Genomic DNA, 131,370 nt, shown 5'->3' with positions numbered 1-131,370 from the left:
TACAAAATAACAGGGACAGCAGTTGGTACCACTGTTGTTTTTGTCACAGAACCTTTAAGCAGGTTCCAAATAGTGAATTCTCATAATAGAACACAAGGTCATGTCCAGGTGGCTCTTCCCGAAGCCTCTGAAAAGTGTCACTTTTCCTGTAGGCCTCTGCCCAATACTGCTCCCCAGAGTGATATAAACTGACCTTCGGGGCTATGGTCAGAGCTGTAAATTCCATGTTGGCAGTCATGCCCCAACCCCCAGAAAGCGGGGGACTGTCTCCGCAGACATGCGCTCAGTGCATCCAGGAGCTCCTATCTAAAACATTTCCTTTGTGACCTGGCTTTTCAGCTCAAACCGTCAGATACACAAGATGCACAAAGAGGCTTACAGCGCAATCAGCTGTCTTAGGATTGTTCTCTTACACACAAGAAGAAAACTGATGGGAAATTATTTCATTAAAGCATAGATCACAGTTCTCTGCGGATAATCGCTGATAGTGATGTGGGTAAAAAAAACCCCAAAACCCGAATCTCAAAGCAACCAGATTTTCTTCTTTGGCCTTTCAGTTTTCTTGGTAGTTTTTATTCAACTCCTTTAGTGAAGACTTTCTCTTTCCCCCTCCTTCTGTCTTTCCTCTTAGCAGTGTGACTCCCCACCATGAGCCTAACAGCCAAGAGGTGTCTGAACAAGCAACACTCGCCCTGTTTCGGTTCTACCCCGGCCAGGTCCTGGCTCTCCCTTCAGAAACCAGGGCTGTAAGAGCACATTCAGTTTCTTTTTTTAAAAATTTAATTTATTTATCTTTAAAGGGGAAGGGAAGGAGAGAAGGAGAGAAATACCAAGGTCTGGTTGCTTCTCGTGAGTCCCCTGCTGGGAACTGGCCTGCAACCCAGGCATGTGCCCTGACTGGGAATTGAACTGTGATCATGTGGTTCGCAGGTACATGCTCAATCCACTGAGCTATACCAGCCAGGGTGAGCACATTCACTTTCTGATGTGTTTTAAGAACACTGTGTCAGGGCAGTCAGTGCTTTCAGGACCCGTCTGTGTGAACCCTCAGGTTCTCCTGAGTGCCTTCGGTGGTGAACGAGTCTCTGCGCTCTGCTGTCCCCGTGTTTGTTTATGGTATAAGTTGTGGCTGTACTCTAGCTCACAACTCAGAACAGGCTGAACATTTCTGCCCCACGACTTTGGTGTAATGAATCTACAAACAGTCTCAATGGGCCCAAGGAAGAGTTGCAGGGCCTTTCCTGGCATACACCTCTCTGATCTCCAAAGAAGAAGGACCCCAACACCGCTAATGTCTGCTGCCGCCTTACCAGGCTCCTGGGTGGCCCTCCTCCCAGGCTAGAAGAAATTACCTTGTGTTTGAATGGTGCGAGTGCAAACTCATAAATGACTGAACTTTAATCTGAATGTACTAAGCGCCGTCATTTTCCAAAGCAAGGAGTGCTGCTTGCTGTGAGCAGTAACTCCCAGAGTTTAGCCTGTATCAGAATCCTCTGGGGTGCTCGGCACAATGCAATCCTGAGCTCCACCTGAGACAACCGAAAAAGACTTGGGAAGGGATTCTCGGCAGCCGGCCGGTCCGGAGTTCAAGGTCTGCCAGGCACAGTCTCAGGGCCTGCCCAGGAGGAACATTCCTGGAGAGCGATTTGCTTTGCCAGTGATCTCATGGACACCAGTAGGGGAGTGCCAGGCAGTCTGGGCTGAGCGTGATGCTGCTAACACCAGTGTCCCACTTGTCTTCTCCTTCTCGTAGATTCCTCTGGCCTCAGTCAAGCCAACCAGTATTCTCCCTCGAGATAAAGGAGAGTGGGCCCAAACCACTCCACTGTGCTGAAACCCGAGGAGAGCCGGACAAACTGCCCCAGCTTCCCAACTCGGCAGGGGGCCAGCTCATACTCCTTGCTTAGAGGAACCAAGGCCGAAGGCTGGCCAGATCGGTAAGCAAAGCTTTTAGGCCTGGAGATGAAACACAGTCTTGTGTAGTTTTATTTCTTGAAAGAGGACTCGCCTTACTCAATTTTAATGTGTTTTTTAGAAAGTTGTTTGTTGAAGGCAACTAGATATTTTTTATCATTGTCTTGAAAGCAGTATTTCATTCTACTGCTTCTATACGACCAAAAATATTCTCTCCTGCATCATCTCTCACTCACTGTCTCCTGCATCGTCTCTCACTCACTGTCTCCTGCCAAGGGCAAGGAATAGGGATTTCACTCTCAGTCCTTCTGTAAAGTAGTTTTAAAACTGCCAAATACTGCAGAATAAACCAAATTTCCTTCCTCTTCCCACACCTCACACCGACTGGGATTGTGTGCATGTGAGTAGAAGTGTGAGGTGGCGGGGGGCGGGGGGGAGCGGGGGGCAGGGTAGTGGTGAGGGAGAGGGAAGGGCCGGGGGCTCTGAGGCCATAAACGCACCCTGCAGCAAGCCCAAGGTTGAAGCCAGCACCGGGGGAGCCGCAGAATTCCGGGTTGAGGGGCAGATCTCAGAATGCTTGCAGTTTCTGTTTAGACATGCTTCCCTCCCCCTCGCCCTCCCTCCCCTCAATCCTAGCCAGCAATTAAATCCTTCAACCATTTACACTTAGGAAGCTCAAGAAATTCTACTAGTTCCTGGTTTGCAGCAGGTTAGAAAAAAGCAGAAGATAAAGAAAAAGAGGAGTCTTACAGCACGTAGAGCTCTGGGACTGTCAAATAGAATAAAGACATGTGGAGTGATGACCCTCAGTTCATGCACAGAGCTTTTCATCTTCAAAGGACACAGTAACCATGAACTCATTAAGTTCCACTGCAGTGCTGGGAAGAAGATACGGAAATACTACCATCATCTTGTATGGCTAGAGGAACCGAGGGTGAGGCAGAGGCGGGCACCGACCCATGGAGGCCAACCAGGAGACTTGGAAGACCGCCTCCGTGGGCTTTCCTGGGTGTGGTTGGTCTGGGCTTGCCTCCAGCTTTATCCCGGGCCACCTGGGCGTCACTGTTAGCTTTACCCTTCTCAGGCATTCGGTTAACTAGCACCAGCAGGCTCTGAAGTGTATCTGCTCACCATATGGCAGGGGTGGGAACTTCACAGCAGAGGAGGGGACAGGCGTGGGAATGAGACAGGGGCCTGGGTTAGAATCTCAGCTCCGCCATCTGCTCTGGGACCTTGGTGAGGTCCCGGCTTCCTCACCAGTTACGCGGTGAGCCGTCACCACTTCCTTTTCCTCCTAGCCACAAAACTAGGGGCATCCCTTCCATATTTCAGCCACTCCCCCGAGTTTTTCAGGCTCCCACCTTCCCATTCCTCTTCTTTGATGACCCCAGAGCCTGTTAATTGGAAGAGAGAGAGCAGAGGTTAGGGGACGGCCCCCAAACCACCATGTGAAACACACCGAGGCTGGGGACCCTATCCCAGAGATTCTGATCCTGCAGGCCTTGGGATTGTTTATTTTTCAACACGCAGGCAACTCTGCTGCAGCCCAGATTAGCGACAACCAAGCCTCCCTCAGCACCCTCTCAGCTCCAGGGCTGAGGGAGAAGCAGGGAAGTTTCCCACACTGTGCTGCCCCGCCTTCTCACTCCCACCCCTGCTCGCTCTGCCAGACACCGCTAAGGGAGCCTGGTCATCTTTGATACCCGAGTTCTCTCCGATGGCCACAGCATTTGGGGTTTCACTGTGCAGATACAATGGGTGTTGCTGTGCTGGCCTGGGAACCCACCCCTGCTCACCCCCTCTCTCTGACTCACAGGTAATCCTTTGGAATAGAAATCCTCTCACCAGGGCAGGAGCTCTCAGGAGGACAATGGCAGGGTCATTGCGATTTGGGGATTTTTGACACCTTCTTATTTTAATTAAAATTGATTTGTGCTGCTAGTCTTCAGCCCGTTGTCACAATGTTGATAACAACGTGTGCGAGAATCTTAGCTGAGGTCAATAGCCCTGTAGTGAAGTCTAACCATTAGCCACCTACTTAGGAAGAGGAAGATGCAGTAGTTTTCCCCGAAGGCGCCCTCCACCTCCTTCCCATTCCAAACCCGGTCGCAGTGACTGGTGAAGAACGTCTCTCCCCTTTCAGCCTCTGTCTCTCAGTCATGACGGATACCTCGGCTCCACACCACTTGTCGCTGACACACTTGCTGCTTTCATGGTGTATCACATTTGAATCCCTGTAAACCAGAGGTCAACGTTCCTCATGTCCAATCCCTGTGCTCATCTAGAACTTTGGAGAGTGGAGGGAGGAAGGGTGATGCTAACAGTCTCCAGGGGTGGAGAACAGGGGCGTTAACTTTTTGCAAGGGGCGGAGGCTCCTGTGTCCTGTGGGAGGGCTTGTATGCCCTTGCCATCAACATCAATGTCTTCATTTGTTCATATTATTTTATTCTTTTATTTGGCTAATAATTTTTGAGCATGTGTAAATATGCTGGGCACCAGGACAAGCACAAGGGAGACAGAAATGAACGAGACAAGGCCTGTCCTGAGGGTGGTCCAGCCCAGAGAAGGAAAGACAGAGAAACCACGACCTTAGACATGATCTTACAAGTACCCTGAACAAGTGTCTATGCACTGGGAACACAGAAGACAGGACAGTTAGGGACAGGGAACAGAGAATGCTAAGCGAAGTAAGCCCGTCACGAGAGAACAACGGGTGCAGGATTCCACTGACAGGAGGTACTCAGCAGAGTCAAACCCGGCTCAGTTTCCACCAGCTCTGTGACCTGGGGTGAGACACTCACTGGCTCCTTTGTTTCCTTCCTTGTTCTATAGAGACAATCATGCCTTTCTACATGTCACCGGGCTTAAATGTATGGGAAAACATTCTATAAACTCCACATTTTGTGAAATGTAAAATATTGTACTTTACCTCCCAGTAAGTTTTAGAAGTGAGCAATTCGAGTGGCCCAGAAACCAAGGGCCGGGGAAGACTGTGAGGGCAAAGCCGAACTGTGACTCAGGGCGCCTCTGCCCGCTCCAGCCCAGGCTGTGGCCTGACTATGCCCGTGAACCCAGGTTCTCAGGAGAGCAAAACACAGGGAAGCCATCCCTAAGCAGCGTGGTGACACCCCATCACTGACTGGCCCCTACACAAGTTCTTCCCAGGTTGGCAGTGCCAGGAATTTAATGGTAGAAAACGGAGAAGAACAAATATATAATGGGGACATGGAAACAACCGTCCTCTGCTTTTCCTGGGTCTTTTGTCCCATAAATTACATGTTTCATCAGAGATGGCCTACCTCAGTTCACTTAATTTCTCATCCTGAAAAATGTGCTTACTGTCTTGGCTCCTAAAGATAAAGGTTTCCCTTGGGGAAAGATGTTAAACCTGGTCCACGCTGAGGCTGGAAGGAGGACAGGGGTGAGTGTGACCTACCACCTGTCACTGTGTGGCCAGAACAGTCTCCACAATGCCGAGACACTTGGGGGCAGCTTCCCACCTGCCTGACCTCCTTATCCCCCATTTGCACTGTTCCGAGGCTGGGAGCAGCTTTTCGTTTCAGAGTGGGGACTCAGGGGACACGTGGTACAACTGTCCATGTGTGATGCCCTTCCACTCATGAACAGCTGCAACAAGGAGCTGTTACAAATCTCACAGAACAAGACTCACTTTTTAATAAAGTAGTCTCAAACAGATTCCGAGTCCATTCTGTGGAATCTCTGACGGGACCCGCATTAGAGATTTAATGCTGTTTTTCTAGTGTTGAGGTGGCCCCAGGGGATGGCCTTGGAGACCTTGGAGAGACCTTGGAGATAGAAGGCCCAGACAGGAGAGCCAGAGCCACTGGAATCTGACCCTGCTGCGAACGGAGCCAGAGGGGGAATTATTGCTGCCGGAACCTTCTCTTTCGGGAAGACTGGAATGCAGTCAAGATAAGAAGTCCTGGGGAAAAGACCGGCTACCTTTAACCCGCCGCACCACTGAACTGTACTCATCGTTGTCACCATCCTAGTGGCAGAAATGTTGCTGGAGATAGGAGTAGTGTTGCTATACTAGACACCTACCAGCTGGTACTGCCAACCCCAAAAAACAGACAGTCAACAACACCAGACCGTTCTTTCTTTGACATGTCAGCAGCACTTGGTGTTTACTTTTGTTTGCGGTCTGTGTGGCGTGGGCCTGTGGAGCTGAGGGGGAAAAGGCGGCCTTCAGCTTCCACTCCCATGGGCCCAATGCATGCACTGCACTGACTTAGGTGTGGCCTGAGCCACGCTGGGACACAACCAAATCACCGACAGGTCACAGGAAGGCAGTTTCTCCTTTTAGGGTCTCGGATGCAGACATCCTAGAACAATCTGAACAATTCGAATAAAAAATGCTTCAAAAGGCTGTGTACATGGTTGAGTGGACAGGTATGTGGTAAGTCAAGTTTGGGAATTTATCACTGTAGTGAGCTACAGTGATAACGTGCTAAATCCTGTTCATTCTTCCCCAGTCTTGCTTCAATTTTCATTTCACCTTACTAATTCTATAAATTCACTTTGCATCTGTTTTAATTTTTTTTAATTAAAATTGAGTTGGTGACTCACATAGAACAGTCATGGACATGGACTAAATATTTTGTCCTGTATGAAAGTAAAAGATACAATTTATCAAAATTCATGAGATGCAGTGAAAACAAGAGAGGGGAATATATAGCATTAAATGCTTATATAGAGGAGCTCTAACGTTAGTGGTCTAAGCTTCTACCTTAAGAAACTAGAGACAGAAGAGGAATTTAAGCTTAAAGCAAGCAGAAGAAAAATAATAAAAATGAAAGCAGAAATCAATGAAATAAAAAACAACAAATCAAAAGAGAAATAAAAAAACTAGTTTAAATCAATAAGTTTCTAGCTAAGCCTAAGAAAAAAGAGAAGACACAATTTATTAATATTAATATCAAATGAAAGAGGGATCATCATGACTGATCCCATGGACATGAAAGTGGTAATTAAGTAATATTATTAATAATGCTATGCTCAATAATTTGATCACTTAGATGAAATGTACTAATTCCTTGAAAGATACCAACTATCAAATCAGTACAAGGAGAACCGTATTGGTCAGGAGTCTTCAGAAAAACAGAACAAACAGGATGTGTTTATGTATAAGTTGCACATATACGTAGTTTATTATAAGGCGTTGGCATAGATGACCATTGAGACTGGAGAGTCCAGAACCTGCAGGGTGGCCTGCGGCCGCAGACCCGAGAGAGTTAGCCCCGCTGTTCCGGTCCTCGGCTGTCTGCTGTAGAACCGGGAAGCACCAGTGCGGCTGCTGAGGCCTGCAGACAGCCCGTGGGAGAGTCTTCTCCTGCTCAGGGGAGGCCAGCTGCTGTGTTACCTTCAGGCTTTCAACCTGGCCCCATAAGTCCCTCCCACATTGTGGAAGGCAATCTATCTTTACTCAAAGGCCACAGATTTAAATGGTAACCTCATCCAGAAACACTGGAATAATGTTAGACCAACTATCTGAGCACCCCACGGCCCAGCCAAATGGACACATAAAATGAACCATCACATTCTAAATGCCAAAGAAATTGAAACAATAGATAATAACCTGGAAAAAGAGAAAGCACTGGCCTTGGGTAGTTTTACTAGTGAATTCTACCAAACATTTAAGGAAGACATAATGCTAATTCTCTACAATTGTTTCCAGAAAATAGAAATGAAGGGAACACTCCTGAACTCATTCTGTGGAGTCGGCATCATCCTAATACCAAACCAGGCAGACATACTACGTAGCTCTCATGAACATAGATGCAAAAATCTTCAATAAAATATTAGTAAATCATACCAAACAATGTATAAAAAGAGTTATATATCACAAACCCATTGGGATTTACACAAGGTATACAAGACCGGCTCAGTATTCAAAAATCAATTAATTAAACTGATCTCACCAACAGGCCAAAGAAGAAAAATCATGTGTTCGTATCAATTGATGCAGAAAAAGCACCTGACAATAGCCAATATCCATTCAGGATAAAAACGCTCAGCAAACTAACAGTAGAGGGCAGTTCCTCAACTTGATAAAGAATATCTATAAAAAATTACAACTATTATCATGCTTACTGACAAAAACCAGATGATTTTACCCTAAGATCAGATCAAGATAAATGATGTCCTCTGTCCTATGCAGCATCGTACTGGAAGTCCAGTATAGTGCATTCAGGCAAGAAGAGCAAGTAAAAGGGACATAGATAGGGGAAGTATAAATCAGACTGTTTGCAGATGACATGATTATCTATGTAGCAAGTTCAAAAAAATGGTTAAAAGATTCTGGAACTAATAAATAACTATAGCAAGTTTGCAGGCTACCAGGTTAATATACAAAAGTCAATTGCTTTCCTATATGCCAGCAACAAAAATCAAAACAAATTTGAACTTAAAAATATATTACCATTTACATTAGCACTTCCCAAATGCAACACTGAGATATAAATCTAACAACAAAATAGGTCTAGAAACTATATGAGGAAAACCACAAAAGCCTAATGAAAAAATTAAAGCTCTAAATAAATGGAAAGACATTCCATGTTCAAGAATAGGAAGATTCAATGTATTGTCAAGATATCAGTTCTTCCCAACTTGATCTATGTATCTCGATGCAATCCCAATCAAAATGGCCGCAAAGTGGTTTGTGGATATTGACAAACTGATTCTCAATTTTGCATGGAGAGGCAAAAGACCTGGAATAGCAAACACAATATTGGAAAACCAGAATAAAGTCAAGAACTGACATACTATCCAACTGAAAGACTTATTATAAAGCTACACTAACCAAAGACACCTGGTAAGGGCAAAAAAAAATGGACATAATAGAGAACCCAGAAACAGACACACACACAGAGTCAACTGATCTTTGGCAAAGGAGTAAAGGCAGTTCACTGGAAAAAAGGTAGTTATTTCAACAAGACTCTCCTATTTAAAAAATCTACAATAAAGAGAGAACTTACACCTTTCATAGAAATTAATTCAAAATGAATCATAGATATAAGTCATAAAATTAGAATGTATAGATGTAGTTTTTATCACCTGCTTCGTGGGCCTCACTGCTTCCCACGTGAGCCAAAGCACAGGAACAGTGGGTCTGTCGTTTTGCCAGCTCCTCAATAGGGCTTCCTTACCCCCCTGTGAGGTCTTCAAATGCCAACTGTGAGCTCAAAGAACGTCAGAGGACAGGGAAAGGGTATCCCCTCTGAACAGAAGGAGACAGGTAGCTGAGTCCTCCACAGTCATCACATTCAGAATAATTAAATCATTATCACATACCTTTACTCGGTCTCTGCTTTTGTTACACTGAGCCCTGGATGAATTAAATCCTCCTTTCTTATCTTAGAAAGCCCACCTAACTAGTGTTATTCTTTAGTAAACAAACTGAAGATCGGTTCGTGAAATGCTCTGATTTCACAGATGGAAAGCACTCCATTATCACACTGGAGTTCTAACGTCTTGTCTTCTTTCTCCAAGAAATTGGATTGGTCTTGCTCTCTCCCTCCTAAATTTCAGCTCTGATAGCCTTGACCACAGGATGGGCTGCCATGGACATATTTGTTGCTATTTTCCTTAAACACAGCCCAAAAATCTGAAGAAAGATGGGAGCTTCTAAAATTTTTTGAGTTTGCTTGATTGTGGATGAGTTGGAATTACAGCCCTTGGTTGCAGTGCAGGACATGAAAAAAATTAGGGCAAATAAAAACCAATTTAGTCAGCCATTGAGAGGATGTGTTTTACTGCCTTTGGCCACACTTGAGTCAAACTGCCAGTGAGCATAACTGCTTTGTAGCTGTAAGGTGGGGTGGGCCAGTGGGAATTCTATAGACTAGTGAATTATTCATAGGTCGTTTTAATACATCAGCAAACATGACCTTATTTTGAAGCAAGAAAATGTTAATTAATTAATACTTCACAGTTCTATTCAATGTTTTGCCAAAGACCTTTCTAACACTTGAAGAATATTCTGTACCTTGAATATAAATGCAATTCCCACTGCTGGCTTTATATGTATAAGGACAAGGAAGCGAAAAGATCAGCCAGGGTCAAAGAGGGAATGTGTCGGCCCTGAAACTGAAGTCCTGGATCCACATCCGGGTGTCACGTTACCAAACAGGGGGAGATAAAGATGGATACTCTATCCAGGCTGAGCTGGAAGGAGCCATGCCAATGATTGGGGAAGAAATTGAGTTTGCAAAAATGAAAGTAACCTAAGAGGCAAGAAATAAGATAGAGGAAACTCAGTTTTCACCGCGCCAAGGTGAGAACACTTGGAGGGCATTTGGACGTGTTCTTTTAATATACTGAAGAAAATACAAATCTCAATATGGACACTCAGGCTATTAAAAAGTAGATCTCTATTTGAGAAGTCAGCATGTAATGAAAAGATAAGTACAAATCTTTGTTTAAAACTCGAAGACTTATCTTCGTCAGACAGATTGGGTTCACATTCCAGTTCTGCCATCGGCTAGCTGTGTGACCGTGGGCAATTTCTTAACCTCTCTAAAACTCAGCTGTTAAGGGGAACACGTGCAAGGGACATCGTTATCATTCTTCGTGGCCCACACCATGCATTCAATAAAAGGGAGTTGCTGCCGCAACTACCACTGCTATTATTCCCCTTCATTTCTCCATGTCCCCACCTGCCTGTTAATATTTTTATCCCTCCCATTTTATTCAACTACATTATAATCTAGACAGGGAATAGTGGAGTCAGGTAACTGACACACTCAGTTCTCAGGTCAGAAGTTTCAAGTGCCTCACAACCTGTGGTTCACGTTTTCCTTGATGGGTTTCTTAGGGGAAAAAATGGTTTCACTGGAAATGACCTCATCTTTTACTTTCTAACATGACGGCGCTTATCTGAAGATCTGGTGTGAACTTTACCCCTTAACATGGATTCATTTTTTTAGCTTGACAATCATCTTTTTATCTTTTTATCTCTGAGAAAATAGCTACTGTCCCTTCTCTGAAGTTACCTTTCCTTAAGATTCCATTATCCTTGGAAAAGCCATTCCCACATTTTCCCTATTCTTTTTTCTGTTTACTGTAAAAATATCACAAGATATTTTTAACATTTTTTAAAATGATACATACAAATATCCTAGTAGAAAAAGAGTAGAAAGTCACCCAAAATCCTACTACCTAGAATCACTATCAATAACACATATGACCATTATTTCAGATACCTGTTTATATTTACACATAGAAAGAACAATAAATAGATACAATTCAATAAAAAATCAAACTACTAAGTTTATTTTTACTTGAAGTCCATAGAAATATAAAAACAAAACTGAAGAAACTGAGAAACTTTAAGGTGGATATTTTCTAACCAACATAAAATACTATTTCCTAAAAAAAAACACCCCACCTCTACGGTTTTGAAGGTGGAAAAAAAGAGAGAAGATTGTTTCTCTTTTTTTGCTTCTAGCTCACATGAAATAACAGGGACTTGATTTGTCCTCTTCACTTAAAGAAGAACTGAATGCAATCAGTGAAATAGTAGCTTTCAGGCACTGGGCAACAGGTAGCACAAAAGAATGATTTCTGAGACAAGGAGCATGAATAAGGAAAGCCCTGTGATTGTCCCACCTCATTTCCTAGGGGGTCTACAGTTCTCAAGACAGAGTGTGGACCCAAACAGAGCCCAGGAGGCTTTCTGAGATGAGAAGTCAGAGTCCATTGCTTAGGAGGCCAAGGTATGTAGATTTCATGAGACAGAATCCCAGAAAAGAGAAATCTTCAGAGAGAAAGGCCTCTGCCAGGGTTTCCCTTGAATCTTTACCTAAGTACTACCGATCAGTTCATGTCAGGGAAAGAGCTACTAAAAAGAAGCAGATGGCACAATTCTTGAAAATCACACAGATTTGGGAATAGTGCGTCTTCCCACCAGCCACAGTGGAAAGACTTCTAACACTTGGGATAACCCACTAGAGCTGTTAAAAGGTTGTTGGCCTTGGGAATGGGGCCGTGTTCGCTGGAAGATGACCTCAGACGATTTAAATTTGCTTTTCTGAATGCCTAAGAATTTTTGTTATGCTTGAATTGATTAAATGTTGATTTTTATATGCCAAATTTGGCTAAAGTTTGGTGTACCTTTTCAGTCACCATGTTTGTGTTTTCTATTTCAGGAAAATTTTCCTATGTTATATCATGAATCTTCTGTGTTTATCTGCAGGATTCTCTACTTCAAAAGATATCTTTATAATGGATCATCTTTGTCTTCCATCTCTATTAACTTTTCTGTAAATTTTTAATTCTTTAATTTTTTGCCTTTGCATTCATATAATTACAAGTCTTTTCTGTGTTTTAGCCATATCTATGAAATATGAACATTTACATATATATTTACACAGGGAACATTCAGAGCATGAAAAGGAACTCATTCAAATGAATTATCAGATAGCAGAAACTAACATTTCCAAAAGAAGAAATGAAAGAATACTGAAGAAAATTCTCACAAAGGGAAAAAAATAAAACATGTGAAAGAAAATGAATAGATTGTTAGGCATTCACATCCAAATATTGGAATTTCCAGTAAATAAAGAGAAAATAGAAGAAAGGAAATTATTATATGACTATGACATTATTTTTCTCATTATTGAAGCACGTGGTTTTCCAGACTGAAAGGGCCCTGCAGTGCCAGCTCACTGACGGGAAAAAAGGACCTCCCCTGAGCTAAACTTTTGCAAGTTTCCAGAACTTCAAGGATTAAGAAGAGTTTCCAGAGTGTCCAGAGAGAACATACAAATGTTTGAGGATCAGACTGGCAAGACTTCACATTAGCACTAGGAGACAGTGAACCAATTTCTTAAAATTTTTGATGCAATTATTTCCAACTGAGGATTCCTATCCAGCCCAGTGATCAATGGTGAGAGTGAAACGAAGATAAATGGAGGATGCAATGTCTCAAAAATTTTGCTCCCAAGCCTACCTTCTCAGAAACCTGTAGGAGAAGGGACCTGACAAGAGCAGGATGAGAGTGAAGAAACCACACAGGTAGTAAGGGCTCCAGACAGGCAAGTGGTTCCCAGGATGGATGATGGAGTCCCAGACGGAGAGGTGACCATGCCCTGGGACACGCACAGCCAAAGCCAGAGCAGATGGATGTGGAATACAGGAGGGACACGTCCAAGACCATCAAGTGCATAAGATACTTGATATGTTTAAATATATTTTAGTGGAGCTTTCAGTTCTGGTAATGCTTTGAGACTGCCACATAAAAAATGATATAAAAAGGCCCTGGCTGGTGTAGCTCAGTGGATTGAGCGTGGGCCTGCGAACCAAACAATCGCGGTTTGATTCCCAGTCAGGGCATATGCCTGGGTTGCGGGCCAGTTCCCAGCAGGGGATGCATGAAAGGCAACCATACACTGATATTTCTCTCCCTCTCTCCTTCCCTTCCCCTCTAAAGATAAATAAAATAAAAATTTTAAAAAACGATATAAAAAGGAAGCAAATTTTAACTCCAGAGAATCAGACAGAAGGAAAAACAAACAAAAAATTGTTCAAGAAAGAAAATATAATCATTATATACTATGTCACTCAGCTGAGAAGTAGTGACATAGTCATAATATGACCATTGAATGCTGATTGAACTCCAGATGGTGAGGAAGAGGAAAGGAGGGTGAGTGTACCGCTGTCAGTCATATGTACGTTTGGATGACATAGGTTGCAGTTGGGTTGTAAAAGAGCTGAACTCTCCATTGTAATAAATCGATGCATAATATCTATGTCTTAAAAATTGTGAGACAGCATCACTTATTAATACAGAGATACATACAAAAAAATCTGAGAGAGTTGAAAGTTTCTGCCTCAGGGTAATGGGAATAGCAATTGGATGGGACAGATAAAAACTACCATTTGAAAAAAGTGAATAGTTTGAGCATGGATTCAAAATATGTCATCCACAAAAAGAAACCAACAGTTGACTTCAACCCTCTTCGTGCCAACATTTAGTGCTAGAAGGAACTAGAGCAGTGCTTACCTAAGGTGTAAGAAAGGAATTGCGATCTAAAACTTTATTGCCCTTTAAACTGTCTTTCAAGTATAAAGGCAACAAATGCTTTTAATTGAGTTTACTGGGGTAACATTGATTAAAAAGATTATATGAGTTTCAAATACACAATTCTATAATACGTCATCTGTATTTTGCACTTAGAGTGTGCTCATCACCCTAAGTTTAGTCCCCTTCGGTCTCCACATATTTAATCTTCTCAGACTCCCTGTGACCCCCTCCCTCTCTGGTAACCACGTTGTCTGTGGTTGTCTGTGTTAGTGGCGTTTTTTATTTGTTTGCTTGTGTTGTTTGTTCACTTGTTGCTTTCTGTTTTATACTTCACATGTGAGTGAAATCATGGTTCTTGCCCCTTTCCCAAATATTTTTGAACATATAAAAACTCAATGAGTAAAGATCCCATACTCTCTTGAGGAGGTTAATCTTCAGCCAATCAAATGACAAGTGAACCCACTCCAGGAAATGATTGGCAGAAAACATTCCATCCATCTAATTGGTAAAATTAATGCAAATTGTGAGGATAAACATCCAGAACCAACTACAAATGTTATCAAGCATGACAAAGTATAAATAAATCAATTAACTAGAAAAGTTGGAGGAAAGAGGGAGATACAATGAAAGATAAATGTGCAGATGTTCTCATTTTTTATGACCAGGAGAGAAAAGATAAAGACAAATCAAGTAATACAGGTGTAATTTTACTTCAAGGTGTAACAATAAACACTAAGAAAAATAACACAATCACTTTCTCATTTGATCAGAATTGAATCAGGCTCCTCTTTCTGACTAGTCCCTGATCTTGGACTCTGGGGCCCATTTCGTCCGTCCACTTTCAGCAAGAATCCTGCTGGGTCAGTTTTGGGAAAAACTTACACCCTTGATATCTGATCACATTCCTCATCCCCCATATTTGGTATCTTATCACCCTGGCCTACCTTCAGCAAGAATCCTGTTGAGTTGGTCTAGCAAGAATCCCCCTGACTGTGATCTCTCCTCCTAGTAATTTTCCATCCACTGACCCTTTGTGCGGCTCCTTGGCTATCAGTTCCCACTTTTTCTTGTTGCATTCAGAGTTGAGCCCATCTCTCTCCCCTACTACAAAACCTGTTGTGATAGTCCCTCCGGATAAAGTCAGCCTCCCTGTATTTAACAAGTGTTGTAAGTCATTTTTTCATTAACAGTAGGAGGTGAGAGATAAGAAATATGCTAATTTTGCCATTACTCAGAGTGGTTTCAAGCCAATTTTCTAAAAGTCGTTCAACAAATTGGTCTTAGAGCAAATTGACTTTTGGTGACTTGGTGCAGTGAATTAGCTTTGGACAAATTTACTCTTAGTGAATTGGTCTGCTTTTGTTGAGGAAGGAGCTGCTAAATATACCTAAAGGAAATACAGAATTAAATACTCTGTTTATATAATTTAATTCTCTCTCTGTGTGTAAGAAATATATAAATTTTATACAAAATGATATTTCTTAAAGATAACCACTAAAACAAACACACAAATCTCCCATGTAATCAGAAGTATTACACACACATACACATGCAAGAAAAGGAAATAATGAAAAAAAAATTAAGCAATAAGACGGGAAGCACAAAAAAGAGCAAAATTAAACCTATATATAATTAATGGTAGCATGAAGTACAGATGGGCTAATATCACCCATTTTTAAAAAAATCTCATTGGATTAAAAAATAACTCAATTACACCCTGGATACAAGGCAATATGAAGGAGAGCTTATTAACAGTTGTGGAGCCAAGTTGCTTCGGTTTAAATCTGTCATTTGGGGCCACTTACGTCAGTTCACAGCGTCTCAGTCTCCTCCTTGATAAAATGGGGATATTAACTATAGTTAACTCAGTGACTTTTGGGGGAGATTTAGCAAGTTAATACATGTGAAGAGCACTCAGAACAGTGCCTGTCACACTGTAAAAGCTCAGTAAATGTTGGTCTCACTAGTATGGCGTGAGACAGGTCTGAAACCGAGCGATTTAGAAAGGTCGAAGATAAAAGGGTGGGCAGAGCGTCGACACACAGGAAACAGTGGTCTGGAATTTAGTGCCCGAAAAGATTGAAGTAAAGACAAATGAGAGAACAGTATAGTGATAAGAAGTACAACATCGATATTCGTAACGCAACAGGAACTGGAAGTATAAGGAGAAATTGGAAGGAACCAACAGGGCTAGAAACAGCAGGTCAAGGTGGTTTCAATGAGGAATCCTACTAACTTTTAAAAACAGACAATTCCAAAGCCGTCTCAGCTTTTCCAGAGCAAGGGGGAAAAGTGTTTGAAACCGAAATAAGTTCCAGAGGAACAAAAAAATTACTGTGTTCTAGAAGAAAAAGGGGAACATTTAAAAAATAATCTCAAAGTGGGGCAGTAGGACAAGACCCAGAAGCCCTCAAAGAAAATTGATAATTTCATCTTCATAAATATGGTTTTCAAATTTCTACATAGCACAAGTCCATAAAACTTGTGAAAAGATAAACAGTTTCTCGGGGGAAATATTTCAACACTTATTATAAAAGGACCATTTCTTTAATACGTAAAGCACTTCTACCAGCCATGAAGCAAATGAAATACGTTTTAAAAGACGGACAATCACACAAAGGATATGACCAGATGGTCACAGGGAAGGCAGCAGGAATGGCGGTTACATATGAAACGACGCCTGACGACAGCTACTTTGACCCAGAATTTCTGTACGTGAATATAACATATTTACAAGAATATACTTGCTCTGCTACTGTTTTAAAAAAAAATTAAAAAATTTAAAAACAGCCCTGGCTAGTGTAGCTCCGTGGATTGAGCGCAGGCCTGCAAACCACACGATCGCGGTTCGATTCCCAGTCAGGGCGCATGCCTGGGTTGCAGGCCAGTTCCCAGCAGGGGACTCATGAGAAGCAACCATACATTGATATTTCTCTCCTTCCTTTCCTCTCTAAAAATAAATAAATAAAATCTTTAAAAAATAATAAAAAAATTTAAAAACAACATACATGTCGATCGATAGGGCCTATGATAGTCAGAATAATGCCCCTGACCCCTGCCAGGTTGTCCACAGAGCTAGGGATGCAGAATCTTGGCATATGTTGTGTGGCAAAGGCTATTCAGGTTATAGATGGAATTAAGGTTGTTAATTAGCTGACCTTGAGATGGATGGAAAGAGTATCCTGGTTTATCCAGGGGCCCAGTGAGTGCAAGGGTCCTTAAAAGTGGAAAAGGGCTGTGGCAGAGTTGATGTTACAGTGGAGAAACCTGTGACTGACCCGTGTCTGATGGACCGGAACTCAGTTATGGGCTCCATGCAACAGCAAAGGAGCCTGGGAAATACAGTGTAGCTGGATGCTCAGGAGGCCAAAAAAAAAAAAAAAAGATGCAGGTAAACAAATAGCAATCTCTCTGAAGGATGGTTATAATGTGATACACTTTTCCTGATCGTAGGACTCATGGGTTCCCCAGGCTGAGAGGAAAACAATGTCTCTCTTTCCCCCTCTCTCAGCTTCTATGTTCTGGTCATGAGAGAAAAGAAGCTGCGAGTTGTAGCGAGAAGCAGAAGCTGTAAGAAGCAGACACAGTGAGGTAGAGAGCAGACAGGGAGAGCCTGTGAGTTAAAGGCCTCTCAGCTGACAGCTGAAACTGCAGACAGCTGGAACGAGGCAAACCCTGTGCTAAATGGCTTCAATCTGTGAACACGGTCCAGGGGTCTTAACACCATGAGTTGAAAAATAGTCGAAACTTTTTTCTCTTGGTAAAGAAAGCTAGAGAACCAGATTTAGCTGTTATTTAATGGAGTTCAGTATGAAAGGAATAGTCATGTATAGCTAGACACTTACGGATCTCTGAATAATACTCTTTTTTGTGTGTGTTTGTTTTTTAATTTTACGATGAGTTATGTTTATTTTTGATTGAAACCTTAATTGATTAAAGTATAAACTTTCTTCCTCCTTTACTTGGCTACATTCACTAACGAATCCATCCATTCATTCAATAAATGTGTATTAAAGTCCTATTAAGTGCTAGACATTGTCTTAGGTTATACTAAAAAACAAACTGGCCCCTCTGCTCATGGAGCTTACAATCTACTGGGTAAGACAAACACTAAATAAGAACTCTGGGACCAAAAATTATTTGCTTTTAGTATATTCATATCATTACAAAGTATGAGGTTAAGGTTATAATAGTATCTGATTATGAAGGAGAATGCAAAAAGTTTCCAGGTACATTATGCAAAATGCTGACCCTTTCTGAGGGGTCAAGGACAGCCTCCTTGTTAATACCACGTTTCTTTATTTTTGAACAAAATAGTGTATATTTAAAAGTTACAAGAGGATGTGTAGTGGAAAATGTTTTTCTGCCTGCCACCTCTGTCCCCTCCTCCCAGTCTCTCTGCCTGAAAGTGACTAGTCTTCCTAGTCCCTTGTACGTCCTGTTCCATTTCTTGCTTATATATTCCAGAGTTTTCTCATTCTCCTGTGAAGACTGCATTGTATTCCACCCTATGGCTTTACCATAACATTTCCTTAGCTCTCGTATTAGTTTGTTGTGGCTGCTATAACAAGTTGTCACACATTCAGTGGCTGAACACAACAGATTTATTGTAGTACAGTTCTGGAGGCTAGAAGTCCGACCTGGGTCTCACTGGGCTAAAATTGAGGTGTCCTAAGGACCGGGGTGTCTCAGCATATTGTCCTGCTCAGTATTCTGTAGCCCTGCTTGTTCTGTTTTTCTGGAGAAAGCCTGCCTAGTAGAGTTCATTGTCGCTCTTGCTGTTGATACTGCTATTTTAGACAAAGAGATTGTCTAATACATATATTTCTCCCCACCTTATCTGATTGTCTCCTTTAGATGAATTCTTACCTCAAAGGGCCATAATGTTTTTAAGGTTTTGCTTATTAACAGTGTCTAATTGAGTCCAAGATATAAAAAATGAAACAACTCTTAAGTGGAGATATAAAAAAAGCTACATCTACATTTCTGGCCAGTGTTTCTCCAACTGTCATAGCCAATTTTGACCTTCTCAAAAATGTGATTTCTTAGGACTGGCACGTTGCCTGGCCAGGTGGAAAGCTAGGGCTTCATTAGGGAAAAGTTCTGTCCTTTTTCCAGCTCTCTGACAGGAGCAGCCCCAACATAAACAGCACCCAGCTTCTTCCTGACATCCCCAGGGCTCTTCCAGTATTCCCGGCTCCGTTTTGATTAGTCAGCCAGTTCCCTGAAGTGGTATGAAGTCGAAGCAGGTCTATCAGGGCCAGCAGAGTGACAAGACATGAAATCACCGAAGCTCAGACTCTACACCTGGAAGAGAATCCAAGAAACCATTTGGCCCAGTTCTCTGGTTTCGGGCAGATAAGATATTTCATTAGCAGAAGAGTTTTAGATCGAGAATGCTTTTGGCAAGGAATAGTGTCTCTCTCATCACTGCGTTAAGATAAAACAGAAAACACAACAAGAGAAACGAATTGCCATGAAATGAACGTGGTGTGCCTGTGCAGGGAGAGTTCTGAGAAGAGCAACCACATCCACACGAGACGTCGCCCTGCTCATCACAGTGTTCATTTTCCCTCGGCCCCGCATCTTCCCGCCATCAACAGGAACAGCGACAGCCATCAGCTCATTAGCGTGGAGTGTCCTGTCTGTTCCCGGGGTGGGTGGTCAGCGGTTTCCTTTTTCTTTTCTTTTGCCTACAAAGAATGTTTAAAGAAAACAACGGAAAGCTACCATTGCAATACATGTCATATCATTTCAAAACAACCACTTTGAGCATCTTGCTACATTTTGATCCTTTGGGAGTATATTCCAAAAAAAAATCGGTTTTAATTGTATTCCTATACAATACCGTACTTTAGGTTGCCTTTTGCCCTTAATATTGTTTCATAAAAAGTTTTATGTGATTAGTACTCTATGAAATTATTATTTTTTAATGACTGCAGAATACCATTATTTCATCAACCATACCACAATTTACCCAACCTTTCTTAGTTTTTAATTATAAATTACACAGTGGTAAATATATTCATGCATGGGAGATTCACCCTATTTTGGATTATTTTTAAAAGACAGATTACTTGAAATTAAATGTCTCATTCAGTGTATTATACATGAAAGGTTAGACAGGGTACAATGAGAATATCTGTTTCACCCGAAAGTGGCATTTTTCCAAATAATTTCATTTTAGAACATCAAAGTAGACTGAGACTGTGAAATTGTAAGAATAGAGGAATGGATAAACTTTCTGAGTGATGGTTCTTGTTTGAAAGCAGGTGTAATCACCGATTTTTCTTCCTTCGTCGTGGCCTCAGGAGGTGATTGGTGGGTGGGAGGTGGGTCTGGTCAGGTGCCGCCTCGTTCCTCTGTAGTGTGTTGTTTTCTTCTCAGAGTATGTGACCTACAACACCATTTGGGCACTCAGTGAGTGATTAATGAGGTTCTGTACAAATAGGTGGATGGGAGAATGTGTATAGATAGACAGTCTATAGATAGGACTTTGAACCTGAGCAGAGACGGGCCCAAATCCTGTTTCTGCCACTTACGGAGCCTGTTGCTCTTGTTAACCAGAGAAATCGCTGTGGAACACAATAAAAGCTGCATTCTGGATACCGTTCAGAAGTCAGTGCCAAGCCCTTTTGTAGTTTTCTTACGTGAAACCTTACATTAAATTCTTAAGTAGAAAGAGCAGTGCCCCAAACATATCTCAACATGAAATCTGAAGGCTGTGTGGAGGGATGGAGGGAGAGAGTCTTTACGGCAGGAAACCACCGCTTGCTAGGACGACTTTTGAGAACCAGCTTTTGTTTCCTCTCGTTGTTGCCAACTCTTGCAACTGCTAAAACTTTAAATGCCAAATCACTTAATGACCTCATCTACTGAGGAAGGCAGTAAGGGGAGGCTGGGGAATGGACACCACGCTTGGTTTTTGATAAGATGAATTACCTCGACCGGGCAAATAACCGCTGACCTGTGGCGTTTCTTTCTTTCTAATATTTCTATAGCGTCAGCACTTTCAGGCACCTAACAGGTGTCGCAAACAAAGGCAACAGCTTTGATCCAACTCGGTTTCAATACGGCGAGTCTTTAATGGGGTGTGTTGTTGGGAGCGAGCACAGGAAGCCACAAATAACAAGTTCATTCTGGATTCTTGGGTTATTATTAATGGGCGGGCGAAATGGAGCTCTGAGGGTTCGTTCACCTGCTGTAAGGAAGACTTTCACAGGGAAGACATTTTATAAACCCCTTTTTTGGCCTTCGACCAGGAAAACTTCTGTGTTTTTGCTTTTGTTTTTAAATGAATCTTAGGAACAATTAGGGGAGTGAAGTTAGAATGGGGAACAAAGCAGAGAGACTGGATGCCCAAGGGTTTCAAACAGCGAAGTCCAGCCTCCAGGTCCACTGGCAGCCTGCTCGCCTTGTCCTCCCTGCGTGGTTCCATTCTCCCTGCAGGGCTCTGCACAGGGGGACAGGAGGACACGGGGAAGGTGGCTTTGAGGCCTGGGCAGGGCGTGGGAAGGGCGCTGCCATCAGGGTCAGACGGTATCTCAGGAGGCCTGTTGGAAGTGAAAGGAGTCTATTTCCCTTCAACCTAAGAACCCCTGCTGCTCTCCTACGGCAGGGAGGTCACTCTGTCTTGCCTCCCGCCTTCTTCCTCTAAGGCAGGCACACATGTCCCCGGATGTGGCCTTCTTCTCCCTCACGAGCATCACGCTCTCCCCGCCTCTTACTCCTGCCGCCTCCCTGCTGGTAAGATGGAAGGAGAGAAGTGAGAGAGTTTAACAGTCAGGCTTCTCCAGGGAAACAGAGTCAGTGGGATATGGATATTGATATATATGTAATATACGTATATAAAAATCCACCTACAGAGAAAGATTCATTTCAAGGAAGTGGCTTGCATGACTGTGGAGGAGCTGGTCAGTCTGAGACTTGTAGGCTAGGCCAGCAGAAACTCTGGGGGAGTGAGCTGATGTGTGCAGTCTTAAGGCAGAAGATCTTTCTCAAGGAGCCCTCAGTCTTGCTGTTTAGGTCTTTCAACTAACGGCGTAAGGCCCAGCCTGAGTATCCAAGATAATCCCCTTTACCCAAAGTCTGCTGACTTAGCCACAGCCACAGAACACCCTGACGAGAACACCTAGATTCATCTTCTTGAATAATTGGGCACAGTAGCCTTGCCAACTTGCCACATAAAACTGGCCATCATGGATACTTTCTTAATTAGATTTTTAATTGAGCTATAGGAGACACACTAAGTGGGTTGTACTTTTTAAAAAAATCCCATTATATTATTTAAAGAAAAGACGTCTAATATGATCCGTTCACACCAAAATATAATTGACTAATGCCTTCTCCTGGAATCTATCCACCAGAGAAAATTGCAAATGGAAGGAGTTAAGATTATTTAATCAAATGCAGAATTTGATAGAAGAATTTCAAGTGGTGTGACTAACTGAAGGATTTCATCTGTGTCACCCACAAGATATACCTATATTGTGGGACTTTGAGATTCTTCAAAGCATCATAATTCTCCTATAAATATTGAATACGTCCACTGAGTTTCTTGAACCCAAGTCAGTTTCTTCAGAGTATTTCTTCGTGGATTTTCCCCCATGCCAAAGGATGCCCTTAAAAAGGGATAAAATTATTGAATTCGGGCCTCATTCCTAGAGATTCAGGGTCAGCAAACTTGGGTGTGTCCTAGAATCTCTATTTTTAACAAAAATCCACCCTAGCTGACTCATCCTTGGAGAAACACCATTTTATGGTGAGATACAGATGCTTCCTAAAGACACAACTAAAAGAAAGCTATGCCCAGTCCCAGCTCTGCTATGAGCCTCCCCAAAGAACAACTATCAATTACACCCCCTCCAGGTATGTCCGGGACTCTGGGAAACATATGGGAAGGGGAGGCTTGAAGTTGAGGGACAATAGGTAAGAACTAGATAGTCTAATCTTTTACATCGGCAATGTTTGCTTTCTGTAGGCAGAGGTGATAGCCTAAGTAATGGGTACCTTTGCTTCACTTACCTTTAGGCAATGCTGGTGGCAGAAACAAAATGAAGAACAACTATGGCTTATGTATGGTTTACCTTCCAGGGCTGTCTCTACCCACGCCTGCTAAAATGTAGCAGAGGTCATTAGGCCTCCCGAACAGGAAATGGGCATGCACGTATCTTATTTCTACACCCTGTTCCTGCACTACTGCTCATTCCAGCCATCCCTGCGGCTTACCTTAGGAAGCTTGTTCATTCGACGAACTGCCTCTTTCGACACTCAGTTCTATGTTTGGAGGGTCCAGAAATCTTTTTAAGAACATGAGCTGTACCTCCTCTTTTATCCTCAGAGCTCAACACAGTGCCAGGCATAGCATATCAGCTAAAAAAGACCCATGTCTCCATATTTACAAGAGGAAGATAACGAAGGAGCATTTGCCATCTGCCAAGGCAACATCTGCAAAGACCTCCAAGGCCAAGAGCACATGTTGATGGGAAGTTGTCATTACATCACACTTTGTGGGATAAATCAGTAGAGAGAAATTGGCCGCCTTTTTGCTCTTCTTAGAGATACAAGAATTTGGGTTTAATTATTTCTGATTAATCCCAATGTGTCGGACAGCTGTAGTTACTCAAACATCAAACTGTGAGGAGAATTGCCTTGGAAAAAAATATCTAGGGATTATTTTCAATTATGTTCATGAAGAATGAGACCACAGACTTTTAAATTCCCTTCTGCTGTTCATGATGCCAGTGGACCCTATTTAAGCCACACACGTGGGATTTTCACACAGAGGGCTCGAGGAATAACGACCTGTCTCGCCAGCACTTCCCGATGCTGGAATCGAAGGAAGAGAACCAACGCTACAGTTGTGAGGAATGGGGCGCTTTGATACTCAGGGAAGGGCTTGCCTAAGCAAGGTCTACAACTCGCTGTATGCCCATTTTCAGCTGGGAAGGAAGAAAACCCCGATGGAATATCTGAGTTCTTTAACGAAAAGGGGACAGGCCACATCGTGAGCGTTTCCCTGGTAACAGAAGGGGCTCCCAGGACACATAGCTGCTCAGGAGAGCACACGTTTAGTGGACAGCGAGGACCTTATTCTTAGTGATAAAAAATGTCTTCCTTTCTCAGGTGCCAAGAAAGAGTCAAATGCTTTGGGCCAATTCCAACTCTCTCTGGTCAGCCCTCCTGCACCCCCTGTGGGTGTTTTTTTAGCAGCCACGCAGAACGAAACAAGAAACACGTGGGCCAGGAGATGCACCCTCCCACAAGAAGAGGGAGTGAACATACCAACAGTTCCTTGGGTAGGTGTGGAGGCAGCTGTTGAGCCTCAAATGCGTAAATAAAGGCAAATTTGAAGATCGAGAACATAGATAGCAATGTATCGTGTTTCCCCAACTGCGCTTAATATCTCATATCTTATTCACCAGCATTCTACTGCTTTTTCTCCCAATAAATATAACATTTTCTTGACCTTCACGTGAGTATTCTAGTGCAGGTCTCAGTTGCTGTCTTTCAGATCAATGGAGGAAACGCGTTGTTCTTCTTACAATCATCAAGCATAAAACTGGGGTCTACACAAGGCCCAGGAGTGAAAGTTTTGTGCTTTGGTCAACAAAACAGAGTTAAACAAACTTTACTTTGTTGGGCGATACATAAGTATTATTTACAAGTATTTTTACATGTTGACAATGATGACAAAGTGTATTTTATTTTATTTTTTTAAGATTTTATTTATTTATCTTTAGAGGGGAAGGGAAGGAGAGAGGGAGAGAAATATCAATGTGTGGTTGCCTCTCATGGTTCCCCCGCTGGGAACTGGCCTGCAACCCAGGCCTGTGCCCCGTCTGGGAATCGAACCACCATCCTTTGGTTCGCAGGCCCTCACTCAATCCACTGAGCTACACCAGCCAGGGCTGATAAGGTATACTTTAAAGGAGTGAACAGAATGATGAATTTTCCCAAAGAGCGGGGTGTCTTCTGGAAATGTGCAGAGAAGAAAACATTGCACTAAGAAACAGGAGCTTTTGTAAGGGAAGGAGATCCAGCCTGATTCCCAGGGACATCACAGGGAAAAGCCCACGCTTAGCCATGTTGCCAACAGCCTCAGGATGCCTGGCGGAGGCAGGGTCAGACTACACAGGAGGGGACTGCGAGGCCACATACCTGATGCGATGATCTGGAACCCACTACAGGGCAGCGTCACCTCAGGCTGTCACAAAACAAAACTGGAGCTCTACCTTCAGAGCCATACTCCGACCGCCCGGAAGACCGATTCTCGTGCCGGTATTTCACCTGGGAGAGGCGTGGCACCAACTGATTAGTCCCAAACGTGGCATGAATGGGATGAGCAAACTGTCCCGTATGTGCCCTGAGAAATGGCTCCAGGTTAAAGGAGATTTATGAGATGAGTAGGGGACGCTGCTTGAGCTGCAGGAGAAGCAGGGGACTGGCAAGTCGAGGGACAAGTGTGAAGACCTAAACCAGGTGGGCAGAAGTTAGAGAAAGATAAGGGTGACGTGTCAGGACCCTGGCACCGTACTCTCCACATCATCTGCTGGGAAGTTCCACCAAGTGAGGGTGGAAGGTTTTAGCATATGGAAACCGAAGGCATCTCACTATTAGGTTGCGGGAGGCTGAAACAAAAATTTACCTTAGGGAGCAGGGGCAGTGTTCCCTCTGAGAGCCACTCTGCCCCTGGGGGCGGGGGGGTGTTGGGTGCACTTCAATGAATTCTCTCCGCTTGCAAGTTCAAGAACAATGTTTCCCAGGTGGTGGAGTGTGAATCACTCTAGAACCGGATGGATATTTTTATTTTAATAATTGTATATGGTTACTAACTATTAGAAAAATGTCAGTAGCCTAGCAAACCTAAGATGTGATGAATATTACAACTTAGGAAGAAGCTACAATAAGAAGAAACAGTTAATTGAAAGGAAAACATTATGCAGATAAGAAAAAATCACACGAGCACATGAAGGCAATGTGTAAACACTGTTTAAGAAATACTTAGAAATAAAGGTACTACTGGTCTACTTAAGAAGTAGGGTTTAGTGGTGAGCAAATCAAGGGAGCCATTTATCTTAAATGTAAATGATGGGGGGAGGTGAAGTTGGATCTTCCAATGAGAGCATCCTGGTCTCCACCCAGATTTTGGAAGTAACCAATAGGCGGCCCTTCAAGGGCAGTGCTGCAGGGCGTGGTCTTTGGAGCCAGGGCCCTACTGGGACTTCCAGGCTGTCAGTAGATTGGCCTTGAGTGAGACTCTGCCCCTCTGTACCTCAGTTTGCTCATCTGTAAAGTGAAAATGGTCTCTCTCGGGGAGATTGTCGGGTGACATGAGATGATGCGTGTGAAGTACATTGCCTACCTGAAAAATAGGAAGATCTCAAAAATGGCAAACAAAGTTATTTTGATATTCTTCTCGCCTTCTTGCTTGAGTCTTTGTTCTATCCTTTTTCCTAAGTCCCTTTAACTGATCTTTACCACATCTTTATAGACACGTTAACCACTACTGTATACCTTGGTTTTAAGTGTTATTATATTAGTGTAAGAGATCAAGAAAAAGTAAAGGTTACTCCCCAGGTAATTTAAGCATGTTCTCTGCTTTTTATGCATTTTTAACTGTTTCGGTTCCAGTGCAGAGGATCCCTCATCATTTAGCTCCTTCTACTGCCAAAATTCCAGGAAGGCTTCACCGCGATCCTTTACCCATCTGATACTTCCATAGCAGCGAATCGACCTTGTAACTATGTGACACATTCTTTAATTTGTGGGTCATCCGCCTCGTTTGGAAGGACATGTGAAACAGAGTCCTCATATCTTTATCTAGATAAACTGTGCCTATTGCCGGGGCCACCTAATACCAGGAGACGGTCAAAAGGAGACATTCCTGAAACAGTTCTTTCTAGTGCCAAATTGACCAGCCTTAGCTTTCTAGAGCTGAATCATAACCCTCATGTTTAATGTATTAGTCTAACCGAACAGCAGCTTGAATCGCCAGATAACTAAGGCAAGGCTGTTCTGCGATATTTGGAAACAGCCTGTGAGTGTCCCTCCCGTGCCTTTGTGATCGACTTTGAGTAGCAAAGACCTGCACCATCATTACAGTGCTGCCCATCACCTCTTTCCCCGTGGTTTGGTCAGCAGAGTGCTGTCTTTGTGGACAGCATGCTCACGGTGTGGCCTGAGCACTTGCCTTGTTTCTCAGTCCCCCCCTGGGAAGTGGGAAGTGCTTGGGTGAGTGTCTGTGTGGCGGCCATCCCGTAGCAACGGTGCGGACGCCCATGCAAAACTGAATACCAACGTGGGGGCTGACGACGCTCACCTTGTGAGCCAACCAGGAGGGTGTGAAAAGGTTTACCCAAGGAGGCTTTGGGGAAGAGCATGGCAGTCCTCCAAAGCTGGTCCAAAAATGTCTCAGGAGAACAGGAGACAGGTGGGGCAGGCTGAGAGCAGGACCTCTTGTGGTCTGAATCTTCCACTGCTGTCGGAAGAGCGAGCGCCAGTTCGCGCCCCCGCCCCGCCTTGCTCAGAGGTGGGGTGGAAACAGGGCTGAGGCTCCAACGCCGCCAGCTAGAAAGCACCTGAAAATGCAGTCAGGCCCCTTATCACAGACTGTGACAGAGCAAATGGTCGATGACACCCCTCACGTATCAACCTTCCACGAGGCCCTGAAGTTCTTCTACGCATGATACACTAGGACTTTTGACCTAATAAGGAGACAAGTATCATGGACACTTAGCATATAGAGCTTTGCTCTATAATAAAAAGTTCTTTTGCTTAAACCTCGCATGGCTACACTACAGATTTTGGGTCCCTGGGTGCCATTTATTGCCATAGAGAGAGCCATCACCCTAAATGTAGGGTGATGTTGTCCCCTAAAGACAGAATCACTGTGTCTGTAGGAGCACTTCTCTAGCAGTTCAAAAGCCAAGGGACACCCACCAGAAGCTGGAGGAGGCGAGGACAGATTCTTCCCTAGAGACTTCGGAGGGGGTGCAGCCCTGCCAACCCCTGGCTTTGGGACTTCTGGCCTCCAGAACTGGGAGAGGATAAACTTCTGTTTTTTAAAGGCACCTGGTTAGTGGTAATTTGTATGGCAGCTGTAAAGAATGAATATAGCACTATGACTCTTATTTTGCAGATAGTGAAACTGGTTTCCAGAGAGATTAAGTCACTTTGAAGGTTCCACAGCTCTCCATCAAACTCGATTTTTCAAAAAAAAATCTAAAGCTGTTGTGATAAATCGTTGCTCTACAGCTCACCTGACACATGCTTTGTATTATGGGCATCACAGAAAAAGACCCTGGTCTCCTTGCTCCTGACTCCTAGAATCCTCAAAATGTCGTTTCTAAAATACAGCAATTGGGTGTAATGGCACAAAAATAGACCGACAACCTGCTCACTGCCCAAAGCTCTGTTATCCAATGGCCCCTTGATTTTCTCTCTCCAGTTGAACTATGTTTCTTCCTTTCTTTCTGTTCTCTATTCTCCTTAGCATCTCTAACATGCTGTTTCTGAGAGGAAAAGTTGTTACTCATACGAGGACTTGAGTGGAAGTGAAGGTGGACTGTCCCAGAACGAAGTGTACTTGACTTTGTCAAGCAAAGTGGGAGGATGATGTCGATGAGAGGACTTGAAATCTGCACCTCTAATTGCGCAGGCGTTATATCTCCTTTCGGGTCCAGGTTTTGTTTCATGGGCTTTAAAACTCTGTTATTATTTAGGATTTTTAAGTCTCCACGAATTGATTACCTTTACGAAATGACTCCTGATTTTTTTTTGTTCTGTAATCTACTTTGTCTGATATTACTCAGAGCCGCTCAGCCTTTGTAAACCCATGTTAGCGTGGTGCGTGTCTTCCTACCCTCGTGCTGAGACTTCCGTGTCTTCATATTTAAAGTGGGTCTCCTGAAGACAGCATGTGGTTGGCTCTCGCTTTTCATCCCATCTGATGATCCCTGCCTTTTCTATTGAGTGGGTAGCCCAGTTACACTTCATTGTCAGTATGGTTGGTTTTAAATCTACCATCCTTCTAGTTCGGACCACTCTAACAAAATGCCGGGTGACTTATAAACCACAGGAGTCTACTGCTCCCGCTTCTGGGGGCTGGGAAGTCCCGCATCCATGTGTCTGGCAAGGACTGGCGTTCTGATGCAGACACTGCTGTCCCCTCACTGTGCCTTCTCCTGGGGGCAGAGGTCAAGGGCACAGCTGGGCCCTCTTTGTAGGGCACCAATCACGTTAACATGGGTTCTGCCCTCATAATCTAATTAATTAGCTGCCAAGGCCCCACCTCCAATGACCATCCCATGGAGAATTAAGTTTCAACCCCCCAAATTTTGGGAGAACACAAGCCGTCAGTCTATAGTAGCCTTGTTCCTGTCTGTTTTGTTTTTTTCATTTATCCTTTGTTACCTTTTCCTTCTGTCCCTGCCGTCTTTTGGGCTGTGTTTTTTATGATTTCATTTTATCTCTATCATTGGCTTTTTTTCTAATGTTTTGTGGTTCTTCTTGAGCTTAGAGTGTATATCTTTGACTTATTACAGTTTATCTTCAAATGATGTACCATTTTTATGAACCTTATAGCAGTGCGTGTCCATTCCACACCTCAATTTTTGTGTTATTGTCACCATACATTTAAACATATAAAACAAGTTAGCTTCTTGGGTCTGTACATTTATAATTTTCATCAAATTTTAAAAATTGTGGCCCTTTTTTCCAATAACTTTTCTGTTCCCTTCCCTACATCTTTTGGGGCTCCAGTTACAAATACAGTAAGCTGTGTGACCGTGTTCTACAGCTTACTGATGCCTCTTACTAATGGTCACTTTTTTCATTCTTTTTTGTTTCTCTGTGATTCATTTCAGTAGTTTCTATTGTGAGGTCTTTAAGTTCACTATTTTTTTCTTCTGCAGTATCTAATCTGCTGTTAATTTCATACAGTGTGCGTTTTTGCCCTAGGTAATATATATTTCATATCTAAAAGTTATATTTGAGTTTTTTAATGCCTATTTCACATTTGTACTTTTCTTTACTTTTTTTAATGTAGTATTGTTATAGATGATTTAAAGTCCTTTTCTACAAACTGTCCTCTGTCCAATTGTATTTTTGTCTAGTTTCATATTTCTTAAGGTAGAAAAGTAAATCTGATCCTTGTTATTCAATTGTGTTTAGAAGCCGAGGTCTTTAATGTTGTTGGGACAACTGTTGAAGAGGGTTATTTGCCCTCTGTCCTTGGGGTGTGGGCAAAAATCACCAACTAGGAAAATATTAAAATTTCTCATTGAGTTTTGTCCAACTTGGTGAAAACTGATGTTGAATGTAACTGGGCAAAAGCTATGATGACATGGTTAGAAAATAGAAATTGACTATGTCTTGAAGGTTCTAAATTCTTGTCTTCAGATTTGTAAGACATTTGTATATCACCCTTTTCCCACTTTATACACCATAACAATTACTCAATTCTCATCAGGTTGATAGCACTTCCTGTACTTGAATTCCTGTGTGCCCCAGAAATATGCCTGTACTGCTGAAAGAAATTTTAGTGTTCGGTGCTAGGTGTTCACATTTTCATTTGCAAATGCCTAGCAAGTTTCCCTACTGCAAGCCCGCAGATAGTTTCCTGACTGTGGGTATTATCTAGCAAATGCTTGACACCTCTAGGTATACCCTCAAATCAGCAAATGAAAAGGGAACTGTGAAAATCTTCCCCTTTTGCACAAAGCTCTATGACTTGGTTATTTGAGATGAAAGTACTGGCTTATTGTTTGCTGTATGGTAACTTCTTTGCGGAAAGGGGTGTCTTGTGCATAGCTGTATCCATAGAGAACATGCTGGGTACATAGCAGGTGCTGTGAGTATTTGCATAAATAAGTGAACAGACTGCCGTTTATGCTCAAAGATGGCAAGAAGTACCTTGGTTCACTTGCCGGTATCTCTCAGAGTATACACACCTGTTCATTCCTACATTTGCAGCTGAGCTGCCTCAAAGTTAAAAGGCAGTAAAAATGACAAATTACAACCTCAGGTGTTAAAGGTTATATAGCTAAAATGTGTTGGTTAGGGGCCCTCTGCAGTGGCCTGTGAAAGTCCAGATGCAAAATCTAAGAAGCTTGGTTGCTAGCATCAGACTGAACTCCCAGGGGTGAACAGTTTTCTTTAAATGTAAAACTTGACTCTACTGCCACATGTTTTCCTAGCAGCATACACATTTAGCATATCTTAATTAAGATTACATTTCATGATTAGAAGTCTTTCTTATACATGGAGTGAGGTATATATTTCACCAGTAAATTTTGTGGAGGAAGAGGAAGTACACAGCTTGGCACAGACTTAAAATATTTGCTGGACTTTGCTTGCCAGCAGCTGGTGTTGCTGCGTACTTCGTGTCCTTTTCACCAAGCCCAAATCTGAAGGAAAATAACAGATGTTCCATTAATTATTTTTCCGTGCATACGTGTGCGTGTGCATGCATGTGTGTGGTCTGGCTGCCATCCAAAAACATCAGACATAGGCATTGCTTATCGATGGTCACCTTGTTCGGCCCCAGACTCAATAACTGGCAAGAACGACATAAATCCTACTGATAGGTGCGATGTTTGGAAAATAGTTCACAACAAAGATTTTGAATAACGATGTTGACCAGAACCTAGACTACACTTTGTTTTGTGTGCTTTGGGAGTACGCAATGGAGCTAGGTAGCTGTGTGACTCTTAAATGATTACCATTAAGGTGCTGGATGACTTGAGAAGTTGGCCGACTGGTCTTTCCATTTCGAAAGCTCGGTTCCACTATGTATTCTAGGCCATAGGCGTAAAGAAACAGAATGGTCTGTGTGTTCCATTTATGACAAATTGTTATGTGTACGACTCAGTTCTATACAGGACACTTTATTTTTGATCAAGTTGCATATTTTACTTCAGTTGTACAGCTTCTTTCTCCTGGTGGGATACGCGTCTTTGGTAATGTTGACCTTACTTGCACAAAATCTTCTGATTGCATCCTTCTTGACACTCACTGGATTAATGCTAGATAACACCATGTCCCACCCCCCTCAACTCCTACTCATTTCAAAAATTAGTTTAGGAAAAGCCTTTGTCATCAAGACATTTAATTGCTGTGCCATCGCTTATTGAAAACTCAGTTTAAAGTGAAAAAAGCTCTTGAAACTAGTAATCTTTCCAAAACCGCTGAGGTGCTGCCATCAACAAGAAGTGTGCCATATCGCTTAACTTTTTAAAGCGGGAGGACCATAGATTGGAGAAAGTCCTTGTCTGTCTGTGGTCACGCGGCAGCCCCAGCTGGAACTAAGACTAGGCATTTTCACACTCGGCCTCTTTTTGTCTCGTGGCAGTAACTCTATGAATTGCTCTTCGAGATAACTTTATTCATAAACCCAGCTAAAAGGAAACTAGTTAGAATAACCATATAACAGTCACTTCTTCTTTTTCAATGTTAGAGAGCTGCATTAGTGAAAAATCTATAATATCTGAACAATTATGGATCATATCTATGTAACAGAGTTTTAAATTATTTCCAATCAGTGTTCAAAGAACTAACCGGGAAATATTCAACAATACACTAAACTGCATTATTTATGTAGACAACCGTACCTGAGAAGAAGCTTGATTGTTTTGTCGCCCTTGAATCACAGCTTGAATCAGCAGGGTCGAGGCTAAATGGGCTATGACTGTGATCTCATCGGTTTGATATTTTTCACGTAAGCATCAGATGTTACTAAAATTAGTGTTTGACCCTTTAAAGTGGGCACCAAAAAAGACTACACACTTATTTCCATTGATACCATCATTGTTTGATGAATTTTTGGTTCTTGTCTGTTGAAATTGTCTCTGAAAACTATATTTTAAAAAACAGAATCAGTATTATCATCTCATTTCTACCCCACATATAATGACCTTGATCAGTCACTCATACCCATGTATTTGATGTGTTTGCATTTATCCTATCCATCTTAAGATTTTGCCATCATTAAGCATGTTAAAAAATGTACTACAGATTCCGAAGAAATTTCTAGTAAAAAAAGTTGAGCACAGACAGCATAACTGTCTCCTGTTGAGAACCCTCACACACACACATGCTTTGGACGTTTATGTTATGGTATCTTTTAAAGGCATGGCTTGCATACAAATCAATTAGCAAATATGTATTAACTATGCTAGAAAAATAACACGGCACACTGAAGAGCTGTTGGCCTTTGGAAACAAGAGTAATCTACTTGGCTACCGATTTTATTATCTTGATAAATTACTTAACTTTTGAGTCTCAGTTTCTTAATTTGTAAACTGGGCATGATAATGCCTGCTTTGCAAGGTTGTCATGAAGACTAATAAGGGTGAATTACCCTCAAACATCTAGAACTCAAAAGGTATTTGTACGACAGCTCCTTGAAGAAGGCCTCCCATTTAGGCCTCAAAACGAACTTTGCCAGGTGGGAACTACTATCTCCATTTTGCGAACAGTGAAGCTGGGTGTCAGAAAGAGTAACTTGTTCAATTTCCACAGCTGTCAATCACACAACCCACTGTGTCCAATCACCGCACTGTGCCCCGCCTCATGCGTGCTGAGGGCATCACCGGAAAGTGAAAGACACGGGTCTCCCTTTCGATGCTTGGAATCCTCAACCCCATTCCTGAAAACACGGGAACAGGGTTTGCGGCACACCAATAGGGAGATGAGCTCCAAATTATCCAAAGTCATATTACCCAGTTACCCCTTGATTTTCTCTTTGTAAGGGAACTATTTTTCTTTTGCGTTTGATGTTCTTTAGCATGCTATTGCAGAGGTGAAATTCAGGTTCATTTCTTGTACAAAAATCTGGGGGGAAGAAAAGGAAGATTGCCTACAGCGGCATGTACTCTGCTGGTTAAACAAAAGGAGACTGTCACCCTGATCACATTAGAATAGGTGGCTGGACGTAACTTTGTCCCAGCAGTTTCCCTGGAAGCCCTGCGGATGGAGAGGCTCGTGAGGCTGACATAGAGTCAGGTTTCTCCTGCTCTATCCGTGACTGAGGACGATAGCCCCTGAAACAGCATACAGACAGACTTCATTTTTATTGCCCTGTATTTTAAAAAAAAGCAACTTTATTGAAGTATAATTGACCTGCAGTACGCTGCATCTATTTAAAGTGTAGACTCTGATAAGTTTTTACATATCTAAACACCTGTGGCGCCATTAGCACAGTCAAGACTAATGAACACATCCACCCCCCACTGGGTATCTTTTCCTGCCCCTTTTCTCGCCCCTCCCCCTTGCCACTCCCCACACTCCTCCTCTCCCCAAGCAACCACTGATCCGCTCTCTGTCACTGTGGATTAGTTTGCATCTTTTGCAATTTTGTACATACAGATTATGTGTGCCATACGTGTTGGGGGCAGTTATTCCTGCTGTGGCGTGTATCACGACATTCATTCCTCTGTGCTGCGAGCTCATGTTCTATCGCATGACTATGCTGTAATTCGTTTATCTGTTCCCCTTTTGGTAGACATTATGACCTTTTCAGTTTTGGGCTAGTACAAATAAAGCTGCTATGAACATTTCTGCACAAGTGGACAGAATGCTTTTGTTTCTCTTGGGTAAATACTTAGGAGTCCTTCCCTAGGATTTTTTCATTCGGAGGTGGAGAAGAAGGGGTCTTATCTTTAGAGCCTCATAGCTGGGAGTATGAGAAAGTGTAGCTTCTTGGAAATATCTTTTCTGATATCTGTAGACAGCTGGGCTGGGTGAGGAAAACCAAAAACCAAGGACTCTCATGGGCCCGGATTAGATCACGTGCTGACCCGTTTGCCCAAGGGAAGCAGAATACTGTGTTATTTTTTCACAAAATATTTTTCTGCATAAAAATTTGTCACTTACAAAAATTGTCAAAACTTTAGGCAAGTAGGAAAAAAAAGAGAATATAAGTGTTTCACCATTCATAGAAAGCCAGCATTAACCGTTTGAGATGTTTTTTTTTAATAAGTAAATTATCCTGGAAAATGGGGGAAGAGCAGCAGGGTCAGCAGGTTATTTACCACGTTATTTCACTTTCTACTGGTGAATGCTTGGTTTCATTCTTTCTGGGGAAGGTTAGATGGAATTCAAATTCGACTAGATTGTTTAATTGGCCTATAAACGTGGTGAGGCTATGTTTTAGCTAAGCCCTAGGAAATAGGAAGGGAAAAAAGGGATTCTACCTCTTTGCCTATAAATATTGTCTCTTTAAGAAACTCAGAAACTACTTCATTTCTATTGCCAGGCTTGACTCACCTGTGTTAAGGAAAACCTGTATCCCTTCAGGGTAGTCCCTTTAGAACACGTGTTTAAAGTAAAACTCACCTTCAGGGATTCCAAAGTTCCGTGTCGAAGTTGCCTCGAAGCAGAGTCTTCGCAGATCAGCTCTCGTGGTTCTCAAATGGCAGAGGCCGTGAAACAACCCTCCTATTTCACCCAGACAAACCACTCACCAATGTTTACTGAGTACCTGCTTTGGGCACGACACCATACACTTGGCTTTGAGGATCATAAAGGAAGTAGACACTGAGTCCCACTCTCAAAAAGCCAGCCACCCATCTGACTGGGGAGGCAGGTAAGTTGGATTTATCAGTTTTATCCCTAGCACACTCTTGGAGGTGAACACCAGGATATTAAAGTCACAGATCCAAGTTCAACAAATTTGTGTTTTAGTGTTTATCAATGTGTTGTTCACTGCACTTGTCCTTGAGTATTAAAATATGAATGATACAGCAGAGGAGATGGAAATCCCACCCAAATTCCTTTGGGTGAGATTGATAAAAATATGCCCCCTTTGACTGGCCAATTGGGAAAATGTGCCTCTTCTCTAGCCCTGGGCTGAGCAGAGGGGAGGCTGCAATTTGGGTACCATTTGCATCCCAGCAACACAATCTACACGAGGAACCTGCCATCTCTCTTTGTTTTTCACCCCTTGTATTTTCTGACAATAAGCAGTTTCAGTCGTTGCAGCCGGGTAAACAGGCATGTGCCTACAGACAAGGGGCTCTGCTGCCTCTGGTTGCTGCAGCGACTTCTCGTTCACCTTTCGGATTCCTTCAGATTCCCCAGCCCCGGTGCTCTGCTTATTATTTTTTTTAAAAAAGGGTATCTCTGTGTTTTCCACATGTTGTTAGATAGGATGGCAGAAGATCTGAAGGACTTGTCATAAGAAGCCCTGGGCAGCTGGAGTAGTTTTTGCCAATTCATGCATTTCAGTGCTATGACTTATGGGCAAAGACAAGAGGGTTAGAGTACCTTTGAGCGAATACACAATTCTCCGGTGACCCTTCTGGCAACACATCAGAGGTTCAGCCGTGTAGCTCCAGGCAGCAAATTGAGGCCAGCCGGAACTGATGGGGAGGCTCTGCAGTGCTGGGCTGCTCTACAGCGTGTGACAACCAGCTTCTTCTTAAGTACCCCGGGGGACCCCGAGCTGGGCCTATTGGTATTCAGCCTGGGCTGCCCTCAGGAGAGCTTCGGGGAGATCACTGCTGTCTGCACACCTTCCTGTGGAGTCAAGGTTGTCTTGAGGGGGTAACCAGAGTGTTTTCCTAATTGACTTCAAATAAAGGGAAGCTCAGTGCTAAGAACCTTCAGCGTCTTTTACAAGTCTTGTTACGAAGTACTTGGGATTTGTTGGGACTACCAATTTTAGTAAGTTCATATCTTGAACATAAACTTTGTTTTGTAGCGTTATCACCGTTGTTTAGGAAATCATTGGATTTCTAGCCCTCTTTCAACATCAGTCTCCAGTAATCATTCGGAAAGCATGAGCTTTGCCTCTTCTCCGGGTGGGCAGTCAGGTGTGGCTGAACGATGGGCTGTGTTCAAAGAAATGCATCACTAGGCAGTTTCGGTGCTGCGTGAACACCGCAGAGTGTGCTTGCCTAGTCCCACAGACCTAGATGGAGCACCCCGCCACACGCCGGGGCTCTACGGTCTAGCCTGTTGCTTCTAGACCACAAGCCCGTGCCGCAGGCTACTATGCCAAATACTGTAGGCAGTTGTTCTGCCTACACAATGCTAAGTGTCTATATATCTAAACATAGGAAAGGTACAGTAAAAATACACTATAAAAGATTTAAAATGTACATCTCTGTAGGACATTTACCATGAATGGAGCTTGCAGGACAGGAAGTTGCTCTGGGTGAGTCAGTGACCAAGTGGTGAGGGAATGCGAAGGCCTGGGACATATTGTACACGGCTGTAGATTTGAGACACACTATACTTAGGCTGCACAGCATCTATTAAAGGACACAAGATTGAATCAAGCACAAGATAACATAATGCGAACAAGCCACAATGAATGGGAGATGTATGGGGCTGCTGCTGGAGCAAGATACTCTGTTTTACAGTGAAGTTTTTTCAAAAAAGAAAGTGTATGCTCTAAAATAGCAATAACAGTATGGTATAATAAATACATAAACCTGGAGCATAGTCTTCTCTCACCATCGCCTAGTCTTATTTATTGTACGGCCGGCAGCATGGCGGGTGTCTTCACACCCGCATCACCACACACGCATGAGTAATGCATTATGTTGTGGCGTTAGGATGGTTATGACGTCACCAGGCAATAGGGATTGTTCAGCTTTGTTCTCACCTAATGGGACCACTGTTGTCAATACGGCTCGTCGTTGACTGAAATGCTGCCATGCAGCGCAGGATTATACTTGCTTACTCAACTCACCCTTCATTAAATAAATAATAATCTCATCAAGGGAGAAGGATAATTCGGGCTCTTCCAGGAGAATTAGGTTGTCTGTCGCTGCAGTGTTTGTAGTAGTGGGCAGTTGGAGGTGTCCTAAGGGTCTGTTGCTGGCTAGTGAACGAATACCAAAGAATATAGTGATATGTATGTATCAAAAAAAAACATTGATAGAAACTTAAAAATAAGTGCGCACAAGACAATAATGCATATAATGAAAAAAATACATACAAACAGAGAGGTAACATACCTCAAACTTTAAAGTGATTGCCTGTGAGGGCAGGAGAGCACAGGAGGTGGGGTAGGAACATGAGAGAGGATGCACAGCCTAAGAGTGGGACCTGCACAGACCAGAGGGTAGATGGAGCTTCTGTTCCTAAGGTTCAACAGCAACAATAACAACACCACAGGGTTTCTACCGTTCTCCTCTGGGTATGTTGAGGTTTCAGGAAGTTGTATTTAACAAGCATTGCCATTGAGGCTTCTGATCAGAAAGGTTTGAGAAATATTGCTTGGAAATCCAGCTCAATTACTGGCGCATTTGATGAGAGCCTCTTATAAAAGGTGAAAATGCTGCAGGAGACAGGGATATAAGTGAAGTAAACCCTGGTTGCTGCTCTCAGTGAGCTTAGACCAACACACCAGTCATAAAATGTGGCATGAGTGCATCCAAAGAAGCTCGTCCTGAGTATAGGGCAGTTTGGAGATGGGAGATGTTGGGAGTGTACCCTAACATTGGGGGAAAGCTCAACCAGCTAGGTCCTGGGCCATCTAATGTAATCTGTAAGATGAGCAGCATGAATGGTTAGAAGGGGGAAATTTGGGCATTCTGGGAGAAAATTGCTGAGCCAAGTTTCAGCGGTGGGAACTAGCACCACGAGGGCAGCATGTCACGAGGCATTCAACACGCAAGGTGAAGGGTGTGTTTTGGCTTGGCATGACAAGTGCAGGTGAACAGAAAGGCTGAGGAAAGGTTATGAAGGACTTTAAAACTCAGGTGTGTGTGTGGGGGGCGTTTAGAGTAGGCCCCGAAAAACGGGACTTAAAGGTCATGTAGAGGAAGAAAATCCAAGGAGGGAGTTCGAAGAAGTGTAGCCAGAAATAAGAGGAAAACCCAGATGAGGGAACTGCAGGAAGGTGGGTCAACTATTTTGATGTTGCTGAAATCTTAAGTAGGAGGAGCAAGTTCACCTGGATTGTACATAAATCAAATAAAGATGCACTAGATAGATGAGTAGAGCAGGTAGAATATCCAGTTTTATTTTAAAGTGGAAAGATTCATTTCAGTTATTTCGTTTTAAGTCAAAAACGTTTGCCTTCCTGAGATCACAGTGTAATGTGATGTGCTTCGGGCAGTGGGCATTTCATGGGCTGCATCAGGCCAGTTGTTGAATTTGCCTTCCACCCCCTCAATGGGCACGCAGAAGTGTGTCAAAATAAAAGGAACATGATGTGACTGTTTATCCAAATAGTATATGAAGAATTAACAAAAACAATGTGGAAATATGTACAAAAGGAAACAGCAAATATGTATAAAAGGAAATAAATTAACCAGACAACAGGTATCCATTTCTGTAGATGCCACACCAAATGTATCCAAATAAATGAAACTAAATATATCCAGATGGTCTGCCTTCTAAAAGCCTGTTCAAGTCTTTCTCTTTAAGGATAATCTATGTTTCCAAATATTTAGAAGAGAAACCCAAGTTAAAAGCCATTCTTCTTTTTGAAAGATGTTCATTCAAAAAATTGATACAGCCAATTACCTCATTTTAACTGCAATTTGTACAGACATTTAGAATACTAAAAATGCCTGATTTGAACATATATGAAGGGTATTTTCTCTTGTCATCTATAGATTTATATATGGTATTCAACAACAGAAGGAATACTCAATTAGAACTACTAGCGAAACTTTATTTTTTCCCACGATGGTGATAAACTACTACTTTGTCACTGTCGTGGGAGAGTCATCAAGATGATTGATGAAACCAGTAGGACTTAGTGTGACATAAAGCAAATTGTAACAAAAATGTTTTCAGGTCACACCAAAAATCATAACTCATTAAGAAGAGGAGATCCATTTCAAACAGAAATAATGAATAAGTAAGTTGATTGTCTGGTAATGTAATTAATGAAGAAACTTATGTATTAAAAAACGTGGAAAAAGAGAAATTCTTTGCTGATTTGACACACTCCTGATATAATCCAAACCGCCCCCCAAATTTGTAACGCCCTGCTGAACAGGTACGTCAGCCTTCCATCACAAACTACTTAGTGAATATCAACAACTGAAAGACTGTTGTCGAAAAGCTGCTCTAAACTAGAAAACTTGAAGTGCCTTGAACCCTTATAGCCCACGCACAAAAGGAACTGGGTTGATGTTTTCCCAAATTAAATAACAATCCCAAAAGTTTATAGGACAATATCAATAGTGAAAAGATAAATGTAATCTGAAACTTAAAAATTACAAATAGACTACTAATTCATGGTTCAAAAAAGTAAAAATTAAATTTTAAAACACCTAGAAATAAATGAAACTTGAACATATCAACACTTACAAAATGAGGTGAAAATGGTACTTTAAGGGAATGTTGTATAAAAGAATAGACATTGAAATTAATGTGCTAAATGTCCAATGAATACGCTCGAAGAGAAGAGCAGGATGGGTCTGCGTGAAGGAGATAAAAAAGGTAAGTGCAGAAAGGAGCAAATCAGAAAACAATTACAGACAAGAAAATCAACGAAACCGAAGCTGGTTTTTAAAAAATATTTGTTAGCAGCTCAATCTCTTGTAAACTTGAGCGAGGAACCGAGGGACAGACACAGACCAAGCGATCAACACTGGCGGAGAAAAGGGAGGCACGGCATCTCCGTGGGAGCCATGGTTACCACCTAAGAGGACTATGAACAGGTTTATGTTAATGCAAACTTGAAAACAAAGACAAAATGCACAAACACTGAGAAAACTATACTCCAAAACCGACTCGAAGTAAATTTGTGTTTATTATATGTGTGTACTGGGCAAATTTCACCAAACAGTATGAAATGAATAATTCCAGTCTCATGCAAATTTACAGAGAAGTGTAAAATGAGGAAATACTTAGGAATGCAGTCTTGGAGGCATTTGAACTGATCCTAAAATTAGAAAAGAATAGTGCAAAGACCTGGCTGGCGTAGCTCAGTGGATTGAGCACGGGCCTGCGAACCAGACGATCGCGGTTCGATTCCCAGTCAGGGCACATGCCTGGGTTGCAGGCCGGTTCCTTGCAGGCTAACTACCAGCAGGGGACACACAAAAGGCAACCATACATTGATGTTTCTCTCCCTCTCTCCTTCCCCTCTAAAAATAAATAAATAAATAAAATCTTTAAAAAAAAAAGAATAGTGCAAAGAAAGAGAGAATTGTAGGTCTATCTAATTTAGAACATAATGCAAATTTTATAAATAACATATCATCAAACTGAATCTAGCATGTACAAAACCCCAAAATGCACTATAACTAAGTTGTGCGTTTATCCCAAGTATGCAAGAAATAGTTTAATATTAGAAAATCTGTATATGACAGTTGCAACATAAATATATTAAAGGAGAAAACCCAAGTGATCATTTCAACAGATGCAGAATAAAAATGGTATAAGTGTATCACTCATTTTAGATTTAAAAAAAATCCCTATTAAATTAGAACCAGAAGAGAATTTTCTCTCCCTGATAAGGAGTAACTACCAAAACCTTATATAAACTATCATTTTACAGAGAGAACATTGAAAATATTCCCTTGAAAATCAGAAAAAACACAAAAAGTTGCACCTGCTATTTAACATTGTGCTAAGTATCCTAAGGCAATGCAGTAAGTCAAGAAAAAGAAATAAGAGATACAAGGAAAGAAAAAGAAGGGAGAAAATCAGTCATTTTTCACAGGTGGCACACATGCATAGAAAGCCCGAAAGAACCTATAGATGAATGATTGGAACCGTGTGTTTGGCAAGGAGGCTGACCAAAATGTCAGGATACAACAACCAACTGTGCTTACACAGGCCAGCCCAAGGAACAAATGCACTCGGAACACCCATTCACAATGACGGCAACAACAAAGAGGTCCCCGACAGCAAATCACACAAGAAATGTGCAAGACCGTTACAGATAAACTATGAAACGTTCTCAAAAGACATTAAAGGAGAACTAAATAAGTAAGATCCCAAATTCATGAACAGGAAGACTCAATATTCTAAATATATCATCACTTCCCAGGCTGCTCGACAGTTTCAATGTGGCACAATTAAAATTCCTACGTTGCTTTTTGGTGTAACTTGACAAATGGCTTCTAAAATGCATGCCAAAGAGCAACGTGCCAGGAATCACCAATACCCCTAATGAAGAGGAATAAGATAAATGTACTTGCCCACCTGGTATTAAAACATTATGAAACTCTAATAATTAAGACGGTCTTCTTTTGGTGCAAGCAGAGACAAATTGGCCAGTGGAACAGAACAGAGAGCTCAGAAACAGGACATTTAATACAAGGCAGAGGTTGTACTGCAGCTCTGTGGGAAAAGATGAGACTGTCAATAAGCGTGTTAGGGGAACTGGTTATCTGCAAATGAAGTTGGACCCCTACTGTGTTCATCTGCTAAGGTTGCTGTGAAAAGGACCATAGTCTGGGTGGCTGAGACAACAGAAATTAGTTTTCCCCACAGCTCTGCAGACCGAAGTTTCAGATCAACGATTCGGCGGGGTTGGTTTCTGATGAGACCTCCTCCTCGGCTTGCAGATGGTACCTTCTCCCTGTGTCCTCACACGGCCTTTCCTTAGTGTGTGTGTGCTACACTGGTATCTCTTCATTTTCTTCTAAGAACACCAGTCCTGTTGGGTTAGGGCCCCACCCTCGTGACCTCCTTTAATCTTAATTCCTCTTTCAAGGCCCCATCTCCCAAAACAGTCACCCTGGGGGTTAGCCTTCCAACATATGAATCTGGAGGGAACATGATACAGTCAGTGTTAGTCTCTTTTTTAAGAAATCTATTCCATTTTGACGGAGGACTTAGATGCGAAAGACAAAACCTTGAAACTTATTAAAAGTGAACATAAACACAAAGCAACAGTTTTCAGACATTGGACATCAGGCAGCGCAGGTCAGCAATCCCTGAGAGAATGGAAACTCATGAAGCGAGCGCTGGAATTAACCCAATTTGGTGCTTAAAGAAAGTTTCCAGGCTGCAGTGCAGGGAGGAGGAACCCGAACAGAGCCTGGTGGCTCCCACAGTTAGGAAGACGGAGTTAAGAAGTCAGGGAGGCCAAGGCAGCTGGAATTGCTGGTCAGGGGCCCAGAAAGATTGCTACAAAGAGAGGAGAGAGCCTACATGCATAGAGCTCCAGAGATGTGCAGAAGTTTGCCCTTGAATCTTCAGCTGATGCTGCAGGTTGATCAGCTCATACGTGTGCTGAGCGCCAGGGAACGAATCATCAGAAAGGAGTAGTTGGAACAATCTCCAGAGATCACACAGGGCTAATGCAGCCAGAAGGGGAAAACCTTGTACTACACAGGGCAACAGAGAACTCACTCAGAAGGGTATGGCTTCAGAATGGGGCCAAACTAACCCTACACTAAAGGCTGCTCTGGTCCCACCTAAACAAGCTTACAAGCAGACTCCTGGAAGATCAAACTGTTTCCACGTAGCTTAACGGCACCCCAGAACAAAGTTCAAGAATAGTTAAAGGAATAAAAATACATCCATTGTGCACAATCTGAAATTTACAATGCCTGGCATCCAATCAAAATTTCCAGGCACGCAAGGAAGAAAAAAATAGGCCAAAGAAGAAGGAAAATATGATCTTTAATGAGGAGAAAAGTCAATCAATAAAAGCAGACCCAATGAAATAAATTATAGACTTAGTGGATAAGGATGTTAAACCAGCTATCATAAATATACTTACTCCATGTGCTTTAGAAAGTAGAGGAAAATACAAACATGTTAAGAAAGTTGATAGAGATCAAGAAAAAAAGAGCCAGGTAAAACAGCTAGAGATAAAAAAATACAATATTTAAGATAAACAATACACTGGATGGAATTCACAGAGTAGACACTGTTTTAAGAAAAGATTAGTAATTTTGAAGACAGCAATAGAAACTATCCAAGTTGAAACGCAGAGAGAAGCAGGGGAAAAAAAGCACAGAGCATCGTATGTGCAGGGCGACTGCAGTTTTAGCATCGAGGAGCAAGGAGGGAAGCAATGTTCTAGATTTCATGAAACATAGTGAAAACGTATTCCCAATGTAATTCAAACTGCCGGCCGTTCAAGAAACTCACTACGCATCCACTGATGGATGAATGGATAAGGAGAATGTGGTGTGTATACACGCACACGATGAAATATTATTCAGCTGCCAAGAAATGGAAACTTTGCCATTTGTGACAACACAGATGAACCGGAGGACATTAGGCTGGATGAGATACATCAGGTAGGGAATACATATGCGAATACAATTGAGAGCATTCCATATGATCTCCATTATGTCTGGAATCTGAAAAAAAAAAAAAGCAAAATCCCAAACTCACAGATACAGAGAAGAGATGGGTGGTTGGTTGTCAGAGGCACAGGTGTGAGAGGTCGTGAAGTGGGTGAAGGCGGTCCAAAGGCACAAATGTTCGGTTTCCGGGTAAATGAATTGTGGGGGTGTGATGTGCAGCACCGCACCTAAAATGACTAGTGCTGTGTTGTATTCAAGGTTGCTAAGAGAGTAAATCTTAAACATTCTCATCATAAGAGAAATATTTGTAACTGTGTGGTGATGGATAACTAGACTTGTGGTCATGTTGCAGTATACAAATATTGAATCATTAAGTTGCACATCTGAAACTTATCTACTGTTACAAGGCAATCATACCTTAATTTAAAAAGATCAACCAAGTTCCAGTGCCCGGCCCGCGGGGGTGGGGGTTGGTTTTTTTGAAGCCCTTCCAGACAGTCCTTAGACACTGAAAGCACAGAGGGCCTGATTTTGAACACACTCATGAAAAGACGGCTGTTTGTACTTGAGAAAGAGAGACAGAGAGAGAGAAAAGATTAGAAGTGGTACATGTGTCCTACTTATTCAGAAGACACTTTGGGTGATTCAATTCCAAGTCGATGATTTTAGAACTGGGACCACTTTCCTATTTCCTCTGTTTAGAAAGGGAAGAACTAAGGACCAAAAAGTTAATCAAGGTAACTGGCTTGTTCAGGGAGACATAACATGTTAGTTACAAAACTGGCGCTGGCATTTAAGTCCCTCCATCTTAGTCTAGAGTGCTTTCCAGCAAATCAGAGGGGGGAAAGCGTCTCATTTGTTTTCTACTAAACCCCTGTAACCTGGCAAGCCATAGGGCACTCCCAATAAATGATCTACCAAAGTACTTATTTCAGAGAATGCTTATTTCCAGGAAAAAATGTAAGTATATTTAGAGGATGAAGACTAGTTGGTGTAACTGGTGTGTGAGGTTTGGCTGAGCAGCAGTGAGAGAGAGGGCACAGCGGTGGTTCTCAATGCGTGGTCTGGGGACCTGGGACCCCTCCAAAGGGCCTGTGAGCCCAACGCTGCTTTTCCCATTCACGCTGATCTGTCATTTGCCTTTTCACACTCCTTCTAAGTACATGATAGAATTTTCCAGAGGCTACATCACCTGTGACATCACAACAGATTGAATACAGAAGCAGAATGGGGAATTTAGCTATTTTCCATTTAAGCCAGTCATTCTAGAGATTTATAACAATGAAACAATGCCATTCTTTGCACTAATTTTGTGTGTGTTAGAAAATAGTTTTTTTAAAAAAATAAAATGTGGTATTTATGTTAACATGCAATGGGTTTATTGTTTTAAAGTATATTAGTAAATATTAGTAAAATTTTATTCTGTCATAAGTTTTAACGCAGTAAGCAGTGATAGAAACAGCCCTTATACATGAAAGCTCTTGGGGTGAATAATTTTGAAGAGTGAAAAGGAACACAGAAATCTTTGAGAATCGCTGCTAGAGAGGATTTCTAAAACTATGCTGAAGAATGTGTCACTCACAGGCAGTACCTTGTCACTGAGGAGCTTTGAGCAGGGAGGTGCAAGATTAGAGTCAGGCTTCTGGGAAGACTTATCTGGCAATTTGGGGGTCGACAGACAATGATGGGGGTGTGAAGATAAAAGAGTCAGAGCCTATGAGAGCGCGGCCGGGAGCAGTGAGGTGGTGGGGCCACATGTGAGAAGCAGGAAAAGCCTACGGGAGTAGGATTCATGACACAAGACAAGTGATGGGACTTCCAGCACACTGGAGACAAAAATGGCCAGTATATTGTCCCCTCATTGACCAAGAGAGTGGTAGTACCATTAACAGAAATAAGGAAGTCAGGAAGAGGACCTGTGTTTAGGTGGCCTGACGTTGAGCTTTGGCATGTTAACCTTGAGGTGAAATAGTGAATCCGCAGCAGATAGTTGGAAACGCAGGGTTGGAGTTTGGGAAAGGTTGGTTCTTGTTGGGTATGTGGAGGTGAGTGTTCGAGACTGTGGCAGGGGAGGACATTCCTCAAGGAGATACTGGGAGAGACAGAGATCCCCCGGAAGACCTGGGGCAGGGGGAGGAGGGCAGGAGGGGCGTGGAGCCTCGAATCCTGAAGACGGAGGGAGAACTCAGATGTTGCAATGGCTCAGAAGTCAGAAGGGAGTGCTTCTGAACCAAAGGCGGGTAGACGGGACCCAGAAGCCCACGTGGTGGGAGGCTGAGAGAGTGTCAGTGATTACAAGAGATGTCTCTGGAACTGTCCAGTGTAATTTGCTGGAGTGGCAAGTGTGAGGCGGGTCATGTGGGGCTGAGAAATGAGTGTGGGTAAAGGAAGTCTGGAGAGACATTTGACAGCCAGGGAACAGAGTGAGAGAAGGCAGTAGCTGGCCCGGAGAATGGATAGATTCTCCAAGGATGAAGACATTCAGAGAAAGGACAGACATCCCAGATGAACTCACTGGAGTCAGAAAGAGGAAGGCTAAAAAAGAAGAGAATTGGTTAGTGTCTAGAAAATGGAGCACACAAAACTTACATGTGTAGAAAACTTCTGGAGGTTTTACAATAGTAAACTTTTAAGAGCACTTTCCTCTGGAAAGTAGGAAAGGCTTTCATTTTTAATCATGAGCCTATAATTTTTTTAATTAAAATATTTATGCATTATTTACAGCATTTTTAACCTCTGTGTCCAAGCCACATTTTTAAATAATCTATCCCATAGAACAAGGAAGGAAAGAAAAGGTATCTCTCACTTACTACTCCATATATATATATGTATATGTATATATATACACACACACACACATATATATAAATATATATATACTTTATAATTTCTTCATGTGCATAAACTTTTATGACTTCAAACATTCAAGAACTTCAGAATATGGTCACAAAAAGAAAAAACTGTTGTATTCTGCAGTGTTCAAAGGCCAGAGCTGGCCTGGGGACACACAGATCCTGCCCTCGGGGAATAGAGATGAGAAATAGCTTCTAAATTCCAACCCAGTGGACGGAGTAGAAATGTCAGTGGACAGGCTATAAGGCCATTGGAACTGATAAGACAAAAGCAACTTGAAACCTTCGACAACAGTGTCCATGGACTACCGGGGACATGGAATTCAGAAATTCAGGAAAGACCAGATGCTGGTGGAAAGGCGGCATTAGGTGCAAAGCCTTCGTCTGGAATCATCGGTGGGACAAAAGCCATTTTATAAAAAAGCAGGGGAGAGCGTGTGTTCTGGAGCCATAGTGTTGGGTGTGAGTCCTGGCTCCGTCTCTGTGACATGTACTCGTGGACAAATTACTCAGCCTCAGTTGGGGGTAACCATAGTATCTGCCCTGTACAGCTGCATGAGAATTATGAACATTTTGCAGGATGCCTGGCATATGGTTGGCACTCAATAAACATTTGTATTATTAGTCATCAAATGACATTTGTATCTATCACATTCTAAAATATAAATACGGTAACTGTGGGCCTCTGAGAATTCAATCAATATTTGCAGCCCACTCTGTATTGTGTATGCTAATGATAAAATAACATAAATTCATTACCAATGAACATTTATGGAGAACACGTGCTTGCACATGTGCCAGAAAGTGAATGAGATATTATTCTTTCCTTAAATGCTAATTGGCAAACAAAATACAAAATGATACATAACAATGCGGGTCAGCATATGACACGTTCCAAGTATGGGGTCCAGACCAAGGTGTTTCTGGAAGTTGAAGGTCAGGGAAACCACTGAGGACAGGAACAATTAGGAAAGACCGGGCAAAATTGAGATTGGAATGGACTTGAAGGATAAGTAGGACTTAAAGAAGCCAGAGAAGAAAGGACATCCTAGGGAGGGAAAATAGGATGAGCAGAAGCTAGAAACAAACAAAAACAAAAACAACAACTAAAAAAGTGCCTGGTTTAAATGCCACGTGGTGTCCTGGCTTGTCTCCTGGACCAGCCAAAGGACATCGATAGGAAAACTGATGTTTAGTTAACAGTCATGCATTGATGTTGTTTTTCTCAATTTTGACAAACGCACCACACCAATGAAAGAGGTTCACATTGGGAGAAACTACGTGAGGGGTGTACAGGAGTTCTGTACCGTCTCCGCAGGCTTTCTGTAAATCTAAAATGATCCTAAATTCAAGTTTACCTTTAAAAATACACATGGCTAATTCATGAAGTAGTGAGTAAACAAATACAACCAAAGCTCAGAATTGGGTTAAGAAAATCATTGTCAATGAAGACGCACAGGTGGGGAAGGCCCAGAGTGTAAAGACTTGGAGTGCCCGGCTGCAGATTTGGACTTGACTCTGCAGTTCATGCAGTGACCTTGCCAGTAGGAGGATGATGAGGTGTCTTGAAGGAGGAAGGAGCAGAGGTGAACTTCCAAGTGGGTGTTCTGTCCCCAGAGAGCCTTGAATGTTATCACCATCATTGGTTCGTGTTGCTCAATACCACATTCTCTAAAAAGCAACACAAAGAACACAGTAACGTTTTCCCTTAACATTTTCTTCCGTTAATAAAATATTAATGCCCAGTAAAACTACTAGATGTTAAGGAATGGGGGTTGAAAATCATCTAATTAACTGCCTCCCTCCCCAGACCGTGAGCATTCAGGTGCTGAATAATGATTTTTATTGGCCGCAGTCAAAAGCCACAGCCCTAGAAGCAGACGTTCCTTATGAGAAGCTGGTGTTGGACTGGGTGTCACTTCCACTGCATGGGCGGGAACAGCCCCTCGGAAGAGGCTGCTTCCCTGGAGAGAATCACTTAAAATACCCTCCAAGTTGTGAAAAGTTAAAGCAAACAGGCAAACCTAGCCTGTGTGTAGAAGTAGGTGTAGGTGTGCAAAACAGGCGGGCGTGTGTGTGTGTTGCTTAGCAACATCTGCCTTTCTCTTTTTCGTGCAGCAGGGAGATGCCCTGCTGGGATGTCATGAGCTGGCCCGATGGCAGGGCAGGTGCCATGTGGATTGAACCAGGCTTAGTGGGGAGGGCATCCTCATGAGTTCTTCTGTAGCTATGGGCCACCTGGCCCTGTTCTAGGCATTAGGACCAATGGCGGAGCTGGGGAGTGTGACCTAAAAGAGATGCGGCCTCACAGCTCGTGGGGGAACGCCGCTGGGCTGGTGGAAAGAAACGAGCTTAGTCAACAGGAGTATCATAGCAACCACCAGCAGATTTCCTGATGTCAGGACGTGTAGGACCCACCTGTAACCTCTCGTGGCAGGGATCCAAGCCACCGCATTCGTGAACTGGTCACACTTCCTGGCTTTCTCTCTCTTCCTGGCTTTGCAGCAGGACCAATGTCTTTTGAATAGAGTAAGTCCCTCATGTTCTTGCCCACGTAGGGGGTTTGGGGGGGGGCCTTGGGAAGTAAGCGGACTTCTGACACCAAGGGCAGGTGGGTGCAGTGAACTGTATAAGTGAGGTGATTGTGTTTGTACTCCGGGCTAGCAAAGAGGTCTGTTCCAGATACACTATTGACATGGATTTCTGCAAGGTGACTCATTTCCCTTATGGCATTTCTTAAAATTTCTTAAATGTATTTCCACAATACCTGCAGTTCGCCCAGTGTTCCTGGGAATGTTAAGTAGCAAAGCATGCAGCCCGCTTATGAGAAAAACGGACTTTACATGTAATGTAACGAGAGCTCTGAGGACAGGAAATCTGTGTGTGCTGGTCTGGCACTTTACTCTTCTCGTTCCTCATGCACTAGCGTGCTGCCTGTCACAAGCCACCTCGTAGGACTTTGGGAGGAGTGACCAGGGTGGCCATTCCATAAAAGCAAGAGTTCAGCGTTGCTTCTGGATGTGTAAGAGGGCCTGGTGGATGCTCAGTAAATATTTATGAAACAAACAAATGAATCTTGTGTGCGAAGGGACAGGGAGGTACCCAAACACCGCAGTGGAGGAGTGAAGATGGATGAGGGGTCATTTCTGTCCATTGAAAACACAGTTAGGGAGGGAGAAGTTTCCTGGGAGAGGCTTGGAGGGAGGAAGGAAGGAACACATTAATACAAATGCAGTGGGGAGAAAACTTGTATGTTGAGGGCCTTCACACAGGGGCCCTTTAAGCTACATCCAGTCGAAGAACAGTTGCTTACTGATGGGGGGTCCCTACCGAGAGGAAACAGAGAGCTTCAAAGAAGGGGAAGTAAACCTCAATTTTCTGGGCCTGATGTCCTTTCACTTAAAGTCACAGTTTGCAGGACCCAGCGCAGGTGTTCAGTGAGGACTTACTGAAACAGACAACGTGGGGAAACTGTGCCCAGCACACCGCAGACCCTCAATATACATTTGGTGACAGAATTAATTTTGTCCTTTGACTTTTTCCAGGATCTTCTACAGTAATCTTCCCATCTTTTTAACTGTTATTTTCTCTCCTTTTGTTTTACAGAAAGCATTTCAATTTATGGCGTTGGGGGTCCATACAACTGCAGAAACTTGGAAATGGGCAGAATTTGAGCGTGAACTCCTTGAGAACAAAATGCAAACTTTAGGGGCTTTATTTAGGCAAAATGGAGTATCCCTTGGTCAACTGGGAAAGAACCCAATCACCTCATCTCAGGTGGAAAAGGGCAACCTCAGCCTTTCTTCTGAAAGGTGAGCCAACCCAGGGTCTGTGCTGATGCCGAGTGGAAGAACCACGCAGGAAAAGCAGGGGGAGGGCATTCCCTGAGAGGGAGTGACCTCTGTCACTCAAGTTCAAGGAAACTGCAGCCTGTGGCTGTCCCACTATGCTCATGCCCCAGAATTTCTAATTTGGAGGTAAAGTATGGGCAAGCCAATTTGGCCACAGATCCAAAAGCTAACTATTCCAACCTACTTTATAGACCATAAAGACTGTATTTTGAGTTCTATCTGTATGACGTCTGGGTTTGGTTCCTTGTCCCCCCACTCAGGAGAGGAAGCAGGTACAATTATTTATGGACCATCTTCCCAAAAGTCCTGACACAGGCAGTGCTCAGACGTGGTTGCGTCAGTGGGATAGCCAAGCCTCACAGACTGTTGCTGTTTGTTGTTGTGTTTCCAGGTAAGGTTGTTCATCAGAGCTGCTACGGTGGAATAGTGTAGCTCATATACATCACACAAAGCAAGGTTTTTAAAAGGAAACCCTTCAGACAAAAAGAAGGACTTACTCTATGTACACAATGGACTTTAAGGGTGACAAAAAAAAATCCTGCCATGCAAAGAAATAAAAAAGTAAAAAAAAAGGTTTCATGCAAAATTTCAAAGGCTTCTTTTTTGGTCAGTCTTGTCTATTTATCACAAAGAAAAATGTAAAGTACAGTATCCTACTCTAATTTATGTGAGACTTTGTTTTTGGTGCTCAGTTTAAAAAAATTTTTTTTATTGATTTGGGAGAGAGAGGGAAGAAGGGTGGAGGCAGAGAGAGAAAGAGAGAGAAACACTGATTTGTTGTTCCACTTATTTATGCATTCATTGGTGGATTCTTGAAGGTGCCCTGACTGGGGCTCGAACCCACAACCTGGGTGTACTGGGATGATGTTCTAACCAACTGAGCCACCCAGCCAGGGTTTGGTGCTCATTTCTAGGTGCTCTAAGTTCTACGTTGGAGGCAAAACTTCTTAGGTGGGCTCATGCTCACAAGCCCCTGAGATTTACTTCTCTGTTTCTGGCCCAGCTCCTGAAATTTCTTCTTATTGCCTCCCTGCAGACCCAGGGGGTGGCATTCTTCGTCCCTATCAGTGCTGCCCTTTCAAGTGCTGTTTGCATCTGAAACAAAAGCTGAAAAGACTTTCCTGGGGCATCGCCTCCTTAGAGTGAAAAACCACCGATTCCTCCTTTTAACCAGAGGTAAACACGTTCCACTTTCCTCATTTTCCAAGAATACATTTTGCAAGGAGAAATTATTTTAAAGGGCTCTTCCTACCGGAGGAAAGTTGTACCTTCACTGAGAAGAGGTGGTCTGTGCGAGCAGGAGTGTCAGGCCGCAGCTGCCTCAAACACAGACACAGAGGCTGCTTCTGCACGGGGCTGGGTCTCGCAGAAACAGGACATCTTTACGTAAAACTAGTTCACGTTCCTGAACAGAAATTTACAACAGCGTGTGATATGCCTAACCGGTATCAAAAAACTACTTGTGCATTCTCTGGGGAAATACTAAAACCTAGTATAAATGAAAGTGCCTAGCACCTTCATGGAGCAGAGAGAGGGGGGATTATTCATGTGCCAAGTGCTTCAAAGGAATCCCTGGCTCAGTGCCCCCAGGTCTCTAACATCGCTGCAGAGACCAGGACATGTGGAATACCACGTGGACGGTGGAAAGCCTCCTGCGGCAGGGGAAGGCCTTAATTTGTGGTGTTTGCCAATTTTTGTGGTGTAAATACTCCCATTGTGACCAATTTCAGACTACAAATATGTTTAACAACCGCCTTGCAAAAAAGCTAAAAATTGAACCATCGGCTCTCATGAGCCAGAGGGAACCATTTGGAGCACATCGCTGCATTCACTCCCCCCTTCTTCAGTAGCAGGAATTCCATTTTGTTGCACTGGCACTTTTCGAAGCTCAAAAACAAAACATAACAAAAAAACACATTACATGTTCCAGCCATCCTTGCAAATAGGAGAGGGCATAAGACAGTGTTTAATGATGAGACATAGGCAGATGTCATGGTAGATGGTGCTGGTAGCAGTGTGTTCCTTAAAGGGGTTTTAGTCTCAGTTCACTCCTTTGTCCTTATCCTTTTCTTTTCCCTGCCTGGGTTGCAGATGTGATGACTGGAACTAGAGCAGCCATTTTATAATCCACAGTGAGGGAGAGGCCACGGCAGTCACAGAGACCTGGGCCTTGACATCGTTGACTTGCCTTACCATTCCTGGAATTCCTTTTGTTTTTTGATCTCCTTTTTTCAAGAGATAAAAGGAATTCCTATTTTGCTTAAGGTTCCGTAGTAAAGGTAGCCGAAGCTGGTCTTTCAACTTGGGCAGGCTTGCCCATAGGGGCAGGTCTAGTGAAGAGAGATTGCTACCACAAGCAAAATTGTTGAAGAATTTTTCCCCCTCGGAGTTCTACAGTCATTAAACTTAAAGAAAAAACCTGAACAGTCCACTAAATATTTGTCAGTGAAACGTACCTCAAATACTTGACTTTGGAGGCAGAAATTGTATTCTCGGCAAAGCACTATGAACATTCAGTGAAAAGAGTTTGGGCTACTTTTATTGAACCCGTACAATTTACCAGATATCACATTACTCACTTTAGAGGCATCTGCATACTTTCTGCATGACCTTGGGAAGGTTACTTAACATCTTAGTGCTTTGGTTTCCTCGTCTATAAAATTCCAACGACATGAGTCGAACATAGGGGTGTTTTGAAGGACAAAGTAGTGCTCAAAACAATGCCTGGCAAATAGTCAACGCTAAATAAGTGTTAGCTACTATTCTTGTTATTACTATTACTGTCATTATTATTATTCCCCACAAACCCTATTCGGTAGGCACTGATATTACCAGCAGATGAGGATAATGGCATCCATCTCATAAGTGGATTTGGAGACCAGAAAGGGAAGGTGCCTCTCAAGTGTTTAGCATTGTGCCAGGTAAATGCTCAGTAAACTCTAGCTATTAAGTGTTTGTTAGGTGTTATTATAAGCTTGGTGCGTGACAGCGCTCCGATGAGGCTGTTTCAGGGAGATGTGTCCCAAAATATTGTGTCAGTGAAGGGAAAAAACTAGCTTTTTTTTGTGGGAGGGAAGGCTAGTCATTACTCATCCATCTTCGTAATGTGCTCGTAGGGTTTCATAATGTGTGATTAATGGGCGAAGTGATGGGTGACATGGGACATACGATAAGTACAGTGTATGGGGCACAGCAGGAGGGAAGGAGCAGAGGAGGCCTCAGGGATGAGGCTTCAGGACTGAGAAGAGCTAATGCTGGATTGGAGACCTGAGATTGGACCTGGTTCTGCCACTGACCAGTTTTTTGACCTTGGGCAAATTACTTACCTTTTCTAGACCTCATGTCCCTCACGTCTTAAAATGAGAATTTTGAGCTCCACAAGCCCACCCATCCCAGCTTTAACAAGTAGTTTTGTTGGTCTGTTTAATATCTAGGTAATGATCTTGGGCCTTAAAAGAATAGGCCAAATTTTGAAAACTGGAGGGAGAGGCCAGGATCTAATACCAAGTATGAACAAAGGATGAACAAAGGCTATCATATTTAAATGCTTTGCGGGAACATCTTTGCAAATTGGCTGGGGTTTGTGTGGGGTTTGTGAAGGAGACTAGGTAGAAATGTGGGGCAGAGTCGTACTCTGAAGGACACTGGGTGACAGCATCTTGTCCTCTACCTACAGCTTTGTCCTCAGACATCCAGCTTGCTCTGGTTACATTGCTAGATTTTGGAATTACCCACAACTGTCCCAGCTGCATAATTTCAATTTCAAGCATCCTATTCTCAGTCTGTTCCCCAGTTTTGGGGAGTTGTTCCCAACTCCAGCCATTCTTGGACCACACGGGGACCTTCAAACCTTGATCCCATCACCTTTGCATTGTCCTCACTTCTTAATGTCTTCGGTTCCCTCTTTACCACAGTCCCTCACCCTCTGCCCTCTGACACCCTTTTGCTCCATCACACCCGTCTGCAAACCTCCAGCCCTGGTCAAATCCAGCTGTGGTCCTGATGGTTAAGAGGGTTGGAGAAAAACCCTCAGTCATGCTGACTGGTCTTGCTCTGAATTCATGACCACGAACCTCAAATAGGCATTTGAAAGTGCTGCCAGGCAATCTGACTTGAGTTCTCAAGTTCATGTGCTCTCAAATTCTCCCAGAAGATAACTGTTTCCTATCTGCTCCTCTCTCTCCCCCAACCTCCAATGTCTCTTCCCCCTCTCCAGTCTCAGGGAGTCTGGTCTGTGGCCATGTCACCGAGGTAAGAGAAGCAGAGGAGAGAACAGCCCTGTTTCCAGCTCTGCAGCCCTCCTGCCCCTGGGCCCACACACACTGCCTTCCATCCTGTGGCGGGCCCCTCCCGGCTCTGTGGTGAATGGGTGAAGGAGAGTCAGCTGTAGGCTCTTCAGTGGTGCCCTTCCCTCTGCTTGGGAGACCGGCAAACCTCCTCCCAGGTCATGTGGCATTCTCCCTCTCTTCCTTCAGGATTTCCTGTCAGTGAGGTTTCCCCTGCCCCTATAGAAATACCACCCACCCCATTCCCAATCCCTCAAATCTTGCCGCTTCCATCCTGTGTACCACGACCTCGCACAGTGATGTATAGGCATGCACCACTTTAACAATGGGGATACTTTCTGAGAAATGCATTCTTAGGCGGTTTCATCATTGCGCAGATATCATGGAGCACAGGCACACAGACCTGGATGCTACAGCCCACGACACACCTAGGTATATGGTCTAGCCTGTCGCCCCTAGGCTACAAGCCGGCACAGCCCGCCACTGTACAAAACAACAGGAGATTCAATCAAACACAAGAGAAAATGATGCAACCAAGAGACACAGTAAACAGGAGATGTGTGAGGCTGCTGCTGGAGTCACATCACATGCTGTTTTGCAGCACACTGTTTATTTCTTCATGAGTAGAAAGAGTGCACTCTGAAACAACGATAGAACGTATATCACAGTAAATGCCTAAAGCAGTGGCATAGTTGTTTATGATCGTTATGGGGTATTACGGACCGTGCGTGATTGTGAATGACCGGCAGTGCAGCGCAGCAGGTTTGCGCACGGCAGTCACCACAAACACACGAGTAACACGTTGCATTGTGACATCATTAGGCAAGAGGAATTTTTTGGTTCCATTATAATCTTATGAGACCACCTGTTGTACACGCAGTGCTTCAGTGACTAAAGTGCCCTTCTCTGGTGGTACACGATGTATCTACCGTCTTCTTTGATGAAAGCAGGGATTTTTATCTGTTTTGTTTGCTACCATATCCCCTGTGCCTTAAACAGCGCTTGATTCATTGATTCAACAGATGTTTGACGAGCCCCGATTAGGTGCCAGACTACTCTAGGCACTGAGAGTCAGTATAGCAAGGAACAGAACAGCTCCCCAACCTTGCTATTCTGGCTAATTAAGTAGTTACATAGTGAGAAGTGAAACATCCATGCCAAGCCGGGAAAGAGGATACGAAATGTATGTGTCTGGGAGGGGTGTGCGGGGAGCGTGTGATATATTTTAGACAGTGTGCCCAGGTTAGAACTCCCTGAGAGAGAAACATTGGAGTGAAGACCTGAGAGAGGTGAGGCAGAGGGGGCCGCGTGGACATCTGTTAGAAGGGCTTTCTGGGGAGGAAACAGCGAGTGCAAAGGTCCTGAGGTAGCAGTGTGCCCAGGTTGTTTGGGGACTTGTAAGGCGGCCAGGGGGCTTGAGGAAGGGAGTAAGGGAGAGAGTCGGAGACCAGGGCAGAGCGTGGGGAAGAAAGATCATGTAGGGTCTTGTACATATTGTGAGAACCTAACATTTTGAGGGAAACAGGGAGGGACAATTTTGTTGTTTTGATACAGTGATATTAACATACAACTCACTTTCAAGTGTTCATAATTGTACCAATAATGTTGTTTTTTTAAAAAAGTCCAATTTCTATTACTACTTAAAAAATAACTTGCACAATGGGAAAAATCAAATTTCATAACCTGTGTACTGTTAATAATTATCATTTGGGGCCACTAGGGTTGCACTAAAGAAGGTCATCTGTCACTTTAAAAAATTAACGGTTTTATAATGCCATTTTATAGCCTCCCAATCTATGATCCAATCAAGGATCATACACTGCATTTAGAGATCATGCTTTTAAAATGTGGCTTTATTGAACTAAAATTCTCATACTATATAATTCACCCATTTAACGTGTACAATTCAATGGTTCTTCAGCATATCCACAGGATTATGCAGCCATTATCACACACTAATTTGGGAACATTTTCATTACCCTCGGAAAGAAACCCAATAACCTTTAGCTACCACCACCTAACTTCCCCCATTTGCCTAAACACAGGCAACCACCATTCTTTCCCTCTACAGATTCCCCTGTTCTGGGTATTGCATATACAGCAAGTGGAAGCGTACAATTCCTGGAGACTTGCAACTTAGCATAATGTTTTTAATGTTTGGACACGTAGCGTATGTCAGTATTTAATTCCTTTTTATGACTGAATAATGTTCCACTGTGTGGAGATGGCACCTTCTGTTTGACAAGGGAGGGTGTTGAGCAGGGCCAGTGACCTGATCCGAGTGGCATTCAACAAGGCTCACTCCAGCTGTTGTTCCAAGGAGCAGAGAATGACGAACTGTGTCAAGTGCTGCTTTCAGGAAAAATAAGATGAGGCCCAGGAATCGACCAGTAAGTGCTTGAATAGCTAACTCCTTAGTTAGCAGAAGTATTCCGATCTGTAATTTATAAACGGTATTTGGTGTTTTACGGGATTTGTTGCATTTTCTTTGGATAATTAAACACAGAATGTAGTAAGAATGAAGTGGTTAATAAGTATTTCAAATGGAATGCAGACATGGAAATGTATGCGAACAACTGTAGAGTACCATTATTTTACAGAGGTCTTTGATATTTTCTTTATTTGGGTGGGAACGATTCTGGTGGTTCATATAAAGTTTATTCCTCAGAATAATTCTTCGTTTCTAAACATAATTCGACATTATGATAAATAACCAATATTTCATGCCAGCTCCCAGAGAGCTGGCCAAGGGATAAATTAAGTCTTAACAAAAAAGTATTTTCAGTGTCTCTGCAGACCAGGTAGATGAGAGCTAGTTTGTTTTATTGGGAGGGGTGACATCTACAAGATTGTTGAAATTGAATCAAAAGTTTGGAGTGATATTGTGGCACCTGGCTTCGGAGCAAAGAGGTTACCTACTGGAATCATTAGATCCCGAATTGGCACAAAACACGTGTATTGATTCAGGGTTTGGTATAAGGAATTGGCACAAAACACATGTATTGATTCAGGATTTGGTATAAGCACATGCGATAGTTAACTAGGCTGTCCAATTCTGGGTACCTGAAACTTCTGGGGCTTGCCAATCATTGGGGAGTAGGTGAGGGACAATGAAAGCTAGATACAAATAGGAGACTCTGTTAAGATAATTGACATATATCCACTTTACATTTATGGTACGTTTTGTGGGCACGGTGGACGCGTGGATGAGCATTTCACAAAATACAGAACTTCACTTGGAGATAATGCCACAAGTCGGCTCACCAGGACTAAAGGAGGCAGAGGGAGGGAAGTTCGAACGCTCCGAGTATTTTTTTCCCCATAGAATCAAAGGTGGGGGGGGCGGCGGGAGGCGGGCGGGGGCTAGGGCCGCTCCCCTTGCCGGCGGCGCTGGGGCTGGCGGGGCCAGGAATTTGGAGAGGATCCCTGGTCGCTCGGCGGCGCGCGGGTGCGCGTGTGCGCGTGTGAGCAGGCCAGCGAGCCAGCGGGCGGGCGAGTGCGCCGGGTATTGGCAGAGGAGGAGTGGAGGCTGGGCGGCTCCGACTCCCTGACGCCAGCGCAACCAGATCAATCCAGGCTCCGGAGCGAGCGGGCAGGCGGGAGGAGGAAGCGCAGGCCGAGCGACTCTGCTCGGCCCGAGGCGCCGCGAAGGACCCTGCGAGTGCAGTGCCGCGCAGCGCCCGGCGCCCCAACCGGGGCCGCGGGACCACCACTCTCCCGGCCACTCCTGTGCCTGCACGGACGGGCTGCCGCCAACCCGGTAAAACGAAACAGACCCGAACCCAACTTTCTCTTCTGCTGTGTTCCCGCTGTCTCCCCTTGGCGCTCTGGACTTTCCAGTGCGCCGCAGCCTTGGTTGGGGCGGGCGCGGGCCCGCAGGACTGCCGCGGTCCCTGGGGTCGGGCTCGAGCTGCGGTGGGGAGGGGGCTCTTCCCCGCGTGGGGCGGATCGGGGACCCCCCCCCCCCACAATGATGGCGCCTCCCGGCCGCTGGGAGAAACGAACCTGCCACCTTCTCAGCTCGTCCCAACCAGCTGGGCAAGGCTCGACCGGGATCCCCCTCTCGTCTTTGTTGGGTCTGCGGTGGGGAAGCCGCGTTCCTCGGCCGGAGCCTCGCCCCAGCCTCGCCCCAGCCTCGCCCCGGGCCCTACCAGTGGCGGGATCTCCCAGGCCCCCTCCCCCTCTGCCTGCTCCCCGTTTCTCTTTCCCTTTCTACAGCCTGGCCCAGGCCGGTCAGCACGGCCCGAGGGCCCATTGTGTCCCAAGCTGGCCCCGGCCACCCTTGCAGGAGCTGGAGGGCAGCCGTCGGTGCCGCTGCCCTTAAGGTGCTTGGAGCCAATCTCTCACTGTGGGGGACATCCAGTGTCCTGGGACCCTCCGCCTCCTAGACATGTCCCCTTCTCTGCCCCAAGGAACCTCTTGGGTAGAGGTCAAGAAAAGTTCGTACTGAAATTCCTTCTAATTTATTCAAAGATTTGGCGGCGGCGGCGCGTAATTTTTTTTCTCTTCCGCCTACACCCCCTTGCGCCTCCAAGTGTCGTCTCATTCCTTTCCCTTGACCGGATTCGATTGCCTCACTGCAAGCGTATTTGTGAGTTCCCTGTCGAACAACTGCTCATTTACTCTGCTCCCTGGCCTTGGAAGGGTTTCTCGGGGTTGTTTCTGTAGAAGGTGGGGGTGGTGGGTGTGAGACAGAGAGATGTGGGCTTGTTTTTCTAGTTACTTAATAAATATGAAGGCTTAAAGGCAGAGCGATTCCTTGATGTCCTTAGGAAGGGAGGAGGGACAGATGCCTGCCGGATCTCACAACTGCAGTAGCTGCGGCTTTTGTTTATTTGGAGGCGCACACGATTTTTAAATACACTGTGCGAGATAACCGGGAAGGCGCTTCCCTTCCGAAAATGAGGCGCGTCTGAGAACCAGCTCCCGAGAAAGCTTCGTTTTCTAGAGTACTGTGACAACCGGCCCTTTTCTTCCTCCTGGTGGTCTCTGCTTTCCATTGTATCGGAAGTTTTAAAGTAGGTGGAATGATTCAGAAGTTGCACGATTTCTGTGTGTCTTTCCTGTTGCTGACAAGTGCCTTTATTTCGGAACATACCTCTCTCTGCTGGCCGGCCTGTCGTGGATAACATGCCTATTACATTTAGTGACACAATGAGAAATCTGTTCTCTGCCTGTGGGGATCGTTCGCTTTGACGATGATTACCACTTTAGGTTTTATTGGAGGTAGAGGAGCTGTATTGGAACTACCATGGAAAACACACTGAGGCAGAAGCGATCTTTCCTGCTGCAGCATTTTCAGTTAGTATAAATATTTTGCATCAGTGTTAGCGTGATGTAGGTGCCAGGCTTAAATATGCTGTGCTGATTTCAGTGTTTGTCCTCCTCGCCCCCTCCCTCTTTCCTATTTGTAGTTATTTGATATTTCTGTGCAGGTGGCATACGTTTGTATAGTACTGCAGTACTTAGGAACCTGTAACCAGGGTCGCAAGAGATGATTTTTCTAGAGGTGGGTGATGGTGAGGCCGCCCAGGGGTCCAGGCTGGATCGGGTTTCTTCTGCAGGTCAGGATATGTCCTTGCTGTAGTAGCTTTGTCCCCTCCAACCATAGGTATGTAACCAAATCCATTTTTCCTTTCTGCATCATCCTTTGGTTTTATACCCTTGAAGAGTAGGTGACCTTTGCATTAGAAAAAGGACAATTTGAGGCGATTGAAAATGTCTGTACCTGTCCCAGGTCTCCACTGAAAACAAAGATGATTGAACTTTTTACACCTCTTGAAATTTCATTTTCTTTCTGCTAAGTTCATTAGAGCATTAAGCGGAAGTCTCATCTTCCCAAATATATTAACTAGTTAAAAACTACATTTCCGATTATGATTCTGACTTATAGTAATTCTGGGTTAAAGATAAAACTTAATAACTTGGTTAGATTGGAAAAAAATGAATTTGAGTGTAATTAGATGAGTGTATTTAAGCTGCAGTCGCCTGCATGATTGGGGCCAAGCTGTGTGTGTATGAAAGATCTCATTTGTGTAGTCTTACAAGGCTAATGGAGGCGTCCTTGCGGCTTTATAAATAATGTAAGTTGTGTATAATGCAGAGTCTCCGGAGGCAGCAGAGAAAGCATCATTACCAGCCTTTTCAACCTGCTTGAGATCTTAAATTGATTTACAGCACTGAACTGGCGCAAAATGATACATCAGGATGACATGGGGTCAGCCTGTAAAAGTCTATGATGTCAGCCTATTAGTTCAGTCATCATAATTAAACCATATTACAGGGGCAGCTAAGCAGGGGTCTGGCATTATACCTCAGATATGGGTGGTACATAGGTTTTGTTCATGGTGGAAAGGCTGAACCGGCCAGGAATGCTGGTGTTTTTGAAGGCTTACAGCACTCTGAATTTCTGAAAAAAAAAAAATTGATGATACACGCACGGGTGTTCAGTCTGCAGGTAGAAGCAGCTTTCCATGTGGTGGTGGAGAAACGACGCTTGGGAGCTGCTGATTAGGACCTTTGCAGCTCTGGTCCATGTCCCGAATCATGCTTCATGTGGGCTTGAATTGAACTTGGCCTTTGGGACCTTCTAAAATATCAGAGGACCACATACTTCTTATCTCTGATCCTTTTATTAGCACTGAGCTGTATCGATGTATCGATGTATCAGCTGACATGTTATTTTTTTTAACTAGTCATAGTTCCCAGGTCTCCACTGAAAACAAAGATGATTGAACCAAACGCACGAACAATTTAGGGAAAGACCCGAGTTTTTTGCTTAGATTTCTGGCAGTCCCTGTTCAGTCTGTGGGTCATCTAGGGCTGCGCTGCCCAGTAGGTAGCCTTAGCCACAAGTGGGTATTTAAACTAAAATTAATTACAATTAAATAAAAGTACAAAACCATCTTCTCAGGAACACTCGTCACCTTTCAGGTGCTCAGCAGCCACGTGTGGCCCGTGGCTGCCACGTTGGATAATAGTGTATAGAACGTGGTAGGGGCTCCTTTGGACGGTGCTGCTCTGGGATTTGAGTTCTCCTCTTCCTCCTTTTCCGTTCATCGTGCAGCTACTTCTCTGCTTGATACCTCTGCTGATGAGTTTGTGGGGTCAAAAAGAGGAAGAGGTACCCATTGTTGCTACTCGTTCAGGTCTGCTGAGCGAAGCTTCCCGGTGAAGCGAGGTGGACTTTCCCGGGCATTACATTTCTCACTGGTGTCATGGATTCTCATCTGATTTAGAGAAATACTTACAGCTAGTTTTTTCCCTGAGTTTTTACTGTTTCCTCATTTTTATTTTATTTTTTATTTGTATTTTTTTATCCCCATCGAAGGACATGCTTATTGCTTCAGAGAGAGGGGAAGGGAGGGAGGAGAGAAACACCCCTGTGGGAGACAGCTCCCCTACCTTGCCCCCCAACCTCCCAGCTGAGCTCCAGCCAGCTGAACTGTCCCAGCCAGTGCCGTTACCTTTTTTTTTTTTTTAATACTCCCATCTCATTTAAGCCTCAGAACTTTTCTAAGTACTTCTGTAAGTCACATTTTAGAAGTAAAGAAACTGGGTTCGGAATGATTCACTCTTTTGCCTCAGGCTACATAGCTAGTGATTATAAGAGTCTCAGCTTGTAACTATATATGTATGTATTTGTATATATGTACACACACACACACACACACACACACGTTTGTCTAGAATACCCAAAGGATCATTGTTCTGCTGGACTTTATTACTTGAGTATAGGCTTGACTTTGCTTTTATTTTTTAGGCCTTGAGACAAAATTTGTGCTGTTGCGCTCTCCTTGGCTATCTCCTTTTAAGTGTTTGAAAGAAAGGAAACATAGTGTTAATTTGTATGGAAGCAGCACAGAACTGGAAGAATAAATCTGATGGATTTAAAAGTCATGGAGTTCAAAGCCAAATTAGTTTGATCTCTGCTTTTCTGCATAATTCCTGGCACTTTCCCCTCATGTTTTTCCTGTATAACCGCAAGCTGATGGTACTGAAGAAGAACGTTCTAGTAGTTTAGTTTGTCTCATCAAAATTTGTCTTCCCTTGGCTGGTAGATACTGTACCTTGAGATAAGAAAAGTTCATTGCAAATTCCTTCAAAAATTTTTTTTTTACATTTAATGTCTACTTTTGTATAGTCTTACAGTTCAGTTGCTCTTAACTTTTTTTTTTTTTTTTTTTTTTGGTTAGGGCTGTTTAAGAATCTAATGAAACCAGGGATCCTATATGTTCTCACTGCCATCCTCAATTCAGAAATGCTTGTTGGTGGCCCTGGTCAGCCAGTGTGTTCACTTAAGCCCACAAAGCTCACGGTACTCAGGTGAAGAACAACATGGGCTTGCCTTGCCCAGTTCGTTCATAAACACTCAGATTTGTCATTTCCTTTGTAGAGAATAGAGCTATTTAATGTTAAAAGCTGCTTTGAGGACTTTCTAATTCAGTTGGTTCCTATCAAGTTGAGCAATCGCAGGCCCAGAGAAGATGGGTGTCGAAAAGTCACTCATCCTGCCATCGCCAGGAGGGAGAGCCAGGACCTCGTCCTTGTAGTTCAGTTCCCTTTTTTTTGTCGTGTTTTCCTGTCACGCTGCCGAAGCCGGGTTCTAGGCGCACCCGCACACTGTCATTTGGGGAGGGGAGAAATGAGCAACTTTTTGGTATGCTACTGACTTTTCGTACCTAATGTTGTTATGCTGAGTAGGAGTCAAGTCTGACAACTTTAGAGGTAGGTTTTCCCTTTTTTTTTTTCATTTTAGAGATGGAAAAAAATGTTCCGTGCATGATTTAATCAGTGGGATGTTACCAGAAAATGGGTGGTTCGGGATTGTATGAAGTTCACATTAAGTCAGGCAGTTCTATATGAATCTCCTGCCTTGACTTTCAAAAACAAGTTGCATCCTTAACCGAAAGCTGAAGTTTGGGGTGGTTAGGGAAAGAGCTGTGGGGTACTAGGGAGAGAACTGGAAAGATCTCTCTTTCTGACATGGTAGAGAAGTTTGATATTAACGTATGGAATGGCGTTGAGGCTGCTGAAGTGTTCTCTGTAATTGTGCTTGGATTATGTGGTTTCTCTTTCCATTTTTAAAACAATTATTATTACTGGTTTATTATAAAGGATGCACCTCAGGAACAACCAGATGGCAGAGATGCCGAGGGCCAGGTCTGGAGCAGGGGCAGAGCTTCCCTGCCCTCTCCAGGCCTGCCACTGCCACCACACCTGCCACCACACCTGCCACCACACCTGTGTGTCTTCACCAGCCCGGCAGCCCTGGTTTTACTTTGTTACCAGCGTTAGCAGGGTGCGCTCTGGTAGCACATGGTGGCATCTCTGGCCCCAAGCTGAAATCTCTTGTCTCTTTTCTGCTCTTACCTGGTAGGGGAACTGTTTGGTCCAATCTGGTGGTCTGTCTTCTGATTTGCCACAAAAACATCTGAAATTTTTTAATCCCGCTTTCTGGAGTAGCTTCCTTCAGAAAGGAACAGCTATTCAAAAATAGCTAAGCTAGGTAATGTGAATGTACTTACTGAACAGGTAAATTAAAGTCGTCATTTTGGTGTACTTCCATTTAGGATAGTGTACAACTAGTTCTGTAGGCAAAAACCTAATGGTTACAGCTGCTGCTGGCTGACTTACAGACACGAGCAAGCTCCGAAGAAGAGCTTGCTAAAAATCAGATTTTTATACTGGAAACTGCAGTATATGAGCAGGTTAGCATCTTCATAATGTTTGTTACAAGCTAAAATCAGAACTTTAGGGAAGAGTCCCTCTTGGTAATAAAGCAACAAACTGTCTCAGGGTCACGGGAATTGGTACCTGGCAATTCTATCTAATTACTTTTCTGCTTGGCTCCTCTGGTTCACACACGGAGCCTGATTCTCTGATGAGAAGTGAGTCTGTGGTGTGGTAGGTTGGTTCCTAAGTCATTTTCTTGACAACAAGCCCCCATTGAAGGAAACACGTACACACGCTGCAGTTAGTTTCATATCTGTATGCATTTGAGCAAAAAGCAAGTAGATAACTGTGTTGTGTAGGGAAGAGGAGGATGGAGTAGTCTAGCTTTCGAGTTAAAGGTATATTTATAGACATTATTTTAATGCTGTATTTGTAGTTCCCCCTTAATTTTAGGGCCTCTGCACTACACATTTTTCCCCTACAGCCTGAGGTAGTTAGGGTGTAGTTACTCAAACTTTTCATTTACTCACCTCTTTTGTCTGTCTTTTGTGGTTTCTTTGCAGTATTGTTATGCAAAGTGAAGCATTTCAGACCTTTATTGTCTTTTTCTTTCAGTTTCAAACATCGCAAGAAAAAGGGAACTAATTATCTTAAGTATTATAATTAGGCATTGAATTAAATTTTTTAGTTAGGTAAATGCCTGATCTTTTCTTTAGATTGAAAAAATGTGTCATTTTAATGGAAAAGGGATTTTAAACGTGTTCTTATTTGATAATTTTGATTAAGTGTTTAAAAAGTATATGCTTCATTATTCAACGAATATTTATTAGTTCTGAGTGACTGAGTCATTGGTGAGAAGACATGAAAGTGAAAAATTAAATGCACCCTGGTCGGGTGGTTCAGTTGGTTGGAGCTTCATTTTGTGCCCCCAAAGGGGGTTCGATCCCCCGTCTGGCACCTTTGGGAGGCAGCCTCTCATGTTCCTCTCTCACATTGATGTCTCTCCTTCTCCCCCCTCCCCTCTTCACACCCTTCCCCCTCTCTTCCTCTTTAAAATCAGCTGAATATTATCAGGTGAGGATTTTTTTAAAGATAAATCCAAAAAATTTAAATGCGACTACATCATAACAGCTGACACATTCTGGGCAGAGTCCGGTGTGGCGGACTCCCAAGGCAAGGCCTCTGGAGGGAAGCTCTGTCCGGTAGAATTTTCTGCAGCAATGGCTATGTTCCGTACTGGCGCTGTCTGACGCTGCTGCCACAAGCCATGTGGGTATTGAACACTTAAAACGTGGCTAGTGCCACTGAGAACTGCATTTTAAATTTTCATTAGTTTATGGTGAAATAGGCACCTGTGGCCATCCTGTTGGACAGCATAGATCAAGAGACTGGCGAGCAGCTCTCCCTGACCACAGTAGCTATTCATGAGGGGCCCAGTGTGGTGAGGTGGGGGGTGACAGTTTCGGGCGGTCTTACAGTGCCAGGATAAGGATGCGCTGGAAGTCACTGAAGGTGTTTGCACATGCAGTTTGGATTGGTTGGGGTAGAGTCCATATGCCAGGGGATTATGAGAAAGCTGTTTGATTTACGTATCTTATGAGGTGGGTTTTGTTAGTACAAACACACTTGCTGGTTATCTGGCTATAGAAGTAATGGGAGAGACAGAAGGCAGAGATTATTCTTAAGCTTTCAACCTGAGTGGCTTTAAGAATAGGGAAGAACTACCTGTAGAAGGAATAAAGTTTTGTGTGAATGATGTTAGAATCGACGGGTTGAATTTAAGGTGGGGTAGGGGGTATCTAGGTATTCTACAGGCAGGTTGGAGATACAAACTAAGCGGAAGCTTAGAGGAAGGGCTTGGAGCTTTAAGTCTAGATTCCCAGCCGTGCCTGACTTTGGAAATGGTGGTTGAACTTCTAAGAATCGCGGGTGTTTTGAGAGAACGATGAACAGAGAAACAAAAGACTGACGATTGACTCTTCCCTTGAAATCCACACTGAGGAATTAGGAGAAGGGAATGGTGTGTTGGAGGTAGACGGAAGAAGGAACTGGAAGACAGGTGTGGAGTCAGAGGAGCAGTTAAACCAGGAAGCCAAGGGGAGAGAGATTCCAGGACCAGTTTATTTCCAGAAGGGAAACATAAAGTTCACGGTGAAGGAGGAAAGGCCAGGGGGATCAAGCAGATGCAGTGGAGACGTAGTGTGCTAAGACATGAGGACGAGACTCTTCTGATTCCCTCAAGGCACTTATGCTTCCAAAGAGATGAGCCCTCTTGATATTTGAAGGTTGCGGGAAAGAAGTTAATGGACAGAAAACGGAGGTCGGTGGAGTCAGTCCCCAGGTGAGGAAGTAGTAGCTGTGGTAGAGCCAGAGAGCTGCTGGAGAAAGAAGCGGAGGGCAGAGCCTGTGCCAGCGTGTGCCGATTTTCCCAGTAGGGTAGGAGGCAGGTCCCTCCATCGGGATGGGGAGGTGGGGGAATCAGCAGATGGTATTTGGAGGGTTGGAATAGTGGGGTTTTGGAAAAACCATTGGAGACTTCGAAGTCTCAACAGTCGGAGGAAGCCTGGGGGGAAGTTTGATGTGGCCATAAACAAGACTAGGGAATTGTAGCTTCCAGTGTGACCCGGCGGCGTGGAAGTAAGATTGGAGGGAAATGCTGGCAGAGCTGATGGTGGCCGAGGGACAGGAAATTGGTTAAGAAGTGAGGCGCTAGAACCTGGATGTTTGGGTTTAAGCCTGAGCCCCCAAAACTTAACTTGCTTTTCATAACTTTGGGCAAGCCACCTGCTATTAACGTTTGCACCTGCCTTTTCCTCGTCCGAAAAAAGGGTGCGACAGTGCCAGAGTGGGTAACCCCTGATTGATTGCAAATGAAATGAGTTACACTTTCATATTTCATCGAATCTAAGATGCTGCCACCCGTGAGGCATTATTTCATGCCCTCCTGATGGGAAACCTGTTCGTTAGACGTGCCGTGCTGTGTATGATGAGCGTCCTGGTTTTGGAGGTGAAGACAGGAGGTGCGCCTTCCAGTCACTGGAGCCCCGACTCCACAAAGGACGGAGCCCGGGGGCTGGCCTGCAGTAAGCACGCGGAAAATGGTAGCTATTTATAAAAATCAATGTGATTTCAGAGTCTAGAATGTTAATGAGAGAGTATTGGATCCAGTCTAGATAAGGGGGTCACAGGTTACAAGGAGTCTAATGGACTGAATGAATTGAGAAGAAGAGTTAGGCACTGGGAATGCCGGTAATGAAGTTGTGCAATACCAAGTTTGGGAACTTGTAGATGGAGCATTTCCCTGACAATTGTAGATGAAGGTTTTTTAGAAAAGTGTAGAAATTGAACTGAGAGAAGAACGCCTGACAATGCTTTTAAAAAGTTATTTAAATTGCCCAGAGAAGCGATTTTCAACCTTTTTCATCTCATGGCACCTATAAACTAATTACTAAAATTTGGGGGCACACTAAAAAACACATGTTTTTTGCCGATCTGACAAAAAATAGGTACAATTTTGACTCACAATGGATGGCTATTGTTGCTTTGGTTATTGTCCCTTTTTTAATCTAAGGGAACAGAGGTCCGTGCCCCCGACTAAATAGTTAGGTACTGTGTGTTTTAAACATTCTAGTGGCACACTGGTTGAAAATCACTGGCCTAGAGCTTTAAAAAAGTAAGTATTCTGAATTTATCAATGGCTGTGCTTACAGCATTCGTTACTGTTTAAAATTTTTTTCCTTCTTCGTTAGAGTAATGTATGCTCAGTGCAGAAAGATCCTGGCACGGATTCTTGTCACAGTGTCAGGAGGAAAGAGGGGGTTGATTCGTGCCATTTCAACAGTTGGGGAGCTGTTAAGAGCCCTTCCGAAGGGGGCTCCCACGGCGGAGGAAGCCAGAAAGGAAACACCTACAGACTTGACAGCATTTATGTGACCACAAATGACCAAGTACACACTCACGAACACAGTCTTTCAGGTGACAAATTTATAGCAAGTTACTGTTCTTTGTCAGAAATTTGTCGAGTGAATTAGGAACAGTATTGCTGTAGAAACATCGGTCGAGGATGTGAACAAGCAGGTCACAAACCAACAAAATGCAAACCGCTAATAACCATAAAATGTTTTGCTGTGTCCTGGGCCCGACTCTTCAGTGGAATGGGGATGAAGTCGTCTTCTCTTTTCACCTTCTGGTATTACTGTTTGGGAACCAGAAGGTATCAGTCTGGGAAAACTGGCCTTTTCTCATCGGAGGAAGGGAAGCCAAAATTTCCCTGCCTCAAAACAGACGCAGGCATTCCAAGGAGGTACGCTTCAGGGGCCATCAGGTATGTGCAGTTTCTCAGTCGGCTGGCATGAATGAGGGACCTCGGAGACGCTGGTGGTTAGTACAGCACTTGGACGTGAGCCTCCTTCTCCCCTCCCTGAGGGGCAGCACTGCAGTTTGTCATGACGTTTTCGTACTCGTCTGAGACACAGTGACGGCCTTGGAGTATGGATCTGGTGACTGAGACGGACTAGTTTATGGGGCGTTGGAGTGAGAAAAGTTCCCCCGTGCAGTAAAACCTCTTACAAAGGGAGAACCATTTGTAGAGTTAGGCATCCTCATTCAATGTGCTAGATTTTCTCTTACGAATAATGGTCAGGGTTGTTTGTGTGTGTAAAAAGGCTTCACAGCCCTGGCTGGTGTGGCTCAGTGGGTGAGTTGATTAGAGTGTTGTCCTTGTAAACTGGAAGGTCGTGGGTTTAATTTCTGCCCAGGGTGCACACCTAGGTTGTGGGTTCCATTCCTGTAAGGGCACATCTAAGTGGCGACCAACTGATGTCTCTTTCTCTCTCTCCTAAGTATCCCTTTCTCTCTCTCTCTCTCCCTCTCTCTCCCTCTCTCTCTCTCCCCTTCTCCGTCCTCTCTGTAAAATCAAGTGTATTCTCAGGTGAGGTTAAAAAAATAAATTACAAAATTTTAAAAACATACAAAAGGCTCTCCATATGCCGCCATTAAACAGTCTGCTGGTGACTGGTGGGGCCCTTACCTAAATGAGTGCACTGTCTTCACCCAGCAGTAAGTGAGCTCCTACGGAGCCAGTAGACAAACTCAGACTCGTCCGTGTCTTCTGCCTCACCGTCTTATTTCTTTCAAATGGTCTGTAAATACTTCTGAGTGGTACAGGGAGGGCTCGGCACGGTGGCCAGTTACTACCACCCCCCTCCGTAAGTCCTCCCTGGGCTGACTGGAGTCGGGACCCTAAACTGGGGTCAGACCCATCCCTCAAACTCTTTAAGCTGAGTTGGGGAGAGAAGATGAGCTCCGGGAAGATGAAAGGAGTCACGATGGTGAAGTGAGGGCTGCTTTACAAATGATACATTCGGCCTTGTTCAGGCCCAGGACAGTCGATTGTATACAGCTTGCCTCTCAGCAAGCACCGCCTCCTGTTCCGCTTGTTGTCCATTGCTGGCTTTGCAGTCTGGTGTCATTAGTAACAACCTCTTCTTCCCCGGGTTTGTGTGCTTCTGTGTAGGTTGCTCAGGCTTGAGGGAATGTGTGAGTGGTTTTCAGTGTTTTTCTGTTAACTGTGAACAAAATTAACTTATTTAAATGATTGGCATCCGAGCCCCATTTACAACATGTATTCTCATTTATTTTTAAATCCTCACCCAAGGATATGTTTATTGATTTTTAGAGAGGGAGGACCGACGGAGGGAGGAAGGGAGGGAGAGGAAGGGGGAGAGGGAGAGAAATGGAAACATCCTGTATGCGCCTCCACTAGAGACCATCTGCCACCTGGGTGTGTGTCCTGACCGGGGATTGAACCTGCAACCTTTTGGAGTATGGGGTGACGGCCAGTTCTCCAGCCAAGTGGGCCACCTGGCTCCGGTCCGCACGTATTTGCATTTAAACATGAAGAGCTTTGTCTTGTTAAATTGCACAGGTGGAAATGTTGCTTTATGTTGCCAAAAGCATCCTTTTGAAAAGGTGCATCCCCACTGTGGGGGTTCTGCTTTTTATTAAGCCGATTTTAATCAGTTCAGCAGGTGTTTCATGCCTCCCTACTGTGAGTCCAGTCCTGCGCTCTGTTTTGGGAAGAACAGAGAGATGTACGTGGTTTCCGCCCAAAGAAGCACTTTTCCTGGTAAGGGAAGGCTGTGAAATGACAGGTCATTGTTATTGGTGTTCTATCATCTCAACTAGAAAGTGTTTCTCTTATAATTGGGAGAGTGATTATGTAAACTTTGGTTTTTAGAAGTTATTTTGTTTTTCTAAATAACAGATTTGTGTACTGGGAAACGGACTGGGCCAAATGGCTCTTGAGTTATTTGAGTAGTACAGAACATGTTTTGGGTAAGATTCACTAAGAAACTTGAAGGATATTTGAATTGTTAACTTTCTGTTAGGTTACCGCACTTTGTAAAACAGCTTTATTGTTTAATAAAATAGTATATTCCCACTCATACTATATTCACCCAGAATTAGGTCATATATTCCAACCCTGTGTACAGAAATACATTTCTCTGAGAATCCCAGGTCAGTGATATTCCATTCTGAACAAAAACACTTTCAACAATTTTTTCTTTATAAAAAGATAAATCTTGCTACCTTAGTCATAATGCTGTCTTTTGAAGCCTTGTAGGCTAAACCTCTTACTTACATTCAGTTTTTATTTGTTTTGATATTGGGGTTTTAAAATCGAAAATGGTAATTGATTATTTAAAACACTGGTTTGCTGTCTTGCAGTCCCCCCTCCTAGCTCATTCTTCACAACAACCACTTGCTCAGTTTTGTCTGCTCCTTCCAGGCCTTTGAAGATGCATGTATACTGCACATGTACAGGTTTTGTTTCTGTTTCTGTTTTTAAAATGAGATTGCACTCTGTACACTGGTTCTGCAATAAAAAAAAAAACTGAGCAATTGTGGTATGCTTTTCTTTCCGTGTTAGACATGAAAGTCTGTCTTTTTTTTTCTTTTGTAACAGTTACCTCATTGTCGGATGTACCATAATTTATTTAATCATTCCCTTATTGGTAGACATCTGGGTTATCTGGAACGTGAATAATGGTGAGACTAGATGAGGCTGATCTGAGGACCCTGCTTCCCTGGAGCTCGCTTGGGTCCTGGCTGTTTTCTCTTCTAACCTCATACCATAGAGCTGGAGGTGTGGGAGTCCTCTTCATCGGCACCCCAAACCTTCCTCCCGCCAGCCTCCGTAACAGCACTCGGCTCTGACGATCAGTCAGCTTGTACCAGTCACTTCCCTTCACTTGCTGCCCTCATTCACCCTCACTCCTCCAGGATTGTAGCTTCTGGCCCTCATTCTCTCCGAGCTGCGCCTGTTGATCGTCCTTAACCTTTGACCCCAGCTACTATACTCAGTCGCATAGTCCTATATCGTGGGGTTCTTCGTTTCTAAAAATTCAACAGATTTCCCCCAGATGATGGTTAATTATTTTCTTTCCTTACACATGCAGGAAAGTGTATTTGTTCATGGCTCTGCCTTCAGGATGTAGCATCCAGAATCTGACCCCTTCTGCCACACCAATCCACGCCTTCATCATCTCGAAGTGTATCAGATGTTCGATGTAGCTTCCTAACTGGTCTCCCTGCTACGTCCTACTCCCATCCTTTCTGTCTGTCCTCAACCCAGCCAGCCCTGGTGGTCCTGTTGAAACTGTCAGTCAGATCCCACTTCCCTCTCACATCTCCCAGTGGTTCCCAGTCTGGGTCTAGAGCGCAAGCCGGCAAGTCCCTGCAGGCCCCTCTGCCTGCTCCCTGCACCCCCCCCCCCCCCGCCCTCATCCCCTGCTCCTCCCTTCTCTCCCTTCCTGCCCCACTGGACTCCCTGCTCTCTGAGCACTTCAGCCCCACTGTTGCCTCCGGGCCTGGCCCTCAGCTGTTTGCAGGGTGCTGCTCCAGAACCCACGTGGCTCGGCCCCTCTCTTTCCCAGGCTTGTGTTCGAGTGCCTTCCATAACCACTGGAGTGTAGGTCTCATGAAAGCGTGGAATTTCTAAAAATTGCTCTGTGTGTGTGTTTTAAGAGGTAAGGAGGGAGAAAGAAGAGAGAAACGTCTACCCATTGCCTCTCTCTCGCATGTCGGACTGAACCTGCAACCCAGCGTAGGAATCAAACCAGCAGCCATTCACTTTGCCGGACAGTGCCCAACCCTCTGAGCCACACCGGTCAGAGCTAAAAATGACTGGTTTTGTCTCTCTTGTTCAGTGCTGTGTCCCCAGTGCTGGGAACAGTGTCTGACACAGCATAGGTGTCTGTTAAATGAATTGAATGACCATGGTTTTTACTGGCTTTATTTTATTAAAAGATTTTATTTATTTATCTTTAGAGGGAAAGGGAAGGAGAGAGGGAGAGAAACATCAATGTATGGTTGCCTCTTGTGTGTCCCCTGCCACGAGCCAGGAACTGGCCTGCAACCCAGGCCTGTGCCCTGACTGGGAATTGAACCACGATCCTGTGGTTCGCAGGCCCGAGCTCAATCCACTGAGCTACACCAGCCAGGGCGTACCGGCTTTATTTTAAAATCACTTAAAAAATAAAGTGAGAAATTCACTGAACAGATAAAAACTAGGACAGAAAATGTGCGTTTTTCCATATATATATATATAACAGTAAAATTAGCTTTCTTAGTTGTGGAATTACTCCTCTTAATACGGTATGTCTTTGAGCATGTTATAATCCTCAAATCATTGTCACATATTTATCTTTAATCTTTGTAACAGCCCCGTCGGGGTAGGTAGTGGAATCAAAACTTTGTGGAAAAGAGGATTGAGGCTCAGAGAAGTGCTGTTTCGTGGCTCAGCTCCTGAGTGGAAAGTCGCCATTCAAACCCGCCTCCTAATCCAAGAGGGGGACTCTTGTTTTCTCATTTAGAAACATCTTCGCACGCCAGAGGCCTTGGAGGGGTTTTATTTTGAAAGTCTGGAGAACGGCCCCAATTTCTGACTCCCGATTTAGTCTGCCTTTTGTTTCCAGTTTGAAAGTACATGGTTAACTTGAAAGTTCCTGACAATGACAGAGCAACAAGTTTTATTTCTCTCACCTGTGGAGGAAGTGGCCTCCACCCAGTTTCACTGAATTAGGAGGGAAGTGATTTTTTCAAGTGATAAAAAGAAATAAAATTCCATGCTCTTCCCAGAGGAGGAGTTCAACAATTGGGAGAATGGTGTGAGACCATATGTTGGTTTGTAAAAGGATATAACTTGTAAAGATGTTTCCTTTGATGCCTGTGATGGATATGGATGTGTTTCCCTTCTAGAGGATCCAGATTAAATTATTCAATTAAGCTCGGAGCTGAAGGATCTAAATATAGGGAGAGGGTTCAGGCTGTCCTGCCTTGTGCTGGTCGGCTCAGCCCGACAGATGTGCTTTCTTGCAGTCATAAACAGCACCTGTGAGATCAGTGGAGCAAAAGAAAAATGTTCCAAAAATGAAATAGAGCAGGGTTTTTTGTTTTTTTTTTTAATAAAGGGGGAGGTTTCTCCTCCTCTGGCCTCTTCCATTTTCATCTGTGAATTTGACATTTGAATTTTCTTTAAACCTGATTAATAGACTCTAGTATCTGTTCTGGTTTAAAATGTAAGATCCACCATATACTAGTTAGCATATGGCCTCGAGAAAATTGTTTTAACCTGTGATCCTCAGGTTTATTAGTAACATTGAGATAATGATACAGACCTTGAAGGAACTGTCCTGTAAGGACCGTCAGTGAGATGTTTGTAAAGACAAACAATAGAATGCTTGCGTAGGTAATAGCTCACACGAACTTCATTCATTTGTTCATGATGAATCATTCATCACTGGCCACTTATGGAAATTTACCACACTTTGCAATCTGTAAAATTGCTGTTTTGCGTAGCGGTGACGCAGAGAGTTGTTTTTTCGAAGAGACAACGCCTGTAGACTTTTCCCCTCTTGTAGTCAGTAAAATTAAAACTTAAAATGCCTCTGGTCTTTGGTATTCTGTGTTTGAGGAATGCACTTAACAGGTCAGTGACTCAGTACAATTTTTGAGTTGAAGTGACTCAAAGTTTATCAGGGTGAGGTCATTAGGACCAGGCTGTCTCGAAAGGCTGTCATGTGCTGAAGGACAGGTCTCCATTACAAGCATGGATTTCAAGAACGGAGAATCAAGTGGGATTAAGGAATTGTCGTACAACTTGTAGAAAAGTGGCAAGGAGATGCAGAAGGAAGCCAGGTTGGTTTGTCGAAGTTGTTGAGAACAGTAAGAAAGCCTTGAAGTGCCTTCAGTCTGCTTAACTCGACAAATAGCCACCTGGTGAAACAAGACAGAACCGACACTTGCTGTTCTACGTGGGATCTCTGTGCCTGAGAAGAGTGCCCCAGTCCACCCTCGAAGCAGCCCGGGTTGGTCGGGGAGGAAGGACGGACTTGAGTGTGCAGACAGGGCCCAGAAGAATGTGTCTGAAAGGATTTTCTAACACAGTGAAGCTGTGTTCAATAGCACACTTGGCACAACTAAATCTGTGAGCTACATGCGGTTCTGTCCTTGGGGACACATGTAATTGTGACATCCGTACATCCCTTGCTTCACTTCCATCAAGGGGATGCTATTTTTGAAATCACTGGGCTGAAATGTCGCCACTCGCCACGGACTTACGAGTGGTACACCGGAATTCAAAGTTATTTCGGTGGTCCTTTTTCACCCCGATTCCTGAGATTCCCATTCACTTAACACTGTTGGGAGACCACATCACAACTCTTGGCAGCTTGTCGAGTAAGTCACACCTGAGGGACAGCCAGGAGGACATGTTTTAGAGGCAGCAGTGCCTGCCTATTTGCATTACTGAACAGAGGCTTTTAAGAGCTTGGCCTCTCTTCCACCTCCAGCCACTGATTTCTCCATACTTGGGAGATTAATCTCTGAAAAAAATTTAACGAGAAAGTGGCAGACTATTGTGTTATCAATCACATGTTTAGAAAGTTGGGAAGAGGCTCTGTAAGGTGAAATTTGACTTCCTGGCACTGGTCATAGCAGGACTTCACAGCAGAAATCTCTCTCTTTTTTTTTTTTGGTTATTGGCAGAATTCTTCTGTGACCTCCGGTGGATCTTCATGTTGCTTTCTTGCATAGGAATGCTGTTTACGTTTCCTTTTCTGAGGACTCGGTCAGAGTAGAGTTCTTTTGGCCCAAGCAGTGAAGTAGGTTGTTTCAAAAGTGCTTTCAAGTCTGTAGTGAAAGAAATGGAGAGAGATTTTATTCAGCATCACTTTCTTCTTGTTCTAAGATTCCCCCCACACCTTATTCTGGTTGGTGGTGGGCTACGTTTGGTTAGGTTCTGGACCTGTTTGAAGTGGAGCCATGTTGAAACCCGGGCTCACTGCTCCTTTAAAAGAGGAAAAAGGAGTGCAGGGCCCTTCACCTGTTTTCTTCCACAATACAAATATTTCAAAACCGACTTAGTCCCTAGTCAGAATGACAGGGGGAAAGAAACATTTGAACAGATTATGTATTGAAACCAAATCACGGAGCATTGTTACTTCGGGGTGTTTTCTGAGACTCAAATGCCTTGTACCTAGAGAAAACCCATCTGTGTCTTTAGTCATTGTAATGGCACTATACTTATGTAGCAAGTCGTAACTGCCCCCCCACCCGTTTTCCTTGAAAGTAGATAGACAGGTATCGTTTTCCTTAAGGATCTGCACAATATAAAGTCTTCCATGCTTTTAATAGGAACGGTTTAGAGTTGGCACCACATAGAGTTGTATTCTATTTGTTCCCGAGTGTTGTTTCCGTCTGTCTTCATTATGCAATAGGAGCCCCCCCTTGTCCATGGGGGATACATGCTAAGACCTACCCCCCCCCTGCCCCGCCCCGGTGGATGCCTGGAACGCCAGGTAGTACCAAACTCTACATATACTATGTTTTTTCCCTGTACATACAGGCCTATGATAAAGTTTAATGTAGAAATTAGGCACAATAAGAGAGGAACAACAGAACTATTGTAATGATATACTATAACAGANAGCATTGTTACTTCGGGGTGTTTTCTGAGACTCAAATGCCTTGTATCTAGAGAAAACCCATCTGTGTCTTTAGTCATTGTAATGGCACTATACTTATGTAGCAAGTTGTAACTGCCCCCCCCCCCCGTTTTCCTTGAAAGTAGATAGACAGGTATCATTTTCCTTAAGGATCTGCACAATATAAAGTCTTCCATGCTTTTAATAGGAACGGTTTAGAGTTGGCACCACATAGAGTTGTATTCTACTTGTTCCCGAGTGTTGTTTCCGTCTGTCTTCATTATGCAATAGTAGCCCCCCCTTGTCCATGGGGGATACATGCTAAGACCTACCCCCCCCTGCCCCGCCCCGGTGGATGCCTGGAACGCCAGGTAGTACCAAACTCTACATATACTATGTTTTTTCCCTGTACATACAGGCCTATGATAAAGTTTAATGTAGAAATTAGGCACAATAAGAGAGGAACAACAGAACTATTGTAATGATATACTATAACAGAAGTTATGTGAATGTGGTCTGTGTCTCTCAGCACATCCTGTTGTTCTGTGCTCACCTTTTTACTTAAAAGAAGCATCTCCCCACCTCTCTTTGGCATGTCTGGTTGTTAGCATCACTGCCCTTGTGTTTTGGGACCGCTAAGAAGTAAGATACGGGCAACTGGAACAAGCACTTCGACGCCTCTATGGTGGATCTGGTAACCAAGACGGCTCCTCAGTGACTAGTGGGTAGGGAGTGTGTAGAGCGCAGAGGCAAAGGGATGATTGACGTCCCAGGTAGGATGGAGCAGAAAGACACACAATTTCATCAGGCTGCCCAGGACAGTGCACAACTTAAAACATGGATCGTTTATGTCTGGAATGTTCCGCTTAGTACTTTCGGGCCACGGCTTACCATGGTGGTAACTGTAAGAGCCGATGCAGGGTGGGGTCTCCTGTCTTGATTATCTCGAGCACTGCTCATAGCCTCGTTTCTCCGTAGGGAAAGGTGACTGCGTGTGTGGCTTCTGCTTTGTTCTGCTAAGCTGGTTTGTGAACTGCCTGCTGTTCACTTCTAAGTAATAGGTGCCATGGATTTACCAAAGTTTGCAAGTTCCCAGTCCTTCAGGACTTGGGATTAATTCTGTAGTCTGATTTTAGTTAGGCCTAATGAATATGGTTAGGATCCCCACTGTCTATTTTGTGAATTCTCCATTTTGCGCTTACAGTAAAGCTCATTGCGGTTCTTGGTTTAATTACGGATTGTTCTTTATGTTTTAAACTATTGATTGGCATTGACTATCTGGAATATTTTTCTTTGAGGCCTTCATCTTTTTAAGCATTTTTAAAATCTTGATCTGTAGTGTCTATTGTGACTCTTTGTATTTTCACGTGCCAGGAATTTTTAGGGAATCTTTGCTTTATCCTCCATGCAAATCATGATCTGTTTTGACAGTTTTGCCTTTGCTAGTGTCAACCTTAAAAAGTAAACAGCAGAGGTTATGAAGGAACAAGTGAATTTACCCAGGAATAGCCCAGGAGTTACAGTGTGGGACAAGCAAACTGTGGTGAACCGCAGGCAAATCTGGACAACAAAAGAGAGGAGGGTGCTTTTATATAGGAAGGGAAGGAGTTGGGAGGGGCAGTTTTGAGCAGAAGTTCATTGGAGGAGAGCTAGAGTTTGGGGTTGTGGTGGCTTCTCATTGGCTGAGTTGTTGCTGGGCAAGGAGAAAATCTTCCTCCTTCTTTCTGGGATATTAAAAGTAAGCTTTCTCCTGCTGGGATATGTAAAATGAGTGAGAATGAGTGGTGTGTGTGAGAGAGCCCTCCCCACCTCTGATTTCAGTGAGAATTTCCTTTATTCATCAGTCACAGTAGGAGTGCCTATGGTCAGCATGGTGCCTAAATGAAATTGAGTAAGTTCAAAATAGTAGTCCATTTTGGAATCATGAAAAATTACCGGACAGATCCTCTGGCATGTTCATTTTGGGGCCCTTTTTGATATTTTAATTTAGCCGTCCATCTCAGGAGGCCAGAGGTCTCACCCAGGCTTAATGTGTATCTAAAATTGGATGTTAGGATAGATGACATATACCTTTTCATGATACTAATTGATATGGCCACCAGTAAAATTTTACAACATGAACTGGGGTCTTCTACATCTCTGGAGCATGACGGCGATGTTTTAGATACAAAAGGTACAGAACCACAAAAACCATACAGTCTGCCTGTGATTTCTCTGAAACCCTGCTGTGGCTCTCTTTGGAAGCTCAAGTTCTTTTATTTACAAGATCATCTGTTTAAGAAGAAAGCTAGTGCTGTAAGTCAGGAAATATGCACACAGTTTATTTACTTACTTGGAAATACTTGTCTGCCCAAAAAGGATCAAACGTGGTTTTTTTTTTTCTTTTTAATTCTGACTGGAGGATGCTCATTGATTTTAGAGAGAGGGGAAGGAAGGGAGACCGAGGGAGAGAAACATTGACTGGTTGCATCTCCTATGTGCCTGGACTGGAAACTGAACCTGTGACCTAGGTATGTGCCTTGACTGGGAATTGAACCCATGACTTTTCCATTTACAGAAGGACCCTTCAACCAACTGAGCCACACCAGCCAGGGCAGAATCAAACATTTTTATAGAAAGATAATTTTTTATAAAGTTGTCTATTTTTTTCTTAAATAACTCATCTAACTGTTAACCATTTTCAAAGTGAAACCTGTAATTTTAGTTCCTTGATTCTTTCGATCTTTATTCTTTGATGTTTTTCCATTTGAATGGAGGTAGAGTAATGAGCCAAAGAACAAGAGGTGAATTTTAAAAAGTGAGTTGCTTGCTTTGTTGAAAATAGATCATTTATCTTCTGTCACTTACTTTTTTGAAGGTACTAGGAGTCTGGTTTTTTCCTGAGGCACTTTTTGGAGCCTATACTTTATGTTTATTGAATAATTTAATTATTCTCAATGTTTAATGGGATCGTTTATTTTGTCTGGCTCACTGAACTCCATGCCAGTGCAAGCTGGTGAAACGGCCTACTCTGAAGCTGCAGAGGGCGTTTGGTCATTGTAGCTGTCTCCTCTCCTTCTCAACCCTTTGTTAAGGGGGCTTGGAGAGCAACGCTCGGTGGCTGCCCTCCCCTCCTGCCTTCTTAAAACATGTATCTTCAGACACAAATCAGAATAATTTCCTGTTAAAACTTTGTGTGGAAAACTGGAATATGAAGGGCAGTGGACGGCAGACAGTATACTTTGTTGACATTCACACAGTTGGATAATTACGTGCTGCTTTACTAGATGAAGCCAAGAGGAAGAAAATGCCCACTGTTGTGCAGTTGGCTAATTGGGCTTCCTTTAAATACAAAGCGAGTTACACAGCAGTGAAAGGTATTTTAGATTTTTTTTTTGCTTTCTTCCTTTTAACATTAAGGAATACCACCTAAGTTTCTGAATGAAATGTCTGAGTGCAGAGGCACATTTGCTCACTGGGCCTCTGGCGGTGCTCACAGAAATCCCTCCCAGCCGGGAGAGAAGGCCAGGCTGTTGATATCTCGGTAGAGTTGGTGTGTGGCTTGAGCTCGTGAAATTGAGTTGTATTGTTTTGTAATTAGTAAATTACATATAGAGGCTTTAAAAAATTTAAGTTATACATTTGCATTAAAGAGTGTTTGGAAAGTTTGTAAAAATAGGAGAAAAAGATATCACTAACTTTCCAAAACACAGCCACAGTTTGTTATATTTACATATTTGTTTGTTCTGTGTTCTGCTTAAGGTTTTTTTCAAGTGACTGTGCAGCTTTTATGAACATAATTTTTAACAGTTATTTAAGTCTATTGAGTGAATTGTACATATATAGCTTACATAACTATTTTCCAATTATTAGGGTTTTTTTCCCCTATAATAAATAATGCTCTGATGAAAATCTTTGTACAAAAATGTCTACTTTTTCTAGTTTGGGATCTTTTCCTAGAGTAACTTTCTAAAAGTGAAGTTTCTGGAACAAAGATCTCAATATTTTTAAGGCTTCTTGCCTAGATGAATGCTATGTTTTGTCAGTGTGAAATGTTTGTGTTTGGAGAAGAGGGAAGGAAATCTCTGTTTGCTGACTCATGTTTTTATTTTGCACTTTAAACTGATAAGGCCACTTAACTTTTGACATAAACTAAAGCAGGAAGTACAAAAAGGGGCAGGAAGAAAATGAGCTGTCTTGCCAAGGCCATGGTATCATGGGCTCATTTGAATTCCTAATGGGAGGCAGATGATTTCTTTGACCGTATATTAAAAAAATGCTTAACTCAGTAAGGTAAAAATGAGCGATCGTCCTACCTTTGTGTTCATCTGTGCCCATTTGTGGACAAAGGTTTACAATCTCGTCGCTTTAATTTTCGTGAGTGGCGTCGAGACCTTCACACCCTAACTTGCTCCTGCAGTGTTTGGAGGCGGTAGCTTTTGTTTCTGTTTTTTGTTCTCGGTGTGGAGAAGACTTCCTGTATTGGGGACATCACCTTAGCAGCCTTCCTAAACCAGATCTAATAATGCCGATGTTCTGATTTAAAACCAGCCACTTATCTGCAGGACAAGATGGATCACTGGCCCTTCACATCAGCCAACCACCTTGAACTTACCTGTCGAAACGAGCAATTTAGAAAAGTGTTTTTGAAAGCTTGAGGCTGTACAGCAAGACAGCATGGGCTCAAACCCTGGCTCCACCATTCAGCCCTGTGCGTGAACTTGGGGTTGGGTTATTCAACTTTTGTGCATCTCACTTCCCTTACCTGTAAAATAGAGAGGCTATGGTAGCGTTCGCTTCCCAGGATTTGTTGCAAAGACTAAACCCTCCGTAGCTGGGAAGTGCGCGGAACAGGTGTCAGGCGGTGGTCCCTGGAAATGTTAGCGCTGTCGTTTCACAAAGTTCTACACACCCATCCTTTCAGGCCTGTCTGGTGGGTCCTTGTTGGGAGAACTTCCTGAAATCCCTGGAATTAATCGTTGTCTCCTTTTACTCTGTGTGTTATACCTGTTTTAGAGTGTTTGTCACACAGTATTGCAGTTGCACACTGGCTTTTGCATGAGAACCGAGCTCCTTCAGCACATGGACCTCGGTGCTGCACCGTGCCAGGTGCCGGGCGGGAGCTCGGGACAGTGAATGTCCGTGTGAACAGGTGAAACACAGGTCTGAAATGCTGGTTCTTAATCTCTCCCTGCCCCTCCGCACGCTTACTTTTTTGGGTAGCAAATCCGTCAGGGATAGAGTTTGCAGTAGCCCCTGGTGCTGTTGGAATACTCTCCTCCCCTCTATTCGAAATTCATTGGCTACATTATGTGAAAAAGCAGTTTGGGGAAGAGAAGGAAATGACATGTAGAATAAGAGGAAATCTATTCCCTTCGTAAATTGTGACTAGAGAGGACTAGATAGAAGTTGTCTTTCTTGTTCTGTTACAAACCTAACCTTTAGTAAGTGATCATTTCAGTAGGTACATGCTGACCAAGCGTGACTTTTGATACTAGCATAATTTTGTTTCCTGTTTCCTTTTCTGTTAAATGAAAATAATACCAGCTTGAAAAGAACCGGTAAATTTGGGTAAAACTCTTTACCCTCCCTCCCAAAAAAGGAAACAACTGACTCCCTACACAGTCTGTTGAATAATAATTGTATTTAATAACATTCACACTTAATATTGAACAAAGTTCAGGCTCCACATTTGGCCTTCTGATTTCTTCCGGGAGCTAAATTATGCATTAAACATTTATTGAGAATGTGCTGTGTGCCAGGCACAGGGTTGGACTCAGAGACAGGAAGGGGAAGATTGAATTCCTCATTTTCTTCTCATGAGAGACGTGTCAGTGACCACAAAGCAGGAATAGACAGACATGCGCAACTTGCTGTGACCCCTGTTCATTATCGTTACCTTTTTTAACTTCTGGGCATCAGTAATTTCCCTCTTTCATTCATTATTGGTAGTCTGTGCCTTCTTTTTTCTTAACCAGTTTTCCTAGAGGTTTATCCAGTTTCATTAGCATTTTCAAAGAACCAAGTTTGATTTTTGTAGGTTTTCTCTATTATGCTTTTCTTTCTTTTTTTAAATCTCTGCTCTTATTTTCTTCTACTTTCTGTGGAATTAATTTACTGTTTCTTGTCTTTCTTGTGGTGGATATGTAGAACATTAGTTTTCAGCCCCCCCCCCACCCTTTTCTAATATGTACATTTAGGAATATACACTTCCCTTTAAGTACGGCTTGAGCCACATCTCACAGGTTTTGATTTGTCGTATTTTTATAATCACTAAGTTAATAGGTTTTCTAATATCCACTGTAATTTCTTCTTTAATCCATAGGTTATTTAAATGTGTAATTATTTTTAATAACAAAAATTGTATTTAATTTTAGGACATATTCTGTATGGTTTGGGTATGTATAGAGATTTGTTGCATGCCTCATTATACGGTCATTTTGGGTAGACATTTCACGTGTCTTTGAAAGTGTTGTGCATTCTACATTTGTTGGGTACAGCGAAATATGTATGTGAATTGGATCGAGTTTTTCAGTGTGTTGCTAATCTTCTCTATCAATTGATTTTTATTCTGTGATGTTACTGTGTAAATCTTCCACTAGATTGTGGGTTTGTCTCTTTGCAACTTTAATTCTGTTGGTTTTATGTGTTTTGAGACTGTTACTACGTGCATGCAAATTTGGTATTCGTGATGGGGACAGTGATATATTCATAGAGGATCAACTCTCTTCACATTGTAGAAGGTTTCTTTTCACCTCTTGTAATGTTTCTTCTTTTAAAATCTGTTTTGTCGGATTGGGTAGCTCTGCCAGCTTTTGGTTAGAATGTGATAGGTATCCTTTTCCATTCTTTTTCTCTCTGCCTTTCTCTGTGCATTTAACGTGTCTCTGGTAAGTGCACTGCAATTAGGTGGTGCTCCCCATCCTCACCCTGTCTCTGACTTAATTTAATCTGTTTATATTTAAGTAATTGCTGATACTTTGGGGATTAGGACTAAATCGTGTTGGTTTTAATTTTTCCCATCCATTGTTTGCTCTTTCCTCCCGCTTTCTTAGATTCTTTGTATTAGTGCTGTTTTAAAAAATAATTCCTTATTTTTAAACTCCTATTATCTTTTAATAGTTTTTAAATTATTCTTTCAGTGGTTGCTTTATTATGACATGGCTTCAAAACTTATATCAATAATATTAATTTAATTCTTACCATAGCCTGGGTAATACCAGGACCTTAGAACACCAACTTCATTTAGCCCTTTCTGCCTTTTTTTTTTTTTTTTTGGTCATGCATTTTAATTGTATTTTTAAACACCAAAGAGGTTCCCATTATTGTTTTGTCAAGTCAGTATTAATCTAGACTTACCCTTATTTACGCTCCTGCAATTCTTCACTCTTCATTCTTTTCTACAGTTCCTTGCTCCTTTCGCGGGTCTTTTCCCCTGTGCCTGATGAATTCCTGCTGGAAGCCAGGTTTCTCGGATTTTGTTTGTTGGAAAGCATCTTTACTTCGCAGTGATTTCTTTGCATGATTTTCCCACCAAGTTAGAGACTTCTAAGTTACCAGCCATTTATTTACATTTGGCTTGCTAATGTATTATTTCATCGTCTTCTTGTTTCCATTGTTTCTGTCGAAATGTTGGCTGTCAGCCTTATTGTACGTACTTTAGAATAATGTCTTTGAAGGACACGTAGATTTCTTTATATTCATCCTTCTTGGCATGTATAGGGCTTCAAGAGTCTGTGGCTAGATGTCTGTTGTCAGTTTTGGGAAAGCCTTGGCTGGTATCTGCAAGTGTCGCCTCCATCAGTTTGTCCTCCTCGTCTCCCGGCACCTTGATCCAGTTTGTTATTGAGATGATTCTAGGTTGTGATTCAGTATAAAACTGGCCCGTGTCATGTTTGCCGTTATGGATCTGAATTGAAAGTCTATAGAGTATTTACCAGGGCCTCCTCCTCAGCAGGGCCTCAACCCTATTTTTTTATGAATCTGCTGAAATGCCTGCTTGGTTCTTTAGCCTCTTTTAACGTGGCTACTAGGCCTCTGGCTACTCATAGCCTGGGCTTTGCAAATGCCTTGAGAAGAAAAGCAGTGAAAAATGTTCAGCTCACTTCATTGCTTTTTCCTTCTCTGTTGTCTTGACCCCTTTGGACTGGAGTACCTTGGTTGCTCTTTGGTGCCTTTAAAAAGTGAGACTTCCCCACCTCCATCCCCAGACCCGGTTGGCTTGCATTTTATTCAGCCTTCGTAGTTATTTTTAGGAGGTTGGTTTGATATATGCTACTGCATCTTAGCGGAGTTTGTGTAACGTTACCCTCTTTTAATCTTTCTCACCTTCCGTGTTTGCATCGGAGGAAGGGCCACTAGAAGGTTGAAAGGAGACAGCACGGCTGGAGAATTTAATGAAGTGTGTGTTCACGGACATCCCTTCATCCATGTCCATGAAAAGTAGACGTGAAAAAGTGCAAAGTGAATTTTTTCCCTTACCTGCAGGCTTGTTCACTGAGTAAACACCCTAAAATGCAGCTACATTTTTGTGGTAGAAACATAACTGCCTCTACGTTTAGCATAAGAAATATTTGAGGAACAAAGTAAAAACATTTAAATTTTTTTCCTGTTGCTTTCAGTTTTTGTTGATTGAAATGTGTCTTAAAATACATCATTAAACTATAGATGAATCTAAAGAGAAAACATAGTATCCGGTGAGAACTTGAACTTTCTTTGTACTGAGGTGTCTGTTGCTTCTCTCTCAGAACTCAGGTAAAAGGTAGCATGCTCTGTAAACTGTGGCTCGGTGTGCTCACCTGTAAAATGACAGCACTTCCACCGCCTGGCTGAAAGGAAAGAGCTACATCGTGTGTTAGTCTGCTTGGGCTGCCATAACTGTATGCAGCAGGTCCTTGAATAACGCCGTTTTGCTCAATGTTTTCTTATAACACTAATAAGACGCCATAGAACTCCTGTTTGTATCAGTTAGCCTATGGTAAATGTGCATTCCTTATACGTTGTTTTGTTTAAAGTTGCAGAACCTATCGAAATTGTTAAGTGAGGCTTTCCTGTACCATAGGTCATGTGGTTTAAACAACAGAGATTTGTCATACTTCTGGGAGCTACAAAGTCCAAGATCAAGGTTCCAGGTGGTCTGGTGTTTGGTTTTCTTTTCTGGGCTCTCACATGGCTGCCTTCTCCCTGTGTCCTTTCCTCGGTGCTTGGGGGAGAGGAGAAGAGAGGGTTCCCTCCTCCTTCTTACAAAGCCACCAATACTATCAGATGAGGGCCCCACCCTCACGACCTTGTTTCACCTTACGTACTTCCTGAGAGGTTCCCTCTCCAAATCTGTTAACATTGGGGGTTTTTAGGATTTCAGCAGGAGTTTTACAGGGTACATAGTTCGGCCCCTATCATACCATAATATATAAAAGCATTTAAAATTGTACCTGGCCCATAGTAATTCTTGAATGAGTTGAGGTTTTGTGGTAGAGATGATTTTAAACACTTTCCCCCTTTTTTCTCTTCTAGGCGCTGACTTTGGGTTACTTTCAGAAATATTGGGAATGGTCATTTCTACTCTGCAGCCTCTCGAGACTAAAAGCTAAAGAGAATCCTCTGCGGATAAAGGGAAAGCCCTTTGCTGGGCCTTGTGCGTTCGGAGCCGCCTTCCTTTTCCCCGAAGCCAGGAGGCAGGAGTGTGTGTGTGTGACCAGCGCCGCCACCATGAATGTGACAAGTCTGTTCTCCTTCACCAGCCCGGCCGTGAAGAGGCTCCTTGGGTGGAAACAGGGCGACGAAGAGGAAAAGTGGGCGGAGAAGGCGGTGGACGCCCTGGTGAAGAAGCTGAAGAAGAAGAAAGGGGCCATGGAGGAGCTGGAAAAGGCCCTGAGCTGCCCGGGGCAGCCCAGTAACTGCGTGACCATTCCCCGCTCCCTGGATGGCCGGCTGCAGGTGTCCCACCGGAAGGGGCTGCCTCATGTCATTTACTGCCGCGTGTGGCGCTGGCCCGACCTCCAGAGCCACCACGAGCTGAAGCCTCTGGAGTGCTGCGAGTTCCCGTTCGGCTCCAAGCAGAAGGAAGTGTGCATCAACCCTTACCACTATAAGAGGGTGGAGAGCCCTGGTGAGTGAGTCTTCTCTCCTGGCTGCATGTGTAGCAGGTTCATGAGGTTCCAAGTACCCAAGTAATTCCTTTTCTGTGTTTTCAGTTGGGACTTTGATTTTATTTTTTTTGAAGATGTTGTCTATTAATTTTTAGAGAGAGGGGAAGGGAGGGGGGGAGAGAGGGAGAGAAAAGAGAAACATCAGTAGGTGGTTGCCTCCCATGCACTCCCAAATGGGGGCCTGGGTTGTGCGGGCCAGGCCTGTGCCCTGACTGGGGATCGAACTGGTGACCCTTTCCTTTGCAGGCTGCGCTCAACCCAGGGAGCCACAGCAGCCCGGGTTCAGTTGTGACTTTTAAATAATATACGGAGGAAAACATATGTTTGTCGGCCTTGACTGTTTCAGGCACTCTGGCAACTTGGACCTCTCTCCTTGAGTTCTGTAGGAAGAGGGGGATGAAGTTATCATAGTGGTACTAACACCTGGAATTTTAATAAATTCTTTTCTTTCTAAATTCACTTCTTATGTTTCCCATTAGTTCTGCGCATCTCTCGAGGCAAATTTAGCTGTGATAGCTGTGACTTTTTTTTTTTGCAAGGGAAGAAAATTAGCACAGGGAAGCAGCGCAGTGTCGCTGTCCACCCGCTTGAGGGACATGTAGCTCCGGGGCAGCTGTCCGTGACTTGTATCCTCTGTCCCCGAGAGCTGCACCTTCTGTCATCTTCACTGGGATTTTGCTGTGACATACTCTCTAGAGGATGTGAGCGAATTGTGGTCTGCTGCGGAATCATTTGATACTGTTACTTAGACATTTCTAGTTTCTCCACATCTGACCTACCCGTTTTTTTAATAGTAACAGTAATAGACTTCCAGTGACAGGCTACACCATACCGCCTAGAAGTGTTGTAGGCTGTCGCATCTGGGTCTGTGTAGGTTCCCTCTGTTCACACGGTGACAAAACCGCCTCCTGATGCGTTTCTCAGAATGTATCCCCATTAAGGGAGGCCTCAAATTACTTAGGTTCATGCTGTGAAGAATTTCTTTTTTGGCAAATGTGTGGACAGTTAACAGGAAAGAGAAAGTCTGTGCAGCTTCTGAAGACTGTGACCCCACTGACGCTGTAACAGGTGACTGTTTGCTTGCACTTTTAGCAGTAGCCTTTAGAATCAGGGTACTTATTAGTGGTTGGGTGAAAAGTCAGTTTTCTTTTCTTCACCGAAGGAAACACTGACGGCGGTAGAGTCGGTCATCTGACCGTGGTCTGGAGATGGCCGTTCAGTTGCTGTCTGATGCTATTAAAATGCCTTCACGGAGACTTCCTGTCATTTGGCTGGGCTTTTTTTTTTTTATGTTTTTCACATGGGTCTTGAGAATTATCTTCTGGACTTTGAACTTAATCAACTTGAAAGGCCACATTGAACCTGAGCTTGAAATTCTGAGATTTCGGTTTTGATCTTTAAAGTAACACCCTGCAGTTAGCTTCCAGGTGCTTTCATGTTCAGCATAATGGCTCCCAGCTGCTTAAGAACAAAATGCACCTAAAATCCTTTCACCTGTTGACTGAGTTCAAGTTTCTGACTCTGGTTGCTTCAGTCACCATGTAACGCATCACTTGATGAATTGACGAGACGACCTTAAAAAGAAAGTCTTCAAACTGTAGAAATGGAGAGGGAATTGGGGGCAGCCAGGAGCCGAGGTGGCAGCAGGCGAGATCTCGGACCGATGGAAATTTTTGGTCTTGACTGTAATCAGTGTCAAGCTTCTGCTCTTGATGTCATTCTGTAGTTTTGCAAGATGTTGCCGTTGGAAGAAATTGGGTAAGGCGTAGGTAGGACCCCTCTGTGTGATTTCTTACTGCTGTGTGTGAATCTACAATGACCGCAATGTAAAAAATGCTGATTTGGGAAAAAGCTCATTGGGCCCACGACTCCAGCAGTCATGCCCGAGAGGTTCCTCCAGCGGCCCTGGTGCTCGGATGGGCAGCAGAGGGGCTCCCTCTGTGTGCACTTCTCACTGTCACACAGACGAGTAACAAGACGTTGTATGCTCAGGGATCACAACGTAATCAAGGATCGTGAATTAATATTTTTCAAAAACAAATTAGTATCTTTCAAAAGCAAAGATCAGTATCTTTTAACTTTATTTTAATTTTTTTAGAGAAAGGGGAAGGGAAGGAGAAAGAGAGGGAGAGAAACATCGGTGTGTGGCTGCCTTTCACGCACTGCCCCCTGCCCCCTGCCCCGGGGACCTGGCCTGCAATCCAGGCATGTGCCCTGACTGGGAATTGAACCTGTGACCCTTTGGTTCACAGGCTTGCATTCAATCCACGGAGCTCTACCAGCCAGGGCAGTATCTTTAAAAGATGTGTTTCTTTATATTGTGAACATTTTTACTTGGGTGGTGACAGAAATGGCGGCCTCATTCACGCTTTTGTAAGTTATGTTAGTGGACTTGTTTGGAGGGTGGAGATGGGGGAGGTAATGACTTTTGTTGTAAGTTCATCATGGGCGTGATATCGAGGAGTCTCATCCTTGCCGTTGTAAAGCAGAGGCCACAATATGATCACTGCCAGTGTTTTGAAGATTTGGGCTCAGGTAGCAACAATTTTAACTATAAAAGTTAAAATACGGCATTATGACATGCGTGTTGGTCAGGGTTCTCCAGAGGAACAGAATCAACGGGATATAGACAGACACACAGGTGCAGATACAGATAGGCAGGCAGACAGACAGACAGACAGGGAGACAGACAGAGATATCAGAGGAGGCACCTCACGGTCTGCTATCCTAAGGCCGGAGAACCCGGAAAGCTGGTGGCGTAAGTCCCAGGCATCCACGGCTAAGGGCAGGAGAAGATAGATGTCTCAGCTCAAAACAAAAACCCACATCTGACTTTTTGCTCCGTGCAGCTCCCCGGCAGGTCGCGTGATGCCTCCTGCGTTAGTGAGGGCAACCTCCAGGCTCAGCCTACTGATCCAAAGACCCTCACAGACACACCCAGCAGTAATGCTTACCAGCTCTCTGGGCATCCTTCAGCTCAGTCACGTCGACACATAGGATTAACCGTCATTCTGTGTTCATCCACATCTTGAACGAATTCCTCTTGAAACGTGTCTGGAACAAATGCAACTCCTCAGGAACTGAGTCTGCCCAGGAAGGACTGGCATGTGAGTCCAGCCCTGGGCGTCTCAGGGACGCACAGAAGCCTGGACGGAGATGCAGCTCACTCTTACCTAGACGCCTGCATGAGAGTGGCCGCAGAAAAGCTCATTCGGTGCTCACACATGTGCGTGTTGTGGTGCATTCTACATGGTGGTGCAGAGTCTGTTTCACTGTATGAGGATGCAACTCGATTTATAAGAAGACACACAGTACAGTAGGAACTATTACTAATACAGTAGAGCAGGGCCGGCAGATTAAAATGGAAGGTCCAGACGGAGACAAACGGGCGCACATGGAAATACCACACGAATTTACTGTGAGGCAGGCACGCTGCCACGACAGACACTATGCGGTTTCTAGTGCTAGTCTGGAGGGGTTGCTGGTACTTTTGGTGTGGGGTGTTTCCAGAACATTGAATGGAGGTAGAATATTTTAAGAGCTCGGAGAGGTACAAATCTAGGCCTGGGTCCCTTCGGGGTGGGTGGTGGGGAAGAGCCGAGGGGGAAGCCACGGAGCAGAGGCCTCCTCTGGAGAGATGCCTCGGGGCAGGGAGACGTCCCGGCCTGCACAGTCATCCTGCACAGCCCCTCCGGCTCCAGTCTCTGTCCCTGTGGAAGTTCTGTCTTGAAAAAGCAGTTAGTAACTGCTTGTGCTTCTGGCCAAGCTCAGCACACAGCCAACTGGATATGGAGTTCAGACAGTGACCTTCCGTCCTAGATGCTGTGATTGGTGTTTGGCTTGTGTGTGATCATTTTACCGTGGCCACTTACAGTAATGCTAGAGCAGGTGACGTGGTAGAATCACAGGTAGGATTTATCCCCAGCTTTTTTAGTGGATTCCGTATTCTTAAATTGGAGGCGGAATGTGAAGTTGATTCTGATTTATAGGGCATTAAATACGGCACTGCTTAATTGATGAACACGTGGAAGGTTTTAGCATTTACTCCATGTTGCTTTAACAAAAACTACATACATGGAAGCAGACATCTGGACAATTGCATGATTTGCCGTAGGGTCGAATTTTCCGATCGCTATATCTCCTCCAATTTGAAATCTGAAGACTGCACTCTAGGTTATACAAAGTATTGCTTTCCTGACCATTGTCTGCTACTTCCTTCTTTCCCTGGCTGTCTCTACAACATTAGGTGGTCAAGAGACGCTGTTTTCAGATCTCCCTGGGTTATTTCAGGCTGAGCACTCTGCCATCTACCGCAGCTAGTTTAGGAAGGAAGTTTAGGTTCCATCTACCGAAGGAACCCTACCCAGCTCATGTTACAGACAGAACGTGAAAAAGTATGGCTGGTGAGAACAGTGGTGAAAACCGTAGAAAAATGTGTGTCCTAATAAATGAAAGAAGTAACATATACACACTGCTTGCACTTGTGTGAAAGGAAAGAGAAAACCTGGCTGATACTTCCAGGACTGGCTTTGGGTGACGTAATCCTGAGACCTGTGAATTGTGCTTTGTGGCCTGTCTTGCCCACAGGCAGATCACCGTCAGACAGTGACTTCTTGAACGTCTGGGAGTGTTCCCTGTGCTGGGAGTGGAGTCCTAGGGGACTTGCCCCGAGTCGAGTCCCCAACGCCCTCCATTCTTGGCAGACACTTGCAGAAGGGAGAGACGTGGGAGGAAGGGTGGACGTATGTGATCATCGCAGGCTGCTTTACCTCAGTGTCACTTCTAGCCTCCTTGGCACTGGAAAGGCTCAAACGGAAAAATGAGATTTTTTGGCCCTGGAATGTATGTCCACCTCTTGTCTTTTTCCACTTCAAGATGCATACGATCTCTCGAAGGACTCAGCATTGTGTCTCACAGTCATGAACTGGCCGAATCATCGGCTCTCTGCCCTGACATTTGGGGAAACTAGATTAGTAGGGGAAGGAGATGGAGAAGAGAGGATATTTATTTTAAAGAGGGGGGCTAACGGGCTCAGAGGGCCTGAAGCATGGGGGAACCATAAAGCCCACATTTTATCAATTTGCCAGCTTGGCTGGGGGGTAGTGTGGTTCCTAGAAACTGGTCTGAGGGGTAGTTAGAAAAGCTGCAGATGCCTGTTTCCCCTGAGTTTAGTCTGCCAGGGTGTCCCCTGGGTCAGCAGTAGTCTGCCCCGCGCCCCGGGTGTCAGACGGGGAGACGAGGCCGTGGCTTGCGTCTCACCCATTGCACTTCGATCAGTGCCCTGGGCAGGCTTTCTCCATCCCCATGACCTTCAGCCCTGGAGCCTGCCGAGCCGCTCGAGTGCAGACCTGCTTCCCATAAACGACTGCAGCTGATGCGGGTTATGCAACCAGAAGTGACTTCCCTGATAAAAGATCCAGAGTCCGGAAAGAAGCCTGGACTGTGTTTAAATCAAAAGATCTGGGTCAACAGAGGACCCTCCAGCAGTTTTTCCCTGCAGTTCTTTGATTCGTCATTTTTTGCCCTGGAGTCCTTGCAGACCTTACGCTGGACGGTCGGGTGCACGTTCTCCCACGTCGCTGCCTCGGCTCTGAGACAGCTCTCCGGGAGGTGCTGCCGTTCTTAGTTCTTCGCTCTTTCACATGAAAAAGCTTCTCTGGTCTAACCAGTGGTCTGGCGTATTCAGTCACACAACCGTCACCTGGCCACCTGCCTGCTTCCCTGTCTGGACTCTTCAGTCACGGTCAGGCAGGAGGAGAGTCTATGATTTTTATAAATGATATTCAGGCAGCTGCTTGTAAACGAAAAGTAAACATGTATGTGACAACCAAGTGGGATTGCCTGGTCTGGTTTTTTCCTTTATGTTTCCCTGTAATTTTCCCAAATTATATCTAACTAGCTGGGTAGCAGATTTAGCAGTTTTTTGTTTTTTGTGTTTTGCTTTCCTGTGACTGTATCTTTCTTTGAGCATCTAAGTAAATTTATCCAGGCTATACTCGTATACTAGACAGGTATTTAAGGAAGTAAATGCTTTTGAAATAGATAACCTGTAAGTTTTAAACAGGAAAAAGAACTAATTTTAAAATGAGTTGTTTTTTTTTTAAAAAACAAAAACTAGCGGAAGCGTGTTTGTTGTTACGGACACGGGCATCAGCTTGAAGGGGCTGCCCCTGGCTCACTCATATGATCTGATCAACAAAATGAGAACAGAAATGAATTACAAACCGTTGCAGGGTCACAACAAGAGTCCATGCTGATAATAGATAATCGGTGGGGGCGGCGATCTTGCTCACAGCAGAATGCTGGCTGCCAGCTGGTAAATGTGGAGTTTTTAGGAAATTCAGGACAAATAAAATCATTTAAAAGAGATATCTGTTTCTCTCTAGTTGTAAGGTTAAAATACGGTCAGGGAGAATCTCAGAGCGGAGGGCCTGGGTTAAAACTTTGGCCCTTGGTATCTTTGACCTTTGGCCAATTTCTTGTCCTTCTTGGGTTTGTGTTTGCTAACCTGTGACCTGGGAGTAAACATATGTCCTGTCCAGAGTGGTGGGAGGCATTAAATTAAATAATGCATGTGAAAAGGCTTTATGCATTCTTGAAACACAACGTGGCCCAAACAGTAAAATGAGAAATGTACCTTCCATGCACATCTTCAGATAAAAACAAAATTTGCAATGTTTAGTAAGTTTTCACTCTAGAAATCATCAGAAAACTAAGCATAGCTACAACAAAAACAATAGTAATGATACAAATTAAAACAGCAACTTTGTATGCTTAACTGTGTGCGGGGGCACTGTGCTTACGTGCTTACCACTCTCCATGTGCTCTCATTTAGTCCTGAGCATGACTGGGAGAAAGAGGTGAGCTCACGGGACCACTGAGATGCAGCTGAGCTGTTGCATAGCTTGTAACAGGAGAGCCAGAATTCAAATTCAAGTCCAGTTTCAAAATCCAGGTGCCTAACCCTGGCCCCGTGCCTCTTCCCAAATAAGCAGCTCCCCCCGCCCCTCAATCAGTTTTTCCTCTTTCACCAAGGGGGAGGGTCTCCACAGATTTCAGTAGCAGAGCCCGTGCTCTGAAACACATGAATTTGGGGTTGATCCTGGTAAATTGAGAGGGTCCACACCTGGGCTTCCAGTTTTTATGGAGGCTTTATTTCATTATCGATAACTCGTATCTATTTAATACATGGGATATATTTTCGGAATCAGATTTGAACTCAGAGTGGGAACTGCTTCCATTCAGCTGCAGTTGGAAATTAAGCCATGCTGCCTGGTGGGACCCCTGGGGGGTGGCCATTGCCTGTATTGGTGGTGTCTGGGGCACCCCAGACCTGCCAGCCAGCGTTAGGAACTCTCTCTCTGTGCTTACCGTAGCCTAGGAAGCTGGGCATCACTGGGAGAGATGCCGTGGCCCAGCGGTCAGATAAGCACCTAGGTCAGTGAAGCAGACTGCCTGGGTTTGAGTCCTGGTTACATACACAGCAGCAAGGCTCTTCGTCTGTATGCCTGGACCCCCACTGTTACCAAGTGGGGTCACGACAGTGCTTCGGTGAAAGGGATGATCACTGGAAATTTGACTTAAGGTGAGGGAATTGAAGTTCAGGTTCCATGGCCAGTTACAGATCCATAGGTCGAGAAGCCTATCGCTGGGTTACCAGCAAAGCAGGAATCCCGCATCCTTCTCACCCCGACACCGGAGGCTCTGAGCTGCCATGTCCCGGCTGAGGTACAACAGTCTGCCTTTTTAAACAGGTGTCTTGCTGATTCAGATACAGCGAGTCTGCGCACTGTGTTTTGAAACTAGTCTGTATAGAGTGAGGAAGTGCATACCAACTTGCAGAGTCTTATAAGTTGCTCTCGAAGTAAATGTAATGGCTTTTTTAAAGCTTTAGGATACTGTTACTGGATTCAGTTCATGTCTCTTGCTTATATTCAAATTGTGTTCTCATCCTTGTCTTCTGTTAATGTGTTTGTGCCCAAGAGTGATGTGTCCCTAGAAAAAATACTGCGGTTGCTACCTTTAGGTAAAACTATCTTAACTGTAAAAAAATATACCCCCCCCCAAATAAAACAACAAAAAAAATGGAAAAGAACTTTAAAACAGTTTCCACAGCCTTTTCCAGCTTTGTAGTACTCAGCAGCATAGTCTGGTGGTTATGACCTTGATTGAGACCCTGGCCCACAGTGTAGCCGCTGTGTAACCTGGGGTGTGTTACTGAGCTGGGCCGAGTCTGCGCCCCCATCCGTCGGGAGCATCCAGGCGTCTGTGGTGGACTCCACAGGGGTCAGGATGGTGGCTGTCCTGCTGCCCTCTGCACCACAGTGCCCTCGCGGAGCTTGCCCCGTGGTCAGTGTCCGTGGGTGGACGTGGAGTGCTCAGGGAACGTTAGCCAATAGCCTTTCAGACCCTCCCCACCATCGCCTCTCCACCAGGAAGCTGACAAAAAGACAAAGTGACACCACTGGTGGATTTGGGGGTCATGTATCTATACAGTTTTTAATTTAACCTCCATCGAAGGTTCTGAGAATCCTTTGTCGTATAAAGCTTTTCTGACATGTCCTGAGATAGGAATTTTATTTCGTAAATGCCTGTACTACTCATTTTTAAGTGGTCTTGTCCTCTCCACCACTTTCTACTTGGAACGTTTCTCTTTAGATCTCTGGACACACACGATCCAGGGCCATCTGTCTAGTACAGGTATCACACTGGGCACAGCTGCCGTGGCAGCTTGGCCGCCCCTCCCCCCTTCAGCCTGTCTGCACAGGAGCTGGACCTTCAGCCCTGCAGCTGGACTGGCTCTCGGCCGTTCTCGATTAGCCCTGGGCCACCTTCCCACTCTTGGGTGACCTCGGCGACGTGCCCTGAGAGCCAGTGGAGAGAAGTCTGGCACTGAACTTGGTGCAGAGTCAGGCTGCACGTGTACGTATGTGCATGATGATAAGGCAGCCGTACCGTCAGTTGGGAGATCTGTACACGTGAGAGCAGGAGGGCCCCCTGGAGTCCCTTGGTTTTTGTGTGAGGAAATTGAGACTCTTGAGAAGTTGTGATTTGCTCAAAGTCACAAAAGTAGTTTTTATTACAGCCAGGGCCGGGATATGGGGTTCTTGACTTCCTCCTTTACCTAAATGCCTCTTCCAAGTCTTCAGAAAGAAAAAGCATTCATGAACCACTAGCTTTTTCCCATGATGTCTGTGTCAACAAACACAGGCAGGGGCCTGTCAGCTTGGCTATAGAACTCTCTTCTGTGTTTAAAAAAAAAAGCTTGTCCACAAACACTGGTGGGTCACAACCCAGGTGGGGGGACTTGTGAGCCTCAGTCTAGCTATGAGATGACTTTACCACTGACAGGGCGGCGATTGAATTTCAAGCAGTTCTTCCAAATCTTGCAAAAGCTCTGGACCTGGAGGGGCCCAGCCCCGTAGTCCAGTGCCCGCTGTCTCTCTTTCATCCCCACCCTGGTGCCCTGGCAACTCGGAGAAGCCGAGTCGTGCTGCAGAATCACAAATGTGTCCTGACACTTCTGGAAACGAAAGTATCTCCTGAAACTGACTTTGGGGTTTTTTTTCCTAACCAAAGAGGGATTTTATTTCTATTAACTGAAAGAGATGCATAAAGACTTTGAAAAGCCGGGGTGCCTCACTGAGAAAAGGCGGAAACCTGACTTTTTTCTCCCCCTGGGAGGTCAGAAAAGGAAGGGAAGAACACTTTTCCTCCTTTTAAAGACTTACAGCAGTGTGAGGTTTTCCAAGTGACAGGAGGGGGGTGCGCTGAAATCCCCAGGGGAAGACTTTTTTTTTTTTTGCAGAATAACATCTGAGGAGGTGGTGGGGAGCTAGCCTAGGGTTTACCAGGGATAGAAGTCCTAGAACACAGGGGCGATGTGCGCAGTCTGATTTTTAAGTGATTTGAATCAAAAAGAAACTTCTGGGTGTAGAGGAAGGGTTTCCAGATTGGCCTCCTCTCTCAGAGCAGGTTCTTTTTGTTCAGATGAGCCAGCAGGAGCAGCCCTGAAAGGGAAGCCACCGCACACGATCTCGACGCGGCCCGGTAGGAGGGTCCCCTCCAGCGGCTGAGGCACACAGGCCCCAGGGGGGCCTCGCCCGTGGTTCTGCTTCTGTAAAAGAGAAGCAGGCCTGAAACGTGGAAATAAAGGGTGAAGAGGAAGATGTTCCTCACCCTCTCTTCCTCCCTGTTTCTGACCTGAGTCAGGCGTAGAGCTCACACTCCTTGTTCTTTTCTTTTTAATAGTTATTACAGTATCATCAGCTGTATCCCCTATGCTGTACCGGGCAGGCCCTTGCCTGTGTTTGTGGACACAGATGTATTGGAAAACAGCTGGCTTCCACCCCATGGTACCCAAATCCTCGTTCTTTGAGCTAAGTGATGATGCCCCGCCCCCCCAATAAATAAGAATTAGACCTAGGTGTGTTTAAACATGGATACCTGGTCTGAACGTTTGTTCTTTCCTTGTCCACCAATAGAAAACAGGTATCTTATTTATCTCTTGCCTGAAATATTGCTGATGCGAAAGGGACAAGAACTGGGGGTGGAGAGAAATGCCCTAGAGAGCAGCAGCGTGGCCCTATAGGGTCCCATGCAGGTGAGGAGGCCTGGCTCTTGTGAATATTTTAGAGCAGCTGGTGCGTGTGGGCTTAGCCCTGCCTAACCAGCTTCCATGTGTCTCTTCCACGTGAATGCCTCTCTGTAGAGCTAGCGGCTGCCCCAGGCCCATCTCTTTCCTCCTCTGAGATTCGTTAGTTACGATTCATTGTTGGGATCGCCATATAACTAACTGTTCAAACCAGGACACTGTTGAGCGTGACAAGGGCCACCTATTAATAATTCCGTCAGACAACAGGTACACCTTGGGACTGTCCCGGGCAAGCCGGGGCGCATTGACACCCTGCCTACAAGTTATAAGTCGAACGACACAAATCAGATTGGATCGTGATTCATTTATTATGCATGATCAGGGAGTTAGGTACTTCTTATAACTGAACTTACTAGAGTTTTCTCCTTTAATTTGAGGGACCTTAACTGCTGTTTGTCCAGAGACATTCTGGGATTTGTTCTATTCACCCATCTCTTGAGCAAGCTACACGGAACATCATCTAACATTCCTAGAGACTTGGGGTCTTTGAGGCAATGGCGCATACAGTCGAGCAGTGTGCATTGCCTCCCCAACTCCGGGTCCTTTCTCTGTGACTTGAGGCAGGTCACCCCTCCGCACTCTTACTTGCAAAGTGGTGTAATGTGTTAAGCATGGTTCCAGGCTTATAGTAAATATTTGTGCTGGTGGTCGTGTTGATGGGGGTTTGTGGAATACAGCGATCAGCCAAAATCAACTTGGTATGCGTTCCATTGCTTCCACGTAAATCCTAGTTCTAAGGTTTAGTTTGATACCGACCTCCCTCCTTGCTGTTACCAGCGACTTTTTTTTCTGTAGTTTTCTAACAAGTTATTCTAAACAACTGGTTAGAATGGTGACACCGAACAAATAGGAAACCACCCCAACCACACTGCGCCGCACTCTGTGCCCAAAGCCAGGTAACATGGAACATCTTCCTGGCATGTCACTCCTCCTTGATTGTAAGTTATTTACAATCATTTTAAGTTGATGTACACTTACTTTGGTGGAAAATGTTGAGAAATACTGGGGAAACGTCTCTCAGAAAGACTGTGCATCTTGCTGTTGCTTATTAACTTCCAACGGCTCCTACCAAACATTGTGTTTCTTAATGTTATCGCCACTTCAGCGTGAGGCTGTCCACAGATCTTCACTGCCGGCGGAGTTCGCTGCAAGTGCGGACGCGTCTGTGGTGGTGGTGGGCTGGAACCCCTTCCTGGGTGGGGGTTCCGAGTCAGGGGGGACGTTTTAGAGCCCCCACGGCGGAGGCAGTAGGACAAGACCATTCTCCTTGGGAACGAATGTACTGTTGAGAGCTCAGACTAGTAATTCCCAAACCCTGGAGATGGGATTGGAAAAGGAATAGAGAATAGAAACTTTTAGCAGTTTTAAAAAGTTAGTAAAGGGGCCATTTAAAATGGCCCCTTTATATTTGTTTTTGATCATTTTTCTGAGGAATGATTGACATAGAATGAACTGTATCTGTTTCAAATGTCCCATGTGGCTAGTTTTGATGTATACCTCTGAAAACATCACCGTAACCAAGACAGTGGACCCAACTCGTCCCCGACCAAAGTTCACCCCCGCACCACCACAGTCTCCCTTCTCCAGCCACAGCCCCCTCCCCAGGCAACTGCTCACCTGCTTCCTTTCACCGTGGGTCGGTCTGCGTGTGCAGGAGGTCGTACACTTGCATTCTTCGCCAGCCTTCTCTCAGCCTGTTACTTTCAGCTTCATTCACGTTGTGTGAATCAGTATTTCATCCCTGCTGGTTGCTAAGTAGCAACACTCTTACAGCTGGATACACACACACACACAAACCCCCTCAGTCCTCAAATCAGCTGGGTCGTGGGGCAACAGTGGAGGCATTCTCGCCACGGTTAAGAATAAGTCAAGGAAGTTAACTCTCACTGCTTTTCAGCATTATATTGGCACTGTTAGCCAGTGCAATCAGACAGGAGGGAATAACTGAAAGGGGAAATTAAAACTATGTTTGTTGGTGACGTGATCATTTATCAGGAGAACTCTATAATGAATCAATGATAACTCTAACTCAGATGACAGAAGAAGTCACCCAGGTAGTAGGATATAAAAATAGCATAGGAATATCAATATCATATATATATATATATATATATATATATATATATATATATATGTAAAGTCTATTACTACCAGTTAGATAATGGAAGAGATAGTGGAAGAGAAAATCCCACTTAAAATAGCAACAGAAAAGATTAAATATTTAAAAATACATTTTAATAAGAAACTGTAAACCTTTATGCAGTATCATAGATCGAATAGTGTGTGACCCTCCCCCAAAATTTGATATATTGAAGCCCCAATTGTAAGAACCTCAGACTGTGACTGTGTTTGGAGACAAGGCCTTTAAAAGATGACAACAGGCCATTGGAGTGTGCCCTAACTCAGTCTGACTGGTGTCCTTATATGAATAGGGGACGAGGACATGCAGAGAGACACTAGGCGGGAAAGATATGTGAGGACACAGCAAGAAAGTGGTCATCTGGAAGCCAAGAGAAGAGGCCTCTGGAGAAACCTTGATCTTGGAGTTTCAGCCTCCGGAACTTAAGAGTACACGCACTTCCGTGGTTGAAACCCCCAGAGGTGGCATTTTGTTATGGCAGCCCCAGCAAACTCATACAGCCCATAGCCACGGCTGCTCCTGAAATACACACAAGCAGACTTCAGCCCTCCCTAGTTCTTGAGTAGGAAACCTCAACATAAGGTATTAATTCTTACTAAGTCTGTGTATAAGTGTAGTGTCCCCATTAGAGTGCTAATAATACCTTTTTTCCTGGAGGTAAACAGGGTGATAAGTGGAGTTGGTATGGAGAAATAAGCGTGCAGCATTGAAAAGGAAGGACTGTGAGAAGGGGCGAGCCCTGTCTGTATTAAAACGTACTATAAGGCTTCTATAATTAAAGCAGAGCGCTCCTGGGGCGCAGGCTAGAATAGAATGGAATGGAATGCCTAAAAATAGAACCTAACACGTAGGGAACTTTATGAGAAAGGTGGTGGCCCCGATCGCTGAGACAAAGCTGGGCTTTTTAAATGGTGTTGGGGCAACTGTCAAAGCATTTGAGAAAAAGATGAAATTAGATCCGGGCCTCCTGCTATAAATAAAGCTGAAGTCCAAATGGATCAGAGATCTAAGGAAAATGAGAAACTTTAGATGCACTCCCAAGAATAATAGCTGGGTTGAATTCCTCCTTATAATCTGGGTGTAGGAGAAAGCTTTCTATGAATCAAAATCCCTTCACAATAAACGAAAATATTGATACATTTGACAACCAAAACATAAACTTTTGCAATAAGCAAACTCAAGACAGATTGTGATAAAATATCTGTAACATACAAATAATAGCATGAGTTAATATCTCTAATATACATTTTTAAATGAAAAAATGGAAAGACCAAATATGGGCAGAAGACACAAGCAGACAGTTCACGCACACGGGCAACAAAGACATTAAAATGTCCTTCAAAATACATGAAAAGACAATTCACTTTCATCATATTAAGATAAATGTAAATTAAAACGGCACCAAAGCACCATTCCTTGCCTATCAGAATGCCCCCAAGTACCAAAAGCTTGACAAAATAGTCTGTTCTGGAAGCTGCAGGCAAGTCACTCTCAGATGTTGCTGGTGGCAGCACAAAATGGCACAGCCCGAGTGAGGGGTACTCAACAATAAGATGATGATGCCTGTGTGTACCCTTTCCCCCAGTACTTCCACTTCTAGGCGTTTATTCTGGAAATACACCTTTCACAGAACAGTTTCTATGACTGGGTTATTCACTGCAGTGTTATGTGTGATGGTAAAATACTGTGAACTGCCCGAAAGCCCAGACATGAGAGATTGGTTGAATAAACTATGATGCCGTTAGCTGTAAAGACACATGAGGAAGATCTGTATAAACTAAAGTGCTGTTAATTCTAGGGTAGAGTGAAAAAAGCCAAGGGAAAAGAGAGAGAGAGAGAGAGTGTGTGTGTGTGTGTGTGTGTGTATTTTTAAATAATGAAAATGAAATAAGGAAGTGTGTGTGTTTTTTCAAGAAGAAGCAGGAAGGATAAGCTGGAAAAAATGAGTCGATTCTCCTCTGAGGAGGTTAGTGAGGGCTGAGTGCGTTGTAATGTGCACCTATAGTAAGATGCTCCACAACACTGGTGAGCCTCACAGACATTGAACAGAGAAGCCAGACATGGGTCTGGACAACCCCGTTTAAATGGAGATGCATGCGCCTTAGTACCCGTGTGGCATATATACCTCAGTACATCCTGGAGTTTACTAAACGACACCTGTACCTGTGTCAGCAGTGGCAAACTTGTATCGATAGTCAGAGCTGAGTAGGCGTGGCTGGTGGCTCCCTTCTCCCGGGTCATTGGCTGAAGCGGTTGACCTCACCTGAAATGTCCACCGAAGGCAGCACTGTGCCCGAGAGCCAGACCCTACACGCCACACGGCAGAGTCACTGTAGGGGCACCGCAGAGCGCCAGCTCCGGTGCCAGCCGCCTGCTGCCGTGGGGAGAGGTAGACCCCCACGTCTAAAACTCTTAGCAGGAGCCGCTAAAAATGGGATACGGTGAGGGGAGAGAGGGTGACTCTGTGTGTGTGTGTGTGTGTGTGTGTGTGTGTGTTGGAGGGTCCAGGTTCCTCTGAAGGGTTGAGATAGGGGATTGATTTAAACTACTGTGTGGTGCTGTCTTTGGGGGCGGGGGTACAGAGGCCGATATTTGCCCCCTTTTGAAGATACCAATCAGCCTTCAGGCTGTGTGGCTAGATGACCAAAAATGGCAAGTTGGAAAGTGGTAACCACCTCAGCCAAAAGAAAAGGAGAATGTTTGGTTGCAGAAGTAATTTAAAGGCATCGAACTGTTTCATAGCATGAGTTTGTTTTGGAGTATAGATTTCTGGTGGCCTTAGGGGCGGCCGCTTATGCCTGTCGGGAATTTTTTTGTTCAGCAAACGAAGCAGTTTACGTTTCAGGTGGCTCTTGAAAAGTAGAAGGAGCAGTTGTTCTTTTGATGACTTGGTTTGGGCAGATTCCATCACTGTGCTAACAAGAAAATGCATTTAGTTATTATACTAAAAAGATTTATTTCTGCAGAGTCAGATAGTAGGGAAGTCATATTACTACAGGATTATGTAAAGTTTCAGTTATAGCATATGAGAAAGTTTAATATCTTCAAAAACCTATTTTTACTTAAACATTTTTCAGCTCAAGAGTAAGTGATAATCCAAGTGGTAAGAGCACCTTTTCCTGTAGAAATGTTAGAAGCTGTGGATAAATTCCCTGGAAAGTACTAAAAAAGTCTCCTTAATTCCTAATGCCACTGAATATTGTTTCACGGGGAAAATAAATTCTGAATCCTAACTCCCAGCAACAATAACAGATTTTAAATCTCTTCCTCTCTCCTCCCATGCAGTTGGCCATATGGGTTGTTTGAGTCTTTCTGGCCAAGGCCACAGGAGCAGTAGGGATCCCAAGGGCCCTTGGTCTTGGGGAGGCCACCAAGGGACCCTGGCAGGAGGTGCAAGACCTAACCCTGGTGGGGGCTCCCAGAGCCAGCTCTCCCCTTGATTCTCTTTGCATTGACAGTGGCTTTGCCTCTGGAGGTTTCCGACCATGCTAATCATTAACTCCTTAGGTTCCTAACACGTAGAGCTTTTAGGAATGGCTTGAGTTGTTTTCTTTCCTTCTTTACTGCTATAAGTAAACATGTTTGGCCTTAAGTATTTGCTTGGCAAGATGCAGATTGTATGACCTATTCCTTTTTTTTTGTTTTTTGTTTTTAAACCTATTCAGATAGCGATAAGGATCCTGGAAAGTGGGTAAATACATTAAGGTCCTTCAAGAAAGGATGTTCGTAAGGTACAGTCACACACCACCGAACAACTTTTTGGTCAAGGTCCCGTGAGATTGTAATGGAGATAGCAGGTTCCTGTCGCCTAGTAATGTCCCAGCAGCCTTGGCGTCGCAGTGACACATGGCTCACGTGTTCGTGCTGACGCTGGGGCAGGCGGGCCTGCCGTGCCTCCAGCCAGGTGAAGCACGGCCCGTGCAGGGGCAGAGGTGGCTGTCCTGTGTGGGTCTGTGCAGGTGTGCTCCGCTGTCCCCACAGCCTCGAAGTGGCCTAACTGTGTGTTTCTTAGAATTGTCCCTGCCGTGAAGCTCCCGTGACTCTATGACTGCTAGCACGCAGCATAAAGTCTGCCCCACGACACGTCCTGTCTTTTCTAATTTGCCGCCTGCACTGGCATTGGACTTTATACTGTTTGCTGTATCTACCCTCTCAACTTTATTCACTATGCTTCCTTTTGGTTTAAAGTGAGTTGTGTCAATTTAAAACGTTTACAGTGGAGAATTCATTATCATTCAATAAGCATTATTAACTCTGAAATGTAAAATCTTAGCCAGGGCTGTACAGTGGACATGTAAGCAATGATGTATGTCCTTAATTGTGCTTTGGTTTCTAGTAAATGAAAAAATTAGGACTAGAGGAGCTGTAACATTTCATCCTAAAAGATGTGCTCGGCAGACTCTGCCCGGGCAGAGTGTTGGTGCCCCTCCTCTCGGCCCAGGGCACCGGTGTTTCTGAAGAGACTGTGTTTCCCACTGCATCCGTTCCTGAGTGAAAAGCAGCTTTTCATTTGAGTGGTGCTTTTGAGTTGGCCGTAGGGCAGGGTTCCGAGAACTTGTTACTTACAACATATGTTTCAGCTTTATTGTGACCTCGATCATAGATTTTCATCATTCTCACTTTTGTCTTTCTCCCTTTTCTTTTTTTCCAGTTCTTCCTCCAGTGCTGGTTCCAAGACACAGTGAATATAACCCGCAGCACAGCCTCTTAGCTCAGTTCCGCAACTTGGGGCAAAACGAGCCTCACATGCCACTCAACGCCACTTTCCCGGACTCCTTCCAGCAGCCCAACAGCCACCCGTTCCCTCACTCCCCGAGCAGCAGCTACCCGAACTCTCCCGGCAGCAGCAGCAGCACCTACCCGCACTCTCCGACCAGCTCAGACCCGGGAAGCCCTTTTCAGATGCCAGGTCAGTTGAGATGCAGGATGATGTTCTTCGGGCCAGTCAGGCGGCGTCACCACGCCTGGACGGGGAGCCCTTCCGCTTTGGTGCAGGGCGCCGTGGGCCAGGTCTCAGGACTCGGCTGTGGGGGAAAGGAGACCCCGTAGCTAAGTAATAAGCATGTATCTCGTTTTACTCGTTAGGCACAGATGCTTGAATAAGTTTTTATGTTTTGTTTTGAAGGGTTTGGAAACAGCTGCATCCTTCTGGAAGTGGCATCGTTGTTACGGTCTTTGCTCTTGATAAAAGAGAAAGAAAAAGAGTGTGTTGCACACATTTGCTTTAGGAGAAACATACGCTGGGTCAACATCATTTCATACACGGAAAAAAAAACCTGCTATAAGTGCAACCTCAGAAAAGATATTTCCTAAGGGATCACAGTCCCCTACTTCATTAAATTTGTGTAAGCGGTGATGTAATCCCAAGAAACATATACTTTAACAACAAAGGGATTGCAACAGAAGTACTGGAAACCATCTGCTTGTTTAACTTAGCAAAGACAGAAAACAATTACCCTCCTTTTTTAGACTTAACGGATGGTGTAATATTTATCAGAATAAATGATTAATTAGGACATTTTGTTTTTCAAGTTAATAGGTCGATAAGCAAGCGCCTCAGAGAACAGAATTGATTAGCACCAAATTTCTTGCCAGTAGACCTCCAGAAACACACCCTGAATAAAGGTGTACTTGACATTTATATACTTCACCTCTGTAAATGAGCAGCCAAGCATGCTTATTGGGCCGCTGAAGTGCTTTTTGAGTGGATTTGAATTCTGCAACAGTGCCCGTGGGGCCTCAAAAACTGAAAAGTGGTCCGCATGTAATACTGCTATCTTCTGTTTTTATATCTATTGTTTCCTTTTCAGCCTGGTTACTTTGTATCGCTTTGTTTGTTTTTTAGGATGAGGGTGGGAGATTGGTTAAAGATCAAACGAATATCATCTGCTGATGTCCTGTCCAGCCCTGTCCACACCCTCCCAAACCTGTGGGTTTGGTGCGCAGGCTAGTGGGGAGGAGATGGTTTCAGAGGTCTTCTGAGCAGTGGCAAACCCAGGGCGGGCCCAAGAGGGAAAATATGGAAGGTTATTGCTTGATTTTACACTTCCTCCCCCGAGGTCAGGGACTACGGCACGGGCCAAGCAGGGAGAATTAGGACAGGAGAAAGTTGCCGGCGGTGGCAGGAGGTCCTTAGGGAAATAGTGGTTGCCACCCATTGTTCCCTGGTCCCTCTCAGGGGTGCTGATGCCACAGGTTGTATGTGACATCTTCACCAGCGTGTTTGCCAAAATGTATTGGATTTGGTCAGAGGAGGCTCTGTGTCTTCATTCTCGGCTAGAAGGAAAGCCACGTCATTGTTCCAGCTGCAGGGGAGAAGCAGAATTAAAGGAAGCTGTGGAAGGGGTGAAAAAGGCATCCAGAGAAGGCCCCCACAGTCCTACCTTTGTGCTCCGGACCCTTGCTGGGGAACAGCTGGACGGGAGTCAGTAGGGTGTGTGATTCAGATGAAGCGTCAGCCTCAGAAGTTGCTGTGTGTGGAGCTGCACTAGCTCTTCGCATCGGTAGCTGCCTCGGAGGTTGGAGCACTTACCTGAGTTGCTTGAGCTTCCTCCCCAAGGTCAAACTTGGCTCCCTGCGCAGTTCTAAGCGCTGCCTGGGCTCATGCTGGCCAGTGAGGAGCTTGTTTTTGGCAAGCCCATGCCCATTATTTTATGTAAGAAAACAGAGGACCTGGGTTATATTCTTTGTTTCAGAAATCAATGTTGTTTGCCTCTTATTTGTCCTCTGGCTATGACCTTCCAGGAGAAAATATATGTAAATTCTGAAATTTAGAAGATACAACTGTGATAAACTGATTTGTGTGTTATTATTCTGCTACCAGGGATTTTAAAACTAGTGATTCGTCAAGTGGGTAGGGAGAAGGTAGAGAAGGTAGCCCTAACAGATTGCTCGAAGTCTCGGGAAATGGGCAGTTTAAGGCAGTAAGGCGACTGGAAGGAGACTCACTGGTGGTCCCTAAGAGCACCGAGGGTCCGTGTAAGATGCCTGGTAGCCCCTTTGGTTAAGGGGCCTGTGCAGCTTTCAGAGGACGCGGGGAGACGCCGAGGGTCTGCCCACTGGGGCTGGGTAACAGGTGGTTTGAGTGCGTCTCTGGTTGTCTGATAGCAGACAGCTTCTGGAGCTGGCCCGGAGTGCCTTTCCTCTTGCTGAATTTTTACTAAAATTCACGAGAGAGGAGTAATTTTCAGAAAGTGCACAGCGAGTCCAGCGCCTGGAGCATCCAGTCCTCGGACACGGAGGTTGAAACAGCAACTTTTAATCTCCTACGAATTTCAGCACAGTAGAGAATATATGTTTGAAGTGTGTGTGTTTATTAAGGATAAAATAATTGTTTTTTTTCTTTGTAGCTGATACGCCCCCACCTGCCTACCTGCCTCCTGAAGACGCCCTGACCCAGGACGGCTCGCAGCCAATGGACACGAGCATGATGGCCCCTGCGCTGCCCCCGGAGATCAGCAGAGGAGGTGAGAGGGCCGAGGCCCACTGCCTTTTCGGAGTCTCAGGTATATCTGTCCAGCTGTTCCGTTCTCTCACAAAATCTCATTAGCCTTTGAAAAGACCGCACAGTAAGAGAAGCTCAGTAGAAACAGTCTTTTGACGCAAAAGGCACACTCACTGATTTCACTCCTGAAGGCCTGACGTCATGGTGCTTCAGCACTCAGTGGTTTTGATTGGTGGCAAAAGGATATTTTTCCGCAAAGGGTAGAGGGGCATTGAGAAACAGCAACCGCGTGACAGTCCTGAAGAGGAGCTTCCACTGGCGATTTCCAAAATTAAAAGTTCATACAACAACGCTCTTGTTATATGCAAAAAGAACCTTTCCCAGGAGGTTTCTGCAGTTAGGGTAGGGATTCAGAAACCCCATCTATTGTCTAGCCCTCCCTCTGTTCAGCGGCAACTGCAGCAAACTAGTAGCATTTGTTTCTTTCTTGCTGTTTCGTTTGTTTCTGATCTTGCTGCCGAAGGAAGGGAGGCCTGTGTTTTTCCTGTTTTTAACCGGGGAGAACTTGAAGCAGAAGCGAATGTCTCTTTCCCTCTCTCTAGTCAAGAGTGGGTCTGTGTGCAGCTCTACAAACTCCTCGGTAGTGACAGGGGAGGACGCATGGATGATCCCTCCCCCACTGCAGGGCCAAGTTCAGGGAGCTTAAGTACACAGGGGGCTCAGGTAACTAGGTGCTGGGAAAGTCGTTGCACGTCGGGGAGAAGTCATGAGTCAAACTCCCAGCCACCCTCTCCTGGAGGGAAAGTGCTTCACAGTGCACCCTCAGCACATGGCCAGGATCTTTGAATTTGCGTAAATTTTAGGTGACTCGAAGTTAAGATGTGATTCGATCACTAGGTACGTCCTACTGCATTCTCATCAGTTTCTTAATTAAAATTGGGGATGCCTCAGACTTTGTCAGACTTGCTTGTGCTTTTGAAGTTGTTAAAACTGGGTGATGAACTCAAAGAACCTTTCTTAGCTGTGCAGTGTACACCATTTTAGTCTGTAAAAAATTTTCCTCTCTTTTCTGTTGGCTCTGATGATCTCTAGAACATCCTCTCAAACATGTAATTATGAGCGAACACAGTCTGGTTGGAGAATATAACTCCTGTCTCACGCATCTTTGGGACTTTCATTTGGGGAACGAGAGAGGGGAAGAATGGGCACAGCATATATACACTTAGGAGCACATGGACCTAATGCTGCTGTTCTTCAGCCTAAAATGTATGATTTCAGGAAATTGACTTTGAAATTGTTTTAAAACTTTTTCTTTAAATAGCTTTAAAATTTTTCCCTGTTAGAATAAGTTTACAGTTAATTTTTCCTGAGGAAGGAATGCTGGCCTTTCTGTTGTTGCTGTTTTGGTTTTGGTGGTTTTCCTAGAGCAGGTGTCAGCAAACTACAGCCTACAGGTCTGTTCAGGCTGTTGCCTCTTTGTTATAAATAAAGCTTTATTGGAACACCCTGTGTTCATTCATTGCAATTACCTGTGGCTGCTGTTGCAGTACTAGAGTACAGTTGACTAATTATGATAGGGACTACATGGTTTACAAAACCTTGTAGAAATAAAGGGTGTCAGTCTCAGACCTAGATGATTAGGATTTTGAACAACCCGATAGCTGGTAAAAAGTCTTCCATTAATGTTGCAGCCTTCTTTAAGATTTGGCACTTATAAATCACTAAAATTTTGTTCTTTGTTCCACAGCAAATTTACAAGGGGTGTTCACTTAGCAATAGGGAAGATGGCATGCATTTTGGCTCTTCTGCTTAAGTGTATAAAGTGGCTTTATATTTGTGTGGTTTTCTTTTTTTTTGTATTTTTATTACATTTATTGTTGTGACCTTGGGGCGTTCGATTATGTAGGTTTCAAGATTATGTTGCTGTGATACATGGTCTGTATGTTGCACCATGTGCCCAAAGTCCAGCCCTCCTCCGCCACCCTCTATTGACCCCTTCTGCCCTTTACTGCCTCCCACCCCCCTTCCCTCTGGTCGCCACCACACTGTCGTCTGTGTCTGTGCGTCTTTATCTTTTGGTCTTGTTCGTTCATTTGTTGCTTTCAGTTTTATATCCCACATACGAGTGGTCATTATCCTCGTTCTCTGTACCAAATGCTAAAGTAAAGTGCAGGTTAATATTTATGGAGGTTGGTGTTAAGAATATAGAAGTACTTTTCCCTTAAAAATTGCCATTCGTGCCTCCAGTGTGGATTTTCTTTGTGTGTGTTTTTTTAAATGACTGTGCACTCAAGATTTCATAAACCTCAGATCGTTAACGTGTTGGCATACTGGCTGTCTATGGTTTGTGTTCCTGGCCTCTAACGGTATGAGAGGTTTCGCTGCAGAAGGAACTTATCTTTAGAACCTTTTAGTTGCAAATATTTAGAACCACGCTCTGTTTGGAGATTTGTTAGTCTTAAGAGATTTGACTTAACAAGCTGCATCCTGTCAGTGACGCTGGGTAATTTCCACGCAGGCCCATTCTGGGAATGGGGAGACGGAGCACACCTGCTGTGCATGACTGGGAGCAAATGCGAGGAAGTTAGGCTGGAATCTGGACGGGAGAGATATGATTCATTCCGCAAGCGCCGGCCAGCTGGCAGGGCTTCTTCCTGAGTTCGAGGGCCGGAGCCGAGCTGGAGCTCTGATGGTTATTGGCAACTTCACGTGGCACGAAGTCACTTCTTATCAATAATTAGAAACTGATTTTCATTGCTTTGAAAAAGCTTAGGCAAACCAAGGCTCTGTCGAGAGGCCTTGCTTCCCAGGCCGGCACCTTTGGCACGTGTCCTGCCCACTATTGTTCTCTTCCCCCCTGTTGTTTCTCTCACTGGGCGCCTGCGCACTTCTGTCGATGGTGAGCCAGCCTCTGTAATGGGAGTCCTTTCCCTCTCGGCCTGGTTGGGCACATTGTGAGTGTTCCGCAGAGGCCGCGATGTGCTCGCCTAGCTGGCATCTCGGGTGCCTGACAGCCATTAGAGAAAATGGCTTTCCAGTGAAGGAGGATGTCCCACTGAGGGAGCAGTACCTGCTCCAGACATCCCAGAGTGACGCTGTGCATGAAAACAGCAGCCGCCTTACCACAGCTCCGTTCCGGGGCCGCGAGCCAACCTGACAGCACAGTTTCAGTTTCTGAGCGCCCGGGGCACTGGCCACGGCTGACTCTAAGCTGTTCTCTCCCACAGATGTGCAGGCGGTTGCTTACGAGGAGCCGAAACACTGGTGCTCTATTGTCTACTACGAGCTCAATAACCGCGTGGGCGAAGCGTTCCACGCCTCCTCCACGAGCGTGCTGGTGGACGGTTTCACCGACCCCTCCAACAACAAGAACCGTTTCTGCCTTGGGCTGCTCTCCAACGTGAATCGGAATTCCACGATTGAAAACACTAGACGGCACATTGGAAAAGGTGAGTCCTCGCTCAAACCTCTTCCGAATGTCTGTCTGTGGGTGGTGTCCCTGTTCCCCCAGAATTGTCTGTCTTTCCTGTGGCGACCCGGTGTAGCAATGCCAGGTCATACGTACTCACTACAGTTTGTAAATACTTTTCCAGTTTGTATCATCCAGAGGTTCACCTTCCAGTCAGTGTTTTTTGTGGGCTACCAACACGTACTATTTAGTAGCAATTAGCAGAAATGGTGCTTTGCTCTTTGGGAGCACCGGTCTAGCTGTAGGATAGGATTGCTGTTAAAAGTTACTTACAACCTAAAACTAAAGGCAAATTAGATTAAGTAAACCTAATGTACTTCAAGTGAATACCGTAACTCTCCAAAGGGAAAAGAAAAAAAATACACTAATCTAGAACTACCTGCAAATATAGTACTTAGGTATATATCCTCAGTCTGGGTAGAGTGATTATAAATAAACCCTGAACTGTTTTTAGTAGAATTAATTATTAGTAGCTATAGGCATGAAACAGTTCTGAAACTTCTAGATTCTATTATAAGATTAACATTCAATCTGTGATTTTTTGGGAAACCTAGGTTTTCACTGTGAAATAAGAGACCCGCCAGTGTGGAAGAGGGCAAAGAAACACACCCTGTGGAAGTGTCAGTGTGAAGTCGTGATGTAAATGTGTGTGTGTGTATGTGATGTAAATGCATGTGTGCCTGGATAGACGTGTCTGTACGTGCAGATAGAGCCGTCTGCCGAGAGAGCCAAGAGGCAGAGACACCGAGAAGCAGTAACACATGTGGTGCCCAGGCCATCATCTGCGACACCATTGCCCCCTAAGAGGACCAGGGCTCCTTGGAGAAAGGGCTGCCCCCCAGGCTGGGCCAGGTGGGCACACGATGAGCCCGGACCACTTTGTCAGAGGGCAATGAAATGCTCATGCACATGATGGGCGAGTGTCACAGGGGCCAAAATGGAGGGAGGGACTTTCCCTGGCCACCTCTAGGATAATTTGAGCACCAAAATAAGTACCGTAATGCATTTTAAACCACTGGAAAACAGTAACAATTCAGAAGTCCATGCTAATGATGAATAGATAGATGCGTGAATGGGGAAGGCTGGTGGTCAAATGCAGAGTGAGTGCTGGCGTTGGGAAACTCATCATTTCGTAGCCATCGGGGGACAGTCCTCCATGGATGCTAAATATAGAGAGAATTTTCTAAATGGGAATCAGGATATGTGCATGGTCTTGAAGTGTTTCTTCACAAACAGCCTGTTAATTTCAAGGGAGAGTGAAGATCAGTGACTATACAGGGGAGGAACTGGAGAGCATGTTGACTAGGAGATGGGCATGATCATTACCAGGGAGAGACAGATGGATGTCGTACACCTCCAGATGCGACGCCCTACCAAGGAAATAACATCACCTGTGGAAAATTCCAGCTGCGCGTGCAGCGCTGCAGCGCGTAATCGGGAAACTTCAGACAAATCCAAAAGAAGGAGTGTTTTATTTAAAAGGGTGAGGAGGGACTGTGTTCTCTCCAAATTGTCAGTGTCAAAAACCAAAGCTGTGGGAATGTTCCAAATTAGAAGAGTTTAAAGAGAGATGGCAGCTCCGTGTCACATAACCTGACCTTGGATGTGACCCTGTGCCAGGTGGGGGGAAAGACTATAAAGCCATTACTGGGGCCAACATACAAGACCCGAATATGAGTGGCAGGTTTTTAAATTATTATGCTGCTGTTAGTTGTACTGGCGCTGCGGACGCGCTGTGCCCGTGTGAGACGATATCCCCGTTCTTAGGAAACGCGCACTGAAGCGTTGAGGGATGAAGGGCCACGATGGAATCAACTCTTCAGAAAGGAGTTTTACATGTATGTGTGCATGTGTACATACAGAGCGGAGCATGGTTTCCAGTTGTCACACAAATACGTAATACATTAATTAAGAAATAATAATAGCAGAATAAGCTGTGTTTCACCAACTCTCAACTATAAACCTACTTTTGCCCTGCCCTGTGTGTGTGTATATGTATGTATGAGTGTGTATATATGTCAAACAATCCCGCATTAGAGTATTTGGATACGTGTGCATGTGTGTTGCGTGTGTAAAAGAATAGAGGGGAGGGAGGTGTGAGTGAGCAAGCATGTGGAGTGAACTGTCACAATAGATGAATCTGGACAATGCTTATATGCTTGTTCTTTGATCTGTTTTTCTATTTCTATAAGTTTGAAATTACTTACAGGGCAAAAGTTTTTTTGAAAAATGACCTATGGCCCTGACTGGTGTAGCTCAGTTGGTTGGGCATCATCCCGCAGAGCGAAAGGTTGCTGGTTCAATTCCCAGTCCAGGCACATGCCTGGGTTGTGGGTTTAGTCCCCTGTCCAGGTACTTAAGAGAAGCTACTGATCAGTGTTTCTCTCACATCAATGTGTCTCTCCCTCTCTTTCTTCCTCCCTTGCCCCCTCTCTAAAAATAAATAAATAAAATCTTTATAAAAATGACCTATGAAATTTGGAACAGTGGACCAAATTAAAAGGTTATTTAATAGATGCTTAAAACACATTTGAGATAAATTTTAACATTTAATCCTCAAAAACCAACAACTCTTAAAGCAGGAATTGCTAGATAGTTCTTTAATGTGATTAAGAAAAAAAAACAGCTAAGCTACATCTTTAATGATGAAATGCTAGAACTTAGGTTCAGAACATACAAATATCTCTCTCTGGGCTGTAAATCCCTGAAATTATAGATAAACACAATTTTGCATCCATTTGGAGCAGAGAGACATATCTTTCTTTAAGCTCTAAAGTTGGCCATTACCCCAAAGTAGTAAAAAGCCATTGTACTCTGGGACATTTCTATTGAAAATTGGGCAGAAGATAAGAATTCTGAGAATGCTGTTATTTAAAATTGTTCCAGATGCCTTGCCTATTGTAGAATTAATAGATGATGGAAATAAGCCAAAATGATCATTATTTGCAGATGATAGGGTTCATTAATTGGTTCCTAATATTCTTGGGATAGATTTTTTGGGGGGGGAGGGAGATAGATTCTTGAAGTGAAGTCACTAGGTCATAAGCTCGTGATCCATTTTGCTAGATTACGTTCCAGAAAGCTTTAACTAATGCCCCCGTGCACCAGAAGTTCACGAGCGTCTTTCCTCCTCCACCTACGCCGGTGGTGCTTAAGGGCGCTGTGTCGACTCAGACGATGTGGCGGTTTACCTAGAAGCCTCCTGAGTTCCAGTTTTAGAGATTATATGTCAGTTTCTTTCAATCTAGCAATAACCAGTTAGAAATACACTAGAAGGGAAAATTACATTCCCACTAGCAACAGAAGACATACAATTTTTGGACCAGTGATGAGATTTGTGTTAAGAAAACCAGAAATGGTTAAGAAAACCATTTTACTGCAAGAGAAAGACAATCTGAATGAATAAATAGGCAGTCTGTGTTCCTTAAAGAGAAGGCCTACTATTGCAAGCACATTTTGAGGATGTTCATCCTTCCTAATTTAATTTGTAGCTTAAAACAATCTATGTCAGAATCACAACATGTTTTTTGAAAGTTGGAAAATGTATTCTGAATATTTATAAGCAAGTGAGAATAGCTCCGTTTTTTCAACGGAAGAGTAAAGAAAGTGTACTTGATGTTAGGGTTCATAAAACATTGTGCAGCTACAATTCAATCAGCGTGCAGACAGAACAGTGGAATAAATTAAACTCGGACTATACTGTATTTTAAAATTTAATGTGTGTGAAGTGAAGCCTAACAGATCAGCAGAGTGTCTTCTAATATCCCTGCAGCTCTGAAGCTACCTTTGGGGTGAGGCTGCAGAGAGAGGCCCCGGCCTCACTCCATGTCGGGAAATGGGTGAGTGAGTTGCATTTTCAGTTACAGGCACGCTACTAAAAAGCTAGACGAAAACATTTGATCAGAGAGGTAGAAACTGTCTAAGCGCATAAAGCAACAGGAAAGATCCCAAGAGACTTGACTACTTAAAGACTTCAAACTTCAGGAGGTTATAAAAACACAGAAACAAAAGCAAAAGACAGAGGACTAGTGGGGAAACAAATAAATTATATGTGCAATTCATAAAAAGTAAAACTACCAGAACCCCGGTGCCACAAATAGGTAAGCAGTATGAACAGTGAATTTATAAGAGAAACACAGATGGCTGATAAACACATGAAATCATTGTGTCAGGCGCATGTGCAAATTAAAACAATACTGTTTTTCAGCTCTTAATTAGGAAAGTTTTGGGTTTTGTTTTGAACTTAGTCTCAGTACTGGCATGGGTGGTATGAGAAAGGCACCCAGACTAGTGGTGAGGAGGGTGTAAATTGATACAAGCATTCTGGAAAGTCATTTGGCAAAGTGAATCAAAGTGTTCGATCCAGTGATTTAACTTCCAGGAATCTCTCCTAAGGATATTATCAAAAATGATCCAATTTGTCATGGCGTTGTTAGAGTAGCTGAAAACGAGTGTGAACGCAGCAGTCTGGTAATGGGAGGCTTGTTCACGAAGTGGCTGTATCCATGCAGGCAGGTCAATATTTTAAATGTTTGCAAAGAAACTTTAATGACACTTAGAACCTAAGGTGGCGGCATGTCACCGTGTCGGCAATTCTTGCCTGGAGGTCACTGAAGAAATGAAAATACTTTCTGCTTTGTATTTTGCTTTACTTTATACATTCTCTAAAATGGAAATTTCTCAATTTTATAATCAGGGGGAAAAAAAGAAAAATCACAATGTGCACTGTTAAGTTTTTTTCTCTACATCAGACAGAAAAAGGAGCTTTTGCTGTGGCAGCGGCTTGTTACAGAAAGTCTCAGCCATTGCGTGTGCACAAAAACTCAACATGCGGTATTTTGTGCGAGGCAGTGGTTTTAATGGTGAATAAACCACGCAGGAGTTACCTGCAAGGGAGACAGAGCATTTAAAGCCAAATGGGATGAGACTTTTTGCTGGGTGGCCTGTAAGAAAGCAGTCTCCCTCAATGGTATGGGGCTTTGTCAGAATGGTCCCCCCCCCCATTTTTTCAAAGGCTGGGGTAAGATCAATTTCCTACACTCCTGGCAGTCTGACCCTCACAGGAAAACGTTTGGAGCAGATGGTAGTTCAGTGAGATCAGATTCCACACAGTATGAGTTATTTTTCTAGGTTTTTTTTTCCCCTGGACCTTACATCTTGCAGCTCTCAGCAAGACTGCCTCCACCTGTGGCTTCCTAGTCCTTCTGCATCTCTCAGTCCTCCCTTCTCTCACCCTAAAAGTCTTCAAACAGCTAAGCTGCAAAATAAATGCAAGCAAGCTATGTGATAAGCACGTGCAGAATCCATCCCATAACAAAGTCCAGGTTTATTGCGCTATACTAGAAAATGGGAATATGCTTTTAATCCATGGCCAAATAGGGCATTAAACACTTACCAGAGTGATACTGCTGTACTTCATTACTGATTTTTAAGAGACTTTGTCATAATATTTGCTAGAAACCTAGACATGCCTGTTGTCACACGGACCCTATTTTAACTAATACAGTTAACTAAGATTCCGTCAGTTGTGCAAGACTTGGAGACAGTCTACCGATCTAATTAGCCAGGGTTTCAGTCCATGTCAATTCACGTATCGAAGCAGCCGTAAACCGAGGCGATGACTAAGTCTGTGCTGTGTCCGCCCGCAGGAGTTCATCTCTATTACGTCGGAGGGGAGGTGTATGCCGAGTGCCTCAGCGACAGCAGCATCTTTGTGCAGAGTCGGAACTGCAACTACCATCACGGATTTCATCCCACTACCGTTTGCAAGATCCCGAGTGGGTGTAGTTTGAAAATTTTTAACAACCAGGAGTTTGCCCAGTTACTGGCTCAGTCTGTGAACCACGGCTTCGAGACCGTCTATGAGCTCACAAAAATGTGTACTATACGCATGAGCTTTGTGAAGGTGAGTGAGTTCTCCTTCCTCGGGTTGGGGTTTGACACACCTGTGCTGTGCTTTGTCCCAGTGGAGAGATCCGTATCTTCTTGGTATGTGTCCATAGAAGGAAACTCGTACTTATTATCTAGGCATTTACGAGGAGAATACAGCAGGTCCTTGAATCATGTCATTTCATTCAGTGTCGTTTTGTAATGACATTGACACAGTACCACAGAAACTTAACTCTTCTTTATATCAGTTACCCTGTGATGAGATTGGTCTCGTGATGTGTGATTTCACTTAAAGTCACAGACCACTGAGTGAGGGCTTACTGGGTCACCGGCACGTACGAATGTGAGTGCTAGGTGTCAGTACTACCAGGCTCTAATGATACTTCTCGTTCCGATGGCACTCTCCCAGCTGTTCTGACATCATTACAGTGCGTTATAGACTTAATACACATAGTTCACGATGTGTATTAAGACCCCCGGCTTAATAGATCAGTTCAGCAGACACCCCTCCCTCCCTTTTCTTTCCATTCTTTGTTTTTAGTGCTTTCATGAGGACAACAGCTCTTGCTTTAGTTTCACCAATAAGCAAGTAATCTTTTTGTAAAAATAAAAGTTCATCACATGGGGGTTCATTTTCAATTGGTTGGTTTTTTTTTAGTGGTTCCAGTAAACCCTATGATTTCCTTATAATCCAAAAGTGAGTAAGGCCTTTGCCCGAAGATAAATAGATGCCTTAGCTCTAAAACCGTCTTGTAGGGTTTAAGGAGGGGGGAAGTTAAAGGCATCGCTCACAGTAATTGATCTCTTTGCTGCCTCCTCTTTTACCTCCGAGAAATAAAAATGTTTATGATGCCATTGAAATGTTTAAAAAGTGTAAAACATCTGATTAGATTTCACGAGTCAGTAGCTTGTTCTGGTGCCTTGGCTGACTTGTCACTGCGTTCTCAAAGATACAATTTTGCCCTCTGTTTCCTTGAGAAACAGAATTAATTACATATTTGGGCGAGGCGTGCAACCACCTTTCAGGTCCTCCTCAGAAGCTCACCTAGCTTGTTGTGAAACCTGTTTTGTAATGTGTTTATTACAGAGGGCAGTTTGGGAGCCTGACTTTGTTAGTCACCCTTGAGATCACAGATACCCTTCCCGGAATATCTCCCCCCGCCCCCCGCCTCTTCTTTCAATGTTACTAGGAGATTTTCAGTGTGTTCTCTTAGCGCTGTTTTTCTTGAAACATAATTCTACAGCTCTTCATTGCTGAGTCTGGTGCTTTTTTAGTATTAAAGGAAGTTTTTGCTTCTTGAAGAAGTTTACCTGTATGCTTCATACCGATGTAACTACAAAGACCTTCCTGTCATCCATTATTTAACACTTAGGTTTCATTTCTCACTTCGTGTTTTGGCTAAAATGAATTTTAAAATGAGGACAGTGACTAGCCAGCAGTGCTCCGTGTTTGCTGGTTTTATTGCCGTGGAGGGAAGAATCCCTCTGGAGAGGAGGAGACCCAGTCTGGTTCTGGCTGCCGTCTCAGCCCTGTGGCTAAGGCCCAGGGATTGTTTTTTGTTTTTTTTTTCCTGCTTTTCGTCGTGTTCCTCATCTTTAAAGCAGACAGATGGAGTTGAGTCGTGGCAGTCATTCCTGGGGTCCCTTGATGAGACTGTCGTTACTGAAGGACTGTGCTAGAAGAATTGATCACTCTCTTGCTCGGTTGGCTTTTTCCTCAAACTCATTTCCTGTCAATTACCCAATCAATTTTAATTAGTTTACTTTTATGCATTTAAAATTATTTACTCCTCTGCACATGAAAATAACCTTTACACTAATTAAAAGTGTTTATGATGCAAGGATATACATTAAGAATACATTAGATTTTATTCATTCAGCAAATATTTTGAGCACTATTCCAGAGAATCAGTGTGAAGATGAGAAGGCACCTAAAGTTTCTAGCTTCAAGACGGTCTGGCCTTGAATTACACTGTGGCAGGTGGGGGACTGGAGCGTTGTATACGGGGTGATGGACATAGCTGAGAAGCTGGATTCGGAGAGTGAGGAGAAACAAATATTGTATTAAAACTGCTGCTGCCATGATAAAGGGCAGCTGCACACCGTACATGAGCAACAAAAATGTACACACCTTTGTTCTTTGTTTCCGTAAGGACTGCAGACCTCGCCCTCTCACACTTGGCATCTCGAGGAAGTGATAACAGAACATGTTACTCATATTAATAGCCAGTCTTGTACTATTTTTAAGATGATCGTTTTTAGACTTTACTGTAAAATATATGTGTTGTACGTTATTTGCCTGGTGTACTCCCCATATCTGACAAGTCCAAGTCAGTTCAGGTGAACAGGTGTTTCTCTAGAGCTTCCATTTTGTCCCAGTCACTGCATTGGATGTTTGAGATCGAAGATCAGCAAGACCTGGCCCCTCCTTCCGAGAAATGGAGCCCCGTCGACTCTGCTGTGCCCCATGAAGCAAAGGCTTCCCAGGACTTCGTGTTCCGGTGCCCACCACGCCGGCGAGCAGTTCATCTTGGCAGCAACAAAATTACTTCTTTGCATAGCGACTTTCTTCTCTGCAGCCTTTGCGTCCGGATTCAGTAACCCTGAAGCCGTCTGGCAAGCTAGGTTCTTGTACCAAAGAATAATGGGATCTATTGATTCGAGGCAGCGATTAGGTGTTCATAGCGGCTTTTGGATATGCACGCGCCCCTGCCAGTTTTGTTTAGAGATTAAAAGCTCAGGAGTTCTGTGTGGATACAGGACTCTCAGAGGCTGAGTAGGGGAGACACAGAGTGTTCGTTTGTCTCACGTGCCTTTCCCCTCATTTTCTTGATGACAAAATGAGAATTTAATAGTATCTATCACAATACTATAAGTAACATAATGGGAATGAAAATGAAAGTTAAAAACTTCCTATTAAAACATCCTTATAGTGTATTTTCAACCTTTCATTCCCCAAGTCCAAGGTTTACTAATCCGGCACCCATGGCTGGGCTTTGGGGAAGCCGTGGACACACCCATTCCCTGAAAACGCCTGCCAGACTGAGTGTGTGTGTGTGTGTGTGTGTGTGTGTGTGCGTGCACGTGCACCCTGGCATTTGTCTTGTGGAAAGCATCCACATCTTCGTGTCTGATTATGTCAACTCTTTTTTACTTAATAAGTTTAACCACTGAGTTAAGCAAGTTCAGTGACCTCCAACATGTCGTTTCTAGGGTTGGGGAGCCGAGTACCACCGCCAGGATGTTACTAGCACCCCCTGCTGGATCGAGATCCATCTGCACGGCCCCCTCCAGTGGCTGGATAAAGTTCTCACTCAGATGGGTTCGCCTCATAATCCTATTTCATCTGTGTCTTAAGCGGCCTCAGGCTTCTGCCTCTTGAAAACTATTGAGCCTTGCATGTACTTGAAGGATGGATGAGTCAGACCCGATTGAGAACTGACAAAGGAGCCTTGATAATACTTGACTTCTGTGACCAACTGTTGGATTCAGAGATTAAAACAAAAACAACAAAAAACAACCTTGGTAACATACTGTTGATATCAAGAATCTGTTTAGTTTACATTGTAACATTCTGTTGTAAAAATCACCTAAAATGCATACTTTTAGCAGGACTTTGTGTATAGTTAAAGGAGAGATGGCCAAGCCAGGGACAAATGACCTGTCGGAAATCCGGTCCTAGGAGATTCTTTTGTGTTTGGCACTTTAAGGTCATCGTTTGGCAGAAGTTCAGCATTAATAGTCTTTCTGAAGTGTGTTTGTATCAGGTTTAAAGTCTTCTTTAATGGGTTTTCATAATATTTTTAAACTATTTGTTTAGCAGTGGTTTTTGTTTGTTTTTTAAAGTAAAGGTTAATCTTGATGATATACATAGTAATCTTTCTAAAATTGTATGCTGACCATACTGCTGTCAGAATAATGTTAGGCATATGCTCTTTGCTAAATATATATGTACAGAATATTTGGAGGTTAAGAATGGATTAGACTAGTGGATTTAGGAGTATTGGAGAGGGTGGGGCCAGGGAAATGACAGCTAAAGAAGTAGAATATACTGTAAAAATTCAGTTTGTTGCTTCAGAGAAACAAACTGATGTCTGAATTTTGCTGTGTTTCAATTTTTTAGAGATTTTCATCCTCTTTTTTTTTTTGCGTCTTCTGTTTCATTCGCTCCCAAAAGCAGTTATGCAGCTGGTTAATTCATATAACTGTGAGAGCAAATGGATAATTCCTGCTTTTCTGAAATTGACTGCAAAAACGTTTCAATACCAACTGTATGGAGCGCTTGAATTTAATAAGCAGTTTTTATGGAGTTTACAGTACAGAAATAGGCTTTAATTTTTAAGTGAATTGTTTGCCAAACTTAGTAACTCTGTTAAATATTTGGAGGATTTAAAGAACATCCCTGTTTAAATCCATGTCAGACTTTTTAAATTTTTTGTACTATGTTTGGTTTTATTTTTCTTCTGCTAATCTTTTATATTCACTTACGCTCCCGTACATTGAATACTTTTATTCCAAAACTAGTGGGTTTTCTCTACTGGAAATTTTAAATAAACCTCTCATTATTGCTTACTTTGATTAAAAATGTGTTCTTTCCTTTCTTTACACCCTAGATTTTATGACCTAAAAGATTCACTCCTCTTTTGAGGGATTTTTGTTAAATATTTGCCAAACGTAAAAAACTAAGTTACCAACACAGACAGGGATACTGAATCATGAAGAAAGCAGTGACCCTTTGAATCAGAAAGAAAGGACACATGGAACTTTCAAAATTCAAGATACGCAAACTAACATAACCTGGAATTCCTGGTCTAGATGTAGGAACATTTCTAGGTGAGGAATTGCAGCAGCAGCAGCGATTATGGGCGGATGCCATTCAGTCAACCAGAAGCACCCCTGATTCCCAAACTTCACTGAGATGCAAAGGGGACTGTAAGGGGTCTGAGATTGGGGGGAGGGATGGGAACTACAGCCGCAGTAAGACGAGATGATTGCCGCAGGTCCTCAAACAACATCGTTTTGTTCAACCTCACTTTGTTACAGTGTCAACGTGATGCTGTGGGAACTTAACTCCTGTTTATATCAGTTAACCTGGTAAAATCAATCAGGTAAAATTGGTTTTCGTACTGTTTCGCTTGAAGTCACAAGACTCACTGACATTAAGTGAGGACTCACTATACTTTTGCAATCTACCAGCCTGGGATCTTCTCCCATCCCCTCTCCTGCTCCCCTAAACAAAGTTTGCTCACAAAGGATGAAGATCTGAGGAGACTTAAGATTTTTCTTTAACCAACTAGACGTCACTCTTTCTCCTAGACCTTTTCATGCCTCTTCCCCACAATTCTTGCCAGCCCCTCGTGTTCTCCAAACTGTGGCTCAGCAGAAATGTCTGCTGCATCTTGCTGTCTCCAGAAACACCTTGCTGCAAATGGAAAAAACCGTGCAGAGAAGACCTCCGTCATGACCCAAATTTGTGTGTGTCTTTGGTGGGTTGCTCAGCTTCTGGGAACTTCTGGTTCCGCCCCTGTAAAACAGACGATGCTGTGTTCTCACCACAGAGTCGGGGTGAGGACATACTGGAAGAGAAATGTGTGTGACAATACCGTAGAGACCTAACTGCCGTGTCAGTATAGAGGCTGCTGTTACTGAACCCTTCCCCGTGCTCCGTTTTCCCACTTACGTGCTAAGTCCTTCCCGGGACAGGCGATCTGGTTCGATGACCGTCATTGGGGAGATACAATAAAAGATCAATAAATGAAAACAACTGGACTTCAGCAATGAGGTGTCACTGGAAATTGTCTACAAATGAAGAGCCCAGGACAGGATTCCTCACCCTTTTCCTAGTGAACAGCTACTTTTTGCCTGATGGGACAGTTATGCCAATTGCGTGTAGGAGTGAATGCTGGTGGCTTGAAGATGGACCGGATGCAACCCCAAGCGCATCCAGTAGATCGAAACCTACTGGGTTGGGGCTCCAGGAGCAGGCAGCGTGGTGCATCGATCGGCCCTCTATGCTCGGGGGCAGTTATTTGTGTATTCTGTAAAATCTCGCTGAAGACCATTTTCATCAGCCATAGGAGGCTATAGTAAGTCTCTTGGAAGTTTTCAGCTAAAGGAATGAAAAAGTCAAAGCAACGGTGTGTTTGGATTACTAGCAAAAAAACAAGCTGGTTCCAGCGGAACAAAGCGACGGGAGCTATTTCACAGTAGATGTATTGTCAGCGCCTCAGATGACAGGATGATTGGACATGGAAGGTTCTGGAGCTACTGCGGACTCACCCCGTCAAGTTTGTAGTATTGATCTGCAGCGAATTTCTTAACCTTTCTGCTCCTGTTTCTTCATCTGTAAAACCAGAGGCAATAAATTCTATCTCATGAGATTACCATGTATAGATCACTTCTATAGATAACTTTCTTTTTTTAATCAAAACAGTACTTGATTACTGAAGGTGTTTCAAGTCCAAGAAAAACAGAAAGAAGAAATTAAGTCACCTGTACTAATCCTTTATAATTAAATTGGCTTATCCTTGAACTAGGTGATTATGACAACTTAGCATAGAGATCCGCATCCAGTATGCTGTAGGAAATTCAGATGTAAAGGTTCGTCGTCTTAGCTCCGTTTGTTAGGCAGTTGTTGGCACCAATCCTGTACCGGCCGCTATGGGAGGTGAACGAAATGACGAGATCCTCAGACCCGCCCTTAGAGAGCTGGTACCCCAGGGAGGAGAGACGGTGGCATGCTGCTGAGTCGGCAAGGGCATGGCAGGGACCCAGAGCTGGACCAGAGGGGTCAGAAGACTTTTCAGAGAAGATGGTGGCTGGGAAGTAAGTGCTCATGTGCTGACTGGGAATTTTATAGGCCAGGATGGGAAGGGGGATGTGCTCCCGGCAGAAGAGGGGCGAGCCTGGCACATTTGGGGGCAGTAACACCATGTACTGGAGTGTAGGGCAACCAGTGAGGATGGTATATGAAAGCGGACAGGTGGGAAGGGGCCAGGTCACTAAAGATCTTGTGTATATTATACTAAGGAATGGAATTTCCCCCACCCCCCGAGGATTTGGGGTCCTAAATCTCTCAAGGAAATGGTTTCAATCACCCAGGGATTGGACACTCCAGGGTCCAGGAGAGAACCGACAGGGAAGCACACAGATAAAGAGCGAAGAGCAGCTGACAAAGTAGGAAAGAGCCATAGAACCAAGGGGAGAGTTTCAACAAGGAGGGCTTGATGCAGAGGATTGGGAAGGAGAACTTAAAAAAGGTTTACACTTGGTCCTCGGGACCTCTTTGGTGGCCTCAGAAGTTTTGGGGAGTGGTATATAGTGCCACATTGTGAGGGTTAGAGAGTCTGGACTGACAAAGTAGAGGCAATGAGTGCTTGAATCTAGAGGAGTTTACTGGGGAGGAGAAGAACAGGGGCAAGGACTCTGGTCACTGGAGAGGAGTGAATGGAAGGGGGGCTGGGTCAGAACCGAGGCTGCTGCAACACACCTGTACAAGGATGCATGCCTGCATGGCGAGGTCATCCACTGATGGGGGCTGGGAACTGAGGCTGGGCTGAAGGATGATGGAAAGGTCAAAGTCATTGCTGAGAAGACAGGAGTCAACTGGCAATGAGCTCTGGCACTGTGGAGAGCATGAGTGACCCGACTAAGGTTGGGTGATGTGGCCTTGAAGCAGATCCAATCTGTGTGGCTTGATGAAGGCTCTGGAATTTGGGGATAGGATCAGAAAAAAGGGATATGAAATTCCTGGGGTTGGGGATTGACAACACAGTCCTGGGGGAATGATAAGGGGCTAATGGCCGTCACTGGAATGAAGGTCTGTCCAGGCTAAGATGCGAACTGGGGACAAGAAGCCAAACAGGAGCTGCAGGGAAGCTGAGAGGAGAGTGAAGAGCACACTGGTGTGAACACCCAGCCTTCTCTTATTCCTTCACTCACAGAAATTCTGGATTCTGAAAGAAAACAAATCCTGAACCAAGGCCCTCCACGGAGGTGCTGATACGGTGTAGAGGTGTGATGGGCATTCACTGGAGGAGAGAGCATGAAGGAACCAAGACGTAGGCGGAGAGGAGTTGTGGATTTGCTCATCATTACATCACCAGATAGAGCTTAACTCATAGCAGTCACTGTGTAAGGAATGAATGAATGCATGAATAAATGATATGGTCTAGTGGCATGGGCACTGAAGTCACTTGGGGTGATGCAGAAGGCACTGACAGGTTGCAGTGGAATTAGGGCAGGGGCTGACCAGAGGCACAGTGGGGAAGAAACAAACCATCAAGAACCATGAAATGAACATGCTCTGAAAAGGAAGGCACATGGAAAAGAAAGCCAGAGAGAGGAGTGTGTCTCCACCCACCCTGCAAGCAGGAAAGGAGCCGCTGGAAAGGCGAGGGGCTTCCTTCTCCCAGCGCTCGGCAGAGGCCGGTGTCGTGCCAGAGCTCCGTGCTTGTCACAGGTGTTGATTGTATACCATCTGTGTCTTTTCAAGGTTCTTCATGCCTGGGCTTGGAGAGGGGTTCTGAAGCCTTCTCTAGCTCAGCACTTAGCGTTTGTGATCTAGTTAAGTAGAGTAGGAACTCAGGAAAGAGGACCAGGTGCGGGAGAAGGGAATGAGGTTGGCGAACAACCTGGACCGAATGCCAAGGCTCCCGAGAGTTTTCTCTCGCATTTCAGGTTATGGACTGGGAGCTTTCCCAGATTCCACCGTGTGAATAATAATGTCCGTGCTGACCGTTGCAAAACAGCAACGGGAATACAAAGTGTACAGCATAGGCAATACACTCAGAAACATCATAACCGTGTGTCGTGCCACGTGGGCACCAGAGTTCCTGGTGGATCCGTGTGTAAATAATATAAATGCCTAATTACTACACTGCACACCTGAAACTAGTAATGCTGAATGTTAACTGTAACTGGAAAATTAAATTTGAAAACAATAATGCCCATACTAGGTACACACCTAGCAGGGGAAATGGATGGCAGGCAGTGAGACGGTCCCAGAGAGAACAGCAGGACAGGAATGTGGCCATGCCAGCTGCTTTCAGATGTGAGGGCGGACACCTCTCCCCAGACACGTGGAATTCTAGCAGCGGGTGAAGAAGAGCAAATTGCTGAGAGGCTGCTTGCCCACCGCCAGCTCCGGGGACATTTGGGTATTTTCTGGGTTGGTACAGTACCAGCTGAGTCGTTGAGAAACGGTAGGCATCTCTCAACAGAATGGTTTCATTTACTGCCTGCATTGGATCTACAGCATTTTCTCACCCTAGCAGGACCTACTAGAAAGAAATAATTTGCCAAGTGCTTTCCAGATTATTGCATCACATTTACATTTCATTACTAGGACGCTTCCCCAACACAGGAGATGGACTGTGGGCCACAGTGTTAATTGGTTCCTTTGTTACAAATACATTTCTTGTTCAGGGAGAATCGGGGATTGTACAAATAATATGCAGGCTACTGAGAAGTTCATTTTTATTGAGTCTGCTGACTGTGTAACAGGTACAGTTTTATAATTTTCAGGGTTTTAAGGCAGTTGTCCCTGAAGAGGGTGCTGTAGGGAACCCTCAGGCTTGCAGTTTCCAAGTGCTGGGACTGCAAAACTGAACAGGTCTGAGAGCTCGGTGCTAGCAGCTGTGAGGCCAGAGTGTTTCGGTCTGAATGTAGCGTCAAAGTTAAAAGCCAGGGGCCTGTTATGGTTAAAAGTTTGGCACTTTAATAGGTATTGCATTAAATCTGTAAATTGCTTTGGGTAGTATGGACACCTAGATGCCCATCGGTCAATGACTGGATCAAAAAACTATGGTACATTTACACAATGGAATTCTGTGCTGCAGAAAGGAAGGAGCTCCTACCCTTTGCAACATCATGGATGGAACTGGAAAGCATTATGCTGAGCAAAATAAGCCAGGCAGTGAAAGAAAAATACCATATGATATCACCTTTAACAGGAATCTCAACAAAACAAACAAGCAAGCAAAATGTAACGAAAAACACTGAAATACAGAACGTGCTGACAGGGTCCAGAGGGGAGAGGGGAGAGAATCACAGGGGAAAGGGGGAAGGACTCACATGAACAAGTATAAAGGACACATGGACAATAACTAAGGTGGGGGGCGGAGATGGGAGGGAGGTGGGGAACACTAGGGGGGAAAGGGCTGGGAATACAAGAAAGAAAAGTGTACTTGAACAAGAGTTAAATAAAAATAAAAAAGAATCCCAAACTTAAAAAAAAAGTTTGGCAGTGGCTTCTTTAAGGAATACTTTGTGAAAAAATCTAACAATTTATGAATTCCCCCTCCTTGATCCAAAAAGAAATAAAAGTAACATGGCTCCCTTGGTCCCTAAACAGAATAAGTTTTAAAAGGGAAAATTATAGAAAAGAAAAACTTGAAATTGAATGGCTGTGACCCTTTGGGACTAGAGCCACCTTGTGAGAACATGAGAGAGAAAATTTTCTTCCTTCTCTTGGTCTTGGGTTGATAGAGACCAGCAACTCGAGTCACCTCCGCCATATTTTCATGCCACGCAGCTGTGACAGTTACGAGTCTGGGTACGTGTTATCCAGACTTGCTTTTTACCCTGGCTTCACCACTCACTAGCTGTGTCACTGACACACATGGGTTTAGGTCTGAGCTTTAGTCTCATTCTCTAAAGTGGAAGAATATAATCATGCTCTCGTAGGTTTGTGATGGTGTGATGCTCACTAAACACTCGGCATAGAGCCAGGCACACAGTCCGCACTCAGTAGTGGCGGGGCTACGATGGTGATGACAGAGAGCTTCATAAACACAGGCCTGGTGATCTTCCAGTAAATGGAGGTGGTGGAGTTCTTAGAGTCTTTGGTGTGTGGGAGATGGTTCGAAACCCAGCAAGAATTCCACCGCCGTGCTAGGTATTATGCAACGGTAAAGAAAAATGCAAGGAGTTCTGGCGAAACAAAACAAAATGAACAAACAAACGGTGCCCAGCGTGCAACATGGCAAATGTTAATAGAACATAAACCTTACCCATTTAACCCTGATGCTTCCAACAAGAGTGCCATCTGTGGCTTCTGGACTGAAGAATCTTGATGCTAACTACATTGCAAGTTTCATCCTATTTACTAAGTGATCATGCTTTTCAGGGTGCTTATAAATGTTGATTTTTTAAAATTTATATCCCTCCCCGAAGCCACCTCTAGTTTACAGGCCAGTTGCTCATCAGGATGTCTCTTAACCTTGTGATCACCAGTATTACAATAATCTCTGCGTTCCCAGCTCCATCCTGGGTTACTCTACCTCGGATGTTTGTCACGCCTGACCCCGGACCCAGATGGACACCCGGCAGCTGTCTTGGGGTGCTACTGAACCCCCAGGACTCACGCTCTTCTCCAGTTATCACTTTTTCACACACACACTGGCCATCCTCTGCGGAAAGGACACCCACCAGAAAATCTCAGCCCGCTCGTGCCTTCGCCGCAGCGTCTCAGCTGTTGTCTTTCTGTGTGATTCCACATTCCGGATTCTCGTTCATCCCTTTGCAGGCAAGGATTTCCTTCGGTGGAGTACCTTTCACCCCTCCTGGGATGGGGGAAGCTCCTATCTGCTTCAGGAGGTGTCTGATGTCTAACTGGGTGGCCTGGCAGCCACTCTGCCCTGGGCATCTGCCTAAATACACAGCAGCTTCTACCATCGCCAGTCACCATGTATTAATAACGCAATTGCATCTAGTAAAAGCCATTAACTCACGTCCCTACCAATTTTCCTACACCACCCCTGCTCTTGCCTAAATATATTTAGAAACTTCAATTAGCATAGGTCCTTCTGAGAGGAAGGAGACAAGAAAAGCCAATTTAACCTTTATAGGATATATAATTCTACTTCAGCATAAGGCGTTAAATGTAACACCACTAAGAAATGTCTCTGAAGCTAATCCCCATATTACAGTAAAAGACTTTAAAATTTGAACCATCTCTACTCGGCCATAAAAAAAGAAGGACCCAGAGGGTATTATTATACTAAGTGAAAAAAAAAATCAGCCAGACAAGGACAAATACCATATGATTTCACTTATGTATGCAATTTAAAGAACAATATAAATGAACAAACAAAATAGAAACAGACTCACAGACACGCAGCCCAGCCAGAAGGGAGTGGGGATGGGGGGACCGGGGGCAAGAGGTGAAGGGATTAGGAAGTACAGATTGGTAGTTATACAACAGTCACGGGGGGTTCAGGACAGCACAGGGAAGACAGTAACGCTGTGATCACTACGTGCGGTGCCAGGTGGGCGCTGGGAAGCATCGGGGGGAGCGATGTGTAAAGTGCAGGGTTGTCCAACCAGTACGCTGCACACCTGAAACTAGTACAAAATAATAGTGAGTGTGAACTGTAATTGAAAAATAGAGTAAAAAAATACCAATCTGGATGGGTGTGATCTATCTTTGCAATGGGTGGAGTGTATCTAGGACATATATATATATATATTCCAGACTCCAGCTTCTGCCTTTCAGGAACCTGGGAGCAAGGTGGCGTAGGGAGACTTGGAGTCAGAGACCCTCATCCAAGCCTGGCCCCCTCATTCCCACCCTGATGATATCTGTGATGTTCTCCGGAGCCTGGAGGCCGGGTTCCCTCTCTGTGAAATGGGGAACATTGTCTTCACCTATGTTGTGAAGATTAGGAACCAAAAGTGCTACTTGTCATACCTGTCACCTGAGTCGGTGCCCAATGGACAGGAGGTGCAATTACTATGTTTGGTTAAGCTGGCGCAGTGATTTATATTTTAATGTATATATGTCTTCTGAAAATTCACCGTTATTGCCTTCAAATTTGGAAACATTAAAGCTCTGTGGTATGAAAGTTATATCTCAATAAAGCAGTAAAAAAGAAAGAATTCTAAAATTCAGAAAATGGAATCTATCATATTCCCCTAGAAAATATGAAATTGATTTTTAAACCGAAAAAATCTCGGTACCTATTCTGAAGGTGACCAATAAATATTGAGGAATGGACTTCACCTGTAGTTTTTCTTGAGCACACACTATGTGGCCTAGCCTTAATCCAAACATTAATTCCTACTTTTGTGTCACAGGGTTGTTGTGATAATCATACTCTATGCACTGGAAAAAAATTTAAATTTATGCAAAAGTCCATCTTTATGCTTTGACAAATGACTACAATTAGTTCCAAAATTTGGGTGCATAAGCCAAAACCAGCACTGTCAATCATTAAGTACACCCATTGAAATGAATGTACAAACTTCAGTATTTCTCTGAATGGAGCAATTACTCGGATGCCTCGCCCAGGGGTGAGGGAAGCCCGCCGGGCCCTCCCCTGCTGCCCGCCTCTCTCCCACACTTCCACTCTCACAAGGTGCCCTCCTCCATTCTCCACCCCACGGAATGAAAGAATGGATGAAGGGAGGTCAGGTAAAGCACCTTGGTGGTAATAGGTAAGTTACCCATCACTCTGGACCATATAATGCAGTGAAGCTTTGCATGATGAAATAAAATGTTTGGGTATTTGAACCCATGTGGGTACATGCATGGCCCCATTCTCACCATTTCGGAGACGACAGCCTAGTGCTGCCTTAAGGTGACATGCACAACACTTGACAAGTTCTTCCTTTCCCACTAGGTGTGGTGTGTCTTGGGTAAAATACATTTGTGGGCAGTTGGGGTTGTAGAACAGCTCACGTAACTGTTGTTTTGTTCAAACTGGGGTTAAAAATAAAAATCATAGTGAAAGGTCAGATGTCCACCAGCAAACATTGGCTACTAAAAAGCAAATTATCTGCAGCAAATTGGCCTATAAGCATAGATCTCAGATGAGTAAAACTTCTATCAAGAGGATACAGAAAGAGAGATGTGTACAGTGTGTGAATTCACCTGCCTCCACCCTCCTTCACCTCCAGTGCGTCCCCTACCAGGGCTGTCCAACCTGTTGGTGTCCCTGGGCCACACTGGAAGAAGTTTGGGTCACATGCTAAATACATTGTGAGAGGTAATCCCACACAAAAATCTTGCGGTGCTTTAAGTAAATTTACAGTTTTGTGTTGGGCTGCATTCAAAGCCATCCTGAGCCACATGTGGCCCACGGGCCACAGGCTGGACACCCCTGCTACACGCTCTTTCTAAAACACCCTTGTGTTTCTCTACCCTGGTGCGTATCCCTGTGGCCGGTCTTTCACAGTCTGGCGCCTCCTGTCTCCTAGTGAGACCCCACACAGGCCCCAAACTCCGGTCCCACTGGGAAACTTACCGTCCTTACCCACGGTGGCTGCCCTCACACAGCCTCTGCCTGAGAGGTCATTCCTCTGGCTGCCTAGAAAATTCTAAATCCTCGTCAAAAATACCTGAGGCGTCAGCTTTTCTGAGTGGCCACCTATGTCTGTCAGGTAGCGATGGGTGTCCCTTTCAGTGCCCTGCCATAGCGCTCTGGACGTGTCCCCATCTTAATCCGTGAACATTTCTGGTCGAACTTTCTCATTCTAGTCCTCCACTCAGCCTGCTGCCGTGCTTCAGATCCGCAGTACCACCAGCCGGCTTGGAGAGTAATAGGCACTCAGAAAAATGCTGTGTGAATGAAAGAGTGAGTTCACCTCGAGCTTTCTGGCTCTTCTTGCTGGAATACACTGATTTCCCAGAAACTGCTATATTCAATATTGTTTTTATTTTTAGGGTTGGACGTGATTTACTGTTTTCATAGTGAGGCTCAGTCTGAGTCAGAATGTGGGGTCCGAACTGCCTTTCCTTGAGTGGGTAGGTTCCACCTCTTCCGAGTACATTCAGTAAAAGCACAGGAGATGCGAGGAGGCGGGGGAATAGTTCCGTACGCTAAACTCAGCAAGGGTCGTCGAGGGTGT

At 44.1% G+C, this 131,370-nt stretch overlaps 1 protein-coding gene across 3 annotated transcripts; it reads left to right on the top strand.

The window, feature by feature from the left end:
- Positions 1-58,822: 58,822 nt before the first annotated feature.
- SMAD1 (SMAD family member 1) lies at positions 58,823-120,027 on the top strand. 3 transcript variants are annotated; one of them, XM_037058455.1, is made up of 7 exons: positions 58,823-58,895; positions 86,290-86,884; positions 104,370-104,627; positions 107,068-107,184; positions 110,390-110,611; positions 116,280-116,536; positions 119,734-120,027. In XM_037058455.1, exons 2-7 carry the CDS (start codon positions 86,485-86,487, stop codon positions 119,875-119,877), a joined length of 1,398 nt encoding a protein of 465 aa, XP_036914350.1. In that variant the 5' UTR covers positions 58,823-58,895; positions 86,290-86,484; the 3' UTR covers positions 119,878-120,027. The 3 variants fall into 3 exon arrangements, with proteins under 3 accessions (XP_036914350.1, XP_036914351.1, XP_036914352.1); XM_037058456.1 differs by lacking the exon at positions 58,823-58,895 and adding an exon at positions 59,458-59,726; XM_037058457.1 differs by lacking the exon at positions 58,823-58,895 and adding an exon at positions 59,815-60,153.
- Positions 120,028-131,370: the final 11,343 nt, after the last annotated feature.

The sequence above is a fragment of the Sturnira hondurensis genome, unplaced genomic scaffold (genome assembly GCF_014824575.4).
Source record: "Sturnira hondurensis isolate 20B ecotype Veracruz unplaced genomic scaffold, ASM1482457v3 Scaffold0010128, whole genome shotgun sequence".
In the NCBI taxonomy this organism is placed as follows: domain Eukaryota; kingdom Metazoa; phylum Chordata; class Mammalia; order Chiroptera; family Phyllostomidae; genus Sturnira; species Sturnira hondurensis.
The sequence above is the reverse complement of the archived record's forward strand: the minus strand, read 5'-3'. Positions and strand labels throughout refer to the sequence as shown.

What these genes read in the sequence shown, in the direction of transcription:
- SMAD1 (XM_037058455.1), top strand. Translation starts at nt 86,485, where the DNA reads ATGAATGTGACAAGTCTGTTCTCCTTCACCAGCCCGGCCGTGAAGAGG. An exon ending in TAGACGGCACATTGGAAAAG is followed by an intron (nt 110,612 to 116,279) that starts GTGAGTCCTCGC and finishes GTCCGCCCGCAG; the next exon opens with GAGTTCATCTCTATTACGTC. An exon ending in TACGCATGAGCTTTGTGAAG is followed by an intron (nt 116,537 to 119,733) that starts GTGAGTGAGTTC and finishes TGTCGTTTCTAG; the next exon opens with GGTTGGGGAGCCGAGTACCA.